Consider the following 118,565-nt stretch of genomic DNA (forward strand, 5'->3'; position numbering starts at 1 on the left):
CAAAAGGTGCTGTTCCAGTGGTCCCAGAGGCTGATGCCACCTCTGCAGGTTCCCATGAGAATGTCAATCTCCACGCTAGCACAAGTGCTGACCTCAACCCACTACACAGATAATTTTGTCTTGATGAGGACCCAGAAACATATATTATATTGGAGAATTTGTAGCCCCAGTTGCTGGGCCTGGAGCACGGGAGGAAAGCAGCTACCTGGGCTTGTCAAACACCTATCATGTGAGTTGGTGTTGGTAGAAGGGAAGCTCTTTATATCACTTTTAGCTACACAGATGACTCCATTTCCTAGCTGGAGGACAACTCCCAGCCCCCAGAGCATCTCTGCCCCTTCTCCTAGACCCTGCAGGGAGGACAGGCTCTCTGAGAGCCCCAAACTCTGCCACAGCATCCAGCAAAGGCAGAGCCACTGCGCCCCTGGGGACAGCGCAGAGGGTGGAAGGATGAGCCCAGGGAAGGAAGGAGTGGGTGGACTGCAAGTATGCACAAATATGCATGACTCTCCTCCCACCTTCTAGTGGGTCTAGTGGTCTGGAGAAATTGTTTTAATTCCCCATCTTCTGCCCCTCCCAAAGCAGAAGGAGAAGCTAAAGCCCTGTGGCCCAAATCGCCACTGGTCACAGGGGGGGATTGTCGTACCCTTGGGCTGGTCATGGCTGAGCACTGTCAGCAAGGACAGGACTGGCCAGGAACAGAGATAAGTGGCACCTGAGTTTCTTGAAACAGGTTGTGTCCTCAGATTTCAGACGTCTCCACAGAGTGTAAGCTGTCACTGCTGGAACTATTTTTCCTTCTATTTTGGTGGGGGAAAAATTAATTCATGCCTGTACATTGAAAAGCACTGTTTTCAACATCCTGAGTAGCTGAGTCCACGTACTTTCCTTACCAAAATCCAACCACCAAAGGTAAATGATGATTTAGATCATGCAGATGCTGGCATTGGCTTAAATGGTATCAATCAGAAAAAGGAAAGAAAATGGGCAGGATGAATTGTACTCTTTACAAACCAGCGACTTGACTGTCCTTGCACTTCTGGAGACAGGGCAAAGTTCAGGCTTGACCTGAAATTCTGCAATTCATTTTGTTTAGATAATTGTAAAAATATGCCAGTCTTCCTAAACAGGCCCACGTATCATATTTCTCATGGTGATACTACACTGGACACAGAGGCTGTTGTGCAACTCCCTAATTATCCAAGAGGGCTTCAGCCTGTCCTGCAGGAAGACCTTCCCTGCCAGTGCAGGTAAGGGACCAAGCACTGCTTGTTTGAGTAGCCTTTCTTGCTATTCACCAGAGTAGCACATTTGTCTTTTTATCATTATTTAACCAATTTTGATAAAACAAGTAAAGCACTAATTCTGTGAGCAGAGCCTGATGAAATGGAATGTAGCAGGGGAGGAACAGAAGTCCCTGGCTCATTTTTAATTCCTCAGGCTGTCCCAGCTGTCCCAACAGTACTGCAGCCCAGTAAGCACTTCTAAGTGCATCCACTTCTAAGCCCAGGAAAGATGAGGTGGGTTAGAAATAAGCATTAAATCGTTCTGCTGCATTTATAATGAGATATTCCCAATGCAGGTCTTTTGAGCACAAGGTACCTGGCACTGGCACATCCACAAGATTTTAAGAGCTGGGGTGCAGGACAATATGTTGTCCATTCTGGCAGCCCTGCCTGGGTAAAGGCACACACCTGGAGGGGGTTTTAGAGCTAGAGAATTCTCTAGAATCATCTTGTCTGGTCAGCAGGGACCACATAATTTGGTCCATTTTAGTTTTGCCATTTTTTGTGGAAAACCTTTTTTCTTACTACCAGTACATAAAGGAAATTTTTTAAAATGCCCAAGCAAAGGGGAAAAAAGGTCCTATGAAGAAGAAACTAAAAATAAGAGAAGAAATGGAAATCCAGTGGTAGTTTTAACTCCAGTTTCAGCCACCTTGACAGAAAGAATGCAGTATTTAGATAGCTTTTGGCCACCTAGTCAATTTAAGCTATTTTTGTACCATTAAAACCTGATTTATAGTCTAGAACTTATCTACTGTAATAGAGCCAAATGAACTTTAGAGATCAACTTGTTATAAAATTATCAAAACCAAAGGTTTTAGGCAAAAGACAACAGATCCCTCTCCATAGCAGCACAAGTGCTACAAGAGGCAGCTGTAATGGCACAAATGGACATTTTATCAGCTTTCTGTCGGGGACTGACAAAATCACGTCAAATGAGGCATTAAAGCTCTAGTTTTGAAAAGTGTGATAAATACGAGCCAATCTACTGACATAATACATTGTGAGTCAAATATTTAGTTTTGCATTAAATCTAAATCCAACATTAGAGCATTTCCTCTTGATTAAAAAGGATAAAATGTAGGTGTTATTTTATGCTTCAGTTCCCGCATGTAATTAATGCTCAACATTCAGAGCTCTTTCTTACATTATAAATGTGTTAGTAAACATGTCAAGGAAAGGGGGAAGCACAAAGGAAACAAGTGCAAAATCTATATGCTTAATTCATATTCCTCCATTTGCAGTGGCTAATATGTTATTGCAGAGCCTATTTGCAGACACTTGCCCTGCCAGTGAGCAGCTAACTTCCCTGATTGCTTGTATAAACAGTCTTCCAGATCAGGAGACAGACGTTGTAAGGGAGTTCATAGCTAATTTAATTTTAGTATCATTAGGAATTAAAAGCAGGGCATCAATAGATTCACCATAAATGTTGGCTAGGCAATGTAAGAATTGCATGATGTGACTATTAAAAGCCTTAATAATATTTGTGAGTGACCACATGGAAAGGTTTTTCAGAAAGTTTATAATCTTGAGAATAAGATGTACCAAGTTAGAGAAAAGATTACTGCTGAGATATGATGCAACATTTCAGTGGTTTTGTATCATATATTACTGATCTTAGTGGGCAAGGGAAAATTCTGCTTTTAAATGCATACATATGTATAGGCTAGTTAATGACCTACTCATATCTAGAAATAAAATGAGACAAATTCTCATGAATCACTGAAATATCTTTATTCATTATACACTATATTCCCAGCATTATGCTTCAGCTGATTCTTGGAAGACAGAAGACATTTGAGAAATGTGTTTTATAAACAGGTACTATGACCTCAGACTCTTGTAGTTTCAGAAAACACTGCACTGTGATTGCTCCTTTTCTAGAAAATATGTTGTAGAAAACTCAAATGCAATCCAGCTCTGTAGAAGCTGGCATGAGCTCAAGTCAACTGAAAAAAAAAAATGAAAATCACAAAATAAGTAAACACCTGCCAGCTTCATTTCAGTAAATATGTTGATTTATTTGTTAGGGAAAAGATCTCTCTAGGATTGCTTAGTTTGACACATAAATCAGCACTCCTTGCTAATTTTGACCCATAAATCAGCATTAAGTGCAGCCTGCAGGATTTGGTATAGCTCATACTACCAGAAAAATAGTTCTTCCTACTGTGAAGAACATGAAAAATCACTGAAAATAAGAACAGAATAAAAACAAATAAACAAACACAGGAAAAAAGAAAAATACAAACTAAGGAGAACTTAAAAGGTGTACTTCAGGATTAAGTACTCATTATATTCAAGAAAATTATACCTTGACTCTTCTATTTTACTTCAAAAATAGAAATTAAATGGATTATTAAATGGATGGCTGTATATCAATCTTCAGGGTGCAGGTTACAAGATATTGGGCACCTAGGAAGCTGCATGAACTTTATTTCCAGTCAAACACCTCAAATCTTGTTTACCAAGAGTAGCAAGGCAGCCTCTGCCAGTGCACAGGTCTGCTAGGGGGAGGAGAAGGCACACAGAAGTGATACCCTCATGCAATTCCCTCATGCACCCCTTTTGGTGGGTAGATGTTTTTATTCAGTTTCCTCATTTTCTTATCTCAAAACCACAAAGACCCTAAGCAGAACGATAGCTCAGAACAGTTCTGCAAATATTTGTCCCCAGGCACTTTCCTGAGCTGGCTACTCCTCTAGCTTCTCCCTGCAGGACCTCCTGGAGCACAGGGCTCTGCTCACAGGAAACCTTCCAGGCTCTCCTTTCCACCACGATGGCTTTTCTGGCCCACTTACCAAGTAGGAAGTCAGCCCACTGTGATATCAGCTATCACCAAGAATTACCTTTGAATCAGTGCTTAAAATGGTTCAATTGTTCCTGTAAAATGTCACAGCCAAATTTGCTATCATTCCAAAAACTGCAGTGGTAAACCAAGTTACACAAGCTCTACTCTGTCCAAGAATGAGTTTGTGCTATTTTAACCTGAGAGAGGTTGCAGGACCATTTTGGACAGACTGGTTGATCACAATAACACAGGCTCAACAAGCTTCTCTGGCTTGACAATATCAGTGAGTCTTGGAACAGCTTCTACTCCTTCTGCACAATTCCACAGGCAATAAACAACAGTGCAGGGCCAAAACCTCCCCCTCCCCAAACCCTAAAAAGGCAATACCTAAAAAATGGAAAACAAATCCAAACTCCAGACCCCGAGTAGTTTTGCTCTCTGAAAGACCTAAATTGATGTTGTTTTCTTAAAAACTGGTTTTTTTCATGCCCACTGTCCTTTTGTCTTTTTCATGCCCACTGTCTTGTGTTACATCAAAAAATACTTTCTGGCACCTACGTAATATTAAGGAAGGCTCCATGTGAATGTCCTCAAATTTGGGTTGATCTCATAATTTATATCACTGCCTTATGCAGAATGTAATTACCAATTTACATGACATCAAAATGCAACACTAGCAGTTTTATTTGCCTTGCACTTTGCCCTTCAATTCAAGTACCTAAAAACCTAAGTAACGACCATACCAGTTTAGGAGCTACTGATGGATGGGAACTTCAAGCAATAATAGGTAATTATAGGAAGATAATTATATTTCCCAAGAAGTTTGGAGGCATGTGCTCCAAGGCTGGGGAACTGGCACATTTCCTTGTCAGTGCTGTGTGCTTTTGTCCCCTTTTCATATTTTGACAGCCATTTTTCACTCCAAAGAGATTTTAAGTGGCACATGGACTGGCACAGAACCAGAACTGGACATCAGTGGGAATAACCCAAAACCTGGGGAATCTTTGTGCTACAGAATTTCTTCTAAATTATTTCTCTGCTACTGTGTCTCATTAACCCTTTGTGAAGGGGGAAAAATACAACCCAGCTCTTCCTTCGTTTCTCATTTTGGGACTTGTCCATAACCTCATCACATCTTTGCACTGAGAGAAAAAAGTGTCTAGCTCATTTCTGAGAGTTCATCAAGTTCATGTAACTGAAATCACATTGCTTGCAGGAATGAAGAAATTCATCCCAGATTCCTTCTGCATGGAAACCAGTTGTCTTTCTCTGAACTGATTTAAAAACCAAACGAAGTACGCAAGGACAGAACCCTCACCACACAGGTTTTGGAAAAGGCTTCCTACATAACTGTGTATGACCACTGACTGATCACTTACCTTTTCTGGGACAGGCGTCCTGCAAAATGAAAATGTGTTAACCTAAAGAATGTCTTCCTATGATGTTTGGAAATACAAAAAAATGTCACTGATTGCTAGCAGTGCTCATGTCAGTGCTGTGCACACTGGCATATAGAATCCAGGAGGTGCTCTGCAAAGTCCTCTGTCAGCAACTTCCAAAGTAACAAGGAGAGGATGAGTCATCCTTGCTGCTCTGGAGTCCTCCTTGTGCTGCCAGGCTGGCATCTTCAGCATTTTTACAGCATGGGGCTTCTTCATCCACAGGGATGCCAAATGTCTTAGTTTACATTTATCCTTAAAACAACCTCTGTTACGTGACAGGCACTGAAAAATTTCTTGCATTATATTTGAAATAGCTTAATTATTAAAAAATCATTATTTTCTACTTCTATTTTCCACCCTGTTGATAAGGTTTGAATAGAAGAAACCTTAAAATATTTAGAAGTTTAAGATTCATTTAAGCAAACATAAAAACACATTTCATATCCTTCTTTGCCCTTACATACCTGGTGCATGGTAGTAGTTCAAAATCTCTCACATGGAGAAAGCTTATTCAGGCGCTAAAAATATCACATGTTTACGCTTGTAAATCACCATTAGCAAATGATTTTCCTAATGCTTTAAACAATATAGTAGCAAAGTGCAGCTGCTTCAGCCAGAATGGTATTTTAGTGATTTTTAAGAACTTAATGAGATCAGGTAATTGACTAGTGAAGCTAAAAATTTTGCCTTCAATTAAACAATCAACAGTTCAGTACATCAACATAATCATCTTTGCCCCTCCACCTCTCTGTTATTAAATCAATATGTGGGTAGCAGTTGTCTAAGAAACCACTTCCTCTGTGTTTCTAAACCAGTGTTCAGGACCCATTTTAAAGCATTTATTCAATCTGTCTGGTGTAATTTGCAAATAATGGAAAGTATGTAGTAATGCAGATTCCGTAATCAACTAAGAAAAAATAAGGCCTTAATCCATTTGTTATTTAATGACATTATTTATCCTACATTTGTTCTGGTGCAAACAACAAATAACTTAATACTTTACATACATTTTTAAGTATCATCATGTGTGCCTCATTTGCCAGTGCTAGATTATTCCTCACATATATAGGAAATAAGATTGTACAGGTTGTGTTAGTGAATTCTGTGATTGATAGCTCAGGAGACAGTCATGAGGCAAAAGTATCATCGTGGAAAAAAAAATACAAAATAACAGAAAATAATTTTGTCAGAAAACACCTTTCAAGGGTTATATAACAACACAGCAATCTCATTTTGGAGTGGTTGACGATGAATCAATATAAACCGCCCTCCCCAACCACAACTGTGCATGTAAGATATTTATTACTTCAAGCACAGGGAACTTCTGCTGTCTTGCAAAAGACCGAAGCTGGCCAGTTGCATCCTACCACACAGGACTTTCAGAGGAGTTCTGGTGTCATGTCATCCACAGGCCTCTGTGGTAAAATTCTCTTCCCTAGAAAAAAACATTTTTTTCCATGTGCAGGTAGCATTTCTTTCGCTACAGCAAAAATATCAGGTGAAAGTGAAAAAGGGAGAAAAACCTGTATTTTTCCGTGTAAGTTTTTAAATTAAGACATAAATATATTTTCAAGTATACTGATATTCACCATCTGCACTTTCTGTGAGTATACCCTAACTGCCCAGACACACCCAAAGGCAGTGGGGTAGGGGTAGCTGGTGGAGCAAACCAGCACCAAGCATGAACAATATTCATTGTGAGAGTAACACGGGCAGAAAATGGGTGTCTTTTATTCAGCTATTGCAGTGTCAGCATTCTCTTCCCCTACCACAGTATGGGAAGTGGTGAACAGCACAAAGACTATCTGCGTACATTTCTGACTGAGATTTTCAAGAGCAAATAGTGATCTGATGGGGTCCAGTGCTCCCCAAAACAGTTACCATAAAGAGAAATGATTTTGGGGAAGTGCTGTACATCTCCTGCCTGTCAACAGAGGTGAGTTCAGGTGGCAGAGACAGCCAAGAGCTGCCATCTTTGCTGCTGCCACTGTTGCTGCTGTTCCAGTGAATCAAATTAGGCTGCTTCACTTGGAGTAAAATGCTCCTGAAGTTGCAGGGGGTATTGCACCAAGGAGACAATATCATACCAGGTGCATTAGTGGTGACCAACCCAATGTCTGTGTGAGCCTCCAGGGCCAAAGCCACAGAGAGGAGTTTCACTCTGCAGGGCAGACCCCATCCATCTCCTAGGGATTGTACTGACCACTAGTTTATCCCAAAATCCTACTTAAATGGAAAACTTCAGTCTGGTCCCTGACAGACTGTCAGATCAGTCTCTGCCCTTTACCCAAAACAATAATTTTCCATTACCTGACAAACTTCAGAAGAAATTTTTGGTTTTCTGCACTGCCTGCATCAGGATGCCAGGGGGCTGCAGAGTTACTGCCCCATCCCATCATTTTTGCTTCTGAGCCCCTGAAGCCTCTACTACTACAGCTCAACTCCCTTGGCTGCTCTCACCCTGACTTACAGAGCCCTGTGTTTGTTTTCAGCCAACAGAGCAACTCATTCGCAGTTCCTGCCCACATCTAACTGGCACTGACATGCTCAGAGATAAATTTAATCTGGTGTCTTACTGCCATGGAGCCCAGAACCAACCAACGAAATGCCCTCAATGAGCCAAACTTTCTCTGAAGTGCTGCTGGGGCTGCAACACCCATCAACCAAAATGAACCAAATTAGTGCAGACCTTTTCCTTGAAGGGTTATTGTCTCCAAATTCCTTACAGCAACTTGGGCTAGTTCCAAGATATGTTTGGGAAGAACTTCCAGGATAAGTCCCTGGAAAGTAACCTCAGCCACTTGCCCATCCATTTGCAGAACTGGCTCCTTCTATAGCTTAGGACTACAACAGGTCTCTCTGATTGACTTTGTGTGCTAGATTAGGTTTTTGGCTGTGTAAGAGGGTTCCTTATTACACAGAGAAGGAAGTGGAAGAACTGATGTGTATAAAATAAAATTACTTCTTCCCCTTTTAACCTGTGATTGTTATCCTGATAGCTGAAGTAAGTCATTGAGATACAATTGCAGGGTAGTGGGCAGTCCTGACTCATTTTAAAACGGCTCTACCCTCATGTGGGTGTACTCCAGGACAAGAACTCTCAGTATGTCTAGACTAGGGTTAAAGCTGTGTTTTTAAAGACAATAGCTAACGAGGTTTGACTACCTTGATTTGAAACTCTGCATAGACAGGACAAGTCAAATGCTAAAAAGTGTTTAAAAGTGTTTGCTAAGTCATTCTAAAAATACAACTTTGATACTTGTCTAGACAATGACAGAATATTCCTTACAATGGCATGCCCACTGCAACAGCCAAGGAGTATAATAGCATAGAAAAGGGTCAGCAAGAATTTTCTCCACATAGGTCTTCAAAGCAGTGGCACAGATTGAAGTGCAGGGAAACCCAGAAGGGTCTGTCTAGACAACAAGGGAAAAAGGATCTTTTTTTTCAGTAGATTTTAGCTCAGTCAGGAATTCTCTTTTTCAAAAGCAAGACCTACTAAGAGTCTACTGATATAATCTGCCAAGTTTTAGCAGGTCATATTCTGGGCTCCTTGCTGACTGCAACTCAGCCTGCTAAAATCATGTTAAAAGTTTTGAGGTCCATGTGTCTGTCAGACGGGATTTTTAGTCCTTAAATAAGCTTGATTGAATTAGGCCTCCTGGAAATGGCTCCTTCCCTAAGGCTGATGAGATGGCAGCTCTTTTCTCACGCCCATTCAATCTTTCAACCCAAATAATTTGCCTAAACTGTACAACAAATGCAAAGTTCAGTTAGTCTTTAGCATCAGTATTTCCAGCTCACTGTGAGCACCAATTAATTTCCTACAGGCCACCACAGCAATTCGTTTTGACTTTGACTTTGTTTTCACTGACATGCACTCAGACCCTTGAAAAATCTGCTCCTTTGAGCAGCTACTTGAAAATGTCTAGCCCACATGCTCACACACATACCCACTCTAACAATTGTCTTGCAAAAAGTCAGCAGATAAATTCTTGTCATTAATACATATCCTTACACTGGTTTGCTCCTACCAGTGAAAAAATCAGAACATCTCTTTCCCAGATTTGTGCTAGTATCTTTGACATCTTGAACAATATTTTCAGGAAAGGAAAAAAAAAAATGAATGAAAAATAAAAAAGTCACTATGACAATTCTAAAACAAGCATAAGCACAGCCTCTCAGACTGTTTAATATCGGGCCCTGTTTTGCTGTGTAAGAAAAACTCCACAATGACAACAAATCAAAACAAACAGAAACAAAACCAAATAAACAAAACAAAACAAAAAAAAAACACCAACAAACCCAAACAAACCTATTAATTCTATTTATTATTAAGGCTTAGTGACATAAGTAGGTATCAATTTGATAGGAAGAAAGTTCTACCTCTCAATTAGTCCCATTAGAGATTATGTCTTTAAAACATGAGTGGGTATCTAACATTCGGGAGAAATTCACCAGTCACCAACTCAATTGAAAGACTCCACCAAACAATAATTTGCTGTTATAACTCGAAGTGACCAAAGTAACACAGTCTGGACGTGCTTGAGACTCCCGGGGTTTAGTAGTCATTTGTCAATAGCTCTCAGACAATGGAGTTGTGAAACGGAGCCACTTAAGTTAACATGATAAGGCTTTTACACGATCCTGTAAAGTTTTTTTGGCCTTGACATGCACCATCTGAAATATTTTAGAAATACACATTGATTTCCTGTTTTGGATAAATAGGAATAAGCAAACCTCCTGTGCTCAGGAGGCCTGGAGCCAGTCCATGATTCAAAATAAGACAGAGACTCGACTGTCAGCAAAGGCTTTTTGGTAAGCTGTTGTCACCTGGACAAAGTCCTTACTAAGCCCAAACTACTGCTAAACGTTAATGAGAAGTTGATCTGAATCAGATCAGCATGCTCTGGCCTGCTGTTCATGCTTCTTTCAGCTCTGTCTGTCTTGGTACTTGCTCATGTGCTAAAATAATGTCTTCAAAAACCACATTTTGCATGTATATATATCTAAAAGACAATATCCATGCACAGATTTTGTGTCTCGTTCTTTTTTTGGTCCTCTGAGGAAACATTTAATAGCAGATGTCGTCCAGGCTGAATACCATTTCTTGTCATCCACTAAACTGAGTGGATGGATAAAACTCCTTTTATCCGATATGACTAGAGGAAGGTCCTTTTCAGCGAAAGCAAACAATTAGCAGCCCTGAGTTATTATTTCCTATTATTGTGCAATAGAAGAGGCTCTGGACATTTCAGTGTGAAGGATTAAAGTGACCTGCTTTGCAAACATCGTGTATCCGCCTTCCTCCTCTCCCCGCCCCTGCGGCAGCACAGGCGGCGGGCGCGAACGCGCAGCCCCACGCGTGTCCCTGCCGCGGGACGGGCTCGGCCGCCCGGCCCGTGGGCTAACTGCGGGGCCGGGGCGGCTCCGGCCGTGCCACGGCTGCCCCGGCCGGGCCTGCGGGACGCGCCCCGCCGGCCGGCGCTGCCCGCCCCGCGCATCCCGCGCTGCGCCCGCCGCGGGCCCGGGGACCGCGCTGCGCACGGAGTCAAAGTACACAGCGGCCCGGTCGATAGCCTATTAGGCTAGAAACAGTTCTGCATATCAAAGGCCGACGAACCTAATGACTAAAAATATAAGTACCTGACCCGGAGGATTAATCACACACTGTCAGGCTGAAATTGGTGCAATTCTTCCAATCATTAACGTTTTGCTTACAAAAATGTGCTTTTCTGTTTGTTTTTCTGCTAAATGATAACCATTTTCAAGTTGAATCGGCTGATAAAAAAGTCGAAAACAAGACGGGAGTTGTGCTGGAAAGGTCATACGTGCCAGTTCGGCATGGAATAGCCAACGGGCAAACAAACAGGACAGAGCAGGGTGGCACGTATGGGGCTCGAAGGTTTTCCCGAACGGTGTAAAGTGCTTTGGCTGTTTTTCTCCTGCCAAAGAGAAGAGACTGCCCGTGGAGAGACACTCGTCCGCCCCACCGTGGTCATCCCCACGTCGGTCTCCCCCACGTGGAAACGAGCTGGGGAAATTAGAGACAGATACTTCTGAGTATCTTTGGGGGATTACTTCTGAGCGGCAGCTCGGCCGGCCCCGCCGGTGTGTTTCACCACCCTAAGCCCCCTGCCGAGTGAGCGGGTGAGCAAGGACATATCGACTGCCCAGCCTGGGTTACAGCGCTGTTTGTCACTTGTCGCGACACCCTGGAAATCCACATCCCTGGCCAGGCGGCCGCAGACGGCGCATCTGCGCTCCTCACCTGCAGGGAGCCGCCAACTCCCCGCCACGGCGGGGAAAGTGCTTGCGTTGGCGAGCCCGGCTTCCCTGGACCCCATTACATCTCCCGGGACGCGACCCCGCGCAGTTCCTCGGGCAGAGCCCCCGCCCCTCCCATCGCACCGGGCCCGGTTGGCTCCCGGCTTGTCCCGGCCGGGGGACGCCGGCATCAGCCCTCGTGGAAATGGGGCTTGCCCGGCGTCCACTCCCACGGGCCGCCGCCGGCTGCCCACCCGTCACGGCCGCCCTGTTCCACGCGTGTTCCCATCCCCACGCGAAAGCACAGCCATAGCGCTAAGTCGCGTTGAAGAGGGGACGCCAGTTTCGTGTACCTTGATATCGGTCGGGACAGATAAACAGATAAAGAAAAACAGACGCGGACGGCGTCTTCCCGAGCGCTCCCTGCTCAGCTCCGGCCCTCACAACCTTAACACCCTCCCCCCGCAGCTCCCGGGACTCACGGTGGGCTGTCCCCGTCCCCGTCGGGACCCGCGTTGAGGCCCGGGACGGCAACCCGAGCGAGGGAAAGCCGAGGGATGGAGAAGGGATCTCCTCCTCAGCGCAGCCCCGCTGGGAGCTGTCTGCGCCCTCAGCGATTCCTTGCGTGGCGCTCACGTGCTGGGGCTCGGTCCCGGCGCAAAGGCGGAGAGGAGCCCCAGGGACGCCCCGGAGCTCCTTTTGTCACGGGCGGTGTTAAAGCAGGGGCCGGTGCCCGCGGCCCCGGGGCCGGAGCAGCTCGGGGCCAGCTGTGCACGGCGTGCACGGGCAGGGGGCACAGAACCTCCCGATCACCTCGTCTTTTCGGCCCCGCTCATGAGCGCGGTTTTAGGACAAACCAAAGTTAAAGCCACTTATTCAGAAAACTCAGCTGTTTCTGAAAGAATTAACTCACTTAGAAGCAACAGCTTGTGTGCTCAAAGGGCCATCCTCCCTCGCCAGTCACAGTAGTCACTTGTTGCTATCTAAAAGCACTTCTTGGCACTAAAAGCCTCTGTGACACTTGGGCCGGGTGCAAATCCCCGTCCCCTGGGTGCTCACTGTGGCACCTGGAGGGGCTGAATATCCACGCGGGTTCCCACCCAGGATGCTCGCTCCCGGGAGCAATTCTCGCAGCCCGAGTTCCGTGCTCCTTCCCCGAGCCGACGTAGTCATTTCGGAGAAAGGCCGATGAATAACCACTGTTGACTCAGGTGGGTCAGTGTCTGCCCCGGATGGGGTCGATGCCCGGCCAGGAGCAAACCCTGCCAGCCCCGCTCCTCCTCCAGCCCGCACCCCCTCCGGCCCCCCAAGGTCAGGGCGACTCGGGGGTAAACACCCACGCTTCCAGCCTGGGCTTGCCAGCCAGGTTTTCCTCCTCCCGCCAGAGAGCCCGTTCCCGTGTGGGCACAGCCACGGGCAAAACCGAAACGCGGGGTGGGAGACTGAAACACAGCAAACAAATACAGCAGAGAGCCCACACGAGACTCCTGCAACCGAGGGTGCCCAGAAAGCTGCGGGGTGGCTGACGGCTGGCACAGTACTAAGGGAAAAGCCGCTTACAACACACCTGGCAGAGGAGAGGTTTGGGTTTTCTCCTGCCAGTAACTGGACAGCCAGAGTAGTGAGTGTTGCAGAGTTTAGGTTTATTTCACAGATCTGTCCATCAAAAATTAAATACCAGGTTTCGCCTTTTTTTTAAACACTGAACAAATATGTACAAAATATGAACAATGTGAGGTATAAAACCACAAGACTTTTAAAGAAAACTAGTATGTACAGAGGCAGATACGTATACAATAGGCATTATCTTCCCATGGCCATGTGCTTCACTTATGCCCTGCAGCTGATGCCAGTTTCTGTCCTGCAGCAGGGCCCTATCACTCCCTGCATTTTCTTCTCAAATATGAAATCCATAAAAAACAGTGCTAGAGATTTTAAAGGAGAAAAATATTTTTTTCCTGCAAATGGAACCATCCAAACTGTGAGGCAAAATTCTCAAAAATCTGAGAAGGCACATTTCATCTCACACAAGAAGGAAAAGGAATCTGTCTGATCACTCTACCTGGCAAACAGAAGGAGGTCTCAGTAGAGAGCACATAAAAGGGTGTGAGTATAAGGCACTTCTCGGGATGGTCAAATCCTTCCCTATATCACAGAACATGTTTCTCTGCTTACAAAGGGCGTTTAAATTAATCTATTTAAAGTACGTTTGTTTACACATATAAAGGGCTTAGTCCTGCAATCTGTACTCACTTCCACACTAGTTAGAGTTTTGCCTGATCACCGACAGCAGCTGATTCAGACCCTCTCCACCACCATGAGTAAGGACAGGGAGCAGGATAATATTCCAGTTAGAACATTGATTATTGTACAAATATATCTTACAATTAAATACAAACCATGGTCCTTTAACCAAATTAGAGATGCCAAAACTGAACTGTTTGCAGAAAATACATCTTTCTTTCTCTGCTTGTTATAAAATTAGTCTATTTGGTGATGTTTTTTTCTTTCAATGTAACGGTGAAAGTTTTCTCCTGTAGCACAATAATCTTTCAAACCAGCCCCTGGTAAAGTGCAAGCCGAGTTAGGTCCGCTCTCTGCAGGGGACTGTTAGTGGGCAGCAGTGTAATAGCCTTTATCACCTTCAATGTCCACTTCTTGATCAGAGTCATCAGAGACATCTGACTCCAGGTCCTCCTGTGAGGCTGGTGAGGGGGTGTACTGTGAGCCATCCAGAGAGACCTCCTTACCCTTCTGCTCGGGGCTCTGGCAGCTCTCCGGCCTTTGGTCACTGTGACTGTCAGCACCTTCTACTTCTTCTTTTTTGGCAGCCTGCGGGTTCTCCTGCAATGAAACAATCCTGCTTGGTACAGAACTAGAGGCCACAGAGACAGGAGGCCAGGGAATTCCAGCTGTGCCGTGTGGGAAAACCACCTTGCAGAAAAAGGCAGGTGTCCTGCTGCCTCCCTGGGCCTCCTGCCTATAAACCTGCCCGAGTGGGACAGGGCCGGGCGAGGGCTCTGATCCCACTCCCTCACAGCCACAGGGGCTGCTGCCGTGAATAGGGCTCCTTGGCGATGGTTATCGCAGCCACTTCAAAAGAGTCAGGAGCTGCTGGAGCCCAGGAACCTCTGAACTTTTGTCTTTAGCAAAGCAAATGTTTATTATGAGTCTACAAACACCGACACACAGCTTCCTCCTGCCCTGATCTGTCTTTAATTACACCCGACAGCAAGAGGAGGGAGGTTGAATCCATCAGTGGTCCAAAAGCAAATGGAAAAAAATTACTAATTAAGCTAAAACTCAACATTAAAACACTCACCACTAAAACCAAACCAAACCCCTTTTTGTGAAGGCAAGAGTACCCCTGTGCTGGCACCTGTCTGGAGAGCCCAGTCCCCTAAGAGGGCATGAAATGCTACGTGAAAGAAAAAGCAGGCAGAGGCACGTACCCATGATATAACCGTGCGGGCTTGGAGAAATGGATGTGACTGAATGAAAAGGAGGAAATGACTTAAAATGGCCGAGATCCCAAGCGAGCTCTCCGGACACTGTGGCATGGGTTGGGCCCTAGGCGGCCTCTTGCCAGAATAATAGGACTTTTTTAAAAAATCAACTGAAGATTGAGTTAAACTCAGGTGAAGGTCACAGAAGAGATTCATCTAGAGCATCGTACCGTGATTAGTTTACTTTTCTCTTTACTTTTATAATAAAGGCAAATTTTGCCAGTAAAACGAGTGCACCCATGTCACACTTGCTGAAGCAAGACTTAGGCCAAAATGTTGGAATTTTTCAAAAATGTTTCAGCCAAGGGACCTCAGTTTTGCAGAGTCCCCGTGTGCCATAAAAACCCCTAAATAATTATCTGCTTGAGCATGATTTCTAAGGGAAGGGAAACTGCTTTAACTTCTTAGGCTCATGTATTGTAACTGCTTGTGAAAGGAAGGTAAAATCTACTCAATTTTCCACATGGCTCCTCAAAACAAACAAGGTGTTTGTACCTGCTTTCTCCCAATGTTAGCAAAATACATCAACTTGTATTTATTAAGAGAGGGCATTTTAAAACACCAGTTAATATTCTTCAAAAAAACTGCCTAAGTAATTTACTGACAATTACTTATCTTCTCAACGTTAATTGGCTAAACAACATATGGGTTTACAAAACAATTACCGTGGAGTTTTAATAGGTGGTGTGTGAAACACGGGCATAATTGATATAGGAACTGCATTAGAAGCTTTTAACGTTAGTGCTGCCTGAACGAGCCCTCATGGATTCCAGCATGACTATTTGTCTTTTTAATCAAGGTGAAGAGGTTAAACAGCCTTTCAGATGACTTTTGCATACAACCTGGAATAGGCGAGCACGGCGTAAGATAAGACAATTAAAATACTTATTTCTATAGAAACAGAAACATCTACGTACCTGCTTTAGACGCCTCCATTTGGCTCTGCGATTCTGAAACCAGGTTTTGACCTGAGCAACGACAATGAGAAAAGGCGCGGGGTAGCCAGTTAGTGCCCAGAGCCTTACCCAAGCCACAAGCAAAAAGCAAGAACCTGCCAAAAACCCCTTCCCTGCTGACCCTGAGCCAGCCTGGGAGTGATGCACCGCCAGCAGCTGCACGGAGGGGCCTGGATCGAACGAGAAGGGGGTGCGGTTCCCCGGGGCGGGGGCACGGCCTCACCTGCCTCTCGCTGAGCTGCAGCATCTTGGCCAGACGCTTCCTCTCTGGCGGGGAGAGGTATTTCTGCGTCTCGAACTTCTTCTCCAGCTCGATGGTCTGGTCGTTGGAGAAGCGGACCTGCCCCCCCTTCCTCTTGTGCAGCGGCCGCTGGATGAAGGGGCTCCACAGCAGCGGCTTCCCTACAAACAGAGGCACAGCGCCGAGGGTCACTGGCCGGCCGCGGACACGCGTGACTGCGGAGCCCCTGCCCCGGCCTGGTAGCGCGCCGGGTCCAGGGCTCGCTAATTTCCTTTGCCTGATTTTATTTCTCTCAGTTCCTACTCTGATCTTTCCCCTCTCTGATTTTTTCCTCTCCGCCAAACGGAGAGACCAGTTGAAGTCACTTTACGGGCTTTGGCAACATTTCCGTCAATGTGTTTCCTGTTGGTCTATCTCGCAAAGAAAGAGACAAAAAAAAAAAAAAGACCTTTGCTTCCTTCTGCTCTTTCATTGCGATGCCCTAAAGAAACCGTCTCCCTTTCGCTGAGCCAGTGCCCGGGTCTCTGAGGAGAGCGGGGACATCGCGGGGCTGGGCACGGGTTATGCACCAACAGGAGGGCACTGGGCTTCTAGGAAGAAGAGCCCGCATGTCCCCCACCTTCGGCTGGGGGTTTGCCCGCCAGAGGCCGCGGGGCGCCCGACAGGCTCACCCGGGGCCAGGTGAGGGGCGAGGCGGTGCAGGCAGCGACACGCCGGGGAACCGGCCCCACTGCGGAGCCGCAGCCGCGTCCCGGGGCAGGAGGCTCCGGCCAGTGCTACTGAGTCACGCTGTTTGTCTTTCTGCCTGCACCCTTTGCAATTTGCTGCATTGTTTTTCGAGATTTTGCTTGCGTCAGGCTTTAGTAATTCTGGTGCAAAACAGACTCAAAAAATAGGAAGCAACTGGTTATTTTAGCTGTCATAAAGTCACATCCCACACAGAGGAAATGAACAATATCAGAAAAACGGATCCCGGCTATCAGAAGTCGAGTGTTTCCTGAATTTGTCTGTATTGAGGATGTCGATAAAGTAATCAGCAATGTGCACGACTCCCGGGGAAGAGCCTGCTTCAGGCGGCCAGGAAAACACTTAACAGCTTCTGAAACCAGATTTACTCCTATCGAGAGCTCAAGGTTTCCTGTATGAACGGAAAGGGTCAGCCTCTTTCACTGCACAAATGTGGTGAGTCAGGTCCAGTTTTGCAATCACTAAGAACAAGTGCTGCAGCCCGGGCACGGGGCTCAGCCCCCGCAGAGGGGTCGCTTCCCGGCCAAAGGCGCCAAGTAGCCACCAGTGCCCCCGACCCGGCCCGGCCCGGCCCGAGCCGACCCGCAGAGGAACCTCGGGGGCCCCAGCGAGCGGAGCCGGCCTCTTGACTGTTTTTCAAGTCATCCGCAGGAAAGACTGAGATCTGCCATGCGATCTCCAAGCATAATTAAAACTCCCCACCAAAACCACACGCGACATCACTAAGGACATTCTCAGAGTCACTTGGTTTGAAGGAAAACAAATCTGAGTCACGGCGGCCGCGCACTGTGGTCTCGCTGACAGACCCGGAGCACGGCACGTCCCTAATTTACTGTAAATCAGATGGGGGCCGGAGGGAGCCGGGGGAGCACAGAGAAGCGGCGGGGCAGGCGGGAAAGGGGACCGCTTTCGGGCACTTCCCATTTACCCCTGCCCCGACGGCGGGATGGGGACGGGACGAGAAGTGCGCCGGAGCCGGGGAGGGCGGAGGGGGGACGCATGGCTTACCCAGGGGGTCCTGGCGGATCAGGGCGTGCGCGTAGTCGCCGACGGCTCGGGGAAAGGAGTAGAGGGGCCCGGCGTAGGCGCCGGTGCCATAGGTGGCGGCGAGGTGGTGGGAGAAGGCCGGGTGGACGGGGGTCGGCTCGTAGATGGGGGTCCGGTAGGGGGACACCAGGCTGGTGAAGGAGGAGTTGGGCGACGGCAGCGTCGGCGGCGGCGGGGCGGGCAGGGAGTGGGGGGCCGGAGCGGCGGCGGGGCCGCGGCCCAGGATGTCCTCGATGTAGAAGGGCGTGGGGTGCGCGGGCTGGAGCAGCGGCGTGGGCGCGTACAGCGGGACGCCGACGCCCAGGGCCGCCGGCGCCGCGCCCGGAGGCTGGTACTGCATGGCGCGGTCGCCGCCCGCGCACCCCCGCGCCCCCGGCCGCCCCTGCGGAAAGCCGGCCCCGACCGCGGCAGCTGGGTGCTGGCACCGCCGCCGCGGGTTTCTCTGGGCTCGGGTTACCCTTCGATAGGTTTCTATTGGCGCGGGGCGGAGCCCGCGTGGTCTCTGTCCCCTTCCTGCCACGGCGCCGTCTGGCCAATGAGCCCGGCCAGAGAAGGGGGAAACCACCCCCCGCCGGCAAACACTCCCCCGCCTCCTGGAGCGAGCTCCCCGCGGCGCCAATCAACCACCGCCGCAGCCCGGGGGAACCCGCGCCAGCGGGGCGCGATCCGTCGCCCGCCGGGCCCCGACGGCAGAGAGGCCCCGGCGCCTCCCGCAGAGGTTGTCCCTCCTCTGCCGGCGCACGGCGGAGCGTCAGCCGGTGCTCGGGCTTCCCCGTGGGGTGCGCGCTGACCACTGCAGCGTGGCCCTGGCGCGGACCGAGGCAGAAGGCACGTAGCGGTCGGGCAGCCCCCATGCGGCCCGGGGACCTCTCTCTTGGAAAAGTCCGCGCTGGCGCTTCGCCTGACTGCGTGCACCCGGAACGAGTGGGGGGAGTCTGTGGGTGGCGGGGCAGCACAGGCTCCTGCCCCGTGCTCGGGACAGGGCCGAGAGCCCGGCGTGGCGAAGCAGGAAGTGGCGCCGGGCTGCTCGCGTCCCGCTTGGCTCCGGCCGCCAGCACCGGGCGGCAGACTGGGGGGCGATGGGGCGGCCGGGGGCCGCGCCGGGCTGGGGTCCAGTGCCCGACGGCCCGGGCTGGAAAAGCGGCATGACGGCCCGAGCAGCGCCACCTGTGCTCCGTCGATTAGATTTTTATGATCCCGCCAGGTGATTCCCCCTGCCCCGCAGCTCCCAGCGGGAGACACGCGCTCCGTCCGGGCGTCGCGACTCCGCTCCCAGGGCCGCCCCTCGCCAGCACCGCTATCGGCCAGATTTGGGCTAGGGGTGGTGGGAGGTGTGAGGAAGGGGCAGCGACCCTCGCTCTGCCTGCTCCCCTCAAGCACCCGGGGCCTGGCCCGACGGCAGCGGCTGGCGCGGCCGGTCCTTCTCCCGCTCCCTGCGAGCGGAGGCGACAGGTGCGCCCTGCGTGTCCGCGGACCCCGCCGTGTCCCGTCTTCCTCGCACGCCCCCGTGCTGACAGCGAGCACGGAAAGCTGTTAAGGAATAGCAGGTGCTGGTATAACTCTGGGTTGGCTTTTTTTTCTTAAAAAAAAAGGAAAACAAAAAAAGAAAAAAAAAAGGTCTGCAGTTCAAACCCACGAAGATCTTAATAACAGGCTCAGAGCAAGACGAAAGGGTGTTGGTGAAATGAAAAACAAAAAAAATATATTTTTTAATAATACAGAGAGGTTAGGTTTTCTTTTTCTTTACATTGTTAACAAATGCCAAAACTCACCTTTAAAGCGTGGTCTTGTGTCTTGTAAATATCAGGTACACGTAAAGCGAGCTGACACTTTTGATTATTTTTTCTCTGTGTTCAGTCTCCCGGGCATTGCTCTTTCCAAGGGGCTTAGTTAATGTTTTCATCTGGAAGTGTTGGATTTGCAGCTTGATTTGCTTAATAAATGTACAGTAAACCGATGACCCGTTGCCCTCTGGAATAACGACGTGCATGATATGAGGCAGCAGAATGGAGGGCCCCCACAATATTTTACAAGCTGTCGATTCAAAATCTTGAGAACAAGTTTATGCAAAAAGAAAAAAAATGTTTTGCTGTATTTTTGGAAAACAAATAAATAGAGGAAGAGATTATTCTTTTCTGACTTTTATACAAGCAATAGGCCTTGTTAAAAGGAAGTTTTAATGACACAGTTATTACATTCCACTACCACTGCATAATCCCTAACAAGAAAAATGAAGCACTTAATTTTGCAGTTCTACAGAACCGCCCCTTTCAAATTCAATTGTTAGACCTCAGCCTTCCTCTTTCCACGGGTTGAAGACTATTAAATCCGCATTCATGAAATGTCACATTTATTGAACTACATAATTTTTTAATATCACTAGTGCAGGTTTTATAGTTGATTTTATTGTTTTTATGGCCATTCGGGGCTCTAAAACCCGGATTTTTTCAATGTTGTCCTTATAATTTTTTTCACACAGTCAGAACTAATAAAATAGAACAGTTGTGACTTTTTAATGCAAGGGGTCTCGGAGTTTCAATATTTTCACTCTGCTGGATACTAAAACCAATAAAAATACATGAGATTTTAATTATTTTCTGGATTAAATAAAACCTTTTCCTTTTCGCTTGGAACATACATTTTGTTTGTAGTTTCTGTCGTGAGGGAGACAATGCAACATCAGACAAAATACTTTATTACCAATATTGTTGCAATGAATATTGTTTTGTCCGGGTTTTACAGTCTAAAAAGAATTTAAAGAAAGGTGCTGTAGATCGCGGCAACCAAGACAGCGCTTGAGTATTTCTATTATTTCTTCTCCAGGTTCCGTCTGGAAAGCTCTCCAATTTCTCTGGAAAACCCTGAGCGGGGGGGCGTGGAAGTGGGGGGGGGTGGTGGAGAGAGAAGCCTTGGGAGAGAGAGAAAATATAGGCGTTTCTCGATTGAAAGAGGACTGCTTTCACATTAATTTTCTTGGTATGCACTTGAAACACCACCAATGTTTCCTGCTAATCTGGGGATTTCTGGAGGGCGGCGGGGCGGGATGCGTGCATCCCCGCACTGGCACGGTCTCAGCCCGGAGGAATCGGCTGGAGAACTCATTATTTTGTGTAATAACTTCGGGGCCCTGTCTTCCCCTTCACTTTCCGTGAAATCACCAGCCTTCGAGGAGTCCTGAGCTCAAGGAAAAAATAATAATAAAAATCAAGGCCCCCACTTGCTGCAGGCGGCGCAGCTGCCAGCCCCGACGGTGGAGCCGGGCGGGACCGGGCTGCGCCGCTGCCGCCCGGGCGCGCTCCTCGCGGGGCGGACGGAAAGAGCGGCTCCGGCCGGAGGAAGCCGGCCAGAATGTGCCGCTCCGTGTGTCCCCTGAGGTCGGGAAGGGTCGGACGGGCGGCCCGGGCGAAGCAGCGGTGTGCCGGCTGCCACCGGCCGCCCCACGAGTGATGCTGCCGCGCTGGCCTCGCAGGACGGTGCACCCGGGGCTCCGCTGCAAGCCCGGCCCAGCCTCGCCTATCAGCTGCTTTGAGCCAGTTTCCGCCCCTTCCAGCCCTTGTCCTGCGTGGAGCTCCGGGCAGCTTTCCCCGAGGCCCGCGGTCCACAGGTGCCTCGATGGGGGAAGCCTTTACCGGAGGAAGCGGCACCCGCGGGCTCCGGTGGGGCTCTGGAGCCTCCCGTCGGCCGCCGCCGACCCCGTCCCCGTCCCGTCCCGGTTCTGCGGGGAGCCGACAGCCCCGCGGCGGCGGAGCCCAGTCCCGCTCCGCGGCCCGGCTGCGGGTGGTCGGCTCTCCCTCTGCCCCAGCCCCGGGGCGGGGCCGCAGCACCGCTTTAATTTAGCGTTTATGTGTCACCGTGTTCGTGAGCGGCTTTTACGGGGCGGCGGTAACACGAAACACCTGGACGGCGGCACCGCGGGCGCGCACGGCGGGGGTGGGCGCGGGCGGCTGTGGCGGAGGGCGCTGGGCTGCGCTGGCCTGTCCTCAGGCCGCTGCGTTAAAATAAAATAAGAATAATTTTTAAAATCAAAACCGCGATCCTCCGTGTCAGAAAATCAGGAAATGAAAGCTTCCAAAACCAGCGACACACGCCAGGCGGTATTTCCACCGCACCCACGATTATCTGTGATAAACGCCTCGATAAGCAGAATATTCCTGATTCCTGGGGTGGTTATATCGGGCAATACATAAACCGGTCAGCAATTTATAGGTGAGTGTGCCTGGAATCACAGAATACTTTCCTTTGCCTCACGGATTGCTGGCACTAACATGTTCCTCGCCGGTTTCTGCTCTCCAAACTGGGATTTTCACCCACAATCGCACTCTCTGTGACACTACAGGCTTCGGCAGAGTTACACCAGAGATGGTTCATTCCTAGCTACAATAACTGCGTTTGGCTCTACAGAATTAGTGAGCAAATCACCAAAACGCCATCCCTTTTAACAGCTAGAGCAGGCTATCGGCAGGGTCATTCCCTAATGCTACAGGGCACTTTCCAAGAGGATCCAGCCCACAGCCATTCCACCCCTTCCCATTATTGAAAATATTTCAAGACTTTTCCAAGAGAGGTGAGGCCACAGCCTTGAACACCTTCCAGGGAGGAAATAGGAGGGAGTTCACCTCTCTGATTTTCCTAGCATCATGGAAGTCAGACTGCTCCAGACAGAGGCGCTGCACGTTGCAGGGTGATGTCAGTAGGTGCTGCCTCCTTCCAGATAACTCATCTGTTAGATATTCACTTCTTACAACTTCCTCCTCACCATCGTGATTTGATTTAATAGATGAGTTACAACTGTAATAAACGTTAAGGCAAGTTAGTCTTAAAGGCATTCATTAGATATGGTAGAACAAGACAAATCTTGGTCTCAAAAGGAGTGGATGACATATAAACTATTTTTCTAGGCAGAGCTAGCAGGAGCTTATTGGGTGTTGTTCTACATCACTATGATTTCGCCAAATTTAAATTATCCAAGTGAAAAAAATTCTCTTCTGTGGGAATCTCTTAAATGCTGAGTACATTTAAGGTTTCAGCAAAATGGGTTCAGCTGTTTCTGAGCATTGGGTTAGAGGAAAGCAGATTTTTTTTTTCCCTGGCATTTAGACATCTTTGCTTTGCCCCGACAACCTGCAGAGCCCTGTCACAGGGAAAACTTCCAGAGATGAAAGCAAGTGGCCAGGGGTTGTCTCTTCAGTTCCTCCTTTGCTCTTTTACTTGGGATTGTGGTTTAGAGTCAGGCAAAATAAAGATCCCAAATCTCTGCAGAGAGACATAGGCACCTCAGGAATGTTTAAGCAATTCATTAACATTAAATGAATATTTGTGGGTATGAGAGATGTGCTGCCACCAGCAAGGGCGTTTTTCACCTATGCTGTCACAAGCTCTGATGGAAAAAAAAGAAAAGCAAGCTACACAAAAGCTTTAATGGTGCTTTTGAGTCTTGTCAAGGATTTCCAAGGCAGCACATGCCAGACCCTCAGGGGAATATATTGTTAAGGTGCTTCCATTTCCTGTAGCCCCCAATATCATTAATATCTCTTCTGGGATACCTTGACTCATGAAGTGGAGTATGCAACATTTATAGCTCTGTGGCAAAAGGAAGGAACACATGGCCCCACATTATAAACATAGTTAATACCACTTTCTTTCTGGACTGGGCTGTCTTAGTGATTATCGTGACACAGTATCTCTAAACCAGTTTAATTCAGCTGAAATGTGATACAATTCACCACGGTTTTTTTCTGAATTGCAAAGAGGCATCCTATTAAACTACATAAATTGTAATTTTTTTGAAATGCACTTTTCTAACCCTTCCTTGATTTGAAAAGTTTCTTATCTGACCATTATGAGAATGTGGTGAGCAATGCTATGAAAAACAAAGCAATATATTGTTCCTTATGGGCTCATATTTCCTATATATCTGCCACCAAAAACATGAGCTATTCTGGATCCTGCCTATAAGTGCAACTGAAAGCTGCTTGTTTAATTATATTTATTTGGGGTGATGGCAACAGTAACATGTTAAAACTTCTCTATATTTTTATGTGTTGGCTACACACATAAAGATTACGCCCAAAACCATGTATAATTCCCAGGGGCTAGATTGCCTCTCACATCTTGCACAATCATTTACGTAAGTGCAAACTGAATCTAAAATGCTGCTAACACAGACTGCTGGCTACTGTACACCCACTCTGTGTTGATATAAATGACTATAACAAGACACCAGACAATGGAGAATCTGCCTAAACTACAGTGATGACAAAACTTTTTTTTTTTTTAACAGAGCAATCAGAACACAAATATTACATGTTTCAAAGAGGACTCGTGCAGCAAGATTTTTCACGGTAACAGTTCCAATGAGTCCAAAGTACACACAGCTAAATTTGATGTCAGTAGGAATTAGGTATGAATAGGGAGTGTTACTTAGTTATTTTTGTTAATGTTTTCCAGAGCTTACACATTCACTCTACATTTTTTAGCAAACTTTATCATTTTGGCATCATAAAATCAATCCCTAGATAGGTTTGTTCTATATGGAGCAGACACACACATGCAGTTGCTGTTGATAGTCAAATACAGAAGCTTATAGTAACCACGTAGCTAACTATTAATGGCTGTTTAACAGTGGGGTTAGAAGGATGGATCTGAAATCTGTCCTCATCTGAAAAATGGATTGTTAGACTTTCAGGGGAACAAACTCTTCAAAAGGCTTCATTTTCACAGGTAGAAGCCAAACTATTTGGGTAGAATTGGCTCTAGAAAGCTGGAGGAATTGCCAAGACACAAATTCAGAACCCGTGCAGTGGATTTGGAGCCCATTGGAGCTGATTATTTTCATAGGCAAATCATTTATTTTTCATAACAGACTGAGAGAATCTGCCTCAATGGTTGCACATGGAAATATCTCATAAAGTACAATATTAAATAGCAGAAAGGAAAGGAAGAATATTTTTTCCCTAAGGCAGATGTTTCTCCTTCTTGTTCCTACCCCTGAGCTGAGGTCTCCCTGTAAGGGAAACTGCTTAGCCCAGAATCAACTGACAAAACACAGCAGCATCAATCACAGACAGTACCCAGCCTTGAGTCTCTGAGTCCAGGAACCTCATCCTTTCAGTTCTACACTTTTAGTTCATGCCAGAGGTGTCAGGAGAGTTAGACAACACAACTTCCCCTACTTCTCATAAAAGCAAAGAAAAAATAAGTTATGCTTGACATGAAAATAGATCTGCCAATATAAAATCTGTATATGTCTATGATCTGTTTTCAAACATTACAGTACCTTCCAAATACTTTAAGCATTGGACTTGACTAACTTTTTGGAAGAGCTTCTCTTTCTTAATCCTTGCTTAGTTTGTCCATCTCATAAATTTACCTCATCTCATTACTGGAGTTGGAAATTGTAGGTGTAGACATAGAAGGTTCTAGTGTTGAGTAGAATCTAAACCATAGTCCAGATGTTCTCTTGAAGTTAAACCATGACACCAGAGTCAAACCTGATACAGATGCTAATTGAAATCTTGGTCTCTAACCATACTTTGTTTATTTACTTTAAAACCTTACAGCAAAACTAATATGAAAAGATGTAAATAGGTGTCTGAATAGTATCCTCAGCAGACACACAGGTGACACAGAGCTGCTGGGAAGAGGCAGCTGGACTTCAACCCAGGGCTTAGTGCTACATCCTCAAAGAGGGACAGCTTATACCTGTGAAGCTCAGCTGCTGCACAGTAATTCAGAGGCAGATCTACAGTCCACACTTCTGCACCTGACTCTGCTGGAGCAGACACATGCAGGAAATGCCTGGACAAGGATCCTGCACTGCACTGGGGATCCCCTTCCCCAGCACTGTCAGTGAATCCCCACCATTCCAAAGCATGTCTGCTTCCAAGGGCTCCAAGGCAGCCACAGACAGTGCAGGTTGTGGGGGTCATTCACTCAAAGAGCAATGAGAAATGTTGTGCATATGGGTCATATGCCAATCCACACAGTTCTTCTCATCTCAAGGTACAGCCAAAGATATAATCTGTACAAAAATGGGCTTTAAAAATCTGTTCAGACTCACAGAACATTTAGAGAGGAGATGCAGAAAGCAGACTGCTCACCAGGACAGATTTCAGAGATCCTGCAGATAGTGGGAGAGACCCACCAATTACAGCATCATAACTGACCAAAATTATTCCTTGTATAATATTACCATCATGTACTAGAAATTAACTGGAGAAACATCTTCATTTAGAAGAACAGATTCCACACTGCTCTCTGTGTAGCTGTGTGTTTTGGTAATCTTTGGGAAATCTGTACATTTTTCAGTAATTTTCTTAAGGAGGAAGTGCAAAATAAAGTTCTAGGATTAATTTACATGATATAACCAATTAAAACTGAAGGTAGAGGTAGCTTATATCTGTCTTTGGAAGAACATCCTCCCACCAGTCTAGGAGGAACAGTGTGAACCCTTTCTGACTTATGCCATTACATTACCTTCTAAGATTTGCTCTTGAAGAAAAGAGATCATCAGTCTCAGATGTATTGGCCATAAATAAAGGCAGGTTTAATTGGAGTGTGATTACAGAATTGAGTCAGAGTACTCTACTTTTGAAGATAATTAAGAAATTTAATATTAAAATGTGTCTGAACTAAGTCCTCTGTATTATTTAATTTCTGTGGCTTGCCAAGCTGTTTTCTATTGTTTTTGCCTCTTCCACATTATGCTACATTTCCCCTCAGGACTGAATCTATTGGTAGACATGACATTGCTTTAATGTAGCCTTCATAGCACCCATCTGACACCTGTAAAATATTAAACTGTAAGAATGTGTGTTGAAGTCAGTTAGGCAGGATAAGTGTGTTCTACAGATAAATGGGTTTGTTTGGGAGAGAGCAGCACAGCCTCTGTCTCTATCACTGAAGGGTAAATTCCTAAAGAGTCAGGATGCTGTAGATAACCATTAAATCACAGAAAGCAGCAGAAGGAAGTCATGTCACCCACTGTTCACTGCTCAAACCCTGCTGCAGTTGAAACTGTTGCAATACAACGCACTTTCAATATTTCCTGTCGCATTTTCTACAGTTTTCTTCCTATTTAGTTCACATATGGGCTTTGAATACTTAAGACTCACTGTCTGGGGGTTTCATGATGTGAATGGTTTCTTAGGGAGTATCAATAAAGCCCAAACAGGATCAGTCTTTCCATGTCTGCCCATACCCTAACTTAGACCCAGGGATCTGTTTTCTCCAGAGAGCACCTGAAGCAAAGTTCTGCCAGCATTGCCAGGGACAGCAATGTGAAGGGGACATGAACTGTGCTTCTGTTGCTTTTGGGACATGCAAGGAACACTTGAGCCCCTCTTCACAGTGCAGGCAATGGCATTGCTGAGTTTGTGGCCACAATTCTCTGTGCTGGGCAAGAGCATCCCAATGTGTGTGCTCCTGGCAAATATTGCATGCTGAGACCAGAACACCCAGGTTAAACCCACACATGGGGCAAGGCCAGGGATGATAAAGCCTTGTTATTACATTTTCTTTCTGTTATGTTTGTCACTATTTATGCTAGCCTCTTGTCCCACACTAACCTAGTTCCTCTCATTCCTGCAGGTTTACACTTAAAACATTACTTGACAGTTATTATGTCATCTGACTCCCTAAGCATTGGTTAGCAGCTATGCTGTCAGCTTTTTGTACTTTTTCTCATCAGGCAGCTCTTCCAAGCATATAGCTACAGTTGGCTCTTCTTCTCTGAACTTCCTGCAGCTTGGCTTCCCAGTAACGAGGTGCAGAGAACTGCTCTCACCTTTTCCAGATGCTATCGCACGCCAGTTCCAAGAAGAGAGACTCACTTGCTCTTTCCCTGTGGTGTGTCTCCACAGAGCCCCAAATCATGTTGACATTTTTAACTGTCGCATCACCTAGAAAGTTCAAATGCAAATTCAGAGGTCCCCAGCACAGCAGTCACCATATCTTGTCTTCCCTAAGAGAAAGGGAAGACCTTGGACCTCATCTTCTAACAAATTTTACTATTTCTGTAGAAACCTCAGACTGTTTTCTAACTTTTCACACTAATCACGTGAATTGGCTTATTTATGACAGGGAGAGGAACAATAGGAAGTATTAACTAACCCTGTACTGGTGGTCAGAGTAAAGCAAAAACAAAGCTGGTTTCCAGTTCTCTGCGCTGAGACTGATTTTCCATTGTCGTTCCACATTATCTTCCCATTTAAGTCGGCTCGTGCAATTCTGTTGTGCATCCTGTAATTCTCTTTTAGTAGGTTTAAAACAAACAAAAGGAAGTACTTTTTCACACAACACATAATTAAATTATGAAACTTGTTGCCATGGGAAGTGCTGGATGCCAAAAGTCTAAGTGGGTTCAGAAAAAGAGAAGAGAAATTAATGGAGGATAGGTACATTGATGAGTATTAAACATAGTGGCTTGCTCACTGTTTGGCTCAGGAAGCCGTTTCAGAGCTGTTTGATGAAAGCAGGAAAGGATTTTTCTGCTGGTGCCTGTTTCTCCCACAACTCTCCTCAGTAGCCTCTTCTGGTCACTGGCAGGAAGAAGACATTGGAGTTAATGGACTTAGTAAAGCAGCTCTAGTGCTCCTCTCCTAACGAGACACATAGATGTCAGCAGATGCCTGTAAGTTTAAAAATTACAGTCTTTAAGCCAAAAATATACTTCTCTTTGGATGTTTTCATAGATCTGATCGAGCTGACTTTAATACATGCTGTTTACAGCAAAGTATATGACTGAAATGGGGAATTTTAAGGTTTCAGAATGGCTAGATTTATTGGTCTAGAGTTTGATTTTGCAGATATTATAGGTTGGATCAACTTCACTGGGGACTGATGTCAAATGGCAACCTGTTATCTGTGCTGTGAAAGTTGTACCTGCTCCTGGAGCTCTCTCTCCTCACTGAACAAATGCTCCCACCGCCCATTGAGGTGCTGTCTCTCCTTGTTGACTTTGCTCTGTAATTGCTGCTTTATCAGTCCCTCCTGAGACTTCTCCCTTTGTCCTGACTGACAAGCAAAAGGAGCGGTGTCCTATGTGCCCACACAGGAAGGACAGGAAGGCAGGCTGCTGAGGAGGGAGAGCAGGGCAGGCTGCTGAGGCAGGGAGTGAGCCCTGGCCCTTTGGCTGCCACCCTGTCTGGGCAGAGCCTCACCCCACAGGCTGCACCTGTTGCACCAGTCCGCAGGGAGGGAGGGAAAACTGGCCTCTAATTTTGATAGCATCATGAGCTGCTTTAATTTCTTGTTCTGTGTTTGGCTGCAAAACATGTTGTCTGATTTAATCTGTATTGTTTTGTCATGGAGGTGTCTTTCTTTCATCATTTAGAATGATTATGTCTTATTTTGGTCATAGCCTTGTTTCCAAATGTCTCCTGCATTAGTTCAGATGATGTGTAACTGCCTCAGTTACTGCAGAAAAATTCACTTAGGCACAGTAATGAATAGACTGAAGTGATTTATTTCTATTGTTGAGAAAACTGTAGATGTTTATCTACATTGTGTTGTCAAAATGCACATGGCTAAAAACCAGAAAACATTCTGTTGGCTGACGGCCTTCCTCACTTGGAAAATAATCACAATGCAAGAGAATCAAATTAAGAGGCTTAATTTTCTCTTTGTCACCAGAAGCCCCAAGGTACAAAACATTACCTTTGATTTTGAAGAATATTTCAGATCCTTTGGTTGCAGGAAGGAGGTCAGACTGCACAATCTGACTGAATTAGCCACCTGCTGCTCTAGCTCCATGCCATAGTACTTCAGCATCTCAAAGTTATTGACTCAAATTTCCTAAACTTTGCTATAGTTCATCATCTTGTATGACTCCTGGAAATATGAACTTGTACACTCTATGGACAGAAAGCTTACATTCAAGCAAAGTCTTAGGAGCAGCACTGATTCTCTTTTTTTGTCTGAGTGGTACTGGGATGGAGAGCATGAGTTCCCTGGAGGGATGCAGCAGTGACTCCAGCAGCACTGTGCTGCCAAATGAGAGGGACAGGACTGTGGTTCAGCAACTCTGAATTGGAAACTGGGGGCCTGGACACCTACCTTTGTCACATTATGATGCTGTTGGAGTTCATGTCACCACATCCACGCCTGTTTGTACATGTTCACCTGCTCCCCAGCTTTTAACTAAATTCTTCTACGAGTGTGATCACCATCCAGTGTATCTTGATGGGAAGCTCTTGGAATGTCCATAATTTAAGCATTAATTAAAACACAAAAGCAGTGATCTAAATGTTCAAGCCAAAGTCTTGAAAAAAGCTATTAAAGTATTTATCAACCCTTCTTCTCTAACAAGCTAAGATGCCCCCATGAAAAATTGTGATCAACCTTTATTTCTGTCAATCAGTTATTAAAATACTAACCCTTAGTTTTTCCAGTGCCAATTATTCTGGTATCTGCAGACTGGGGTGCACTGGTCATGCTGCAAAATATTCCTTAGAAATAATAGTTTAAAATAAACAGCCAATCCAAGCCCAAAGGCAAAGAGCTAGTCCTGGACAACAGGCAAGATAATCAGGGAATAACTAACATGGATAATCAGCAAATCATTCAAATGAATTGATTTGGCTCTGGCTGGCGTCCCTGTTTCTGCCTGAAAGCTTCAGTGAAATCTAAATAAGTGGCAGTTATCTTACTGTCTCTTCCTGTTATCTGACTCTAATGACAGCAGAGGAGAGAGGGGAAATCATGTCTTTGAATAGGAGCATGGCCTTTCATTTAAAGTAAATACTGCATCAAAATGGAAACTGCCTGAAGAGTAAGTCTGTCTTGGCTTAGTCCTGAGCAGATTAAGTAATGTATTAAAACCAGACAATATCAGTTTCTTGCAATGGCTTCAGCACCTTCACTGCAAATGTGCACACAGAGAATCAGAAAGTGCTATTTATAACAACCTGGAGGTGGCTAACAGGACAGCGTGAGGTAGCTGTGAGGAGTTAAAACTCAGCCAAAGCATCTGTATTTTATGTCTCAATAAATGCCTTTACCATTAAAAAAATCACAATAGGAAAATTTAAGGGGAGAGATGTTTATCCCAGGTTCAGCAATGCACTTGTAGCATCCAAGTTAAAATCACTGCCTCCTTAGGTTCCCATACAGCTGATGAGAAGCACACAGGGCACCTTGCAATGAATCATCCCATGAGGTTCCTGTCTGCCTCCCCTGGTGCTGGAGAGATCAGGGTATTGAAGGTTCTGACTTGGGTACCTCCATACCAGTGCCCAAATGAACATAGAAAAGCTGAATTCAGGCCAGACCTTGCTTTGGGAGGAGAACTGGGGACCAAGAGGTGGCTTGACCACAAGAGGACAATGTCCAACAAAGCTTCATCTGGACTGCTGAGCTCCATCAAAATGAACCACAGCTGTTGAAAGGGTGGTGAGGATTGAACTGCATCCTCTGTCACACCAAACTCCATATGGGTTAAGATTGGGCCCCTCAGCACACCTAACACAAGTGGAAATGCTTACAGCTCCACGAATACAAGACCAAACCGTGGTGGCATGGGAAGAGGAACATGGGCTGTGCTTTGACAGGGGCTTTTGCTGGCAGGCCAGGGAGGCAACTCTCAAAGCACGGCAGCATGAATTGCCAGCACTCCTGTGTCTCACCCTTCTCACTTTCACCAGGAGTGGGTACTCACTTGTCAGGGGCTGTTCACACAGCAGGAATGCCACAGAGGAGGAATTTCTCTGTAGTACTTGGATCCTGGCTGTGCAAGATTTGTATTTTGTCTTGGAGCAAGAAGCAAAGGTCCAAATTAACTTCCTTAGTAATACTCTTTTTAATTCTTAAAAGCCCCTAGGTGTACAATTTTATTGTAGATCCAACATCTTTTTCAACAGTCTGAATAATTTCATGACAAATATGAGAAATGACAGGATGACATAATACATTTCTACTTAAAGCTTTGTTTTATTTTACTTCTATAAGTTTAAAAATGTTTTGACCCCGTTTTATTGGAAAGAAAATAAACTAAAAGTGAGGCTTCAACCTAAACAGTTTTTCCCAGCAGTAGGCGTAAATCCTGGGAAATAAAATGAAGGCTAAAAATGTTCAGGGACTATTAAATATAATGGAAAAAAACCACCTATCACTTCACTGAATTTTTGCTGCTAAGGCAGTTTAATGTTTGCTATTCTCAGGTACTAACATTTATTATAGTAACCTTTATAAAGTAAATTTAATTATCTTTATCTTTTTACAAATAATAAATTTAGTTGTCCTACAATGAAAATCAATTGTCAACATAAGCTATGGTTAACATCTAATAAAACAGCCCTCTGTAAATCCATGATTAATAAGATTGGCTTCTGTATTAACTAACAGACATCATAAAATTTTCTTCCTTGCAATAATTTGTATATTCAAGGTTCATCCTGCTGGACTGAGTTTCCTAAAATAAACTGTTAGAGTGAATGAACAAAATTTTGGCACCTATCATTATTGTATTATAACCGTTTAAATATATATCTGTAGCTGAATGGTTTCCAAATTAATGTCATATTTTAATTAAGTCAGAGAAGATGGTGGCTGTAGCAAATGATAAGTGATTTACTTCTTTGTTTCCTTTACCTTCTGAACATAATGACAATGCTGCTTAGGTTTTACCTTAAGCGTTAGAGGAAGGTAATTGAAATGTAAACAGACAATTTCACAAAACAATCTTTACGTATGACAGGGATTACTTAAGCTCTTCTATGTCACCAAAAATACCCCCAAACCAACAACAAAACAACCCACGTCCCCAAAACCAAGAAAAAACCACACCAAAGAAACCCCAGCCACCAAACTCAAAACCTCCCCAACCCCCCCCCATTTGGAATTTACTCCCTTAGAAACACATTCACAAATGTCTATTTCCAAAGTGGGAGCAGTGGTGCTCAGAGTCAGCATGAAGTTATGTACCATAAGCCAGAGCATGTCTCTGCCCTCCCCTGTGATACAGACTCTGCCTAAGGACTGGTGGGATACAGTGGCCACTGCAGGCAGCGCTAAGCTTCAGCTGAATTTGGGTCTAGTTTTTAAGAGCAGAACAATAACTTCACACCAATCCTGAAAGATCCCAAAGTCATTTTACAAAGGAGGAGAAGTAGGTATGCTTGAAGCACCTGTAAAAGAGCATACAGAACTAGGCATGAAAACTACTTCCCCCCCTTGCCCAGACAAATCCTTCCAAATACCATGGAATCTTTTGGCCATAGAGACCTAACTGGGCCTTTGATTGTTTTGTGGGATTTTAGGCATCATTTTCACTCTCAGTGTGTACTTTGGAAAATGGAGATTCTGATCCTTCATCTTACTACTTTAAGTCAAGTGATTGCAGCAGAATTAGCAAGACTGGACTTGTACAGTGGGAAATCAACCCTTGGAGAAGCACCAGTCATTATTATTACTTGAATGGAGGAAGAGAAGTATCTTACCATGTACTTAATGTGTTTTAAAAATGCTAAAAAAGCACATATTAGTTCCTGCTTGTTGTTATATTTTGCTTCACAAAGCTTCCATGTTAATTATGGAAAAAAAATCTTTAACCTCTGGCAATAAAAATTCCTTATCACTAAAAAAAGTAGCTTTAGTGCTCTGGAAATTCTCAGAATAAAATGTTATGTATATATATGTTGACAAGAACTGAGAAGCTCTGAAAAAATTGAGTGTACTTTTATGTGATATTTCTGTTTATTTAATTCCTTTATTTGATAATTTTTAATGAAGGAAATGCACTTATCAAGTTCAAAGTTTTGGTCACTGTGCTTCATTCTCTGAAGTACAATGATTAGATTATAAACAGGCCAAGAGTAACAAAAGCATTTCAAGTGTAACTAAGGAATTCAAGGGGATATTTATAAAGGTTTATTATTTTGGAAAAAAAAAGAAAGCAATCCAGTTAACTTCCAGTATTTTACAAAATTTAATTTCGTGCCACCTAGAAGCTGACAATCATCTCATAAAGCTGTAGAAAGCTGGCAAAATTGTACAATTTTCAGACCAAATATAAATGAAGCAGCTTATTTCTAACCTCTTCCCTGATGAGAGACTGCTAGACCAAGCATTTGCTCCTTTTTATCTGTCTGAAGAGCACTTGTGCAGCTCTCTAACCATGCCCTCCTATTGGTAGCTAGACCCTTTTCTAGGGAGCCAGAGAGTATAGCGGAAGCATAGAAATAGACCAGAAACACAGAAAGGTAAACATTCACTTCAGTGCATTCACTGTGCTCCTACTTTTAATGATTTCAAGATTGAGCACAGCAATGCTGCTTGGATGGAGCTCGTGCTCACCCTCCAAGGACAGCCTGCTTTGCTAGGTGGTCTGCACCTCACCTATAGAACCCTGTCACTGAAAGCCTGTGAATGCAAAGCACAGCATGATTTACTGGTGTTTCCCTTTATACAGTAACTGCATGGGTGGGCGTGCAGTTTATAGAGCATTGCCCTATACTATAAAAAGTAGTTTGTAACAGGGAATGAAAAAAAATAGTAGTCAAATGGTTGTAAACACTTGTTTAAAATGCATAAATTTTAAAATACATAGCGAATATACTTATTTTCCTGTTTTTAATGCTCTCAAACATTAGAATTTTCTTTTTCCCCCTTAAATCTCTTTTTGATGAAAAAGGAATTTTAACTTTATTTTTCCAGTTCTTCCTGGATTAATTTTTTTTCTTTTATCACTCTTAAGAGTTAAAGGCTTCCTCTTGTTTCCTCTACCCTTTTAACAGCTAATTGCAATGCTGACTGACACCTAACAGAAAAAAGAAAAGCAGTCTAGCAACTCTGCACCTTCTCCTCACTCCTCTCTAGCCCCATGCAATTGTTTGATTCCCAAAATAAAGGCAGTCATCAATAGCAGCCAGTCAGCTCAGTCTTTTCTCTCTTCAAATAAACATTGCATCCCCCAACAAGTCTGATGCAGCAAGTGCTGCAGCTCCCTGATTTCCAGGAGGAAGCAGGAAGTTTCCTTTCCCTTTCCTCCTGGCCGCTCATTTTTCACTTGAAAAGGAAGTTGGTGACTTTTAATTGTCTGTGCTTCTTGTGGCTCTCTTACTGTTTGTATTTCATCCTTCACATGCATTTAAACTTATTTTTCCTTATTTCACTTCCCCACATTCTATCTAAGTTTGTTGTTAAATCAAGAGCTCATTTGAGCATTAATCTAGAATCCAAACAGTACTAATTAGATTAATTAGAACATGGCCATACACTGGAGCCCCAGTCACTACAACTCTCCCTCATGCTCAGCTGGCTTGAGCCAGTGTGGGTGACCTGGCTAACTGTTCCATGGAAATGGCTTTGTATCCTTCTTGTAAAGATGCCTTACACAGAATAAAATCTAACCAGCAGCAAGTTCATCTGGACAGTGCCATTTCTTCCCTTTGGGTAAGATCTGTGATTACAATCAGTGCACACAAGAAACAACTATTGCTTTGTTTTTCTTACCCCTCTTTTCTCCTTGTCATACACCATACAATACACCAAAGCAAATTATTGCTGCTTTCTGCTTTGGGCAATGCCCATGTGGTGGGGAACAGAGAGCAGGTCAGGACAAGAATTTGGTCACCAGGACAGTCAAGTGGCCCAGCAGTAATGCAGACATGCACTAGATCATCTTTTATACAAATGTAGCTCCTCATAAAGCAAGCCCCAACTGAAGCTTGAGTGTAGAATTCTCCATATGGAAGCATAAATTCAATATTAGATTTTGAAACTTTTTTAAGATGCTTGAGGAAAAGCTTGGCAAAAGCCATATTTCCAAGTCCTGTCTAGCAGCCAGCACCTGAGCTCAGAACAAACTTTAGTGTTGGGGCCATCTAGTGGGAGAGGAGGCACAGACAGGGAAACCAGGACATCATGTTCTGCATCCAGATTTTTTCATCCTATTCAGCTTCGGTGTGGCCTCCAGAGACCTGGGCCAATGGAACAATGATCAGTAGATCACTGCCAGTATTGCAAACAAAGGACAACACGACTTTGAGGGCTACTTTAGAAAAAGGGAAAGTGTGAAGTAGCCCCTGAAATTCATACAGCTGCTAAGGAAAGCAGGCTGTCCCCATGCAGCAGGAACCAAACAGGCAAGGCAGAGATTTTCAAAGAGGATAAAGACAGGGAACACAAACTATGCCATGATTTTGTGGATGTAAGCCTGCTGTTACTGGCTATTCCAGTTTGTTTGTTCATACTAATCCTGTCAACTCCACAGGGAAAATGTAGTAGGGTGAAAGGCTTGTGCAAGCCTCTCCCAACTTAGCTTAGGCTATTCAATACAGCTTTAGGATCAGCCTTTGGGGTTGATTTTTAGTTAATAAAGGATTTCTTAAACCACTGTGGAAGTTTATGTATCTAGTCAGTGTTAACAGGCATATATAGTACAAGAAAATGGAACCTAGAGTCTGGAGAATCAAGCCCATTAAGTTTTAGGTGCCAGAAATTGCATCTGCAAGTTAAGAGGAAGAACAGTGAGGTTTAAACAAACAAAAAGCCCAAGACCCAGCAGTAAGACTTCACAGAATGAAGAGGCACTGAAATAAAACTATTGACTTCTGTGAAACAAGGGAGAGAACCATCCTCTTGTGACAGCACAAGACTGATGATATAGCTGATAACATTTTAGCTAAACTAAACCTGGCACCATAAGAAAATTAGGTAAGTTTTACTCTGAGCGAGGTGCTTGTACATTTATTTTCGATGCATTAATTTATTTGAAGTATCACAATAAAAAACAAAGGAATGGAATAAAAAGCAGGTATGAAACCAGAACACTTATTTACAGCTAATTAATACATAAAATGCTAACTCATAATGCTGGCAAAGCATATTTCCACATCCCTTTCTGGTATTTTAGATCTACTGAGAAACAGATAATTTCTTACTTGACCATATATATATATATATAACATAACAGCACCACGATCTGCAGGGGTTTTTTTTTCCTCAAAACTTCACAAGCTGCAACATATAAAAATGGAACCAAGGCATGAGACTGAGCAGGTAAATATTTTGATTCAACTTTGCATCACTATATCACTACATAGAGACACTGAGAATACCAAAAAAAGGTGTGGCTCAGTAAGACAGTAAGATAGAAATATCTGAAAACAGGGATCTGCAGAGGATATATCTTAGTTCAGCAATCTTAAAGGATGCTTAGATTTCTGAAGAAACGCTTCTGTCATATCCTCCATTTTGTTCTCCACTGGAGCTGCAGATTTGTTCTCTTTACCCTTTTTGAGACTTCGTTTGTGCTGGGATTTAAAGAAAATACCCAATGTTAAGAGAATACAAAGAAATCAAAGACTTCTGCTCATGTGCAATGCAGTACATAGTGTTCTGAGAAAAAAACCTAATGCAACTCCAGAAAAATGTTCCTGATATGTTGCATTTACTCAAGAGATTGACTGTAGACCTACAGAAGCTCAGGAGCTATTTTTAAAGGGTACACAACAAGAAAATATGCTCTCCCCTAGATTAGTATACTAAGAAGTTTACATTGATACATTGGTAGAGCAAAAGGGTCAGAAGCAAGTAAGTAAAAAACTCAACCCCGTGAAGACTTAAGAATGCCAGTATTGCTGTCAAGCCTCTAAGAAAATACTCTATGTGCTTTCAACTCTTCCATTAACACATGTCTAGCAAATTATGACAATTTTATTTATGAAGTTATTTGCTGAGGAGTTTTCAGCTGTCTGTCCAGCTTGTCAGAAATCTGCACTATTTTATGAACTATTAACTGCTATCAGAATCTGCTGATACTTTAGCACAAGGTTAACAAAGCATTATCTACAGGATTTGAACAAGTTGTGAGACTACCCTAAAATGTAAGAAATGACTTGAAACTACAGCACTGCTATGGAACAGTAATATTTCTTCCCAAATACACAGCTGTTTTGCTTATCTGGGGAAGTTACCTGGAAAAAAGGAATGCCACCATTTGTGTGGCAATACACATTTGTATCCATTAAGTATTTGTCACAAGCAAGGCTTTCACTGGGTTCTTGCAACTCTCCTTCCTCTTCCAACAGGTCCTAAAACAGAAGTTTTCCAGAAAGATGTATTTAATGTCTGAATTTCCTTAATGAATGTATTAAGAATTATCAGATCTATAAAAGACATGGAACTTCTATTTTTGAAAAACAAGAAAGAAATCTAAATTATTAATATCATTACTTATTTTTCAAGAGATGGTTTTTGTCAAAAGCTCAGCACACTTGAGTCCAAGTACAATGTAAAACACAAAGGCTACAACAGCCCTGGGGTTCCAGTCAGCTCTCCAAAAGGGCCTGGACAAACCTCAAAGATGTGAAATATTCATTCAAGAGCCTCATTTGCCATTTATATACATACCTCAGCTGCACTATCCTCCATCTCCTTTACCACACTGCTTAGCATAGCATCAAGATTTGGTTGCTTTTGCCTTAGTTGCTCCAGAAGTAGCTGCCGGGGCTCTGTTCTCACAAGTGTGACAGGATAGAAGTAATCTTTTCTCTGTGGAGTTGTCCCTTTAATGAAGATGATACACTTTTCAGTGTTTGCTTTAATTTCAGGTCCTCAATTTTACATCAACTCATTACAGAAATCATGCCTTGTTCACACACACCATTCTTTGCATACATCTTTAAAGGTGTAAGGATGCCAGGACTCCATTAACCTTCACTTAAGAATTCTGCAACTCAAGTTGTTTTCTTTAAGACCATTCTGCCCCTGACCTGATTAAGTACCTGTTGGAACATCCACTTTGAGATCCTCTTGCAGGAAACCATTAACCTGCATCAGTCCATGCTGTGCTTCTTCCTTAAGTGCCAGCTTCTGCTCCACAAGTACCTCCTGATCCACCTTTATCTGATCCAGAAGGCCATTTAGCACCTTCTCCTCAGCAGCCTTTTGTATGCCAATGTGGTCAGCAATTTCAGCTATTGCTTTATCACAATTTTCTTCATTTTTCTGAAAATGAAACAAAAAACCAACCCAACTAAAAACACCAAGTTAACAGGAAAGGTAAGACTATGGCCTCTTTCCTAAGATGTGGTGCATGATTAGTGACGTGACCTGAAACGAAACAACTGAGACCTCAAAATGAGAAGTTTCAGTGCCAGTTTTACACTCTCTTTTTGAGAGCTATCTTCAGAAGAGTCAGTTTCTTAGAAAGTACGATCACTTTAGAAAGCTAGTCACAAGAATAAAAAGATGATGCCATCTGGGCTCAGAGCAGACTCCTCGTGCTTCTATGCACAAACCCTGCACAGAATTAGGATATTCACCTGAATATGAACATCCTACAAGTAGTAGAACCTTTATGCATTTGTATGGGAAAAGGAAATTGTGTTTTCAGCCATTCCTGTTGAAATGAAACTCCTGAAGTGTTCAGCAGATGCAACAGACACAGAGGGGTCTTGAGACAACAAATGCTTTTAGTTTAGAGTTGGACTCAATGCTTGTAGATCCCTTCCAACTCAGAATATTCTGTGTGAAGGAAGTTTCTAGTTGAGTTTTTCCTTCTGAAAGTTTGCAAAATAATGGATTTGCCTGTTTTATTGCCTATTAGAACAATAAAACCAGGGTGGATGTGAAATTTGTGATAGAAATGAAAAAAAAAAAAAAAAACAACAAACAAAAACATGAGAGACAAACTCTTAGATAAGAGACCAGAATTGGTATATACTTAAAAGGAATACTTTTTCCCATATTGATTCAATCTAACCAATAAAGTCATTTGCATCCTCCAGAAAATAGCCTGCATTTGATCACTGTGCATCTCCCAAGGACAGTAGTGTAGAGAAAGCTTTAGAATTAAACACCACCAAGATGATGTAAAACACTCAGATTACATGTACAAGTCAGTTGTATGGCATTAGCCATGACACCATTTTTTGAGGTTATGGGCACTTGAAGTTCAAAGTCTTCCTCTTAATTTAGGCTTTTGATTTCCTCTAATTACATCTTCTCAAGCTCAGTAACATGAGCCTGCTATTAAAAAAAAAAAAAATCATAGTTTTGTTTTGACTAGAACTTTTTTCTCCCCTTTACAAATTCTGCAGTAAAGTTTGTCTCAGGATGTTGCATTAGACTACAAATGACAATAAGTACCTTTTGTAAATACTGAAGTTGCTGTTTCTCATCCTTGAATGATAACAGGTGCTGATTAGTAAAGTTGACCATTTGAGCAGTTGTAAATTCACCCCATTTACTGGTATGCTGAGACACATTTTTGAGATTGGTGAGAAGATGTTGGCAGTGGTCATTGGATTCTTCCAGCATTGCCTTGCTTTCAGCATTTAAGCTCCTGAGCTCTTGAGAGAAATTATCCAGAGATGCAGTAAATTTGCTGTGATTGGAATTTGTACTGCTGACTAAGTCCGTAGTTTTCCTGCAACAACATATTTGTAAGAATTTAGAGATTGTGAAAGGTAGATTTTAACACAGTATACTTTTAGAAATATGAAACCAGAGCCAGTGAAATAGCACAGTTCTATCAAACCAGTTAATTATAATATTGTTATTCTACTTAGTAAATTTACAGCACTTACAGCAGTAGGTTTGCTAAAAAAACAAACAAAACCCCCACCAAACAAAAAAAACCTAAAAGAGAACAGAAAGACCCTAACCACAAACTAAAAACAACTTCAGCAAGACCTTAGTTATTCAGTCTGCAATTGAATGAAACATATTGCAACAGATAGCTTGCAACAGATAATGTATCTGTTGCAAGCATTATTATCTGTCTTCAACCTAAGCATTTATAATATTTTCTGAAGTCCAGACACTGAGGGACACTCCTTGGCATATTGCTCCCAAAATGATACTTTCTTATCACAACATGCTCAGGAGACAAGTTCAAGGGCAAGCCTTTTAGAACTACTGTTTACTCTAGGGAAAGGCCTATGATCTACACTCTGTGGCAGAACCCAGCTCTAACATAAAGCCCAGCAGGCTTTATAAGCACATAAATATGGAGAGCATCCAATTTTGAAGGTCTCTTCATATATAGTTTATCTTGCATAAGTGTACAGCAAAAAGAATGCGCCCCTTACAGGTGAACGTTTTCTTGCATAGCAGTGATGGTGGTCTTCAGGCTTCCATTTCTTGTGAGTACATCAGTTAGGTTTTTCTGAGTCTCCTGAGCAAAAAGGTCGAGCTGGCTTTGCAGTAAAGACATCAATTCGGCTGCACTCTATCAAGAAAATTACCACAAGTTTCACTGTTAATTCTGCACTTGTTAACAGTCTGATAGGGTCCTTGAATGCCTGAATTAAAAATGCAGAAAAGGCATTTGCAATTCTAAAGCAGAAGGTACAATTTTTGTGTAGTGAAGATACAGACACTTTCTTTTTGGAGACATATGTAAATGCACATATACTGGATATACAGCAAGGGGAAGGGAGTTTTTGATACATTCCTACATAAACTACTTAAAGCAGCCTAACAAAAGCTGAATAGAATTAGGATCAAGTCACTGTCCTCCTAACATTTTTTCTGAAACAAGTACAATGGTTTACTACCACATAAGAGTTTAAATCAAAGCAAGAAAACACACTTGGTATTCAGATATTTTCTTACTCTAAGGATACCTTTCTATGTGCCAACCTCGTCATTTCCACTTCTTCTTTTAAGCTGTCACAATTATGCTGCAGCTGAGCAAAGCCACTGGCTGTTTGTTCCTGTATTTTTTTCAGAGTAAGAAAAAGATCTCCAAAGAAGGTATCCATTTCTTTTTTATGGTCCTCCATCTTAAAAAAAAAAAAAGTTTCACTTATTTTTATATCTTGATTTAAGAAACTGGTATTTTTCCCTAGCATGACTGACATAGAAACAAACAAACACTACCCCAAGGAAATTGTGAAAAGGCATTAATAAAGTATTGAGCATAAAAGGCAGACAATCACACTTGAAACAATCTAAAGTTTGAGACTGGAACTTAATGTGGGGGCTATTCCAAACACAAAATTTGACATGCAAGGTAAACAAAATAGGAAAGTAGATAAGGAACAGCAACAACTTATAAGCCACAGACTATCTGCTGCCTAAGTCTGAAAACCAATAAAAAGCTTCCAGACAAGGGGAGCTGATTTCTCATGAGCTATAATTGACAGGAGGGGAAAATGTTACAGTAAAAGAAACAGGTCACCAGAAACCAAGACTTGTATTTGACAAAAAAAGAGAGGGGGGGAGAAAAAAAAGTGCCACAGTTCTTCACAAGTATCACGAGATAGACTAGAACTCTAACTTGAAGCAAAAGACTTCAATAAGTGCAGTATTGTTTGCACTTATGGTTGTTAACAAGATAAAGCATCCCATTCCCCAGGAAACAAAGGGACTATAGAAAAAGTCTGGCATGAAGACAGAAAATTTTTGGAGTGGTAGGACTTGCCTAAGGTTTTTTTTTTGTTGTTGTTGTTTTTGTTTGTTTGCTTGGTTTTTGTTTTTTTTTTTTTTTAGATTTCTGAAATAAATTTAATATACTCTCCCTCTGCATCATCAAATATTTGTTACATAAATATTTAGCATCTGTGTTTTTGCCATTCTACTGTGGCATTTAAGCAAGCAGTTGTGCCAATATAGAGAACAAGCAAATTTACCACACCCAGGAGAGGAAAAAAGTCTGAAAGAAAGTTAAAAGACAGAACTCATAGGACAAGATAATGGGGAAAAGGCCAGACAAGAAGTGGAAACACTCTGACATACTGCAGAAAAACAACAAACATATTATCTGTAAATTAAATTAGAAGAGAAGAGCACAAGGCAAAGAGGCAGGTTACATGCATTACCTGGTCAGCCACAGCAAAATATTTCTTCATGTTACTCTGGAACTGACAATTTAACCCCAAGACAAATTCTACCATTGGTGTCAAGCTATTTACTGCTCTTCCTAATCCAGTTTCATGCTCTTCCTAGGAAGACGAAAAAAAAAAAAACATTAAACCAGAACATGGCTGTTCCTTCATCTACATTTGTAAGTTACCATGTACATATCCATGTGCTCTATTATGGCAGTATATGCTATTTAGTACATTACAGCTTGTTGGGCTGACATGGGAGAGACAATCACGGTCAGGTGGTGAAGCAGATACAGGCAAAAAGCACCAGAAAAATGCTATACATTTATAGAACCCCTTTTGATCAAAATCAGTTTCAAATATTCAAGTAGGAGTATGCAAATGTACTAACAATTAATCTCAGCAGCTCTGCTTTACAATCAAGTGATAGAGTCTCATGCTGTGTTATTTTTTCAGCCATGTGAGAAACTTCAGTAGACACCAGTTCTTTGAGAGAGGCAAAAGATGCTGAGACAACTGATGCAAGACTATCTGCTGTAGAAGAACTGGTAGACAGGAGGCCACCTGCAAAAGAAATCCAGAGTTACAAACTTTTTAAAAATTCTCTTGCAAGATAGGAACTCTTTTTATTACGCATCACTTTATTGCCCTTACAGGAAGGCTATGGATCATCCCAGACACATCACTACTAGTGCAACTGTAATCATTATGTCACTTAAATAAAGGCACCTCTTTCCTAAAACAGATACATTTTAGGAAGTGGTGTTTGAGATTACTACAGGATGACTACTATTACAGGTATTACACTTACCTATAAAATCTGTGTAATATGTCAACATCTGTTGCTGCTTCAAACTGTTTTCAGTAATTGAATCTTGTATTTTGCTGAATGAAGCATTCATTTGTCCTGCAAATGTATTCTGGACAACAGCATTGTGCTGATCAACAGCCCTCTTACGGTCCAGTTTTGCATGGAGCCCAGACACATCTCTTGTAGTTTCTTCAACTGTACTTAGTAACTAGAATTTTAAAAGTTATCTTAGTAAGTCTTTAAAGAAGAAGTCAAGCATATATTATATAAGGAAAGGCAGTAACAGTTCTGAGTATAAGAAGTTATCTCTCTAGGAAGACAGGTATTTCCCTTTACACCATCAAACGACAACTGTTCTGGACCCTGGGTTATGTCATTTATGCTTTAAGAACATGGGAAAAAGTTACCAAATAGAGACCATTTGTTTTGCTTTAAAACCAAAACATTAATAAATCACTTCCTCAGTATTTAAGGAATAAAGTTATTTATATGAAAAATACCTGAGCACTTCCAACTTTTTTCTGAACAATCTGACAGTAAATACGTTCTTTAATATAGTACTAAAGCAAGAGGTTTTTAGTACTAGTCCTGTGATAAATAATTTAGAATTCATACAAATAGTGGAGTCCTGGTTTGTAGTGAGCATAAGTAATTTCTGTACCTATTTGTCTCAAACACTCTACAACCCACATGTAAAAACCAGGCATTCCCTCCTACTCTTACAGGAATCCAAACAGAAAGAAATTGTCATGGTGCCTGAAGATACAGGTTTCATCACTTTGCAGTTTAAATAGCAGGACACACTCTCTCCCTACCTCAAGTCTGTTTTGATAATTTCGACTAATCTACAAACACATCAAAGCCATACCCTAAAACACAGAGGTGACAGGACAACATTATTCAAAGCTTTTTGCTGTTTTCCTATCCCAGTTCATAGAATGGTTTGGGTTGGTAGGGACATAGACAACCATTTAGTTCCAAACCTCCTACCATGGGCAGGGACATATTCCACTAGACCAAGTCTTTCAGGTATGTATAACTTACTGTTTTGCAGGACCAGTCATAAGATTTTGAAAGAAAACTACTTATTCTGCAAAAAACCTCATGATAGTTGATACTGCAAACCACTGGAACTCCCATGACAAACCGGCCTGAGGGAAAGTTACTTCCAGACGAACCAGAATGTTTAGCAGTCAACTGACAATACTACCACAGAGAAAGTCCTGCAATCTAACCCTAGTTTTCCATCTTAAATTCAGGTCTTGTCTCACTGACATCACACTTTAGCAACAATTGATTTCCTTGAACAGCCCATGAAACTCCCAAAGATAGGAAGCTGTTTTACATTAGGTACAAGAACTGTGACAACCTGGCTAGCTGTGCCATGAAGCTTTTGTTCAGTATTTTCCAAAACTGAAACCACATATTCTTCTTCAGCCAGCTGAACTTTGGTTTCTTGCAGATCTTTCTGTGTTTCTTCCAGTTCTTTCTCCTTGATCTGCAAATCTGTTTTACACTGTTCAAGTTCATTTTTACTGACTCTGAATAGTTCAGTGACCTAAATAGGAAGACAATCATCAAAAAGGTAACACCACTTTTTATAAATGTGATAGTCTCATTTCACATCTCTCAAATTACATTAGAATGACAGAAGGCAAATTGTCATCTAGCAATGTAACTTCAGCTGTAGGACTCTGGTCTTAAACCTAAACTACAGGTTTGTATAGTCTTTATAATCACTGAAAATATCAAGCCAACACCATTCTCACAGCTTGTTACTTCCCCTCTCAAAACATAAGAGCAAACTACCATGATAGCACAAGGAAATGAATCCCACTGAATAAACATAACCAGATAGACTGAGAAGAGCCAGTAAAACTGATTACATAGAGGAGTTACATATACCAGCAAATTAATATCTATATTTCTCTTAAACAAGGAGCTCCAATTTTGTGTAATTTGTTAAAAGGAAGCTCATGACCTCTCTATCATCATTCTTTGGTCCTAAGCAGATAGACACCTGTCAACTGAGATTATATCATTTTACAAGCAGATTTTTTGCTAAATATTCAGCAAAGAAAATTATAACATAGACATGAAAACAGCTTTAAAAATAAGTAGTGCAACCTGCAATTTCATATACCTTATTTCAAATTCCTAACTTCAAGGACTAGGAAGCTTCCATTCTTGACTAACTGGGAAACTTTAAGACCAACAACAACAAAAACAAATCTTCAAACTTTTTTTCCTCCTTTTGACAGGAGGAATGAATTTCTTCCATTTTTTGGCAGATTTAGGCCACAGCTGAAAAACTTCACTTACCTTTTTCAGTTCTTCCTCCATGACACTGATTTTGTCAATATACTCTGTAATTTGTTCTTCCTGGACTGTCAGCTTTCCATTAAGGGCTCTCAAATAAGGATTAAAATAAATGAAAAAATTAGTCAAGTAAGAGATAGTTTCAAGATTTACACTACATTTTCAGTAATTCTGGAAAATTCTATATGAATAGCAAGTAAGTTTCACTTAAGGCAGAGAAGATTTAGGGCAAATTTCCATTGTAAACTTTCTGTGCAAACTAGCCCTATTAAAAGTGAAGTTAAGTATGTCAGGTTTACTTTCCTGTATTAGCTTCCACTGGAAAAAAAAAAGGCTGCATGTGTAAATCTGCATGCTGGCTAATGCTTATGGTAAGTTCCACACATACATAAATTCCTCAGTGCAGGCCTATTAGATTTTATGTCTGTATAATCATTAATTTTGAAAGAACAAGTTGACCAAACAGTTAAGTTTTCCCAACTATCTTCAACTTCCTGGATTAAAAATATATCTGAAAGTATTTCTGTATAAGTATAGGTACCAGTATCTGAGATTTGTTGCTAATTATTTTATAGAAATTTTCCAGACATACTCATAGTTTTCAACAGAAATATAGACTCCATTTTTCTCTCGAGCAGCAGCAAGATCTCGCTTCAGACGCTCAATCTCTTCAGTGTATTCCTGCATAAAGAAACAACCACATGTAAACATGAACCTTTCTATTCTGGTTTTGATATTCAGCTTAAGAGATACTTCAAAACTTCTGTAGAGCACTACCTTGGTGCATAAGCACAAGAGCAAAGCACTTCACCTCGGTTCTAAGTTCAGTATAGCACCATTGAAATTCGTAACATTGGCTTTATGAACAGCATTGAAACTTTCCATTTGAAGGTCATACTTGGTTGCATTAGCAGCTCACAATGGGAATCCCAGCTTCCTTAGGGACAGAGCTACTTTACACTGGTTCTTCACTTGTACTTACTGACAAGTTCCCTTTAATTCAAGCACTTTCTAGGGAAAGTGCAAAATTGCAAACATGTAATACCCACAGTCATAGCTAGTAGCAATAGCCCTCTGTTCAACTTCAGTCTTATTAACAGTGCCAGTATCTGCAGGGACCATGGCTATGTAAGTGCAGCTTTAGTTTAAAATCATCAATTAATTAATTAAAATCACTTCAGAGAAGCACTGCTACAAGTTACAGTTTATCCCAGACTCATAACTCCTGCACAGCAAAGACTATATTAACAAGAAGTCATGCCTAACCTGTAACTTCATTTTTAAAATTTTATGTCTAGTTACCTTAATAAGAGCTTTTTTTGTTAGCTTCTGATTAACTTCAGGCTTGTTCATGATGTTCTTTGCTCTATGGGCATATTCCAGTGTACTCAATGTTTCCTGTGAAAAAGAGATGTAAAACTAGGTCAAGATGATGAATTACTCATATTTTTGTATCATAAGCAAAATATATTACTTATCTTAGGAATAGCTTTTCAGACTTTAAATTTACCTCAAGATTTACAGATGCAGGTGAAATTGTGGCAATTATTGATGTTTTTGTCCGTCCTCCAAGAGAGTCTTGAAGAATTCTTGTGAGTTTAGATTCCCTGTATGGAATATGAGGGGCTCTCTCCACTAGAGCAGTAATAACTCTTCCAAGTGTCAGCAGAGATTGGTTGATATTTCCAGCTTCACGAGCTCTTTTGTCAACAGCCCCAGATCGACCAATATTTTCACTTCCTGCAAGATCAACCTGAAAGGCAGGTTATGCTTCTGTCTCAATCACCCTGAAGAATGCTTGCCCCAAAGTCTTGCAGAACACTTAAAAGAGCTTGCCAGTTTTTCAGGAGACACTGGGGTGACAAATGGGACTGATATTTTTCAGAGTGACAAACATACTTCACATCACTTTATGTGAGCAATAATTTTTCCCTTAATCAGGAAAAAACTCTAATCAACTCTAGTACATGGCTAAAATTCTATCAATGACACTTAGTTCAAATACTTACCAAGTTTAGCTTTCCAATTTTAACAAGTTCTTCTCCATCTACCGTTGTTTCTTTCATATGGATGGTAATTGAAAACACAGAGTGGGAACGGCTGCAAAAGAAACCAGTTTCAGATGTTCCATTAAAGCCAAATATCTAGTTGTTATATGACTGCTGCAAGTTCTGTGCTCTTTATAGAGAATACATTTAGCCCATGAACTACAAATTACATTTTCAATACACAAAGTTATTCTGCTAAGTATAATTTTGTGTGTGTGTATATGAATATGTAAAACCAGTGATAAAGCAACTGATTGACATTTGACTCATTCAATCCTATAGTTTTTCTCTTATTTCAAGGCAAAGCAAGAGAAATGCCTTGGTTTTGCTTACATTTGAGTATTCTCAACTCACAAGCATCACATGAAAACTGACTTGCAGATTTTTTCAGTCCTTATGCTAAGAAAAGTTTCAGGGAATGTGAGATTAAGAAACATAACTTTTTTTTTGGTAGGCTAAAAAAATTTAGCAACTAGTTGAATACAATATTAAAAATTTAGAAGTTCAATTAATTTTTTCAATCAAAAATAGTAATACAGTTTAAGATCATAGAATCATGGAATGGCTGCACTGAGCTCCAACTTCCCTACCATGGGCAAGGACGCCTTCCACTAGACCAGGCTGCTCAAAGCCCCATCCAACATGGGCCTGGACACTTCTAGGGATGGAGCACTCACAATTTCTCTGGTCAACATGTTCCAGTGTTTCACCACTCCCATAAAAATAATGATTTTAGGTTGAGTTTATTCCTTTAATAAGTTTTTACTACAAGAAGCTGACATACATAGAAAGCCACAGATGTCAAATGACACCAGTTTGACTATACATAAAACAACACCTCAGGCACATCAATTTCCAAAATTCCCTAGAATCTCAGACAAAATGAGTTCTGTGCTCCAATCAGTGGTAGAAAATACCCATTTCCTTCCACCAGTAGACAGACACGCTCAGTATATCTTGAAATTAAAATACGATACAGACAGGGTACATTCCTTACTGTTGCAGCACTGGATCACTACTTGTTCAGTGATATAGAATTCACATCTGCAGCTCAAGAATGTGAAAGCAGTAATAAAAAGAATGCTGTTTCTGACCCAGATGTCCCTATTACATTCTATGACCTGCAACCATATGAAGCAGCCTTTATTGCCATTGAATTTTATCCCCAGTTCCCACAACCTAATTTGCAAATTTTACAGAAGCTGGCTGGGGCTAAACCATGACACCCCTTCATGCACCACCTATTGCAATCATCCCACAGCATGTGGTAAGGAAGATATTGTAACTCTGGGGCTTTCTAACCCACATTTGATGGTCTGCACTTCGATAGACACAATGTCATGTTTGCACTAGCTGCTTATTTCTTCAGTAAGATTCTGTTTAAGAAAGAAGAAAACAAGGTTTCTGAAATGGGGAAGATTTTTACCTGGAATATGCATTCATGTAAGTAGCTGCAGTTGTTCTTTTGGCTGCACCCCTTTCCAGGATTTGGTAAACTTGATTTTTGTTGTGTACAGTTACTTCTTCCAAGCCTTTAATAATTACACCCCTCTGTCAGAAATTAATACATGCTTATTATACATCTCTCAACAATCCTGAAAGCCTCGAGACAATAAATTTTGAAGCACTAACCTTGTTTCGAGGGTCATCAAACATCTGCAGTCTTTCTCCAACATCAGGAGTAGGATTCAGAAGATCAAAAAGCTCCTCATTATAGATTTCCAAAAGAGAGACTTTCACTGAAAATTCAGTCCCATTCTCTGTGAGTTTTTCAAATATTTGATGCAATGTACGGGGTATGATACCTGCTAGTGGATCCTATACATTAAAAAGAAATTTAATTTATAAATGTACTGAAAGAGACTTGGAGCTAGGGGTAGGGTTTCAACTAAACAGTCTTACTGGATATAAATAAGAATAAAGATGACCTTTCATATAAAAGTCACCAAGAGTTGAGTGCAATACATTAAAGATGTTAAGTTGTCCTTTTCATATAAATTAATGAGATTATTTGTTAATTTACAAACACTTAAGTAAAGTCAGCTTCGGAATTTGAAAGGCATCAACTTTTGATTTTCTTTAGACTGCTGCAGTTTCCAGCTTTGAACTACAGTACAGACAAGAGAAATCTCAAATGTGATAATATACCTCTTCCCAAGTATATTCTTCATTGGGTGACCGCTCCCCTTCCATTGTGAAGGTCTTGCCAGTGCCAGTTTGGCCATAACTGTGAGAATAAAAATAAAAATGTAAACAAGAAACTAAAATACAAATATATTTTCCCAACAGTAATTATTGGCTTACTTACGCAAACACTGTACAGTTGTAGCCCATAATAACTTCATCCAAAATGGGACACACAACACTCCGGTATACATCAATCTGCTTTGCCTGAGCTCCAAAAACCTATTGGCACAAAGACAACACATCCCATTCAGCCATACAATAATGTATAACATCACACTAAGTACTAGCTTGTTTCTGGAAGTCCCCAAGTGGTTACTAACCATATCAAACGTGTAAGTCTTTCTTGATAACTTATCTGTCACTCCTCCAGTGCGGACACTGACTTCCTTTCTTGCTTGATCACAGTCTACAACAGCGTAGGAGCTCACTTTAAGTTCTGAGGCATTAAAAGGCCTAAAAGGACAGGAGTCAGAAATATTGGATTGAAATTATTGCTAACAATAACACAAATAGATGAAGCAGTAATGTCACTCAGTTTAAGGATCTAGAATAGTAAAACTGGGCAAAACCCCCAGTTTTTAACTTTATCTGTTGAATAATTGTTCAAGAGAAAATGCTGCAATTTGGCAGTTTACAGACCCTGTTTCTCCTTTTTTCCACTGGGAGACAACTCAGGCATCCATAGCTTTTTGTTTGTTACATACATATTTTTAACAGGCCTATAACCACTTTCAAGATCTTATAGATATGTACATAGCTAACAGGCATCAGAACACGTTCAATTGCAGGGGGTAGAAATTAAACATACCCAACAACTGTCTAAATAAGAGCCTTAAAAAAACCCCAAAACAAAACAAAAAAAACCAACCACTTAGTACATGCAAGTTAACACAATAGTGAATCAAATGCTGATAACACAACACTGTAAAGCACCAAAAATACCAAGAGATCCTGCTAATTGCAGGACAGTAAGCAGCAACACCAGAACCTTTCTAATACTGATGCACCTGCATAGTATTTAATAAGACAGACAAAACATCAGTTTTGGGGGGGAATTAAGAAGTAATAGTAAAAGGTTTAATAGAGTGACAATAAAATTTTTTGAACTTTATAGTGAGCATCTGGTTTCACCACTAAGTTAATTCAAACTTTGTGCACACCATTTTCCTTAAAGGTGACATTTGCCACTATGTCTCCTGAAATGCATGGAAATGCCCTAAAAAGCATTAAATCCTGTTTTATTCTTCATTTAGTAGGCTACTGCACTGAATGTCTATGGTAGCTATATAAGTGACCTGAGCAGTCAGCTCGAAAATATAACTTCTACAATCTTGTACTCTTTAAAATATCTTAACACAAGAGACACTTCAGATACTCTTTCAATTATAATGTTTAAGAAGCAAAACAAAACTCAGGAAAACCACAAGCACATGGCACCTCGAGTTTCCTGAGCCTTGTGGCTAACATTTCTCCCTCTATACATCACTGAGGCTGAAGTGTCAGATTCTAAACAGACCATGGGACACTTGGGTGCAAGATCGACTAATGACAACACAAGATCACTAAAATCTTCTGCAGAGGAGCAAGTCACAGCTTCAGGCTCATGACTTTGAAAGTAACAGAACAATGAACACATTCTGCTGTGTAACCATGAAACACTGAAGCAGGCCATGGCAGGAGAAACAAGAGCCCACAGCTGTGATATTAGGGGAAACTGGACTGGACTGAAGCAGGAGTACAGATCATCACCATCACCACTACACAAGCAGCTGCTTGGTGTGACATGGAGACATTTGATCTCAAGTTCATCCCCATCGGTATGAAGCACGTTATACATATTAACAATGCTAACGGATGCTAACTTTGAGTTTCCAAATTCATGTTTTACCAAAGCTCAGTAAACATGCTGCTTGAAAAGATTTGTTATATGCTCAGATCGATCAGGTTTTGGGAAAAAATCAGGACAAAGAACACAGTAGCATCTACCTTCATATCTGTAAGATAAGGACAATCTGATTGGATGCAGAAGAAAAAAGAAAGGTGGAAGAAACATTTACTAGCTCAAATAAACTGAAGCTATTAAAAAAAACTCTACAAAGGCATGAGCAGGCAAGGAACTTTTAAGAGGTTAGAAACTAACTCTTGACAAAGCAATTAATCTGTGAGCTACAACAAAAGCAGAACTCCAGTATGGACAGTCCTAATGCTACTTTCCTAGTGAGCATCATATTTAGTTAAAATAGATATTAATACTTGATAAAGCTATTCCAGAACAATTAAGAGAGATAAAAAAAATCCCAACTTCTAAAGGTAATTTAAACACTATACATAATATATTACCAATACTACAGTTTTAACATACAATGCTTTATTATTTAAGACCTAGGATTAGTAAACAATCCTTTAAAACCACCTCAGAATTACAAAGAGAACCTAATTTTATAGCACATGAAATTTACCATTTCATACCAAGAAGTAAATTCATCTCATCAACCAAGACATTTGATCATTTTTAATTCAGCAGCAGACCCCCATCCCATTGTTTGTTCCCTGTAAAGTCTGCATCAATGAAGTTATGTTATGTGACAGATACACCACAGTGGGAGTAGCAACATTTCTAGCTGTCAAAGCTTAGCGACTTCCCACAGGAGCTCACAGAAGGGCAAAACTCAGCCTGGGTTTTTGTGTGTCTCGAATATCATACTAATTCTGCGTAGCTCTTCTTGAGCTTCCAAGGCAGCTTCATACTGGGTGTGCAATGAATAAAGATCAGGAACTGCAGCTTTTTGCCTTTTTAAGCTATAAAAAATCGCTCATAACAGCCTTACTTCTGCGGACAGGCAGCTCCCAGCGCGGTGCCAAGGCCGCTCAGGGGTAAGGGGGTGGCTCCCTCGCCGCGATTCCTCCGGCGGGACACAGCGATCCCCCGGAGCAGGTATCGGCAGCCGCACACAGCGGCCCGGCAGAGATACAGCTGCACAGTGCCTGTCGCACGGCGGCGGCCTCGGCCCGCCGGCCTCGCAGGCTGCCCGGGCCACGGAGCACAGAACGTCTGGGCCCGAGTCCCGGAGACACCAACGCGGGACCTCCCCGGGGCTTGCCCGCGGAGCGGCCCCCAACGCTCGCCCAGAGAAGAGCTGCCGCGCTTACCTGCACCGCACCACCACCTGGATGTTCTTGCCCTTCTCCTCCTTCTTGGTGCCGCCGCCCTGTGAGCTGAAGGAAGCCATGGCGGGACGAGGCCAGCAGCGAAGCGCTACCGCGGAGCCGGGACTCGGTTCGGCCGCGCGCGCCAACGCCACTTTGAACAGCGCACGGCCCGGCCTGGCCAATCAGCGGCAGTCCCGGGGCACCACGGGACGGGATTTCAAATCCTGGGGGTGGCGCGCGCCGCAGCGCTGCCCAGTCCCGTCTCGTCCCGCTCCGCCCCTGTGAGGGCGGTGGGTTAGACAGGACCGCGCCCCCCGAACCCCTGTGCTGCCGCTGCCGCTCGTCCGTGATGCGCTACCTGATGTCCACCCGTATTTACTGTACGGCTCATCTGCGCCGCCAGTACCGCGAGGGGCCAGCAGGACAATGTCTGGCCTTCTCTGCGGCTGCCGCTGACACCCAACGGTCTGGGGGCAGCCAAACTCCTCGCCTGCCACCAATCTTCTACAGTCACGTAATCCATATAGCCCTTTCTCACAGGTCAAGCCCTTCGGCCATCCGTTCTTCTGTCCCACCTAGCTCTCCAGCTGGCCCACGACTTCCTTAAACATCACGACAAATAAACAGACCTCGCCAATGCCGTATGGAATTGTAGTGTTACTTGGCCTGTTTAAAACAATGCCCAGGTTTCTATTTACCCAGGGGGGCACAGCGCTCACCATTCTCAGCAGGGCCCCGGCTGTCCCCTTGGCCAGAGGTGTTCCGGTGCAGGTTGCCAGGCAGACCCTACTCCCAGCTGTACACTTCTGGCCATGCCTGCAGAGCTCTGCTCTGGTCCCTCTGTGCCTTGTGCGTGCTTCAGCTCAGGCAGGTCTCCAGCACAACTCGTCCATGTTGGTCTGAATGCCACGCTTAACTTTCCACGTGTTTACAGGTCGGTATTGCCTCATCGAGTAGTGGGGAAATTTTAAGTAAGAATGAAAATAAGTAGTTACAGGTTCAGGACAAAGCACCACGGTGCGCCACATCCATCCTTGTACTTGAAACTACATCATGTGAGCCACTTTGCCATTTATGTCACCCTGGCTTCCCTGTGACAGCTTCCTCAGAGGCACTATTAAATGCTGTGCTAGGTGGAGATCCATGACAGGATAAGAGGTCTTCTAGGTAGAGGGGAAGAAGCGGATGTTAGAGGAAATTAGACTTGTCTGATGTGCTTTTTTTGTTAAATCTGTACTGGCTCCTACAGACTGTCATCTACCTTTTACAGCCTGCAGTGCTACAGTGCTTTGCTCTTGTTCTAGGGCCTTCACAATTTCTGAAATTTAGATTGCCCATCTATATAATTTTGTAGGTATCCACACCCTTTCCCCCCCCTAAAGTTAGCTGCTTTTTTCTTTCCTCCATGTGTTCTTAAAGTTAATAACAAATGAATCCTCTCCCATAAGGCTTGCAGTAATTTTCCTGACAGTGATATGAAGCAACATCCCATTATGCTCCTCTACCATTTATCTGAAGGTTTAGAACAGAGCCAATCAATCTTACATTAGGTACAAAGAGCAAACAATGAACACTAAGAATCACAACAACACATTTTGCTTCAGCTAAGTAAAGATTTAACCAAACAGGAAAATAAATATAATCCACAGCAAACATATTGAGACTACCTTCGTTATTTGCTTTTTTGTGTACCATCTATGCTAACAGCAAAAATCATTTGTACTGACAGTTGTGTAGTAGCTACTGCTGGACTGAAAAGTCAAATGCAAGTATGCAAATAATCTAAATATTTACCTTTTACTCTATACTCCTTCATATGGATCACACAAAAGAAGGCAGCACTGGAACACAAGAATTCCTCCAATTCCTCCTCTGTGTTTTTGTTAATTTCTAGTATGAAAGTCATTATTTTTCCTGAAAATATAACATCTCTGACGGACACAGAAGAAATCATTCAAATCTGCATTAAAACAATAAGAATTTATTTGATTACTGAAAGTTAAAGTTGGCCGATAGCTACCTTTGCTATAGCAGTGGTAAGGTGGAAAACATGTATTTCTGGTGATCAAGTTAGCTTAAGAAAAGCATACAGATTATTGGCTGCAAGCCTGTTTTACAAGGTCAGTTTATAGCATAGGTTGTACTTTTTCTTAGACTAGGTAGAGCCTAATTATACTAATACACTATAAACACAAACTGGGTAACATGGAGTAACATTTCATAAACAATAAAGATAAATATGACAAAAAGAAAACAAGAATATTTAGGCCACAGTCTTAACAGTCATTGGGAGAATGACCTTTAAGAAGACAGGTAGTTCATCTGTGACAAATATTTTATTTTGTTTAAAGAGAGACAAAGACATTAAGAATCCTAAATTATTTAATAACACACACAACAGCAAATGTAGCAATTTCAGAAGAGGTATTAATCCCCACATATGGATCAAGAAGGATAATATTGAACTAAGGCTTGCAAACAAAGTGTCACCAAATTACAGTGATATTCACAGACAAAACAAACACTGTTTTCCTAGAGCCTGTATCAGATCACCTGGGGAATGGTAGGTATGGAGGCCTGAAAAGTAGTAAAATTGTTTACATGGAACATGATTACCTACGAATGAAGAAAGGTTATATAAGGTATAATAATGGAGAGATATAATTAATACAAATTATAAGGCTGGGTGAGACTTCTTCAAGGCTTAGTAATACCTGATTTGATTGCCAACATGCTACACAATGTATCACCTGTATTGAGCATGTGGAGAGTTTAATATTTAATACTATCAGTGACATCAGGCAAATTCTATTCTTTGAACAGCTTGACCAGTTGGCCAGTAATATTCTAAACTCTGTGTTGTCCACATACAGTAAGTTAAACAAAAAGGACTTACTCTCTGAGAGTACTGGTATATTCTCAGCTGAGGACAGGATTTCCCTCCAGTCAAGGTAAAAGGATAACTATGTCAAAAGACATAGTTAAACTATGTTAAAAGAACAGAGAAAATGCAATAAAATAACTACATTATTGTTAAAAAATAAGGACTTAATGCATATAACAGGATTAAAACCAGAACTGGTTTCAACTAACCAGAAAAATACACAGAATAAAACAGTTCTTTTTTTTAGGCATGTGTGCCAGATCACTGTCCAACACAGACAGTAGCACTTTTATAGCTTTTTATAGTCACTGTAAATAAAAAATTAGCAGTAATATAAGGGGATGTATGCATTTGTGTGATTAGCTTAGAGTTAAGCTAGTACTTTTCCATACAGTTACCTATTTCCAGTTAAGATGTGCAGCTGGATGGCAAGCTTTACACAACAAGAAAAGAAACAATGAATGGGAAGATTGGAAACACACAGACTTGACAGCACTGACTCAAGTCAACAGGAAACATATCTTTCGCCTCATATCTTCTAACTTCATCATTTTATCAATTTAATTTTATTAATTCCGTATTTTTATCCTGGGAACAGCCAATGGACATTCCTTTTTTTAATATATGTCTCGTCATGAAATTGTCACTATTTATTTTGGAGTGGAAATAACAATCATGAGTTATGCCTTTTTTTCAACCCGAGGCCAGTTTGCTACAAAGCTCTATTATATACAATTCAAATTTAGTCCAGAATTTTATCTGTGTGGAAAAGACATGCTTCCATTAGAAGCCTCACAAGACTGTACTTAAGAGTTTCACACTTATTATGTCTCAGCTTTCAGGCCATACATAAAATACTGGTTCATTCTAAATTATTTTTAACCTACCTACTTTGAAGATCACTTTCCCTCACTGTACATTTATGTCACATATCCTGAAGAGGGATCTCTACACTGCTACTTCATAAGGTTTTTTCATGGGAGTATTTTAATAATTTTCACACTTACTCTAAATTATGCTTAGGCTCATTTGGTCTTAGGCAACACCTATTTTTCTACTAGGGCAGATAAAGAAGGCAGGACCAAAAGCACCAATTGTCTATGAGCAATTAAAGTTTCACAGGGAAGAAATCTTAGTTGCAGGACCAGCCTGAAAAAGGAATTTTACTGGAAGTCCTCTTTACTTTTGTTGAGGGTGTTCTATTAAAAATATCTTTAAAACACGGAAAAGATATCCAAAACAGTGTATGAGTGTAATATTGGCTAGTATAAATGGACATAGTGAGGAGTCAGAGTATAACATCAGAACACAATCTGATTTGAATAAACACCAGTGTGTCCTGGTTTTGGCTGGAATATAGTTAATTTCTTCTCAGTAGCCGGCACAGTACTGTGTTGTGGATTGTCAACACAAGAATAATGTTGGTAACACACTCATGTCTTGATTGTTGCCAAGTCGTGTTTATCCTGCATCAGGGACTTTCTTGTGTCTCATTCTCTGTCAATGAGGAGGTGCGGGGGAAAAAAAGCTGGGAGGGAGCACAGCCAGGACAAGTGACTTGAATTGGCCAAAGGAATATTCCACACCATAAAATGTCATTCCCAGAATTTAAACTGGGGATTTATATTACCAATTACCCAGACGGGCTTGATCGGGCCTGGGGGCAGGGTCTGGCATTGGTTAGCAGGTGGTGAGCAATTGTACTGTGCATCGCTTATCTTTTTCTTTTTATCATCATTACTATAATTATTTACTATTATTTTTATAATTTATTTTGTTTCAGTTACTAAACTGAAACAAAATAATGGTTCTTATTTCAACCATCAAGTTGTACTTTTGATTCTTCTCCCCATTACAGCGGGATGGGCGGAGGGGAGGAAACGGCTGCCTGATCCTTCGTTGCCGGCTGGGGTTAAACTAGGACACACCAGTGACTTTGAACAGCCGCTAAATAAGCTTACAATGGATAAAATAGGCGTAAAGTACAGTAGGCGTGACCTCTATTGCATACCAATGCTGCACTAGCTATGTTAGATGCATGAGGAGGTGTGATCTTTCATCACACCACACGAACAGAAGGGCTTGTTTTAGATTCACGTATTAGCGGACCACTAGAGTCCTGCTGGCACAGTCTACCTTGCTTTCCCAGGATTGCCCCTGTATATACTAGGCAAGATATATAGGAAAAGGCAGGATTTATTAGAGCAGCTAAATATAGATCAGGCCAGCACTGGCTAAATATATACTACATTAGGCTAACGAACTCGCTAATGGGACCCGAAAAGAGTAAACTGCCTGAAACTGTGTAATTCTGTAGCATTCACCCCTACATGACAACTGTATTAAAGCCAAAGGCAGAAGTATTTCTACTGTACATTCAATTTAAAAGAACGACTCCAATTCACAACCTCTTAATCCCCCAGCTGCTCCTGAAAGGGAAGAGACAGATTGTGAAGGGGCACTCACCCTGCAGTCCTTCTGTCAGGCACCATGGGATGAGCCTCTCTGACGCACTGGCAATAGCAACAGGGTGGAATTCAGATTTACCAGCTCACCATTTATCCTGTCCTCTTTCTGTCCAGCTTGGTCTTCACTTTTACATGCACTAGGGACTGGAAAAAATCCAGACTGCCTCAAACCAGAATCCCATGAGGACATTTTCACAGGAGTTAACATACTGTGTTAAAATTAGGCACCCACACAGTTCTAAATCCAAACAGTTGATTGAGGTGAAAACTACCAAATGCCTTGCTCCAACCAGGATGAGTTGAGAGACAGTTCCATATCTAAACTGAGGCCAGAAGTGTGGGTGTACTTGATGTAGGCACAAATGTTTTAAACTGGGCAGCCCAGGTAGGGGTAAGAGCATTTCTATAGCAGCACAGACCTCCCTGGAAACCAGCAGATGAATGTCTACCCAAATTCCCTGACAGATTTTTTTGATTCCCAGTTGATTCTGCTGACCATATGAAACAGTGTGCTGTCAGTTCTTAACAGCAATTTTAACCAAAGCTGACTAGTTTAAAATTACTTTTGAAACCTCCTAAATTCCATCTTTGGATACAGAAATTACCTCAGGTAACTCGTCTGGCCATGTCTTCCTACATTTTTGTGATAGGAGGATTCTGTGAATTTCCAGCTGTGAGATACCGCCTTTTATAGAAGGCAAGCAGTGGGGAAGCTAAAATCAGGCATTAAATGTAGCACATTTTGTCTTACTTCTTTTCTCCCCTGATAACTCTGAAAAATAAGACACAGAAAAATAAACACATTTGAGCAAAGCATATTACCAGAACTTTAACCAGTGGGTTGTTTTGGGTTTTTTGGTTTTTTTTTGTTTGTTTTTTTTTTTTTTTGGGGGTGCGGGGGGAGGGGGGGAAGGAGACTTGTTGGTTGTTTGGTTTTGTGGTGATTTTGTTGTTGTTATTGTTGTTGTTTTTTGGGGGAATTTTTTTGTTTATTTGTTTTGGATTTCTGTTTTACTTTTTTTTTTTTTTTTTTTATTTGGGGGTTTGTTTTTGCTAGAAAGGAATTGAAGCAACCAGCTACATCCATGACTTTCCCATAAGGAAATCTACTACGGAAAGAAAAGTCGCCTTAGAACCCCAAATCTACAGGTTTATAACAGAAGTTCATCCTTATCCAGCATTTACACCGCGTAACGCATCCTGCAAAGCGAGTCCTGTGTCCGGCGCGGCGGGGCCGCAGAGCTCCACGGCAGGTGAGCGGCGGCCAGCGGGCTCCAAGGGGAGCGCCCGAAGGAGGGAGAGCTGCCGGAGGGCAACCTCTCCCTGGGGGACGGAGCATTTTGACACCCGAAATCTCTGCCTCTCAGGACGGCACTGCACCCACTGTGCTCAAATTACGAGGCGTCTAATTACCTTTTGTCTTGGCGGACGCCGCCAGGGACGCGGAGCGCAGCCACCAGGAAGCGGGCGGGCCGCGACAAGGTCCCTCCGCGGGTGCAGCCCGGGGCCGCCCCGCCGCCCTTCGCGCCGCAGCCCCGTCCGCCTCCGCCGGGCACGGCCCCCCCGCCACGGCGAGTGTCGCCCCGGCTCCCCGCCCAGCCACCCACCCCCTCCACCGCCTCCGCCTCCTCCCAGAGGCCCCCGGCCCCCTCCTCAGCCTCAGCCCCGGCCCTCCCGGCGGCAGAGGCGGCAGCTCCCGGCACCCCCAGGTACGGGTCCCGCCAGGCCCGGGCGCGGAGGGCGGACGGGACCCCGCGGGCGCCGGGAGGGATTGGCCGGGCGGCGGGGGGAGGCGGGCGGAGAACATGGCGCCGGGGAGCGGCGCGTGCTGAGGCGAGCGGAGCCGGGCCGGGCGGCGGCGGCGGGGAAAGGCCGGTGCTGGCGGCGGGGCCGCCAGGGATATGCGGCAGTGGCTGTTCCCTGTGCTGAGCCGTGCTCTGCCGGGCTGGACGCGCTCCTTCCCTCAGGGCTGGCGGCGGAGCTCTCTCGGGTACGGTGCGAGTGCGGCGGCGCCGGGGCAGGGCCGCGGGTCCCGGGGCCGTGTGACCCGGGGCCGTGAGGCCGGAGAGCCCCCGCGGTGTTGTGTAAGAGGCGGCGGCGCGGCCGGGCGGGGGCACCTTGTGAGTCCATGGGAGCGCCCGCCCTGCCCCGAGTGCGGCGGGGAGCCGGGGGAGCCTGGGCCGCGGAGCGAGGCCGGCGCCGGAGCTTTCCGGGCGGGCGGTGGGCGAGATGGGGGCGGCGGGGCCGTGTGTGCCGAGGAGGCCTGAGCCCTGCCTTGTGTCCTGCTCTGCTGCCCGGGAGAGCCCGCACTGACGTGCTCCGGTGTTTGCAGCTGCACCTCCTTTGTGAAAGCAGGCTTGGTCATCAGCCGTGTGGCTTTCGTTGCCCGGGGGCTTGCTTTGTTCTCTTTCCTTTTCAAAAAACCTCCTTGAATTGTCGTGTTACTTCACTTGCCATGTCTTCCTAAGGCATAATTATAAAAAAGAAAAGAAAAAAAGTTTAAAATCTTTAAGAAGAGACTGCTCTCAGTTACCCAAACTTGATGGGAGCGGCCTCTTCAGTTTCTCACGAGTTATCTGGCAGTGGCATTGTGCGGGTCTTGTTATTGCGTGTTTGTGTTACCAGAGTCACCAGCTCCGGTGAAGAGAGCGCGACTAACCTGGATCAAGGGAGGAGCGGGCGGGAGGCTTGGCACAGCTCACTTTTAGGGGCAATTTAAACTGCGTAACAACTCGGCAAAGTTTGTCCGGGAAGGGAGCTAGGGTCAGGGACAAAGGCTGAGTTGTTTTCTTTCTTTAATTAACACTGTATCTGTTACCTTAGTAGCCAAACCTATATTTAACACTGCACGAGTTAGAGACGTCAAAAGCAGCATCTTTTTGGGGAAAAAAGTGAGTTGTGATGACTCATACTGTCGGCGCTCGAGTGTCAAAATTCGGATGCACCGTTACTGTTCATTATTGCTATTTATGCTTCAGAATTGTAAAAGTAATCCACAGTGTAGAGAACAGCCAATGCTTTTCTCAGGCTGTAGTTTGTCTTGCTAGATTACTCCTTTTTATGCATGTGAATATATGCAGTACTTGAATTTAACTTTATGTATGGGAGTAGGCCTGTTGTGTTTTCATACTGCCTACAACCATGATTTAATAATCCATTTAATTTTAATTGTGAATTAGGATTTACATAAATGATAATGAAATGAGAGCAGGCATGGTTCTTTCATGTGAAAATTAAGAATCTTTTTCTTCAGTTACATGTTCCTCGTTTCCATCTCTGTAATTTGTTCATGCTTGAACTTTTTCTTTTCATAACATTTTCAACTTTCATCTTTATGTCAAGTAGCAGATAATTTCGCATTTACAATTTACCTTACTTTCATCTGATGTACAGAATTAAAATTATCTATTCTATTTGGGAAGTCCCTAGAAGGAGTCTTATGTTTGCTTGCTATTTTTGCTCGCTTTCTGCTTCAGTCAGTGTAAGGCTGTGGTCTAATCCCTTGGATGAAATGGCACCTTTGGGAATTTGTTGAAGTGTCAAGTATGTAACTTATTTTGCACATGAATACAGAAGCACTCCCCTCCCCTGTACGATCCAGAAGAAAGAGGGAAGGGACAAGAAGTTCATTACCTCCAGTGTTTCACTGTACTGGAAGGTCTTAGGCTCCTAGCTATAAGGGTCATTGCTGGTTGTTGTTGAAGTCATTTACTAAAAGTACCATCAAATCACTTCAGAAATGGCATGTGGGATTGATGGCAATAGGGTATACCGTTTTTAATATATTAATTCTGTTGTATTTGATGCTTTAGTAGTAACTTTGGTGTCCAGTCTTCTAACAGCATAGAGATGAAAAAGTTCATAATAAAAATCTAGAGAAATTGCTTTTGATGAGTTTTGTGTCTGGTTGTGTATTTGTATATGCATGATCTGTCAGTGAGTATCTTAGCTTTCACCTTTTATGATGCCTGTAAGTTGATAAAATGTTCTTATCATGTAGTACTGTATGTATATAATAAGGTGATTTTTGATTGATCCTGTTTGAAAGTTGCTTCACTACAGCTTTCTATTAAAATCTTACCTTCTGCACTTTGTTTTTGGAATGAGTAAGAACTGTAGCTTGCCTGAACAATTGATATGGAAAAGAATGCAGTAGAGCTCAGAGTTTATTTATAATTTTAAGAGTAGAACCAGAATTGTCCAAAATAGTAAAAACTAAACTACAAAATAGGTGAACTGCCAGGACTTCATTTGTTGAAACACACCGCTGACTCTTGTAAACTGCTCATTGTTATGGCTTTGTTTGTCATGTCAAAGCTCTAGTGTTAGATAAACAGTTGTTTTTAATGTGGGATTACAGTGTTTTTAATGATTCAGAATTCTGAATTCTCTCTGTTTTTGTTGCTAGATCAGATTTTCTTGCCAGTTCTCTCATCTTTCTGTGAATTTCTTGTTGTTATGCAGTACAACTAAAGTTTTAAATCTCATCTTGTTATCTTGGTTTTTTTTTTTTTTTTTTTTTTTTTTTTGGTTTGGTTTTTTTAATTCAAACCTTGCAGGTTTTTCTTTTTGAGGGTATAAGACAGATGGTAGCATAAAGCATTATGTGATTTGGCTTTACGGAGAGTTTTGGGCAATCTGATGTGCTACTTGCACATAAAATCTATGAAACACACATCAGAACACAGTTAGAATGAAGCACAGAGATCTCTCCTGTAGCATCCACTTTAACATTTCCTGCTGTGTGTGCAGGGCCACGTGCTAGACACCAGCACTGTCCTGGGGTTGTGGAGCAAGCCCTGCAACTGTAGGGTGATGGAGGAAACATGTCACGGGGAGGAAGAGAGAATGAGAATCCCTGGTCTGCAAGTATTCAATGAATAAAGCAATTAATTGAATTAATGAGTATACATTTCTTAGGAAAATCTGTAAAATATGCTTTGAAGCAGTTGGTCACGTAGCACAGAAACTAGTCTGATCAGTCATGTTCTTAACATGCAATTTGAAAATACTGGTGTAAGCCAAATTACTTACACTAGTAAGTAATTTGCCAGATCTGTGAAAATTTTAATGATACTATATTTTAATGATATCTAATGATTAAGACCAGATAATTTGACTTACCTTCCCCCCCCTTGTCCCCCAGGTCTTCCAAATAATCAAATGCTTCAAAACCCTTTTGGAATTTTGTAAAATATTGAAGCAAAGAATTGTTAGGGAAAGATTAATTGTTCTATTTCTGGTGAATGTGGTTAGAGATTGTTTACTTTGGAGGTTTGGATGAATTGTTTGAGGCAATTTTTTTTTGAGGACGTAGGAAAAGTAAGCTCAAATAATTGAGAGATAAAAAAAACCCCTTATTATCCTTTATTGCTCTGTGTAGCATCAAATTGTATCAGGTCCTGCCTTTTTGTTTGACTTTTTTTTTTACCCACTGCTTTGGAAACTGTGGAGTGGTCAAGTTAAGGACTGTAGATGTAGGGCAGTAAACTAGCTTTGTGGTGTCTGATTGTATATCCCATCTCATTTGTCTAGAGCATCATTGTAATTATCAGGCCAGTTACTCAGCTGGGGCCTGATCTCACATGTGAAACTACCAGGGAGGGCCCTTGTTTTAGCCAAGGTCACACGTGGTGTGGTCTCATTAATGCTACTGGTAATTCCTGTACACCGGTGTTACACACCAGTGTTTCTGCTGTCACGTTGGCAGTGCAGCCTGTGGCAGACCAAGTTTTACTGCTGTGATCTAGAAGCTGGATTCTGGGAAACCAGAGCATGGCAGGCATCTGCCCTGACCACCATCATTAGGAGGGAATTTTCTGAGTCAATTACAGACGTGGCAAAAAGCTGCAGACTGAGGTTCTGAAAATGCTTTAATTGTAGCGAGACTTTAGAATTTCTTCAAAATGAACTACATAACAAAACCTTATAAATATTCATCATCTTCAGACTTGCCTGATTTGGCGTGATTAGTTGTTCTTAATAACTTGGGAACACTGATTAAATCATTGCAGGGCTTTGTAGTTGGACCTTTTGTGTATGAAGTAGTAGGCTGAATTCCTGATGAGTTTAAAAGTGATAAAACATGTTAGCGTTTTGAGCACGTTACCTACTTACGCAGTCTGTCTGCCTGTGCATGCAATCAGAATTATTTAGATTAGTATCAGGAATGTGCTGGGATCTTATACATTCTCTAGCTTCATGGCAAGCAAATTCACACAAGACTGATGCTTTATGGATGTTGAATTGTGAGGTGTTTTAATCTCTAAGTGTCTAAAAGAATGACTGATGAACATGTAACCTGAAAAATTATGGGTAGTCTCCTGGAGAATCCCTTTTGGTAATGCTCAACCTGAATTGATTTAACTTTCCTGCCTACAGTTTAGTCTAAAAAAAAAAAAAAATTATAACATACAGGTGAATGGAAATATTAAGGGAGTAGATAGATTCTTAATTGTTTTACTGATAACATAATTCTACTGCTGTCATGATCAGGAGTAGGTGCAAGAGACAAAAAAGAGGGGTGCAGACCTGTGCAAGAATGCAGATTTATTTGGTTGTTGCAAAGCCACGAGCTTGGGGCTGAAGTTCATGGACTCCTCCAGAGTGCTCAGGTGCTGTCATCCTTGTAAGAGGTGAGAAAACAGCAGCGCCGGGCCTCCTGCCAAAGCACACAGCACTTCTTTCACTCCATACATTGGCAGCTGGAGAAGTCTTCATGTAAACCAAGATAGATTAGTAAACAGCACAGAGAACATGTTACCAATGGTAACTCCCTTGCAGGACAGAACGGAGGTTCTCACTCAGTGAAGTTTTCACTTCACTCTGGTAAATGGTAAGCAATTAGTTGCATAAAAACTTGAAGCAAATGTGAATTTTAAGGCAACTGATAGAAAGCAAGAATCAAAACCTGCTGAGATGGTAACTTGTCTTTCATCTGGAGCAGACCTGCATACTAGTACTTGACTTCAGTGTGTGCGTACTGTCATGACAAAAAATAACTTGAGAAGCACTTTGGAGTTTGTGCCTTGGGGGTCATATTTTTATTAGCTAGTCACATTCTTGCATTGAAGCAACCCTCAGGAGTTTCTGTTAATTGGTTTTCAAATATGGTCCTTTAATTGTTCAAACATTGGACTTAGATTTGACTACACAGGCTAATTTTTAATTAAAGTAACTTCGCTAAAATAACTCTGAGAGATTAAAATAGTGAAGGAGAATCATATATCACTTAATCCCACTCTGTAATACTCTGTTTGCAGGTGAAACCTGGCATCCCCAGAGAGCCTTGCTGCTTCCAAGGGACTGCCTGCCTGGAAATGATTACAAAAATGGAACCTCAAAGAAGAGAATATAATTTCACTAGAAGTGCTGTAATTGAAAATTCGGTGTTGGTTTTAAATCATACTTTTCTTGTACAAGTGAAATAGTTTTGATGAGGAGGAAGAATATTTCCTCTTCATTGAATAGGGACACTGTTCTCAGCTCAGACATCCCTATTCTTTTTTTCTTTATACCTTTGTAATCTTTCCACCTGTAATTTTTGAGTGGAAAAATTTCCACTGCCGCAGTAATGCTTCGTATTGTTCCTGCTATTTTGGCTTTATCGGATCTTTCTCGGTTGCTTCTGCTTTATGAAAGTAGTAAGGCAATATTTCTTTTAATGTTTTTGTTAGGCTATTAGCTCTGCAATAAACATAGCACCTCCTTTGTGGAAGAATTGTTTTGCTACTGACCAGCAGCATCCAGTGCCTGCTGTAATGACAGTACAGCAAGTAGCTGTAGCAGATGGACTTTAGGACAGCTTCTGAACATGTTCCTAGAAAAAAAGCTACTTCTCAATAAGTACAGGATTTCTGGGGTTTTTGGGTTTTTTTTGTTGTTTGGGTTTTTTTTTTTTTTTGCTGTTGTTTTTTGGTTGGTGTGGGTTTTTTTGTTTTGTTTTGTGTTTTGGTTTGGTTTGGTTTTTTTTGTTTTTTTTTTTTTTTACCGGTGGTTAAAAGCAGTTCTATTGTCAAAAAGTGATTTATAGAGTTTTAGGATTCTGGTGGGAAAGAATGGAATGTGGTATTTTATAAAGCAATTGCACTTACTTAAAAGCTGCACAGGAAAACAGTCATATGAGGGAATGTTTAGTATTCAGTCTTACAGTTTACGCCTTAAGAAAACATAATGGTATAGAAGTTCTCTCCAAAGTGAAAATTTTTTTTCTCACTTTTGTATTGTAGTAACACATCAGGAGAAGGAACAGCACGTAAGCAGGAAGGTGTTGGTCTTGTCCTCTTGATGTATTTGCCCTCCAGGAGTACTGCATAGTTGATCAGGCCTTGCTTTTATTCAAGTTGTCTGGTACTATGATTCACTTTGCAGCAAAATAATCGTAGGTAATCATGCAAACCCATTTGAAGTTAGAGAATGTTGTATTCACAATGCCCACTGAAATAACGGTGAAGGTGGAGATAGAAATTTCAGTCCTTGGTTTGAAGGCTTAATTACTAATGTTGTCCTTTTGAAAATTGTAGCTTTTTCCTGTAGTGGAATTTCACTACCAATCTGGAAGTAGCCTATGAAGGAGGCAGAACTAGGGAATCATAATAAAATGAAGTGGAGGTGTACAGCTTCATAAGACACCAGTTGAAATCTCATAAGGTTTCATAGCTGCGTAATTTGATGATTCACATTGGAAAGATGAGTCATCTGAACAAACAGTAAAGTTCTGTGACTTAGTGATGTGATATAGAAATACAAGGAGATATCAGGTGTTAAGGAAATTGTATAACATTTTTAAAAACTCCACAACTCGAATAGTTTACAGTATATATGTGTCTTCTGACAGGCAACTAGTATCTTATTGAGATAGAATATTCTAGCTGAAAACTGAGGTATAGGTGCTCCTTAGCAGACATGGAATCAGGAGCTTAAGGGATGTCTCTGTTCTCCTGCATACTTAGATTTGTCAATCCAGCCTGTGTGCAAGTGAAAAACAATTAAGAAAAGTTTAGTTACTGATTTTAATATATGAAAAGTATCCACACTCACTTAAAAATTTTTACACAGTAGCTTAAGTTTAGTAGAGTATTTCTTAAAACTCTGAACATGGAGGCATCTTTTAATGGCTTCTATCAGTGCTGTTGATGCAGAGAAGCAGAGATATGGTACTTAGAATAATCTTTGTATTTCAATGGTATATGCATTTTTTCAGTTGAAGAAGGCCCATAGACGTTCCATGCAGGATTAGCCTGGGGCGGGGGGTTAGGGGTTAAACTAGTGGATAAATGACCAGTTTAAATGAGAGTGCACACAAAATTAAAATTTAGCATTTCAGCTACTGTTTAGTGCTTAAATTTGTTTTTTAAAGTATTTCATAGTGAGAGAATGATGTTTTACTAGTTTATATGTTTCCTTCTAAAATGCATTGAACTGCGCATTTTAAAAAGTTATTTGATACTGTTTATAGCTTTTGCTTGGAGCCATTCAGATTCTGAATCAGTCACAGTTTCTTAGCATTTCAGAATTATGCCTTTAAAGAAGGGTATCTTGTAGCATCTGTTAAACTAATGGTAGGAGTTTAAATAAGTGAGACTATTCCTGTTTGTCATGGCAGTTCAATAGTCTTTGTATTTTTGTGGCACTATTGTAAACAATGTTACTGTTTCTTGCTTGAGTGTACAAATCCAGTGGTCTGTTAGTAAAATTTTGTTTATTTGACCATCAGAGTTACAACACTCCTAATATAATCAACAATTCAGATACATGAAATACTTTATTGAAGTTTGAAAGTATACTTGAGATAGCAGTATATGCTTCATTTGATTTAATTTTTATCATAATCGAATAAGGGATTGGCATTTATTAAGTTTGGGTTGTTTCAATTACAGTTAATGTGATACTTGAAGCACTCAATTATGTGATCTACATCTTTATTGTGTTTCTTGGTCTTCAAGGTTTCCTTTTTGTTTTAGCAGCAGTATCTTTCAGGATCTGAATTTTAGGCAAGTTCAGTGAATTTTGCATGTAATAGAACTTCCAGCTGTTGGTATTGCCCTATATTGTCTAACATAATATTAAAAAATTAGCAAGACTTAAGTGAAAATAATAAGAAATTTCTTCTTTTTTCCTTAAGGTTTCAGGAGTCAAACAACAAAATGAACAATCCAGCTATTAAGAGAATAACAAATGAAATTATCAAATCACCTGAGGATAAACGAGAATATCGTGGACTGGAATTGGCAAATGGCATTAAAGCTCTTCTCATTAGTGACCCCACCACAGATAAGTCCTCAGCAGCACTTGATGTCCACATAGGTATTCAATTCATATTGTGTTAATTATGTCATTAATAAAAATGCTTCAGGTTCTAGTATCTTGATGCAGATAAACTGACAGGAGTGGTACGCAGTTGGCAGCATAGCCTTTTATTGTAATTTATAGTTTATTTAATTCTTTGACAAATCAAGTTCAAAATTATTGGAGCTAAATGCTCTTACTGTACTCTGTGTTTACTCAAGTGTAGCTCAGTCAGTTGAAAGACTGCTTTTAACCATTAAGTTTCATGTTATGAAAGATCTTTTGTAAGCAGAAAAGGGGTGGGTGCAAGTGCAATTATTTCAGACAGCTCCATCTGTCATCTCAGACTTTTTTTTCCATGCTAAGTTGTTGATGTGTAGAGGTGAGAAAATGCTGTAGTGCTAGAGAAGTTGGAGAGGCACTTCCTAACTTCAGTGGTGCCTGTGTGTGCAAACAGAAATAGGGGAAATAGAAGGGGGAGGCAATTGCTTTGACTCTTGGGAATAATGGAAGCCTTTTCTTATATCTGAGGTATATCTCAAGCTTCTGTAGTTTTTCACTTGATTGGAAGGTAAGATGCAATGTGTGCATAAACTAATTGCCATGTCTGTAGATGGGAGCTATTGCTGCTCTTTGTGTTAGGGCAGAAGTAATAGATGGACTTGCAAAACTTCTGGCCTTTTTAGCTGCAGGGATGGATGTCCCAGATCATTATCTAGTTCAGAGCATCCTGAATGTGGTTTTTGTTTAGGTCCTGTGACAGTGATAGCCAACTGCAGCATCCAGTTCCTACACGTGTGCTGGAGGAGATGGATCTGCTGCCTTCATCTCCACTGTCCTGCTGCACATTGCTGCACACTCAGAGATGGGACTGCCACTCTCCAACTTCTGCCTTTTTGTTTCCATTCTTCCAAATCATTGTTGTCTTTTAATCTGTTTGCCTTCACACCTACTAGCTGGTCATCCATAGCTGCTTGTGTTCAGGCAATTACAGGTTATCACTCATCCTATAACCCACAGGATTATTACCTCTTTAATTATGGTTGGCAATTGCTGCCTCTTAACACAATGCATTTATTGAAGTCAAGGTATAGATTTCAGAACAGTGTGATTTGCCAGGTCTTTACAGATTATGAGTCATGGACTTCAATTGAAAATCATCTGTATAAGGAAATGCAAGCTGATCTGGAGAGGCAATTTGAGACACTAATTGGTTCTGTTAATAATTCTAAATTTTAAAATATTTTTTGAGGAATAATTTTAGTTGACTGTCGTTGCACAAGTGTCTTCTTACAGCCACAGAATTGATACAATTGCCTGAAGCAACATATTATAATATAGAGTACTTTAAAAGACTTAATGTTTTAGTATTACTTTTCTAAATAGCTTCATGAAATTTTTTCTCTTGCAGGATCCTTGTCTGATCCTCCCAACATTGCTGGGCTTAGTCATTTTTGTGAGCATATGTTGTTCCTGGGAACCAAGAAATATCCAAAAGAGAATGAGTACAGTCAATTTCTCAGTGAGCATGCTGGGAGCTCAAATGCTTTCACAAGTGGTGAACATACCAACTATTACTTTGATGTGTCACATGAACATCTAGAAGGTGCCCTGGACAGGTAAACAACATTTTTTAGTATTTAAATTTTTGTTATGATGTTCTACTTGAATTTATTACTGTAAAAGTTTTCTGATAGTTCTATCATTATGATATTAAAAAAGAGTAAAAACCATCTTTTGTTAAAATTGATAACCACGTATTTTTCTGTTTGAAAGTCTTACTCAAATTTTTTTCATCTAGGAGAGTTCTTAATTGAAACAGAATTTCTGAAGTTTAAATGTTGTGTTTACACTGAATATTTTTGGAACTGTGAGGCATAGAATATGATCATGATCATGAATTTACACATTGTGCAAACACTGGGATGGTGCAATCAAATTCTGTGCTTCCCATGGGATCCTTATTGACAAGGGTGAAGTCTAGAAATATTTAAGACAAGCAAAACAAGGGTGAAGTCTAGAAATATTTAAGGATGCTCTTAGTAGAGGGAACTTGCTGAAATCTTAGTGTTTTGTGGGAGGGGACAGAAATTGAAAGATGTGCAGCCAGTGAGGTAGAGTGAGTTTTCTCTTTGGCTTCTCCCTGGATGTCTGGCAAGACTTATTTGATTGGTGAAATTAAGAGCCTCTTGAAGCTAAAACTCAGAATAGGAGAAATTTTCACTGTGGGAATTGTGATGTGAGGCTCTTGATTCTTGTACTACCTTAGATGATGAACATGTTGTTGTCTGCATTTATAAACAAAGAAATTGAGAAATAAGGATATCAAATCAGTGTTAAAACTGTTAAAGAATTTGTAAGTTCTGCATTAAAAAATAATGTATTCAGCTGTTTTCAGGAGGAACTAAGTTTTATACTTTTCTGTTACAGTGCAGTACTTTTCTGTTATGTACAGTACTCTTGACTTGAACTAAATTTTTTCTCTTTAGATTTGCCCAGTTTTTCCTGTGCCCCCTGTTTGATGAAAGTTGCAAAGACAGGGAAGTGAATGCTGTTGATTCTGAGCATGAGAAGAATCTGATGAATGATGCCTGGAGGTTATTTCAATTGGAGAAGGCTACTGGAAACCCCAACCATCCCTTCAGTAAATTTGGAACAGGTTTGTCAGAATATAATTATCCAGTGGCATTCTGTGTAACATACATAACATTATTGTTTATATAAAATTGCTAAAGAGAGACTGTAACAGTTCTCTTATTTTCCTCTCCATACATGTCTGTTATGGTGCTTTATCACATTTTTCACATCGTAGACCAAACAGAGCTAGACAGTAGCATAGGAAAAAGAGTCATCCAAGTCTTTCAGTACAGTGATGAAGAAACCTTTATGATTCTCATAATTACTGCAGTGAGTGCTGTTTTCCAGTTACTGGATTTGGTCATCATTTGGTACTGTTAAATCTTTGTGTATAACAATGTGAACAAATTGTGTTTAAATTGTTGTTAACTACATGCTTTTTGTTTTTTCAATATTGCATTTAGACTAGATGACAGTGACTAGGTTAAATCAGCAAAATACTGTGAAAATTACTGAATACGAATATAGAAACAAATATTAGAACATAGAACCCTACAGTAGGAGACTGACAGACAAAATGATCTTGGACAAATCCCAAATCCCAATCCTACTGCTGGTTTTTTGGTGGTGTTTTTTTGGTTGTTTTTTTTTGTGGTTTTTTTTTTTTGGTGGGTTTTTTTTTTTGTTTTTTTTTGGTTTTTTGGTTTTTTTTTGTGGTAGTTGGGTTTTTTTTTGTTTGTTTGGTTTTTTTGTTCAGGCTTAATTATTCTCAGAATGCTTAGTAACAATTTAAAATAAACACTGCTAAACCTCAGTTCAAAAAGCATTAAAGTTAAGATACCATGGTTCTGGACAAAGCCACAAATGTTTGATGCTTGGTTTAAATGTTGGGTGGTTTTGTTGATAGCAGTTATTTTTTACATGAATTTATTTTTGAAACCTTTGAAGTAACAGGACTGCACTGTTTGATCATTTGGTATAATGTGTGCAAAAAATATGTTCTGTGGATGGGTCAGTTTGCTTTATGAATAATTGATTCAAATATTTGGTATGGTAGGAGGATGGGAGAGCAGATAATGGGCTTTAAGGCAGTGGTTTCTTCCGCTGTCTCTAAAAAGACAAGATACACCTTTACATCTGTTGATGGAGAGCATATCTATGGGTCTGGTAGCCACCTGCCAGAAGAGCAGCTATTGCTTTGTTGACCAGTAAAAAGAGGCTCTGTATAAAACTAAAACTCCATTTTCCAAACAGGTAAATTTTAAAATAAAGCCTTGGGAGCTGTGCATTAGTAGGCAGGTGTTCAAAGTACATTCTGTAACCTCTGCTACTGAAGGCATTATTTAATTTCTATGTAGCACACAGAAAACATAAGTGGAAATTGCAGAAATAATTTTGTACTGTTTAAGAAGGTTGTCTAGCTCACACAAGTGAAATGTTTTCTTGGGGAGAATACCCAAAATGTGCTCAAATTCAATGGTAATAGTCATATTTCTTTCTCCTTAGATTAGGTTCTGATTCTGAAATTAAACTATAGCACATAGCTTTCCAGTAGGTATGACTTGGCAGAAGTAGAGCTCATCTTTGATGTTTTTTATTACCCAAAGAGATGACAACTGTGATGCATTTGGCAGCCTTATTGTTTCCCTTTGATCAGCTGAGATGTTGTTAATCTAGCAGAATACAGGAATTACTCCATTTGGTGCTTCAGGTTACTCCTCATTGCTGTGCCCTCTGTTTGGTCAGCAGACCTTCTATTATTCCTTGTCTGTCCATAGAAACAAATGCACCTTCCTGTTTTCTTTTTCAAAGTGTGCATTTTTCCTCAGATATCCTTCACTGATCTCCCTGAATTAATGCTTGTGATGGTGATTCTTCTCCATCATTTTCCAGGCACTTCTGCACTGCCTAGTGTCCATTTTCCTACAGCTGCAAGGCGTCTTCTGACTGTTGCTTCCTAATGTCCTCCAGTACTGTAACAGCACAGTTACCAACTGAAACTTCAACTATGTTATTTTATCTTATGTATTGATGCTGCTGGAGTAAACAGAGTAGGGTCTCTAGAACTTAATAATTTAATTTGTCTGCATATGGTGAGGAATATAGACAAAATATTTAAAACATAGGACAGTATTGAGTGAGTTTTCTTATTATGCTTATTGATTATTTTTAAAATTAATATCCATCCAAAGGAAATCAGACTGATTAATTTATATATTTCTTTTTGATCTGTAAGTTCATAACATTAAATATTGTTAAACATCACATATTGTTAATTATTTTCATGTTACAGGGAATAAATTCACTCTGGAAACTAGACCAACCCAAGAAGGAATAGATGTAAGGCAAGAGCTACTGAAGTTCCATTCTACTTATTATTCATCAAATTTAATGGCTATTTGTGTCTTAGGAAGAGGTGAGTTTGTTCTCTCGGTTGAGTAAGACTTTATGTATATACTTGAAAAAAAAAAAAAATGGAGGTTCCAACTGCTTAGAGCCTTCCACAGCTGAGATGATATTTTACATTAGTTTGCCAGAAGCTTAATAACAGTGTGTTGAAAACTGTTTCCTTTTTGAAAATGTGCTGGCAGACTAGTATTTGTATGGTGTTTCACAGTAATGCTTAGATGGTGAGTATGAGTGGAAGAAAGTGAGCTTTTTATCTAATCAAGAGCAAGTTAACTGAGGAATTTACATGGAAACTTTCACAGTAAGAATCACATTGGCAATTGTAAATCTGTACTAAATAAAGAAGATGAAATTAATGTTTATTTTGCTGCTATGCATAAAAATTGGTGGCTTTTAATAGAATAATATGCATAATATTCTATTTTAATAGAATAATATGCACTATATACTAAAATGTTGCAGTTCACAACATTTTAGTATATAGTGAACCCTCTGCTTTCACTCTAGAAAATTTGCAGGTGCAATTCTATGTCCCTTAAACTTTTGTGGAATGTTTATTTTTATAGGTGTTCAATATCTGATGTATCTTTCAGTTCTAGCTTAGTTTAATCTGTAATATGTAAAGATATATTTTCAGTTACAGGATTTATTTTATTCATGATCGAACCCTTTCTTTAATAAGAATGGTGCTTCTAGGATGTTACAGTTCAAAATTTGATTATTTGTTTTCTTCCTGAAATTAAAAATCATAACACCATTAAAACTGCTTTCCTCTATAATTCATGACTTTCCCAAACAATATTTAAAAAAAAAAAAAGTTTGTTGGAATCCTTATATAAAGACTGTGTTTTTCCTAATGTTTCTTTCTCTAGAATCCCTGGATGAGCTGACTTGCTTAGTGGTAAAGTTATTTTCAGAAGTAGAGAATAAAAATGTCCCTATACCAGAGTTTCCTGAGCATCCTTTCCAAGAAGAGCATCTCCGGGTATGTATAGGGATGCATCTTCCATCCAGAGTGTATATTTTAAATGTAGTTTTTTATGTTTCAGTAATACACTGTGCACTTCACTACTCTTTTATCAATGTCCCTGTTAAATTCCATATTTCTGTATTGATTTCCCACTCACTTTTCCATGCTGAGTATACTTTTGTATAGTTTATAGTAAAGGTTGCACATTTGGTTGCAGTTGTAAGCAGCTATGAGATAATTAATTTTCTTTGTTTTTATCATGAATGGCTGAAGTGTTGCCCTAAGTTTTAGATACTTTTGAGATTTGGGAGATGTGTTTGTAATGTGTGTGTGTACGTGAAGGGAACTTGATACATGCTCCTGAGATGAATACAGTGAATGAGTTTCCCTTTGCTTATGGGTCTCCTTGCTTGTTTCTCTCCTCAGCAACTGTATAAAGTGGTACCCATTAAGGACATTAGAAATCTTTATGTCACATTTCCTATACCAGACCTTCAGAAATACTATAAATCAAACCCTGGCCATTACCTTGGCCATCTGATTGGCCATGAAGGCCCCGGGAGTCTTCTGTCAGAGCTTAAAGCCAAAGGTAAGTCCTTCAAGGTGGAGAATTGAAAAAATATTTGATCACACAGTTTTTTAAAATTTAACTATGTCTCACTTAAAGTAGACTTTTATATGTTAAAGCCTTTATCTATAAGTCATTTTGTGCTTCGTTTTTGTTTCTGCAGCAGGGAGGAATAAATAGGTAACAGTCACTCAAGTTGCTGAGGCTATTGTTTCTTTGACTCCCCTTGTTTGAGAGTTACTTGAACTTCAGCATAATGATCTTGTCTCTATTCTGTCACTATCTTTGAGGTTACTGTCAGGTCCCTTAATGTCTGTACGGTTATAGTGGTGTATCTTTTGCTATTTTACTTTATAGCATTTTTTCCAAACCGAATCCAGTAATCAAATGATCCTGAGTTTGTCTTATCACTCTGAGTACAAAATCAGATGGAGCTGACTTGGGTTGTGTTTAACTTGCCCTGTTGCTGTAGGCATTCATGAAGTAAAGGAAAACATGTAAATAAATCAAAATTGGTTTAATGTTGCTGAAGCATGCAAAAAGTTGCATAAATAGATTTGTTTATGTATATTATGTTTATTATAGATTTGTTTATGTAATAAAGTTTCTTTTTAATGACATAGGGTGGGTAAATACTCTTGTTGGAGGCCAGAAGGAAGGTGCTAGAGGTTTCATGTTTTTCATCATTAATGTGGACTTGACTGAAGAAGGACTTTGTAAGTGAAGCTCTTTGTATTCCTTGTTATTGCTGATGTGATGATTTTGTGTTTGTATCTGAAGAGACTAATTGTTATTATAGCTTGAAAGCCAGTTAATTAAAGTAAACTTGTTATTATTCTGTGTTTAGTTCCTCTAAGTATGCTAACACACTTCACCTAACATAAGAAATCAACTTATTTAAGATTATATTAAATTAGTTGATTAAATACTTTAAATAAACTTCTTTAAAGAAGAAGAGCTGTTAATACCATTGTGTGCTACCTATTCATACTATTTAGACCTGAGTTAAGTTACATTGTAAATCAATATTTTCACAATAAGACATGTTCAGTGCCCTTTTTGGAATTAGCTGGGAACATAAACACTTGCCCTAAATTCATTTCTGGAAAAAGCAAGTTTAACTTCTTTGGTGAGATTGCAGATGTACTTAAAGATCTTGATGTATCACAGTGTAATTAAAAATAAAACCATATTTGTGTTCATTAAATTTCCTCTCTCTGTGGAACTGAGTGAATTATTAAGTATTTTTTCCTTTCAGTGCATGTTGAAGATATTATTTTGCACATGTTTCAATATATTCAAAAGCTACGTACAGAAGGACCTCAAGAATGGGTTTTCCAAGAGTGCAAGGTAAGTAATTGGGGCTGTGCCATATGTACCATGTGTGATAGTTGTCTTTTTACAAATTATTTTTATTATTAGATTATTTAACTTATGTAACTAGCATTTAATAATCACATGGTAATTAAGTTTTTTAATTTATAAGATGCAACATGAGGCAAATGTCAAGTACACTCAGAATACATTGTCTTAACATAGGTGTGGAATGCCCTTATAGAGATGGGATTAGGATGGCATAATGGAGGTGGAGGAAGAAGGATCTTGCTCTGTCCCCAAGGATTGTACATAACTTTGCTTAGTCTTCACTGAAGAAGGGAGGGAAACATTTACTGTGGGGAGTAACATTGAACTGGAAATTTAAATGGCTGCTATTCTCCCCCTCCCTTCTTTCATGTGTTAAATTGTATAGTTGAGATTGTAAAGGCAATAGGACATTGAATCTGCTGTTTGTTCCCCTCATCTTTTTGAAAAGTCAGCTAAAGGCTTTTCATGAGGTACTTCCAGCAGTACATGTCAGTCTTTTTTGAAGTGTTCATGCTTCTTAAAAGTCTGGATGGTTCTGTGTGCACAGAGCAGAAATGTAGCATCCTGTTAGATAGCATGGCTCTTCTCTGGTCAGTGTGAAACAAACCCAGTTTTATATATATATATATATATATATATATATATATATATATATATATATATATATATATATATATATGTATGTATATATAGTCTCATTGGTTCAGTACATATGCTTGGGTAAAGATTCCTTTTCCCATCTCAGCTTTGTTTGATCCAAACTATTGAGCCTGTCTGAAAATAGAAATTCTGCATCTGGGTTATCTTCATACACTTGGGCACTATATACCTGTGAAAGTAGTCTCTGTCTTGTTATTCTCTGCTAAAAGTCCCAGTGGATTTGTTTCACTGGCAGAGTAAGCAAATACAAGGTTTGGAAAAGGTAGTTCCATCCTTCTGTCTCATTCCTGTTGCTCCTTTTCTTGCAGTCCCAGAGCTCCTGAGACTGTGGGGTGAGTCAGAGAGCCAGCAAAATAGTATGAAAAGAATCTTTGAGTTTACTTTCAGCTGAATTGTTGAGTTAATCGTCTCTCTGCATGGTTTCATGGAAGGATGGACTGTCCTTTTAAGTCTTAGCTCTCTTTTAATTCACCCTTACCATTGTATCCTAAGAATGAAGTGTTCTATTTCTCTGGCTGAGACAGCAAAAAGAAACACACTTTTTCTGTCTCCAAACTTACTCTTGGCTGACTGAACAAAAGGAAGAGAAAAGGAAGAGAGAGAGAGAGGCTTCATTAATATATGACAAACATTGCACTGGAACACTGTGTACTGTGGGATCAGAGCTGGTGTGTTTTCAGATTATCAGGAAATTTAAATATATGAGAAATGGGGTAGATCTCAGTATGAAAAGGACTTACAAGACTTATGTAATGCTTCACATTACGAGACTATCACAAATTGCTTGTGAGTTTCATGCAGTTTGAATAATCCTGAAAACTTATTTTCAGTACTTGTCTGCTATAACATGGATACAGCAAAAGTACTTCCTTTTCTTTCATTATAAAAGGAATTATGTAGCCAGTAATTATTCTTAAAATAGGCTTTAATTTATGATCTTTAATCATTCGTATATTGTTTTCTAGGATCTAAATGCTGTGGCATTCAGATTTAAAGATAAGGAACGACCACGAGGTTACACATCAAAGCTTGGAGGAATGTTGCATGTAAGTGGAGGGGGTAATTTTTGTTTGGTTGTTGTTTTTTCTAATAATAATTTACCACTTAATAAATACAGGCATCTGTGAGGTCCTTTACACTTCTTGTGTGCTGCATAGGCCTTAGTTTTGGCAGTCAGTAAGTCACATTCTGCTCACTCTACCATTTTATATTTCTGTACTTGGTAGAACTGATTATACAGTAACTGGAGGTGCTATTTGATCTGTTTCAGTGTTTCTAAAGAAAGACATATGTACCTTGCATTGGATTTGGTAGCTAAGTGTTCTCTAGGGAAATATTAGACAAAGAATATTTTATGATAAACACTGTGTTCCTTAGTTCACAGTGTTGAAATACTGCAGTAAGCAGAAATGTTTTTATTAAGATTGCAAATTACAAATGCTTGACTTCACAGATATGATTGCATATTGGTACTGAAAGAATCATGTAGCTTTTACTTGGTCTTTCATGCTTCTTGCAAAATTCCCTCATTTTGTGCTAATGGCAGATTTAGGGGGGGGTTGCTGAGTTTTTTTTGTTCTAGTGAAATTACACAACTTTTATTCCTTGCGGCCATTTGTCATTTTATACCTAATGTCTCCATCTGTTCAGAGAAATTCTTGGTTTCTTTGCAGGAATTACTGGTTTTGATTGTAGACCTTTAATCTGTAAAGTCTAAAATAATGATGTTTTATTTTCAGATTTTCTATCTGTATGCTGAAAAGTGTTAGACTTGGCTGAAAACATATAGATAGACATTTAACGAGCTGCTGTGTGGCATGCTGTCTCTTGCTTTTGTTCTGTCCAATGCCTAAAATCTCTAACAAATGGACTTTTGGCTTCTGAAACAGTCTTTCAGTATTTGTTGGATTATTTCTGATTACAATTGCTGTTTCCAAAAATTAGGCCAGGAAGTTGCCAGCAATGTTCCAAAGAGCAGGGTATTGAATCAGGACTTTTTTTTAAACTGCCTTTCTTTTGCTTTGCAGTGTGAACGGTAATTTTTGTTCTGCTTTACTAGTTAAATGACCATCAAATTCTGAATCTTAAGCATTCACACTTGAATTTTTAATAACACAGGTTTGGTTCCTTGTCCTTGATTTCCACCCCCCACCACCCTTTCTCTTTTCCAGAATCCTTTTTGTGACTTACTCTCTGTTCTGGAAGTCATTCCACTGTAATTTTTTGTATAATGTATATAATTCAGAAAGCCATTTTGTAATAATTCTGGTTGAGAAAAGTACATTGGTATGGCAAAGTGCAAGTACTCAGCACTTATGTCACCTGGTAATTTTCCCTTGGCAAACAGGTGTTTATCAAGAAAGTTTTCCTGTCAACCACATTAATCATTTTCAGATGAGTTTTAGCTGGTTTTTTTCTTCTTAAGTTACCATGTACCTTAAGAGATTTTCAGTTTGACCCTAAATAAAAAATGGTAGAATTATGTGTTTAAAATTTTATTATACTATAAGGTACTGAAATATAATTTGCTTTAAATTATTGTAAATAAGAATTGAACTGCTTAAGAGTCCTAAAATCGTCTAGGGTTTTTGTTTCTTTGTTTTATTTTGCTTATTTATGTTTTGTTTTCCCTAAATGCACTCTCGTGAGTACTTGGTCTTCTTTAATCTTCAGAAATATCCTGCAGGGGTCAGCATTTACCACGTTAGTTTTACTATAATCAAAATACCATTTAAAGGTGGGCTTTTATAGTGAGACATTAAATATTCTAAGAGAGAAGAATGGTAAATATAAATTATGTAAAATTGCCTAGTACTTGAGAAATATGATTACATAGTTAGAATGCTGCTCCCTCTTGTTCAGTTTTGAGGGAGATTTTAAAACATCCTACACATCCATTGAGGGAGATTTTAAAACATCCCTAATTTGACATTACCAAGTTAATACAGCTTTAGTGATCAGGAGTTTTTGCTTTTGTTTCCTCTACTGAACCATGTTTTTTTCATGTTTACTTTTGTTTAATTCACCACATATTCCTTGGCTTTGTTTTTTAGTATTATCCTATAGAAGAAGTATTGGCTGCTGAGTATTTGCTTGAAGAATTCAGGCCTGATTTAATAGAGATGGTACTGGATAAATTGAGACCAGAAAATGTTCGGTGAGTTAAACTGTATTTTAACACAAAAATCTTAAGAAAGCAGATGAACTAATGGAAACACAAAATTTAGGTGTCTCTTGCAGCTCCAAAGTAAATGTGATTTGAAAACATTCACTATGTTTCTTTGTATGAGAAGGTCTTAGATATATGTTAATTTATTTTCAAAGGTTGATGTATTTAAAATAATTATTGGATACAGTCAAGTAAACTTGGATTATGAACTGCATTTGCAAATGTGATGGTTTGCAAATGGGGTTCTGCTGTTTCTGGGGATATGCAGGTAATGATAGAATAAATGGAGTTGCCTATATCAGCAACAGTAGTTGCCATAGTAATTAATGCCCTTTAAAGAAGGGCCTTTATCTTTGTGTGTGGGTGTGCATCTGTGTGTAATGTGTGTGGGATACTTCAGCTGAAGCTTGACTATGTCAAAAGATCATCTTTTGAACAAACAATACTTTAATTAAAATCTCCAGTTCTCTTTCCCAAAGTATTTAATACTTCTCTATTTTGAATGTATTTTCATGTCACTCTACCATCCAAGTTCTTGAAAATTTGATACCTCTAACATAGAAGCACTGTTTTTAGTAGTTAACATAGAGAACGTGTAATTACTTGCTCTCTGTGGAAAGCTTAACCAAATTCCACATGAATGTAAACTTATAACTAGTTTTAGAATTGCTTGCAAGCCGTAGGTAAACCTGAGCTGATGCTGATGTAGTAAAGAAGCTGCAGGTGTTAATGAGAGCTGATGTTTATTATAGCTTCACATAGCTTTGAAGTGTAGCTCTTAACATTGCAAGAAAATAGTTAATATTATCTGATTCATAATGTAAAATTTGGTCTTTGTTACTGCCCAGAGAAGTTCCAAAACATCTTCTTACTTAAACACTGAAAAATTGCTGGAAGAAATTAGTACAGGTACATACATTCATAGATTGTTTAGTTTGTCAGATGCTGTTGCATGCTACAGACCACTCACCACTTTTCTGTGTTATTCCTGTTGCTGGCTGCCAGTCTTTTGACATTCTTTCCTGACTTAAGAAATAGATGTCATTTAATAGGTGAAGAAATGTGTAATTTTAAACTTTTGTATAAAAAAGGTGCTAAATATCAGGAGAAAAAAAGGACTTTCAGAACTGGAATAAACCTGGTTTTATGGCTTTTTCAGTTAACTGTTAAAGAAATTATATATTGTCTTATCAGACTTTCCTACTTTCATTTGACTGAAAGAAAATACTAACTTGTATGTAGTACTATATTCCTTTTAGATATATTTTAAGCACTTATCCTGTGAAATTAGAAGTAGAATGAAATGAACTGCAACTTTTAAAAATCTTTTACTTAACTAAGATCCTTCAAAGTATAGTAAAATATAACAGGGACTATAATTTTATAGTATCTTTTATTTTAAATTGCTGGCAAGATACATTATCTTGGGAAGGGAAAATTTAAGTAAGTAAATTTAAGTAAAGAAATTTAAGTATTACTAAAAGTGATTTACCTTATGAAGATTCAAAAAGGCCACTGTGGATTTTGTTTTTAGTGGGCTCTCTTAAAAGAATGAGTTGAGATTACAGATGTTAATAAAAGTGTCCCTTTGTGATACTCTTTTTAAAAAATTACATCTGTATCTATGTGAGTATAATTCAGCAGCCTGCTCCCTTCTTTTGTCTTTTTTGAGCAATTTTATATGCTTGTAAAAAAACTTGTGCACATCTGCATTCAATATCTATATTGTTTGGTTATCCACCATTTACTGATGTGTATAACTCATGTTTACCTTTCTGTTCTCCCTTTTTATGAAAGAATTATTATGTGCCACATCCTAACTTTGCCTGTTGTTTGGCATTGTTTTCCCATTTTTATTGGGTTTTTTTCTTTTTATGTCTTGCATACGTTCTGTCTTGATGTGCTTTACTTGGCACTGATTTGATTTTTTTCTTTTATTGTGGTTTTATTTATCATTTCTTTTCCATTCACCTCTATTAAGGACCTCTTGGCATAGCTATATTGTAGTAACTGCATTCAGTGTCTTTTCCAGAACTATAGTTCTTCAGCTATTATTTTCTTAACAAACTTTGAGTTTAAAAAGTATGAAAAAAAAATTATACTCACAGATGGTATGCATATAAGAATGCAAGTGGTTCCATTTGACTGACCCATAATAGAAAGTGTTCATATTCTCCTCCCACTTCCACACTACTTGTTGCATTTAGTGCCTTAATTTCCCCAAGAGAGAAACTTTAAAATGTAAGTATTATTTTTACTTGTTCAAACTGTATTGGGTTTTACCAACCATCTGTGAAGATAAGGGAATAGACTTGGCCTGTGTAGCAATCATAGCTGAAAAATATAATTTTCCTATCATTTCCAAGGCATTTTTCCCCTCAACATCTACAGAATAAATGCTCTTATTAAAATTTAAGAGGATAGTGACTCACCAGAATAAGCAGCTAAAGAACATTTTCCCCTGGATAGTAAGTGGGTTTTTTTTCCTCTATTGATAGCAGAAGTGCAGCACTAGTACTGTCCTAGAGGGAAGAAAAATGAAATGAAAGCCAAAAGTGTTGATAGAGAAATTTCTTACTACTGGAATTTCACAGACTCTCAGCAGAGTTATCTCAGTGCACTTGGTGATGCTCACCCTGCAGGTAAACATGCTAGAAATGTATCTGTTTGTTTTTAATTGCATTGGATCTGAGCATCCATTTTGAAAATGACAATTTGTTCACGGATTTCCCCCCACAAATCCTTGGTAGCAACTTAGTTTTACTGAGCACTAAGAAATAACTTGTGCTTCTGCAGTGATCAGAGTGCTGTACCCCAGCCAGCAGCAGCTCTGTGTGTAGTTTCCCCTTACTCTGCTTGCTGAGGGGATTGATATGTGAGGCACTTTGAGTAGCATGTGTTGCCTCACATCAGTTTTACTGATGGTTGTGACTTATGGACAAATGTAGGCTTTTGTTATTTTTGCCTCAGTCATGTTGTGTTATGTATTTGAATGAGAGAAAAGTAATTTCTTCCACTGTTTGATAGTATCACAGTTTGGAAGACAAAGTTTAAATGAGATCCAGAAAAAAATCAGTCCTTTACAGGAATAGATTTGCTTTGACACATTTGTTACTAATGTCACAAATTCTAAGTATTCTAAGTCTATTACTTTTCCACCTTTAGAACCTTGAGTTTCATTACATAAATCTGGAGTATAATAGTTGATAATCTTTTGTGGAAGTACATTAATTTTAAAGCACACATCCTCTTCCCAAGTAACACTGTCCTGAGGATTTCTCACCCGTAGCTTCAATTTAGATTTCAGGAGGGTGAAAAGCAGGATAGTATTTAGTAAATATGCATCACATTATAGAAGCTGGGGTTGTTTCTGAAATTGGGTACTACAGCAGTTTGCATGTATAGGAATGTACATAGAGAAGTAAATAGCATTTATAGTTTGTTGTGTTCCATATCCATGAATGGCTCAAGCCTAAATATACTTAAACAGGTCCTATTGAAGATTGTTTGATTGCCTATCTTGATTTCCCAGTGCATTTCCACACTGTCCTAAAACATATGGATGTTCATTGTGCTGTACAGCACAACAGAGAAATGAAAAGCAAAAGTAATGTTACATAATTGGTGGCTTTAGAGATGGATTACAGTATATTGAAATGCCTGCATGGCATAGCATTTCTACCTGCTGTGCTTCTCTTCTCCTCTTTTTGTGTCCTGGTCTTCTTTGCTGTTGGTCTTAAGTTGCAATTTTTGGGCAGACAAAATGCCTTTTGATTTGTTTCTGTTGTTGTGGGTATGTTTTTGAGATCTCAAAATGTCATAATCATTCCAGTAGTGATTTGGGATAAATCACTGTTCTGTTGAAGCAGAACTGCTTGAAGAATTACAGTGTTGGTTTCCAAAATTTTGTTTTCTATACAGTGAGTAGACAATTCTTTTTAGCTCTTGAATTTTAGTATGCTCCTATAGGAAATGTTTGGGTACTTGGATTGTCACTACTGCTTGAGCATCAGTATGTTGGAGAAGGGTAGGAGGAGGAAATGTTGAATAATAGACATATTTTAACAGTATATTCTAGCATTAAACATCTTTGTCTTGCTGCTCTAGCCATATGATTATTGGAATTTTATTAGGATAATTTTTTCACTTAGGACTCTAACTCATTATTATTATTATTTACTTTGCAAAAAGTTCTTGTAGGTAGGTTGCTTTGAAATTCAAAGGCTTTATAGTTTTTGTAGTCTCTTAGCAACTTTGTACCTGTGTTGTGGTTTAACCCCAGCCAGAAGCCAAGCCCACACAGTCACATGCTCACCCATGTACCAGTTGGATCAGGGAGAGAATCTCAAGGGTAAAAGCTGGAAAACTCATGGTTTGAGATACAGACAGTTTGATAGAAAAAGCAAAAGAAAAAAAAAAAAAAAAAGAAGAAGAAGAGCAAAGCAAGGAATCACTGTGCTGCTTCCCAAAGGCAGGCAGGTATTCAGCATGTCTGGGAGAGCAGGTAGTTGTGCTACCTTTTTTGACCATTTCAAGTTTCTTAGAAACCTGTACTTACTCTTGAAGCTAGCCACTTTCATTGAATAGTCTTTTGTGTTGTACATTGTTCAATAGAATTAAAGGGATTTTCTTGATACCTATAATGCAGGCTACTAACAAAATACTAAGTTTGTAATTTTCTTTATTCTGAATTTCTTCTTTTTTAGGTGTGTTCTTTAGTTCAGGCAGCACTTTGATGACTGGAGCTCTTAGTCACACGGTTTAGCTTAAGTTAGTCCTGCAAGAAGCAGGGAGTTGAACATGACATGATCCTTATGAGTCCCTTTCAATGTGAGGTTATCTGCAATTCTATGACACTAGGAATGGAATAAAATTTCTATAATCAGTATTTTCATGTATTGGGATGTTCATACAGGTGGTATAGAAAATGTAATCACTACATCAATTTTCTAGAAGACTGCAAGAGCTGCTTTGTTTTCTGGAACAACAAGAGTCTTAAAAATAAAAATTGCATGCCACACTACTGTTGTGTAACCCCAGGTTGTAACACTTCAGAAAAACAGTGGCATTAAATGACTGTGGTAACCTGATTTCATGGTTAACCTTAGCATGTAGTTCAGTATACTTATACTTGCTCTCCTGCCCTGTAATTGTCTATGGACTGTTTGCAGAAATAAAGATGTTTTGGTGATGGAGCAGAAGCAGTGCTTGAAATAATGTCTCAGTCTTTTCTCAGACCCATTCATGCCAAAGTGTCTCTTTGTTTTCAGAGTTGCAATAGTTTCCAAGTCTTTTGAAGGAAAAACTGATCGAACGGAAGAGTGGTATGGAACACAGTACAAGCAAGAAGCAATTTCTGATGAAGTTATTAAGGCATGTTAAAATTTGTAACGTTCTAATATCTGCAAATGAAAGTCGATAGTAAATTCTTTGTCCAATTTTCCATATACTTGAAGGGGGAGCTTAAATCCACTGCTTTTCATAGCATGAAAATCATACAATGAGTCTGTTTAATGTTAAAGGAAGTAAGAATGTTACATTAGTCTTTAGATTTCAAATATTTATTACATAGGAGGGATATATTTTAATGGTTATAAACCATGTTAAGTGCAGGGAATGTTCTGTGTAACTGTTTCTGAAGTTGATTTTTGCAACGTAGAAGTCAAGTATGTTTTGCCAGTTAAATGAGATTGTAAAAATAAAAACTCAGAAAAAAGGAGGTGGGCAAATCCTTGTTGAAACTTGTTATTGTTCTGGTCTTCTAAGAAGAGATGGCTGTAAAATTTATCTTAGGGCTGAATTGAACCTTCTGAGTGTGCTCTGAACAGACATTGCATAGGAGCACTTCCTTGAGCTTGACCTTACCTATGTTCTTAATTAGAATTCTTGGCTAAGTGTTTAGTTTAATATCTTCATTTACGGCTCATGGTAGCAAAAAATACAAGATAAAAATGCACCCTCCTCTCTGCTATAAACTTTTCAAAATTATTTGTCTGTCATACTCTTTTCAAGAGCAATTCATCCTGCTGATAGCCTACTCCACCTTTTTTTTTCCCAGCTATTTCTCTCTTTCCCTAGTATCTTAATAATATTTACACAGAAGGTACTGGAATACATTTCTAAATCTTTTGTTTTAGCATAAAATAAATAAGCCCATATATGCCTTAATTAAGCAGAAATTGGCATAGCTTCATTGTTTCTCCTATTGATCTAGAAATGGCAAAATGCTGACCTGAATGGGAAATTCAAGCTTCCAATGAAGAATGAGTTTATTCCTACAAACTTTGAGATTTTGCCATTGGAAAAAGATGCAACACAGTACCCCGCCCTTGTCAAGGTAAACTGTCTGTATTTGTCCTGTTTACTTTACTGCCTAACCTGGGAAGTTAGAGTTGAATTCCTCTGTTTTATAAAATACAGATGATCTCATACTTCTAAGTATAGAAAACAAAAAAGTACAAAACTTGAATATTTTGCTGCGAAGACATTCTTGCTGAACTTTGGACTGTGACAATTTGTGTTCCTAGGAAAGTGAATATAGATACAGCTTGAACTCTCTCTGCCCTTTTGAAAGTGTGTCAACAATTGATAAAAATAGCAATAGAGCTGTTTATTCAGCAGAAGGGTGACTGCCACTCTTACATTTTTTTTGACCACTGTTGAGTAAGTCAAGGGTGTAGGGAAGACTTTTGTTTTGTAACTGTGTACAGAAAACGCCGGTGATTGCATGGAAAAATGAGAGAAGTGTCATTTAGTGATCTCAAAATATAGTGTATATATATTCAATATACTGAATATATCTATATTCATTATATATATTGAATATAGCAATTCAAACAATATGAAATTAAGGGGATAATTCTAAGTCGCGATTTGAAGTGGTGAAGAGACTTTTTAAAGCTGTGGCTTATATTGCAGTTAAAAGTCAGATGACTTAACAAAACCTCTTTTCTTGGCACAGGACACTGCTATGAGCAAACTATGGTTCAAGCAAGATGACAAATTTTTTTTGCCAAAAGCTTGTCTCAACTTTGAATTTTTCAGGTATGCAATGCTAAGTATATCACATAAAGTTGTCTTCAAAAGTTTCTTATTTATTGGGAATCTGCATTTGTGTGGCAAACTTTCTTGCACTTTAGAATCCTTATCCTTACTTTGAATATATAATAAAGCTTAGATGCAGGAAGGCACATCTAAGATATACAGTAATTGAGTAGCAAGAAATTTGATGTGCTCCTTCTATATTGAAAGGAAAAATTTACCTAAAAATCCTTTTAAACCAAATTTTCTTTTATATTTTATTTGCTATACCTGAAATATACCTGCCAATAGAACCCACTACATATTGCAATATCCCTCTTAAAAATAATTGTGTATTTTTAAATTAATTACTAAATCACAGCTATTTTAACATGTAATTTCTTTATGAAATGCTATTCTGATAATAGTTTTAGGCTCAAATTCTATTTTCATTTGCATACTGCAAATCAGTTTAAAAAGTGCTTAAAATTTTGGGATTTTACTTAACTGACACTCATAACTGATTGTACTTTTTTTTTTTTTTGAAGAGCATTGTCTATATTATCAATGAGTGTTTGATTCTGACCTCAAGATGTATGATAAAATGATGTAGTGTTAATTCTGGTCTTGCATGACTTTCATCATAGGAAGATAATCTTTTTTGAGTGAGCATGATAATGATAGAACTTGTTAATGTTCCTTTCAAGTAATAAATTTCTAGCTTTTGAATTTAAAAAATTACTGCTGTTTTTAAAGTGTAGCTGATTCTGTGTTGAACTAATGACAGCCAGAAAAAATTCAGGGACTCTCCTTTTGCCTAATTAAATTATTTGGTGATATTGATGGAAGGGCTATTGTGGGGGCTCCTACAGATGCACTGTTGAATTCTTGTTTTGAGAGAGCACTTGAAATTTTTCTTGCAGGATTTTATACAGAGGTTTTTTTCAGTGTGTGTCATGTCTTGGTACTGGTTTTGATACTAGTCAGGGAAAATAGGTTGCTTGGGCATTTTCTCTTTTGTGCTTTTTGAAACCACAGGCCATATGTTAGAGCTGTTTCAATGTGTTAGAACTTCAATGTGTCAGGAAATGGAGGATCAAAATGGGAATTCCTCATCTCTCATTCGGAGAACAGCAATTGCAGTGCTTTGCCTTCTTTTTCAGTCTTGGTGGCTTTCCCGTGTGCTATGTTTGGCAAAAATCCAAAATAGGATTTTACTGAGGGACACTGAGTTTACAGTTGTGGTGTTTTTTTAAATCAGTTCAGGTGACCTGTAGTGAACTATAATATCTAACAATCTGTGAATGAATAAAAGATAATAATTGGGTTTATGTAGAGCACACAAAGGTATAAGTGTATGCAATACACACAATATCTTAGAATTGTTTGTGTTGGAAGTGACATTTAAAGGTCTATTCCAGCCCTCCTGCACCAAGTAGGGAGGTATATCTTATCTAGACCTGTGGAGATGGTATTTCCCAGTTAGATTTGTGCTTTCATCTCAGTGTGCCCTTATAAAAAGCCAGAAGTACACGAGCTTTGCTGACCATTGTAATGGAATGATTTGCCTCTCTCCTTCTAGAAGCAGTTCCAAGTGAGAGCTGGCTTTTTTCCTTAGAGTTGGGAGCAAGGGTTCTTTCCTTTTCCTTAAAAATGAGATGGTAATTGTACATGAGCAGGAGTGAGGAGATTTTGACAATACTGGGTACATCAACTCTGAAAGTTGTTGTAAGCAGATTTGTCTAGTTTGGATACTTAGAAAAGGTTCTTGGAGAATCTGTCTCTATTTGATCATGGTGATGGTCACTGAAGGAAATGGTGAAATGTAGAGTGTTTATTAATGAGACTTGATGGAATCACTCATACCTCATGGGACCAAGTGAACTAGTGAATAAAGCCACCTTTATGACATAGGTTTTCATAAAAAGTCTAAGCCTCAGTTCTAGATCAGAATATGAAGCCTGTGCTGCCTTGTTGTTGATTACAAGAGTTTGTTCACACTGCAGACTGCTTCAGTATGATAAAAAACCTAGGGGGATTTCTTCTGCCTGCAGCCTTGATCAACATGAAGCATAAAAGGAATCCTGGTCCAGATGTTGCAGTAGCAATTGCTCTGTAGATAAATTAAGAGGAAGTTGATGAGGTTGGTTTCTCCCTTAAATATACAGACTGTACAGGGAACAGTATGTGTATGAACCTCTTGAAATCAACTTGTTCCAAAACTGAAAATCTTTACAGGCATCCTTGTGTTAAAGAAATATCACAGTAAAAACATCTGACTTACTGCCCAGCCTAAAAGAGGATGATAAGCTTTTGCATTTGTATGCAAAATTGCAACTTAAGAACTCAAAAAGTATCCTTTTTTAAAAGGAAGTAAAACAACCATGTAATGTGGTGATGCTTTGAAATTCAGCACTTCAGTGTTGATTCCAGCTATGTCACTTAAAGCTATTTGAAAGAGGAAAAGAATAGACTTGGTGGGGTTTTTTTCAACAACTCAGTCATTAGTGATTGAGTTACTCGACTTCTTCGAGTCTAGTGAAAAAAAGATCAACCAGAAATAAGCAGTAGTTTACAAAACTGTTAATAATAGGAAGCAACTCCCAGAACAGTGTTGTAATAATTGTTTTCTGTTATTTTTCACTCGAGGATTAATAATCTAGTAGTTGTGATATTGTTAAAAATTCCCAGTTGGCCTTTGCCAGCTCAGTGAGAATACAGAATTTAGAACTGATACAGACATAGTAATCACTCAAACTGTTTAAGTCTGTGTTCTAGTATCAGAATGGGAAAGAATTTAATGAGTCTGGAGGAAGGTTTATAGGATTGACCTACATCTCACTTTAAATTTGGTCTTAATTAAAAAATTCAATAGTAATTGGATTTATATCTTTTGGCATATTAAAATTGCTCATTTTTGGGACATTCTCATTGCAGGGAGAAATGCAAAGACAAGTTCTTTTGTCTTTTTTACTGACCTGTTTATTTAATCTAGGCTAAGATTTCAGACTATAGCAGGCTCTGCTTCTCAAATACATATATTTGAAATTATTAATTTAGTTTGTTAAAATATCTTCCTGTGCTTCCCTTCCTGTTCTTAATCTAAAAGGAAGGCGAAGTTAAAAGCTATGAGGAACTTCTTAAAAATATCTTTGCCATGTGTTTTAGTTATCAGTTTGTGTGTTGTGGACTTGTTTTACTACATTAGTGTTGATAACACAGTGAAATACCCTGCTGTATAGATGTAAACATATGTAATAGCCTGAATATCTGACTACCAAGAAAAAGTCAGGTTTGAATTGTAAGCCATATCCTGACAGCAAGTGCTTCAAATACTGGTGTTCATATCTGTGACACTGATAATGAATTTACATGCACTTCAGAGGTTTTACAATACATACAGTACAAATAACTTGTCTTCTCAAATCTTTAAAACAGACAGGTATTTAACAATTAGCATGGTTGAAGCATGACTTGAGTCTTTGAGTTGCATTTCTCTTTTTGAGAAATTCACAAGAGTGTTGTGTATGATCATGTGCTCCTAATGCAACAGTAGGTTTTGGACAGTTGTTGACATTAAAAAAATAACGCAAAAAATTACAGAAGTAAGAAAATGGATACACAGACTTATCTCCTGAGCTGACCTTGGCATGTACTGCATATTGTCATACCAAAAATTGTTCATCTCCTAATTTTTGTAACATAAACTGATAGCGTATGAGTATGAATTAATTAATGTTCGGTACATGGCCTTTCATTTTGGTCTGTTAAGTTATGTTGGTATGTTTTGTTTCTTTTGCTCCTGGTGAATTCTGACTGTGCAGCCAAGTAAATAAAACATGTCTTGATTTATGAGCATAAATAGAATATCTCTGGAATCTTGTGTGTATTTAGTCATCAAACCATATGCAAGCTAAGTAACACTTTTCAGATGTGTTCGTATTTGGCTTCGAAATAGGAGTCCTTCAGAATGGGATCCATCAGCATAAAAACACAGAAAATATTGTTTCCTTCAGATCAAACTTAAAAGGCCAAAAGAAACAGAGAAATAATTTTAAACTGCATATTTTACTTTCAACATTTTCTTCCAGCCCATTTGCTTACGTGGATCCCTTGCATTGTAACATGGCCTATTTGTACCTTGAACTACTCAAAGACTCCCTCAACGAGTATGCATATGCAGCAGAACTAGCTGGCTTGAACTATGATCTCCAAAATACCATCTATGGGATGTATGTAAGTACTCAAATCAAGGAAGAGCTCAGAGCCTTAAAACTACTTCCACTCATCAACATTTTCATATTGATTTGATGGAAGGACTTTCAAATAAAAAAATAAAGGCTGTTAGTCCTTTTGATCTTGGTTATCAGCCATCCTTTCTTTGATTTGAATTTTAAGTTGAATTTTGTTAAAAGTCTTCAACAGTCTTTTAGTTCACATTAAGCAAATTTTCTTCTTTATTTCTATATCATTCGTGAAATTAATTAGTTTGTAAGTTTTCTTCCTCCATTAAAAAAACCACAACCCTAATCCAAGCTTATATATTTGTTGGTCAGATATCTACTAAAAACTTTCTGACTGATGGGGTAAAAGACCCCCTTTTTGTGCTATTAAATAAATAGTATATACTTCTGCTTTCCTGTTCAAGAACTACTGATCATGAGGCTGCATATACATACTCTTCAGTCATGTTTCTTCATCCATTACCTTGTCACTGCCTGAGGTATCAAAGCATTTCTTTTGTTTTTCTTTTTGTTAGTCGCTACATTTATGCTGATCCTCTCCATTGCAACATGACATACCTGTTTATCAGGTTATTGAAGGATGATTTAAAAGAGTATACATATGCAGCACGCCTCTCAGGTTTGGTCTATGGCATTGCATCAGGAATGAATGCAATACTTGTAAGTAAGAAAAGAACGCAGGAGGAAATGAAACAGCTTGGGAGTTGTTGAGCTTGGAGAAAACATTGGACTTCTGCATTTCTAAATGAGATGGTTAATGTTTTTTTTCCTTGCATATATCTCATGAATTAAAGGCAATGCAAGACTGTATTTTAATCAGTCCTGAGTGACCTGTTTAAGATTGCAGTGTCCTTGTGAACGTGTGCAGTGCAATCGTTGCATTCTGGTTCACATTTTTACTTGCTTGCATGATAATCTGGAAAGCAGTATTGCTGGCTTTGTAGAAAAATATTAACTTTTCTGTTGAATGAATCCTCAGCTTTACAGATTTTGTTATAATTCTCTAATTCTACTGTAGTGAGCTGTGGAGATGGATTGTGCATGTGTTCATTAGAGCGCAATGCTGGATATTTATGGCTTTTTCTTTTGTTTTTATCATGTTTTATAACCTGTTATAAAGCATTGACAATACTTGATAAATACTGGTATTATAAAAAATTCTTATTTCTCTCCTATGAGATTTATGATAGGAGATTTTAGTAGTCTCTCTTGAAGTTTGGTTAAAAGCTTTTGTTAACCACCCTTATATGCCAGAATGTGTTTTGAAATTTCCCGTAGAAGTGTTACTTCCCAAAGTATTTTAGCAGAAGAATGTACTGTGTATTGTCTTTACATTTTCTGTATGAGAGAGTGCTGCGTTTTTAAAAATCAAATGCAAATATAATTTCCTGGTTGCATTCACCTGACTTACTGCAAATGTTAGATTATCCTCAGTTTGAAAGCTTGTTGATGTTTGTATGATCAGGGTTAATTCCTTTTAAAAAAAAATATGTAATTTTCTTAATTTTTACTCACAGTTATTTTAAATATTATTTGAGAACTTGTAATACTATTTTCCATATTGTAAGAAGTTTTATAATTAATAAGTGTAACTTATTAATGACTATACTGATGCTTTGAGCAAGGGCAGATGCTACTCTGAGAAGTCACCCATGGTGATTGTTGAACTCTTTGGGTTCCTATGCTAATTTAGGATATCAGCCTTTGTCATAAATCTATTTATGATAATGTTGTCTTCAGATTCATTGTTCAGCTATGTTTCAGCAACTACAGAACAATATATTCTTCCTACCAAAAAGCAGGAATTCTGTATGTTCATTTGTGTTCTAAAGTTTCGTTTTACTCCTAATTAAACTGCACAAATCCAATCAAATTCCTGGTTACAGATACCAAATTTTGAAGTTTTTCTCTGCAAAAAAAACCCCCACTTTTTAATGCCTTTTTGCCAGAGAAATTTTCTGTAGCTTGATGAAATCATACAGTAATTTTTAAGTTTCATGATATTTTTTTAAATGAGCAAGTCTATTTAATTTATACTTTCAAAAATATGTATGATCAGATCAATGTGTCATTACAATTCCAATATGACTACCTTACCTACCAATATGATGTTTTAGCTCAGCAGCATCCTGGTTATAAGGTGTGCTGCTGTTTATAGCACCCCTTTTTTGTAGTATTGCTTACTTCCCCTTAAATGTTCTTTGATCGACAACAAAGATATGAATCAAGGATTAAAGTAAATTGGAGAAGTAAATTTTAGAAAGTTGTGAATCCAGACTTCACTACTAAAGTGAGGAAACCTTGATGAAAACCATTTCAGTATTCCAAGACTCAACACTGTAATCATTAAAAATCTGTATTCTGAGTACAGTTTACTTACACCAACATGAAATTACATTAATTCTGTGCATTTAGAACTCCTGTGTAAATATGCAATAATGTATTTGTCAGTTAGTTACCTTTTGATGGGTAAAGGGATTTAACTTAAGAATGATTAAATGTTCCCTAACAGTGAATTTAGCGTAAGTATTGAAAAGTGCCTTGCTCCTGGCATTGTGCAAGACTTGGTAATGGATTTATTCTTTTATCTTCCACATTTAAAGCAACTTATGCACTTTTTCCATAGCTCTCTGTAAAAGGTTATAACGACAAGCAACACATCTTGCTCAAGAAAATCATTGAGAAAATGGCTACTTTTGAGATCGATGAAAAGCGATTTGAAATTATCAAGGAAGCGGTAAGCTGCATGAGAAATTCACATTTTGGAGTAATTGTAAATTAAATGCATTGACCTGATAGGAGATCTGAGGGCTGACAATCTGTGGAAATAGAGAGTGAAATGCTGCGTTAGTGGGACTTCAAATGGCTTTTTTTTTTTTTTTAATTTGTGGCTGTGAGCTTCTCAGAGTTGTGTATGTAACATTCTTTGGTTAAAAATAACTGGTCCTGGAATCTTTTTTTAGTCAGTCTTTCTTATGATGTATCAAGGAAGCACAGCTTGCTTTGGTAGGAGTAGAAATCTAAGTAAGGGGATGGAGGGGAAAATCTTAGCTTTAAACACTTTTTGCAGTTTGGAAAGGCTGCACTAGGAATTAGGCATAAAAGAAGTGGGAAATAGGTGAATGTGGAAAGGAAGTGTTGAAAAAGTTTGCAACATTTCTTTTCCCTGGATTTGTCTTGGCTCCTGGGCCTTGATCCTTTGGTGCAAAGATAATCACCTGGTTTAGTACATGCTGATTTCTGGGAGTTTCATCAGCTGGGGAGATTGCGGTTTTCTCCCCATGTCTGTGCCAAACAGATGAGGCAGTTACCAACTTTGGGCTTCTGTTTGGAGCAAACAGAAGGATGCATCCTCAGCAGCCTGAGGCATGCTTGTTGGTCACTCGTGCCCTGAAATGAGTTACTTTTTTCCTACACTGGAAATGCTTGCAGCTTGCCAAAACTATTAGTTTGCACTTTCCAGTTTCTCTGGTAGAGGAAAAAGGCTTTACTTATTTTGTAAAAGTACAGCTGGACTAGAAAGGTGGTTTTTTGCAGAAGCTCTCTGTTTCTTTCTCATATGTCCTTTATCCATGCAAAACATGCAGGTGCTCCAGATTTTGTCTAAACAAGTCAGCCGAAATAGGTGACAGGAGAAAAATACATTTTCTGTTAGCAGTGTTCCCCCACCCCTGGTCAGTCATCATAGAAGGTGAATTTCCTGGATAGAACAACTACCCAGGAAATTTGATCTAAACTCTTATTTACTGCAGTAATTTAATTTCTAGGCATTAATTTTATGGACAAGTTTGATTTCATGTACATTTCAACCATCTTAATGGTTTCTGCTTAATCCAAAGGCTCGGAAGATTGCATTAATACTAAGGTGATATAACACAATCTTTTTAAGACTTCTAACAAGCAAGGGAATGTTCTCAACACCTGAACTATATCTTTTTGATACAAAGTTGAGAGTACAATGTTAATATGTTTAGAACTCTATTTCTGAGTTTCTAACTTGCACCTGATTGTTTTGGTTTAGTACATGAGATCACTTAACAACTTCAGGGCTGAACAACCTCACCAGCATGCAATGTATTATCTCCGACTCCTGATGACTGAAGTTGCTTGGACCAAAGATGAATTAAAAGAAGCTCTAGATGGTAATGTTCTGCCACTTTATTATTTTTTGCCTTATGTTACTTAACTATTGAGGGTATCTGTTTTGAACTCTGCTCACTGTTCAAGGGACGCCCCTGCAGTGCCAGGCCTGAGCTGATGCTGGCCGTGCTGCTCTTGCCCTCCGGTTTCAAGAAAGTAGAGTAGTTCATGGAAAAGGTCTCAAATGGCAAAACTTGCAGATAAAAGTTCAGTCAGAACTTCACTAATTTTGGGGGTACATGAACCTGGATATGGTCAATCTAGTACATAATCAACATTGGTAAAATCATTTGGCTCTAGTTGCCGTCTTACAGGCACACTGGAGTGTATCTGCATTGTCCTTCCCAATATGCAAACTATTTTGATTTTTCCATGTTTGGGGAATCCTAGCTTATGTTTCTGTAGATAATAAAAACTGTAGCTAATAAAGAAAAAGCAGGTACTTTCTGTAGATGATGACAATAATAAAGAACATTGTGGTTCTTAACACAAAGTAGGTGCCCCAGTATATTTGAAGGAAGAAGAAATTTTTAATTGAGAGATTTAAGTGATTTTTCAAGTCCACATGGAATTCGGTTCTGAGCAATGAGCCTAGTAGATAGTGCTCCTGCCCAGGGCAGGATGTCAGAACTAGATGATCTTTAAGGTCCCTTTCAACCCACGCCATTCTGTGGTAATTTTATATTTGCAGTAATAGCTGAAGAACTTTTCCCTACCTGTATTTTACTATGTTGTATTAAAAAGCTGTTCTTGGGACAGTTTGCAAAATGTCTTGTAATATCTTCTTGGAATACACTGACATTCTTTTCAAGAAGAATACCTTGCTTTTGTACTTATTTGAGGGGTTTGATTCAGAACACATATCTGTGAATACCCCATCCAACCATCCTTCCTCTTACTCCATTGATTTTATATGTTAAACTATATTTTGCACTATGTATGAAAACTGCTTTGAAAGGGCAGGCTGGATAGAATGTGTGTGTTGTGCATGTGTCCTCTAGGATATATTGCCAAAATATTTTTCTTGTGTACTCTTTGTTCCAATGTTAATATCAAAACACTATATTTGAGTTGAGGTTCTTTTTTTCAGTCTGAATGGTAAATGCACAGAGTCTTTCTTGAGCATTATAAACTACATGCTGCTTGTTTAGTAAATAACTAAGGCTTTTCCTTGGAACACCACCTGAATGATTGCAAGTGTGTTCTCTGGAGAATGAGTGTTTGTTCAGCATGATTGGAAAGGCAGCTTTTTTTAACTTTTTTTTTTTTTTCTGAATCTGGGTCAAGACAGCATGTGAATTCTAAGTGAAATAAACTATATGATGAGTGCTGCTATTTAGACCTGGAAGCATTCCAATGCTGCATTTTTAAGGAGAGATTTCACTTCTTTCTAATGACAGATTTCTCCTCCTCTGAGAAAAGCACTGTATCTAATGATGATTTAGGCCTAGGTCCTTCATAATTTTAAAATGCATTTGAGTGATTTAACTGTCTAAATATGTATTGTAGATGTCACCCTTCCCCGTCTCAAGGCCTTCATAGCACAGCTGTTGTCACGGTTACACATTGAAGCTCTTCTCCATGGCAATATAACAAAACAGGTTGGTTTGATATTTTCTTAATAAATCATTTTTTATTTAAAAGCAGCATAAAAATGAGGCACTAGTTTAATCTTTGCAGATCTTGAAGCAGTTATGCCAAATGTGATTTCATAATTTAACTTTGTACTTTTTTATCTTTATAGGAGTATGAGAGTGTAATTTTTTCCACTTTATCTTTAGTAGGCTAAGTGCTGCCTCTATATTGCTCTTGGAAATTTAATAAAAACAACTTAGGATTTATGTATTTGAAAGTCTATGTTCTATGCTGTTACTGTGATCAAGCTGCAGAAGGAATGATGTGCTGCAAATCTTGCTTTTTTCTACTGAAGACCTTCAGAATAAATAGCAAAGATTTAAGAATCCAGTATCCTTCCAAATTAAGTCGTTTGCACATAGCTAAACAGGAATGGTGGACTATGAAAAAGCCAAGTGTCATCTCTCAGGGGAGTAAAACTCAGAAAACATTTGTTTTGTCTTCCTTTAAAATAGTAACACGTTGTATTTGCATAGGAAGTCATAAGAAAGACTTTCATATATGTACCAATACAAATTTTAATACTTTTTTTGGTATGTTTTTGTGTTCTTGTTTCATAAGGCTTATTGACAATATTTTGTGTTAGAACAGCTCTGGAATAGTTTATTAGCAAGGGCTGTTATAGATGCTGCTTGTGATTGCTGAGTGTATGGAGGAGAAAGTTAGTTTCTAAAGGGGGAAAAAATAAGATAGGAAGGAGCTAACAGCTTGGAGAGACAAAATTTTCTTTGTCTAGAATGTCTCTAAAGTATTTCTTAAAAATTTTTATAGAGGGTTCTTCTTGCAGAGAAATTTAAAAATAGTCACTTTTTTCATCCTTATTCCTTACATGTTTGTATACAAAAGTCAATTGCTTCTGGAAATAGAACTGAATGCCCAGAATTTTTTATATTTCCATGATGATGCAGTTATGTCAGAGAAGTGTATTCTTTACTTTACATAATGGGTGGCTATTGAACATCCTACAGCTAAAGAACTGCAAAGGATGTCCTGGTGTACCCATAGCTGTGTAATGTTTAGAAATTATATGCAAACCTCCCTGAATAGAAAGTAGAAAAATTGTCTGTCCTTCACTACCCATGACATAATGTGATAATCACTGATAAAACTCAGCAATTTTAACCTGGACCTAAGAAATATTTCCAACTAAAATAAATAAAAATTTACCTTGTCTTGTGACACCTTTCAGTAATGAAAAAAAATTTCAGTTAGTCTGGACTTGAAAAATTAGATTTATATAGCTGCTTGAAATTACTATTTTTTTTCTTTTAATTCATTCTGATACTTGGGGTTTTTTGACAATTTCTTTTATTTATTTGCTGTAAGTGGATGAAAAGTAAAGTAATCCTGTTCAGAACACCTGTCTGAGCAGACTTGTCAGTATTTTATTATGATGACTTGGCTGAAAGAATAAATAGTCTTTTTCTTTAATTTTTTAAACTGTTGTTTTTAAGCCTCAGTCTTTTTGTCTTTGATACTGCCTGGGGGTTTTGGAGGTGTTAGTAGGGTGTATGTTTTTTAAGTTTTCAAACCTTTTGCATGTTTTTTATAAAATGACATGTGTTGTGAGTTTATGGCAATGCAAAATGAGAGATTTTAGCTTTCAGCCAAAACTACTTTAGCAAGTTCCTCTAATTTCCAGTGTGCAGGCTACAAGAACACATAACCCTTAAGAGATGAAGCTGTTGAGGTTAAATCCCTGAATGAAAGTAATGACTTTGGATTTTTTTCACTCCTTGTATATGTTTTTTTTTTTTTTAATTCTTACTGTAATCCATCAAATAAAAGAAAGTATTGGCACAATGAGTCTTAGCGCCACCAACACATCAATGAAATGCATCCTTTACCTTAACCATTTGTTTTCTTAAAATTTTCATGAGCCATTTGCTCTTAGACATACATTTGAAATACCTCATTTTCACTTTGAAAGATAAGCACATCAAGTGGTGGAGGGAAAGTGGAAAAAAAAAGCCATTGAGCTTTAATTTCAGAAGCACTGGGGAGAAACAGGAGTAGTTAAACGTGTAGACCATTTAAACATAAAGAAGACACAAAAAAACCTTTTCCCCTACACACTCCCACTTCCTCTCATCTACTTAACTTCTACTGTATTTGTATTGAATTACAGTATCCCTACTTTATACAGCACGATCAGTAATTGGAAAGTCTTACGCGGCTGTTAAATACAGAATAACTAATGATCATTAAAAATCCTCTTATGTTTTCTTTTCCAGGCTGCATTAGGAATTATGCAGATGGTTGAGGACACTCTCATTGAGCATGCTCATACAAAGCCACTCCTTCCCAGTCAGCTAGTGAGGTACAGAGAAGTGCAGCTTCCTGACAGTAAGTTACATGATTGATTTATGATATTTAAGGTACATTAAATTGAGATTCTCCTTGCTCACAATTTGAAATGCATATCACTGTGTTGCTAGGAGTGTGTTTTGAAGTCAAACTTACTTCAAGTTATTCTAAACTTAAAATTCAGAAATACAGTTAGGGTGTGGCTTTACTGATAAATTTATGTACTAATATATGACCTTTCTAGCATACTTGATGATTACTTTGATTTCATTTTTAATTTGTGTATATAAATTGGACTTCTGGGGATGACATGGATGATCTTTTGGTGACTGCCAACACAAAGCCCTTCTGTGATCATACAATTCTGTACTTCAGTTCCAAGTCACTTGTTATAATTTATGGAAGTAAGAGCCCTGTCCCAGTCTCTGCTACACAGAGTATATACATTTGAGTAAACACCTTTCTTTGAGCATTTCTGAGTATCAATTGACCGTTAAGATTTGCATGTAATGACTCTTTGCAAAAACAAAAAGCTCTTACACAAATAATTTTTTTTCCTTACACAAATTCTTTTGGTCTTGTATGTTCTTACTTCCATGGTGAAAAAAGAGTTTTTTATAAAAAGGAGATTCAAGGTATTACTGGGAGTGGTGACATATGTAGCTGTACAGACAAGATAAATTATCCCTAGCTGATCATCTGTGGAAGCTACCATATACAAAAGAAGTTTTTGGTAATAAATGCTGAATTATTTTTAATGTTCATAATAATTTCTGGCAGCTTGTCTTTAGAAGCTGTTTACACAGTAGAGCCAATGCAGAATTTCGCTGCAGTTCCAAAAATACTTGCTTGAAGAGAAGCAGCCAGTTTCAATTTACTTGCTAATATTTCCAAGCAGTAACATTTTGATGGTAAAATGATGCATTCTTTTCTTGTCTTATGAAAAGTATGCTCTTAGTGGAAATTCCGCTTTAACAGTCCTAAACCACTTATTATAAATCCATTCACAAACCTTAGACCATTATATTTTTAATTGTCAACAGTAAGAATGTACACTTGTGTGAACTTCCATGTTTTAACTTTGCCTTTTAGGAGGATGGTTTGTATATCAACAGAGGAATGAAGTTCATAACAACTGTGGCATTGAAATATATTACCAGACAGACATGCAGAGTACTTCTGAGAATATGTTTTTGGAGCTCTTTTGCCAGATTATCTCCGAGCCATGCTTCAACACCCTGCGCACCCAGGAGCAGTTAGGTGAGCTCTCAGCAGTGCTGGGTGTGAACACGAGTGCCACGGTCGTGCGCTCGCACGAGACCTGAGGGGTGCTTTCTCCCTGCTTAGTGAATGCCATCTGAAGGGCACTTGGTAAATGCAAATCATCTTAACTGCTGATGACTCAAAGAAATTCTGCTGTGCACAGAGTCTAAAATAAGAACAAGCAGGCATGATTTTTAAGATGTCTGAAATATTTGAAATCAGCTCCAACTCAAAAAAGTGCGATCACTGTTCAGAAAACTTCATGTTAGATTTTGCAAAAGGAGATTGGATCAGTCCCCTAAATTTCTAGATCTTCTTAAAGAATCAATAGTAGTTTGATGTTTCCTTCTTGTGACCCTACTTCTAGGTGCACTTCATGATCCACAGAATCATTTAGGTTGGAAAAGATGTCTAAGATCACTGAGTTCAACTGTTAAATTGTAAGCCCTATCTTAGAAATACTGCTGTGTGGGTAATGGTAAGCTAGGTGTATTGGTGAAAGCCTAAATACATTTCAGGATTTTTAAGACTATAGCTGTTCACCAATAAGTACAAATAATTGTTACCTGAACCAGTAAGGCTGAGAACTGGTGAGGTTATTCCAAACATAGTAAGAAGGAGAGACAGAGACTTTGCATGACAGCTGACATGATTGTAATACTGGTGAGGAGGAGTACAGGTTTTCCAAAGGTGAGAAGCAGACACATATTTTGGTGTGATGACTGCCAGGGATGTCAGGCAAGATTAGGCTTTTCATGAGCAACTGGCAGAACCAGCCATACAATATTCATCACAGGAGTTTCAACTACCTATATACCTGCTGAAAATAGGATAGAACCAGGTTATTTAACGGGTGTTTGAAATGTGCTGGTGGCAGGTTTTGTATCGAAGTTGAAAGTAACAGCTAAAGAGAGAGGGGGGGAACTGAGGAAGAACCAGTTTAGTCCAGCACTTCAATATTGCCAAATAATAGAGCTCACAACACTTAGGAGGGGAGACAGTAGAAATACCATCAAAATCCAGTAAATTTCATGGAATTGTTAGTAAGATTTCTGAGAAAGCTTAGGGAAAAAGAAGTTAAAGAGTTAGAAGTTTGCTTAACAGTAGAAATAGTAACAAGAATTCTTTCAATAAATGGTTAAGTAGTATGAGAAAGTGGAGGAGAAAAGTTGCAATGATGGAAAAAAATCAGTGTTGAAGTCATTAAAATTAAAATGTTCGAATAATCAGAAAATTCAGGATGGCTTACTTAGTTTTCACTTAATAAATACTGGAGATCAAATTTCATCTCTTGCTTTTGAACAGGAAAATAACAGATTAATCAGATTAAATTAGAAGCTTTTAAAAAGTTCAAAGTGTGATGAACTCTGCATTCTATTCCAAAGAATGAAATTAGGAAGTCCTGGAATTAAAAGTCTTACAATGGAAAATTTATGGATGATAAGGCATTGGAAAGATAGACACAGCTAAATGCTACATGTTTCTTTAAAATAAAGAGAGGAGAAGAGAAAAAGCGGGGAAATTCTAGATCAGTCTGTTTAATTCAAATTCCAGGAAAACATGGAATAAATTTTCAAGCTAGTTCTAAATTCATAGAAGGTGACTGAGAGACTGTTACTGAATTACCTAGCTGGAAGAACTACACATTTGGGTACAGGAGTTTGGAAGCTCATGACTGAAAAATAGAGAATAGTTCATTTGGAAAGTGGTGTTCTACAGAGCTCGTGTTCCGTGCTGTATTCATCAAAATTCTGGATGATAGAAGAGTGAGGGTATTCACTGAATCTTCAGATAATACTAATTTGGGAGAGGCTGCAAGTGTGTGGGAAGGTAGAGTTAGAATTTAAAATTAGTTTGACATTTTGGAAACATGACTTGAATGAAGACAAGATGCAATTTGTTAGGAACAGTTTGGCAGGAACAACCAGTGGCACAGATATAAGCCAGGAAGCGACTGGCTAGGTAGCAATTTTGTAGAAAACTCTGCAGGGTACAGTGGATCAGAAGTAGGACATAAATCAGCAGTGTCATGCTGCTGTTTAAAATGCTGGGATATATAAATGGAAGCATTCAAGATGCACTCACAGTAATACTCCTAAATTGTTTAGATGAAAACTCTGAAATACTGTAACCAGTTTTGCCCATGAGCATCAGGAAACTGTAAGAAAACTATAAAAGAGCATTTAAAGAACTGAAATGTGATAGATTTGTTATTAAAAGGGTAGAGAAAGACTGAAGAAAGGATAAGTTGTTCAGATTAGAAAATCATGCGACAAAAAGGAAGGGAATAATATTTTTTATCTAAATGATAATATGGGAATTAGTGGTCTTACATTACAGCAAAGAGAATTGGATTGGATGTTATGAAAAATAGTAAGTTTAATATTGAGTCTAATGAAGAACTAGAGTACAGCTTCATTTCTGGTAACCCGATCCTGATGACAGAATTGCTTTTGTTTTGTCTTAGTGTGCCTCATCTCCTCCTTGCCCCTCCCCTAAATTGATATTGACCTCAATGAAATAAAGATGTTCTAAAAAAATACAGTGTCACATTTTGAAAACCTACATTATTTTATTTATAGCACAGAATTAAGTTAGCATAGAATTGCCTTCTTGCTAAACATGCTGCATTTGGCAAATTCAGTGCTGTGACAGAGGATTTCTTTTCATTTGTGGCTGTTCTTGTTTTGCCAAGGTTACATTGTGTTCAGTGGCCCACGTCGGGCAAATGGCATCCAAGGACTGCGATTTATTATCCAATCTGAAAAGCCACCACACTATTTAGAGAGCAGAGTTGAAGCATTCTTAAAAACTATGGAGAAATGCATAGAAGACATGACAGAAGAGGCCTTCCAAAAACACATCCAAGCTTTAGCAATTCGTCGTCTAGACAAACCAAAGAAGCTGTCTGCAGAATGTGCTAAATACTGGGGAGAAATCATTTCCCAGCAGTATAACTTTGACAGAGGTAAGACAAATGGTAATTCCTTTAAAACTGAATGCTCTAGTTTGGCTGCATTTGTGACTGTTGAGTGTCATATTCATTTGGGAACAGCTTAAACTTTTACACAGCCTATACATTATTTACTGTCTGTTTCCCTGTGATACAGTCAGATAGACACTGACATTCCTGACAGTACGTACATTTATATGAACCCTGTTGCTCTTTGCATTGTGCAGTTGTTCTGAGGGAGTGCTGACAGAGGCAACAGCAGGTATCTTAACTAACATGCAGTCTGTCTCAGCTTAGAGTGGATTTGAAGAAACACTAATTTTTTTGTATTTTTCATCTGTGGTGCTTTGAAGGTTATAGGTTTGTAGGAGACCAAATGAGATACAGCTTCTAGTATTACTGCTGAAAATGGACAGATGTTTGTTTCTTGTGTGGTCCTGCACAATATTTAAGTTGTATTTGTTTAAATACTTTTAAAATGTATTTTAAATTTTTAAAAAAACAAACTGAGATACATTACTAATACAGTTAGACACATGAGTAATACAGTTTCTAACATTTAAAAAAATCATTTTAGGTACAGATTAGTTTTTCCTGACAGTTTCATGTCTCGACTCTTATTCACAGCTCTAATTTTCTGTCTTCATGCATAATATGCTTCCTCCATAAAACTCATCTGTATTCTGTGACTTCTCTTCTGCTTTATGTGTACCATATTGATAGCAAATACAGTCTTTTTGCTTCACGATGACTCACTGAGCTGATTAATAATGAAGAGTTTTGATTTGTCATCTAGCTTGGTGTAGAGAGAGTAAGACCTACTGAAAATTTTCATGCCTGAGCATAAGAAGTGGAATGGAAACTTATCACTTCAAGTATACTTTTTTTTTGTGTCTGGTGAAACAGTGTGTTTTTTCTCAGCCTTAAGTGTTTCTTTTTATACCATAATTGGATCAATAGTATCTCTTTGGAATTTCTTACTGCTAAGTGTAGCCATATTTTTAATACCTAAATTCTACTTATTATTTCCTTTGACTTTTATATCTTTAATTCCCCTCTGCCCACTGGTAATTTTATGTCATTAATTATTTTAATATGACTAGAACTGTCAAAATCAGAAATTCATATTCCAGCCTTAAGCAGTGAAAGGATTTTTTTCTTTGTACATTTTTAATATTACTACTTTTACTGTTTTCTCCCAAATCTTACCTAGTTTTCCAAACTGTATTGTTGTTTTTTTTATTTCCTCCACATAGAACTTCATTTTACTTTAGCCTGCATTACAGGCTTGTTCGCTCTCTTCTCTTGCACATGTTTGTTCCTTGATCTTCTTGGTAATCCTAAGAAAAGCAAGCACGCCTACAGGAGACCTTCCTGCTTAAGCAGCAGTGATATTAGGTGATTAGTCCATGACAGTCTAATTAATATGAAGAAATGTAGCAACTGAAACACATTGTCCCCAGATATCTTAAAGGTGTGACTACTTCTTAAGGGGTATGTTGGTACCATTCCTTAACATTTCTGTGAAAGTATGTCCTACCATCCTGTTTCCTAAATGTGAATAAAAGCCATCTATAACCAGTCTGCATTAAAAATGTGTAACTGATTTGAAGATAACGTACAAAAGTGGGCATATCTATTTTAGCTACTGAATATCCCACAGTGCAATCAGTATTCTTCAAATGTGCATTTTTTAGTAAGTGAAATCAAGTAGACTTACTGAAGTGTAATTTTCTGCCAAGGTTCTACTGACACTTTTAGCAAGCAAGTATTAACTTGAAAGATAACAATGAAAAGCTTTTCATTTGCAGTCAATTACAGCGTTTGAATTTGAAAGAAGTATACTTTGTATAAGCAGTGTGCTAATAACAAGCTGTGATCTGCAGACTTACTCCAATTTGTACTGTTGTTGTGCAGATAACATTGAAGTGGCTTATCTAAAGACCCTGACCAAGGATGACATTATACAGTTCTACAAGGTAAGTTAGTCATGCAGCTAAAATGTTACTTAGAATGAGATGGAGGTACATCTGAATCTTATTTGTGCGTGCTCTGAAGAGATGTACTGATACCTGTTTTAGGTAGGTGGTAAAATGGATGCTGGTATCTTTTATTTCCTGAATATTACTTAGTTTGATAGCAACTGTAAAAATTGCACAGAATGATAGGATTTTGTTGTGGTTTTTCTTCCTTGCTGGCTCTTATTCTTGTTTCATTTATCTTTTCTTTATGGATATAAAATGTGCTGCTCTATGACCAAGCCTGGCCAAAATTGCCCATTTGTTCTTTTATCTTTTTCTTCAACCAATCAGTGATTCAGCTTATTTTATGGGAATGAATTGTGAATGAAACAGATATTTTTAAAGCTTTGTTCACTGTAAATCAGTAGGGGGTTTTGTTCCTCTAATGGTTAGGCAGAGCAAAGGAACAGCGTAATGATGCAGTAAATGTACATTTTAACTCAGATGGATATCCAGAGTAAGTGATTCAAATGTGTCCCTGTCTTGTCCCTGTCACCCCCCACCAGTATAAAAAAGAAACTTAGGCATCATTCTGTCTGGTTTTTAATGTGTAATAGACTTTGGTATTTCACTATATTGCAAAGTGCTCATGGAGTTCTATTACTTATGGAGTAGCTGGTAGCTCAGGGAGTTCTTTGGAAAATAAGATCAACTTAATGTCTTCAGAATTTATTATTGGATGGAAAAATTTCTGCCCGTGAAGAAGCATGGGCATGTGTGTGTCTGCCTTCTTTTTTCCATTGTTGGGCAGAGGGTGTTGTTTACTTTTAATTTTTTAAATATTACGATAGCGTACATGACGTTATGCAGCAAATGCCAAGTTAGTAAATGGAATTTCAGTACCTGTTGTTTATTAAATGAGAATTTTTGAATGAGTATGCATATTCTGGGTTTGTGGGAATATCTTATGTTTTGCTTACACCAGTGCTCAGTACACGATTGAGCAGAAATAACAGGCTAGATTGGATAGTCCAGCTGAATTTAATGATTGTGTTCAGGGTGATGTGCTTCCAGGAGTCTGCTAGAGATTGAAAGTTCTGTAGAGACTTTAGGTTGCGTTCCTGACACTCTGATAGTTAATGGCCGAATTTCTGTTACTTACAGTTTTTCTGAGTTCCAAGCAGTACATGAATTGCTTAACTTGATAAAATAATTCAGGGCACTGTATGGATGACTTTTAATAATAGTTGAAGGCACATCCCAAAATTCATCCCCCATTTTAAGGTTGAAATTAAATTTAAATGCTCTCACTCTTTTTACTATTTTATAATGTCTAAGGAATACTTCCTACACCTGAAGGACTTGATATTTTTTACTGTAGGTGCTGTTGGCAATAGATGCTCCCAGGAGACACAAGGTATCAGTACATGTCCTTGCAAGGGAAATGGATTCCTGTAAGTATTGTGCTGAATATAATATTTAATCCTGTTTAATTTAATTCCTGTTCCAGCAAGTGATAGTTACAGATAGCCATGTTATATCATACAAATCCACTGTAAGAAAAACTCAGCTTTGGAGATGATATACCTTTCAGAGGAAGGAGCTGTGTTTTATGCTAGGTGTACTTCACATGGGTGCTTCAGATTTTTTGTTGTTTTTTTAGACAAGTTTCTCAGCTTATCAATATTCTGAAGTGTATTGATAATAAAACAATATATCCTAAAATAGCACTTATGTTTTCAACAAGATATTTTCAAACAAACATTAAATTTTGTAATAGTCCTATAGGGGAGAAAAACCCCCAACCAGCCCAAAATTAGAATGTGCAGTTACCAATCCAGTGTGAGCATGTTTTTGCCAAACTAGCAATGAATGTCCACGATAGTATTCAAGCACCCTCAAAGGGGAAAACAAACAAAAACCAAAACCTCTGGGAATGTCAGACATTTTATTTCATCTTAAGAAGGTCAACTTTTGTTTAGGTTGTATTTTGAAGTAATATAGATGGGTTGTGCATTCTAAACTGTATTGTTCCATTTTAGAATTCAGAAAGTAAAAGGCTATAGAAGTGTTTCTGGTTAATAGGAATAAACTGAAAGGAAAAACTTATAAGGTTTTTTTTGCAAATCTTTCACCATTATATACTGGACTTAAATTCCAACATGCATTTTTGTTGGCAAAGTCAAAAATACTAAAAGCTGGTGTGTAGTACAGAGAGAAGCTCATACTGCATGCATGTAATGAAAACTCCCTTCTGCCTCAGGACTGATTTTTATGGTAGTGTAGAAATTGTGGCTTTGCAGCTGAGTAAGAAGGACTTGCTTCAAAACACCTTTCCAGTTTTCATGACTGGTAATTGCTAAATAGAAATAGTTATAAAACTTTTCCTATCTAGAGAAGACTACTTAAAGTGTAGTAATTGTATGGTCAGATTGGGTATTACTTGCTTGGAATAGTATCTTCCCAAGACAAGAGTGAGCTTGCAAGTCAACCTGACAAGTGATTGCTTACAGAAATTATAACAAGACCTAAAACAGCTCCCCAGTCCTAAATCTTTCAATTTGCCATTTTCCCTCTCTTATGCCATGAAACAAAAAGAGATTAGAAATGCAAAAATAAGTTTTGGGGTAGTTGGAGTAGGATATGCATGGTTTTAGGCAGGGGATTCTTGGTGTTGCTGTCCTGATTTTTGGTACCTGGAGAAACCTCTACACTTCTGTAGGCATGTTCTTATCAAATGATGTGCTGTTCTTGCACTGCTCTTGTATGTACCACTGGCATTTGCTACTGTTCTCATAATTTGTACTGAGAAGCAGTTTTAAGTGTTAGTTAAACAACAGATTAGAAATCTTTATTTCTACATTTTCTTTATGTGTAAGTAAAATGAATAAAAGCCCCTGCCTCAACTCATGTTTTCAGATAAAATAATGGATCAATATCTGTATTTCTAAAGACAGACTTGTAATATAAAAGCAAAATGTTTATAAAACCTTATTTAGTGATACTTCAAAATTTAAATATTTAATTTTTTTTCTTGAAATATTTAAATAAAGGTGCTTTATTTAGACACCTGTCTTATAAGAGAAAGTAGTTAATCATTTATGTAAAAGATAGTCATTAAATTATGGTCCCAAATTAGTTTTTCTGATGTTAAATAGGCCCTGTTGTTGGAGAATTTCCATGCCAAAATGATGTGAACCTGGCACCAGCGCCACCACTACCACAGGTAAAAAGAAACAACACTCAAAAAAAAATCCTAGCCTGCATTCTTAATCTAGAGGGTTTGTATCATTAAACATAAGTTTATAGGGAGAAACAGACCTCTGAAAATTGCTGCTGTCATGGGGCTGATGTTTTACCTCAATTCTTTTTAGTCCTCTGAAGCAAAAGCTAATAGCAGTAGTAAACTGCACTGGGTATCTGCACTGTGGATAAAATACAGATGATTGTCTGAAAATACTGATTGTATATGATCAGATAAATCAGGTGTCAAGATAGAGATGCATATGCATCAACAAATTTATCATCTTTGTTTAAAAAAACCCAAACAACCCACCAACCTCAAAGCAACAGCAAAACCAACTACTTGGTCATTTTCTTAAAGCCTAAAATATTAATGCACATTCCTGTCAATGTGTTTAATTGTGGAGGAAACAACTTGGCAAATTCTGTTCATACAGGTATTACAGATTTCTCTGTGGTTGGGTAGGACAGCACTGGGCCCTTATTAGACCTTCAGTGATTTTTCTTGAAGGATGGCAGTGTTTGTCCCAACAGGTGGTTAACTTTTCACAGTGTGGTATGTCTGTGTTCTTCATCAGAAGAACATTATTTCACCTGTAAGGTGCCATGAGCAAAAATTTCTGTATGAGGATATATTAGCCATTATGACTGAAATATTAGAAGCTTACTTTGTTACTACATCTAAAAATAATAGTGCATAGAATAGCTATTGTGGTTCTATCTTAGTTTGATGTTTAAAGGACAGGTGGGGTGCTCTGAAGTAGAATGAAAATGAAAGGATCAGCTCTGCATTTGTTGGAGATTCTGATGTTGTTAGCGATGCAGTTACTGCATTATAGCTGTTTGAATGATATAAATATCAAACTGGTTGTTGAACAAGAAATAACATTGTATTTTGGAGGTTCCTGTAATAATGAAGTATGAATCACTAATATTGTAGAGAAGAGCAAGACAAGTATATTTATATGCCACAAAGGAATTTGCCACTTTTCTGATTGAAGATACTGAGCAGACTTTTTCTTGCATGCACTTTTTTGCAGCCAAGTGTGATTGAAAATATGACAGAATTCAAGCGCAGTCTGCCGCTCTTCCCGCTGGTGAAACCGCATATCAATTTCATGGCTGCAAAACTGTGAAGAACCCCAATGGATGAAGAAATGCAAATGATCAGTACTGACATGGTTTCAGGGGACTTCGTGATGAACAAAATTATTAAAGATCATTGGGATAAATGGTTCTGTTCATTATGAAAGTCCCAAAATTCTTCTTGGTTAATTTGACATTAGCTGTGTGTTAGGGATAGAGGGTATATAAAAATCAGTTGTGGTCATGTGTCATTTATATTACAGACAACCTGTTAAAAACCAAAATCAACTGAAACAATCTAAAAAACTTTTAGATGCAGTATATTTTTAAAATAACGTATCCCTTCAGAATTTCATTTTGATGAAATAACCCTCCAGAGCAAATGAAGTTGCTTGAAATGTGCTTGTTACTCCTGAAAAACACCGTTTAGTATCCCAATAATTATCTTATTGGGATTTGGAGGGGGTGAGATAAGTAAGTCCTTTTTGGGATGGGGTCAACAATTTTTCTTAGAAATAGAGACTTTCACATTTTTTTGAAGTGATGTGTTGAATGATACTTTTTTAATTGATCCTTAATGCAACCAACATATTTTCTATTTAAGTTTTATGAAGACCAGTGGGGCAGAAAAAAAGGAAATTTGACAACACAGTAATAGGTGAGAGAATTGTCTTAATGAGAATAATTGAAGATAAGGGCATAATTTTAATCTTTCTATACAGATTTGGGGACATTTTATATTAAAACTAGTAAAATGCTGGAAACACTTTATTAGTGCATCTTATTTTTGTTATCAAAAGTGTTGTCCCAGTCTCTTGATACTGTCAACATCCTGTTCAGTTTTGTAGCATTACTGTGAACTGTCCATTTGGTATATCAAATACTTTCTTTGGTGTCATCTTTTGTTTTCAGTTCCATATGTCCTGATGGAGAACTCAGTCTGTTTTGCCTCACCTGTTATGTTGGGTCTCAGTCCAGGAAAGCACTCATTAGTGCAAATAACTTTAAACACACACAAGTTCTTTACTCAAGAACAGGTGCATGTCAAATAGGGGCTCTCTAATGAGTCAGATACTTCATTATTTTGATACTCGTACGGGTCCTTCTTGTCCTTCAGGAAGGTGTGTGGGACAGTGCAGTGCTGGGGTAGCAGTGCTGCAGCACAGCCTGTGCTTCAGGTTACATCACAAAGGGTTTGCTCCTGCTTTTGGGAAGAAGGCAGAACTCAGAAGGATCACGAACTAGGCTGAAATAATGTTTATATATACATATATATATATATATATATATATATTCCATAATGTACTAAAATGATAAAACAATAGAAGGTGTTTCGCCAACTTTACTGACTTCTGCAGAGTGGACTTGTGCTTGGGACAGCACCCAGATAGGAAAAGGCAAGGAGCATGAAGTTTTCCTACCTCTGTAATACATAAAAGAGATGGCACCTACTCAGACAGGACAGAGTATGTAAAGCACTGAAGGTATAAAATCTGCTCATCAGAGGTGTTAGTGAGAATTTGCTTCTTACTAAAAGAGCCTGCAAGTAATCCCCTGATGTGACAGGCACGTGTGTCAAACATCAGAATCCTGGTGTAGTCAGTAGGGCTGTTCTGTGATTGAATCAATGTTGGTTCTTACATTGGCTCTGAGGCCAAATTAAATGAATGCCTGACAGGGAAGGGGCCTTAAGTTGGGCTTGGGAGTCTCTTCTAACTGAATAAATAAGGTGCATTTAAAAGTGTTTTCAAAGGTTAATGGTACATGTTTCAGTATCTTTTTAATAAATTTGATGGGAGTTTGTGATGTAACCTGTTGCCAAGGAAGGCCACTAGCATCTTTTTTAGCCTAATGAAGAGAGAAAAAAAAAAAATGCAGTCTAAACAAAACCAGTAAAGCTGTCTCTGCTCACATTTTTCATGGATCCTTCTCATGAGGCTTTTTGCCCCCTTGCATTTCACTTTTGTTTATAGTTTTCCTTTAGTAAATGTATTTGTATTATATATATTAAAAGTTTTGACAACATATTACAAAACTATATATTTTGGGATTTAGTATTTAAATATACCACTCTTATGGTGAATATAATGAAATGGCTCCTATTGTGTGTAAAAATAAATATATATATATATTCATGGAAGTACTATCAACTCTTAACAGATTATATAAATAAATTGGAATTGTAGTGTATCTAACACAAGCTCACCAATCATGTTTTCCAGAGGAAAAAACGTATACCCTCAAAGTTCTGTGACTAGATGTGGAAACCCATGTAGTTTTCCAACAACTCTTAATTGCTTTTAAGTGTTCTCCAGCATTTTACAGTTTCTGAGTTTGATATAGCAGTAAATTTTTATAAACTCAGGCATACTAATGGGTTCATTTTAATGGATCCAAAGCTGCAGTGTCTACAAGCAATAAAGAACTACCTAGAATACACTGTAATTCAATTTTAGTGCTTGTCAATTAGTTTATGTAAGAAACCATAAATTATTATTACATAACTGTAATTTTTGCAAGTGCTATTTTAAGCAGTTGATGTGGAATTGGGTGCATGTGACACAGCCAGTATGACAGAGTGCTAGAGTTATTCTGTTTACAATAAACAATCTGAATTTAATGTTTGGAGTTCTTAATTTGTTTCATTTTAATTTTTGCATACTGGTAATGTTACATCTATCAGTCTGTGCATGTTTATTAGACATTAAATGGGATTTTTTGCTATCCAGCTGGACTAGTTTAGGCCAAATAGCATTGCTGCAGAAGTGCTCCCAGGCACTTCTTGGGGAGTTTCAGAGGACTTCCCCACATGGCATCCCACGCCTTTTAGGTAGATCCACCTCTGCTGCCCTCTAAGTGTATGAAAAACTTAGTAATATAAAGTAGAAATATTTGCACAAGACAGAATTTTAATTATCAAATCTGAAACTAAATTTAGGGCGTGGCTGCAGCCAGACTGAATCTTGCCTAGTGCAGCTCTACAGTGTTGCTTTGGAGAAATTACTTTGCCTGGTCATTTTGTTCTATGCACACCAAAAGACTACATTTCAGAAGGTGAGGAGTTTGTGATTGTTAAAGTAGTAAATGTCAATTCTGACAGCATAAAGATACAAGTCTGAGGAGACTCCTTGAAGTAATACATGTCAGTGAGCAGCATTAAGAGAGACAGGTTTTGTCCTTGGCATTGGGAAGAGTGGCTGGTACTCTCAGGGGAGAAAGAAATTCCAACAGCCCACCTAGTAAATTACTTGTCCCCAACACTAGGGCTTTGTCCACTCTCAGTTGTTAGGGGTTGGTGTAAATCTTGATTTACTGACTTAACTGTCTCGTAAAAAATCAAGTTATCCAAATCTATTTTAACTAATACTATTTAGCCATAAAAGGAATGCTTGAGCTTGTTCAGATTATTTAAGTGCTTGGATGTCAGCAGCCCTTATTGATAATGTGTTCCACAGTGTAATCATAGCATCTGGAAAAGTGTTACACACCTTTTTAACTTCATTTTTTATTATCTAGCTCTTGTTTTAAAACAGAATCAGCAGAATTTTACCTTTTCCTGCCTACTTAACTGGTTAGTGTGTTTTTCACTTTACAGCAGACCTACAGTAAAAACCATTATCTTTTACATTTTTGTACATTTTCCCCATGTTCTTTGAGTAAGTAACAATTGAGCTGACATGGCCATCCACAGTGACACTGGGGCCTTTGCTTGAGCTCCTACCTAATGTGATATTCAAATCCAGCTCTGAAATATTTGGTTTGCAAGTCAGTTTTTAATATTGTTGCTAGCACAAGGCACCTCTGGGTTTTTTAAAGCCAGAAGAGATCAGAAAGTCAGGCCCCTTTTGTACCTTGGAATTTTAAAAGAAGCCTGGCCGATACAGATTCTGCTGAAAGGCTTTTATTTGAAACATTTCTATTTACTATTCAAAGAATATAAGTATCTGTTGGGGGTGGAGTATAATGGTGATAGTGGGTGAAATTTGAATTGCAGTTCAAAGGAGCAAAGTGTGTAAGGCCTAAGGCCCAGGAGATTATCACAATTAAACCAACTTACTTGAACTAGCATCTAAACAGAATTTAAGAAAAATATTTATGGCTTTCTAAATTAACATTTCTAAGCCCAAGTGCAGCATTAAAGGATGTAGACATCACACTGATGGGCATTTGCCACTGTTAATTTTTAAGAGTCTGTCTTTAGTGGTGCAGTGCACAATTCCCAATTAAATTCCTTGACTGTGCAATGGGTGGGGGAAGACACAATGGATGGGATTGCTCCAAGTGCAAGGAAGTGACCAGGCTTAGCCTTTGGGCAACTCCAGAGGGAGGCATCCAAGTTTAAATCCTACATCTTTCTGAGGATTTGCCACCACTTTACTGGGTGTCAGATGTGCTTCCTTCTGCATCAGATTTCTATTACGGATTTTCACTGTCTGCTCAGCTTCCTTTTCAGAAAGGGAAGCAAGGAGTTGTGGTACTTCTCCAGTGACTACCAAAGGCATGTCAAATTTTACTGGAGCAGCAGCTGGAACTCAGGACCCTTTCCAGCCCTCCCCCCCACCTGTACACAGAACTTGGTGTCCTGTGGTACGTGTGGGCTCAAACACACATCTGCTCTGGTGGGGAGCACTTACAGAATCAGCACAGGTTCCACAGAGGGGAGTAAGGGGAGGTCCTCGGCCTATGTTAGTAACCTGGAAAGTGGGAAGAACAGGCTAGGGAAGAATCTAATAGAGAATGGAAATGAGGTTGATGTTTTGGTAACTTCAGCTAACCACTGTGTTGTGTATAGAAGAGCAAATGTTTAATATGAAGTCTGTTGTAAAGGATGAACTCCTGTGACGGCAGAGAAGGAAGAGCTATTTGTGAGTTCCAGGCAGATGTAGGAGACCAATACTAGTGCATTTTACATTATAAAGGCTGAGTCATTTCAGAGCATGTGCAAAATTGGTATTGTGGGGTATTGAATGTAGAAAATCTGGGTGTGCAAATGTCAGTGAAAAGGCAGCCCTTTGAAGATGTAAATTTTAGGTGTGATGCCTTTTAGTGTACAGAGATCTCAGAAATTTCCTGAGTAGTACTAAAAGTGGTGCACTTGACAAGGCAATGTTGGAACTAGTTTAAAACACCAGAAATACATAAACATTTCATAGTAATAGTGCTCAATTAGTCCTTTTTAAACTTCCCAGCTGGCTTTGGAATGAAGTAAGTTTAGCAGGACAGATTTTAACCCAAACAATTATTTGTACATGTATGTGAAAGTCAGGGAGGTTCTCAAGCCTTAGTGCCCATCAGTGCTCCAGAGTCGGTCAGCTGTCAAAAAGTTGAGCACCTCCTCACTTTATCCCATTGGCATTACAGTAACTTTCAGCCTGCTAACAGTTCTTCAGGGCCTGGGGCATAGAAGTGTTTTTAACAACCAATTTCTTAAAACCCGTTAGTCCAACTGAAGTTGTTTTGCCTGGGAGATATCCATATCATTCACTGGCAAATACCTGTTAAGGGGGAAGTTTCAAGAGAAAAAATCTATGCAAATAATTGTGTTCACAGATTATTTCCAGATAAGATTGTAGGAAGAAAAAGTAATAGTGACAATTCTGCGGCATTAAATGTATTTTAGGAAGACAGGAATCTGTATGTATAACTGGATCTGTCATCTCCACAAGCTGATTGTTTAGTTCTGCTACTCTGTGTGTCACCTTCAAAGGCAGAGATGGCTGCTGCTCACCTCACCTTGCATGACATCTCCCTGCCACAGTGAGGTGAGCAGACACTGCCATTGTCGCACCAGCCCAAATTGTCACTGGTGTCCCTTTAGCACTGGCACACACTGTGTGCAGGCACCATGCATGTGCCCTAGGATATTTTTTCTGTGATTAGAGTTTGTCTTCTAATCCTGGGAAGCTTTACCCATGAAGTTAAACAAAGATGGCACCTACAGTATGTCCTAGCCTGGAGAGCCACCCTGGGCTGCTGCTGGAGCTCAGCAAAGTGGAAGATTTTAGCAAGTAGAACGATTGCAGAAATAATTTGAAAGCAGGTGCTACTCAACTGAAGCAGGAGACATCTGCTGCTGTATGCACAACATGATTCTATTGCTGTGAATAAGCTAAGAAAAATGTAACTTATGCAGCCTTTCCCTGGAAGTAGGAAGAGTAGAATATTTAAGAGGGGAATAGCTTGTAGACTCTGTGTAACTTGAAGAATGCATATATAAAGAATGCTTGTAGTTTGGATTGTCCACTTGAGTTTAAATGTCAGTAATTGTTAGTTTAAAGATACTATAAATGTGAAAATGCAAAAGATTGTATTAAGCTCAATGTATACAAAGTGTAAGTGTGAGCTGGGGTGCTGGCTCACACTGTGAGCCAGTTCATAAAAATAATGTTGAGATGGAAGATAATGCATATGAGTTGCATGCCATTTTGCACTTCTTGTCTGATAACCATGTCTGTCTGTCATGTCATTGTGTAAAAATTATAAATTCCTGGGAAAAGGGGTCGTGTTACTGTGTGAACTACCAATGCACAACTGTGGTGCTGTACAGCTAATAATATGTGTTAGGCTTTTTTTAAATGTTGAATTGAGTAATTTAGAGTGAAGACAGGACCTTCATTTTGGGACAGCTTGTAGTGTCTAAACAGTCCTAAGTTTCTTTGAAAGCAACGGAATAAAATTATCAGAATTCTCATTGACTTTATTAGCTCCACATTTTCTACCCAACAGACACCAAAAAAAAATAAAGGCAGTTGAGATAATTGATAACTAAATCCTTAAGCTGGCCTGACAGCTGGAGTAAATGTGTTGCCTTGTGGTCTGTTGATAGCCCTAGATTATGAAATACGTATATCTTAACAATGGTTTTGGCATAAACTCTTGGCTAGTCATTTTAAATAATCTTAAATACTTTTTGAATAGCTAATAGTCCTGGAAGCCTTTGTTTTTGTTTTGATCTGAGATCCACTTACAGGAGAGAAATATTACACAAGTGTCTATGTAGATAGATACATTCTTTCTTGGATAGAAATAATCAGAGTCCCATAATTTCATAGATTGTTGGACTGAGCTTTAATTTGGCAATGGTGTCACAGAGATCTGTGACAGAGATGTTACAAAGATGCCAGATGAGCTGCCTTGCTAATCCCCTGGAGCCACCATATACCATGGAAGCAAAACAATAATGTCTGTCTACTTTTGTGAAGTATGCATTTATAGTGTAACAAATCTGGCACTTTTCCTTAAGCTGAAGTAAATAATTTACCTTCTCAAAACTGTGTGGAAAGATTTAATAGATCTGGTTGACCAGCAGCTCAGCAGAAGCAATTGTTCAGAAAATGGACTGCAGCTCAAAATCAAAGCCAATTGTTAATTTATGTGTATAATAAATAAGCCTGTAAGGGATGGCACAGTGAATAAATTACTCTACTTAGGCTGGTGGTAATTTCTGGTATACTGAACATGCTGAGATGCCCCCAGCAGCCATACCAGAAATGTCCTGGCACCAGCGTGCACAGTCCTGGTGCTCTGGCATTGCAGGGGAGAGTGCCCAGTTTGGGGAGCTGTAATGAGAGTGGGGAGCACTGCAGTGCCCAGAGAGCCACAGCAGCTCAGCACTATTTGTGATGTTTCTTCCTGGTCCTGAAAGTGAGAATGGCCAAAGCTCTCAGGAGAGGAGAGTGATCCTGCCCTTGCTGGCCCCTGGTGATCTCGGATGCTTTGGGCAAGCATAAAGTTCTGTTCTTGAGCAGCAACTCCATCAAATCACATCTCCTTATTCAACGG

General features: G+C 39.5%; 3 protein-coding genes and 1 long non-coding RNA gene across 9 annotated transcripts; 1 reads left to right on the forward strand and 3 right to left on the reverse strand.

Moving 5' to 3' along the window:
• Positions 1-13,408: 13,408 nt before the first annotated feature.
• Positions 13,409-18,638, reverse strand: HHEX (hematopoietically expressed homeobox). The gene is made up of 4 exons (XM_030240900.2): positions 18,245-18,638; positions 16,472-16,650; positions 16,210-16,260; positions 13,409-14,630 (listed from the first exon to the last, which is right to left on the reverse strand). Exons 1-4 carry the CDS (start codon positions 18,621-18,623, stop codon positions 14,397-14,399), a joined length of 843 nt encoding a protein of 280 aa, XP_030096760.1. The 5' UTR covers positions 18,624-18,638; the 3' UTR covers positions 13,409-14,396.
• A 15,486-nt stretch (positions 18,639-34,124) lies between these two features.
• KIF11 (kinesin family member 11) lies at positions 34,125-53,782 on the reverse strand. Its single transcript, XM_009087283.4, has 22 exons — positions 53,575-53,782; positions 50,745-50,877; positions 50,546-50,643; positions 50,386-50,464; positions 49,870-50,055; positions 49,664-49,788; positions 48,199-48,289; positions 47,700-47,942; positions 47,492-47,587; positions 46,782-46,870; positions 46,193-46,280; positions 45,240-45,428; positions 43,871-44,078; positions 43,451-43,623; positions 43,051-43,173; positions 41,854-42,012; positions 41,317-41,456; positions 40,373-40,652; positions 39,007-39,229; positions 38,633-38,787; positions 38,197-38,313; positions 34,125-37,533 (listed from the first exon to the last, which is right to left on the reverse strand). Exons 1-22 carry the CDS (start codon positions 53,652-53,654, stop codon positions 37,411-37,413), a joined length of 3,198 nt encoding a protein of 1,065 aa, XP_009085531.2. The 5' UTR covers positions 53,655-53,782; the 3' UTR covers positions 34,125-37,410.
• A 1,753-nt stretch (positions 53,783-55,535) lies between these two features.
• Positions 55,536-60,506, reverse strand: LOC127059782 (uncharacterized). Its single transcript, XR_007777927.1, has 2 exons — positions 58,925-60,506; positions 55,536-56,560 (listed from the first exon to the last, which is right to left on the reverse strand). It is a non-coding gene; the product is annotated as an uncharacterized LOC127059782 (long non-coding RNA).
• A 32-nt stretch (positions 60,507-60,538) lies between these two features.
• On the forward strand, positions 60,539-113,403 carry IDE (insulin degrading enzyme). Of its 6 annotated transcripts, none has more exons than XM_030240915.2 (25): positions 60,539-60,635; positions 69,050-69,231; positions 70,625-70,832; positions 71,703-71,872; positions 74,084-74,206; positions 75,072-75,184; positions 75,596-75,758; positions 76,361-76,453; positions 76,996-77,087; positions 78,728-78,808; positions 80,816-80,919; positions 86,202-86,304; positions 87,146-87,268; positions 87,893-87,975; positions 92,043-92,187; positions 94,822-94,932; positions 96,217-96,337; positions 97,845-97,936; positions 100,205-100,316; positions 101,370-101,537; positions 104,236-104,508; positions 106,411-106,472; positions 107,836-107,908; positions 109,613-109,680; positions 110,738-113,403. In XM_030240915.2, exons 2-25 carry the CDS (start codon positions 69,072-69,074, stop codon positions 110,831-110,833), a joined length of 2,937 nt encoding a protein of 978 aa, XP_030096775.1. In that variant the 5' UTR covers positions 60,539-60,635; positions 69,050-69,071; the 3' UTR covers positions 110,834-113,403. The 6 variants fall into 6 exon arrangements, with proteins under 6 accessions (XP_030096775.1, XP_030096779.1, XP_050832448.1 ...); XM_030240919.2 differs by lacking the exons at positions 60,539-60,635; positions 92,043-92,187 and adding exons at positions 60,690-60,916; positions 92,711-92,855; XM_030240914.2 differs by lacking the exon at positions 60,539-60,635 and adding an exon at positions 60,692-60,916.
• Positions 113,404-118,565: the final 5,162 nt, after the last annotated feature.

The sequence above is a fragment of the Serinus canaria genome, chromosome 6 (assembly GCF_022539315.1).
Source record: "Serinus canaria isolate serCan28SL12 chromosome 6, serCan2020, whole genome shotgun sequence".
In the NCBI taxonomy this organism is placed as follows: domain Eukaryota; kingdom Metazoa; phylum Chordata; class Aves; order Passeriformes; family Fringillidae; genus Serinus; species Serinus canaria.

Excerpts from the sequence above, each read along its gene's own strand:
- HHEX (XM_030240900.2), bottom strand. The coding sequence starts at position 18,623 with ATGCAGTACCAGCCTCCGGGCGCGGCGCCGGCGGCCCTGGGCGTCGGC. Across the intron at positions 16,261-16,471 it reads TGCAGCTCAGCGAGAGGCAG|GTCAAAACCTGGTTTCAGAA; the intron begins GTGAGGCCGTGC and ends GTCGTTGCTCAG. Across the intron at positions 14,631-16,209 it reads AATGGAGGCGTCTAAAGCAG|GAGAACCCGCAGGCTGCCAA; the intron begins GTACGTAGATGT and ends GTTTCATTGCAG.
- KIF11 (XM_009087283.4), bottom strand. The coding sequence starts at position 53,654 with ATGGCTTCCTTCAGCTCACAGGGCGGCGGCACCAAGAAGGAGGAGAAG. Across the intron at positions 39,230-40,372 it reads AACTTCAGTATTTACAAAAG|AAAAATGAAGAAAATTGTGA; the intron begins GTACTTATTGTC and ends TTTCATTTTCAG. Across the intron at positions 37,534-38,196 it reads GTGGCATTCCTTTTTTCCAG|CACAAACGAAGTCTCAAAAA; the intron begins GTAACTTCCCCA and ends TTTAAATCCCAG.
- IDE (XM_030240919.2), top strand. The coding sequence starts at position 60,828 with ATGCGGCAGTGGCTGTTCCCTGTGCTGAGCCGTGCTCTGCCGGGCTGG. Across the intron at positions 74,207-75,071 it reads TATTTGTGTCTTAGGAAGAG|AATCCCTGGATGAGCTGACT; the intron begins GTGAGTTTGTTC and ends TTCTTTCTCTAG. Across the intron at positions 104,509-106,410 it reads GCAGTATAACTTTGACAGAG|ATAACATTGAAGTGGCTTAT; the intron begins GTAAGACAAATG and ends GTTGTTGTGCAG.